This window comes from Balaenoptera musculus, chromosome 11 (assembly GCF_009873245.2).
Source record: "Balaenoptera musculus isolate JJ_BM4_2016_0621 chromosome 11, mBalMus1.pri.v3, whole genome shotgun sequence".
Taxonomy (NCBI): Eukaryota; Metazoa; Chordata; class Mammalia; order Artiodactyla; family Balaenopteridae; genus Balaenoptera; species Balaenoptera musculus.
In genome coordinates, this window is record NC_045795.1 from 21,682,680 (window position 1) to 21,826,238 (window position 143,559).

Consider the following 143,559-nt stretch of genomic DNA (forward strand, 5'->3'; position numbering starts at 1 on the left):
AAGATCAAAATATTTTGTAACATTGTGTTGGCAAGTATAGGTAAACATCGCAGATGCATTCTATGATTAGTAATTTGGCACTAAGAAAAGTATAAATGCCCCTACTCTGTGCTCTAGTAAATCTTTTCCTAGGAATATATACTATGGGTATATCCTTACACACAAGAAATTATGATGTTCAGAGTAATTTATTGCAGCATTGTTTGAAAAATAAAAGAATGGAAACAACATACTTGACCATCAATAGTGTAATTATTAATAAATTATGGCATAATTGAATACTATGTGATTATTCTTTTTAAAAAAGAGTAAGATGGAAGAAGCCCTTTATGTACAATCTCCAAAATCAATTAGTAGGAGGCAAAAAAAAAAAAACAAGTTGCAGAACTGTTACCATTTGTGTATGGGTGCGTGTATTTGGGGGTGAAGGTGAGGGAATCTAAACCTGCGTAATATACCTATGGGATGATATAGTATATGTCACGAAAAACGGTTGTCAAATCTAGATGCGGGGGCCAGTTATCCTTTTTTTTTAAATCTTTTTTACTGAAGTTTACTTAATTTACAGTGTTGTGTTAGTTTCGAGTGTACAGCAGAGTGATTCAGTTATACCTATATTCTTTTTAGATTATTTTCCACTATAGGTTATAATTCTTTTTAAACATTGAACCATGTGAATGCATTACATACCCATATTACTTACTTAATAATTAAGTGGGGGAAAAAATCTTGAGAGGGAAAACTTTTTTTTAAAGAGCCAAAAAAAACCAGCTTGCGGGCGCCTAAGTCCCATCAGTCAAATGTACAGGAACCGGGTCCTCCGCGGGCTAGAGCTGAGGGTGGGAAGCCCGGCAGACGCCACCGAGGCGAGGCTTCCTAGAGCGGCCCGGAAGTGCCCAGCTGACAGCAACCCAGCGCCGATTGGTCGGTTTGAGTCTAACCTTTGTTCGGGCCGCTCAAAAGACGCTAGCTGTCGCACCTGTACCTCTCCGCGCGAGGTGAGTCTCTCCCTGCTCCTGGGTGGAGGAGGGGGCAGGGCACAGTCGTGGTCTGCAGCAACTGTCTCCCCACACCTCCCCCTCACAGGCTGTCCCCTCCCTCCAGACATAGCTACGAGAGAGGACTTGGGCCGACATCCCGGGAGAACGGAGCGAAAGGGAACACTGGTTACGAGTTGCTCTGCGAGGGCATTCATCTAACCCCCATCCTGAGTTGGCGCATGTACCCCACAACCAGTGCATCCTAGGGACCCGTACATCTCAGGTTGTGGAATGAAAGAGCTTTTTAACAACGCTGTTAATACTTAGCGTTTATTTAGTGCTTGCTCTCAGGCCAAGGACTTTGCATACTTATTTAATCTACACGTCGACCCTATGAGAAACACGAGAATTTTTACAGATGAGGATCTAGTAACTTGCTCTAAACTACACAACAGCCCAGATTCAAATCCATGCTCCTGCTTCAGTGTTCTTATTTACAGCCTCCTATCAGACGGTTTTCTCTACTCAATTCTGGTTGCTTCCCTTTATCAGTGTTTATGTTCACAGCAGCTTTTGTCATTTCTCTATGGTAACAGATTTTTCTCTGAGACAAGACTCTAAGAGATTCTCCTTGAATCAGTTCCAGATAGAGGATTAATCTTCTGAAAAACAGCCCAGAATGGCCACATCCCTGGAACCTGAGGAACAAAAAGGACTTTTAATAGTTAAGGCAGACCATTATGGGGGACAGGACTCCATCTCACAAAAGTACAGTCCTCACAGAAGGGAACTCTTCAGGCAGCACTTCAGGAAGCTCTGCTATCAGGATGCACCTGGACCCCGTGAAGCTCTTACCCAGCTCTGGGAGCTTTGCCACCAGTGGCTGAGCCCAGAATGCCACACAAAGGAGCAGATTTTAGACCTGCTGGTGCTTGAACAGTTCCTGAGCATTCTCCCTAGGGACCTGCAAGCATGGGTGCAGGCACACCATCCAGAGACTGGAGAGGAGGCGGTGACTGTGCTGGAGGATCTGGAGAGAGAGCTTGATGAACCTCGAAAGCAGGTGGGAAGGGGGCGGTCATTTGGCTGTGAGAGATCAGGGTATAGACCAAGCCAAAGCAAAAGCATATGAAAGAACACCTGAAGGTATTTAATATGTTACCCTAGAGAAGAACAAGGCTTAGGGACTGACTGCCAGTGTCAAATAACTGAAGTGTGACTAAGTAAAAAGAGACACTAGACTGATTCTATGTCAGTTTGGAAGGCTAGGATCAGTGAGAAGCTGTAGGAAGGCAAAAAGGTATCAGAGGAAAACAAACAATTTTCTAACATTCACGGTTACCTATACATAAAAGAGGCTACCTTGTAATAAAAAACTCCCCTTCAAGGTGTGGTTCAAGTAGATAATAAGGATAATACAGAACAGCATGGTCTAATTGTGACCCATTCACATTTAATACATGTAATTAAATATACATTTAATATATGGTAATTAAATATAATGTGAGCCCTATATGTAATTTAAATTTTTAGTAGCCACATTTGTGAAATTAAATATATTTCATTTAACCAAAAATATGTAATCAATATTAAACATGAGGTATTTTACATTTTTTTATTTCAGTTTTCAATATTTGAATGTATTTTACACTTCACATATCTCAATTTGCATTAGCCACATTTCAAGTGCTCAGTAACCACATCTGGCTAGTGGCTATCGTATTGGACCACATGGTTATAGAAGAAATGCCCCCATTTGGTGGAAGTTGGGTTCAATCTTTAAGGTACCTTTCAAGTCCCAAGACTATGATTCTGGACCTCTGCAGATCACTGCTGGAGGCACTGAATTTTATTCTCCAGTGTCCTGAACTGTATAGATTAGACTCTGTCTCTTCATTTTTAGTCATTATTGCCATTTGCAATTGAATGAGAATTTGTCCTCTTTTCTATGGCCCTGGTCCCTGGCACATGCTTCTTTTGATCTTTCTCTGAAGTTCTTTCAGTTCTTTCACAAAATCTACCTTGCAAGCCCAATCATACTTCATTGTTCCCAGGTCCCAGCCAATTCAGAAAGACAGGACACACTTTTGGACAAGTTGGCCCCCTTGAGAAGGCCACATGAGTCACTGACTATCCAGCTCCATCACAAGAAGACCCAGCAGGAGCAGGAATCTGGGGAGCCCCAAAGGAATGGTAAGGAGCAGGAGTTTGTGTTTATGAGAGAAGAGCTGGTTCCTTAGGTTAGAGAGGAGCTTTCTCACTTTCATCCTCTCCCTTTTAAGTTTCCCTGCTTGTCCTTCACCTCACTGTGGAAGATGCTATCTCCCTTCCTACCCTTGCCCTGTCATGGAAAGAACTATATTTCAGTTTTTCATTAGACTTAAAAGCTGCTATTTGGCCCATGGGGTGGGGGAGGAGTTCACCAGATGTAATCAATGCTACTAATAGAACACAAGATGAGGACTGATAAGAGTCCCTTGAGTTTGGCATTTAGAAGTTAATGAGTCTTAGCAAGTCTTAAGTCTCCTGCCTTATCAGGAGGCAGAAGCTGAAAGAGGCAGACTATTTTTTTTTTAATTTTTATTTATTTGTTTATTTATTTATGGCTGTGTTGGGTCTTCGTTTCTGTGCGAGGGCTTTCTCTAGTTGCGGCAAGCGGGGACCACTCTTCATCGCGGTGCGCGGGCCTCTCACTATCACGGCCTCTCTTGTTGCGGAGCCCAGGCTCCAGACGCGCAGGCTCAGTAATTGTGGCTCACGGGCCTAGTTGCTCCGCGGCATGTGGGATTTTCCCAGGCCAGGGCTCGAACCCGTGTCCCCCGCATTGGCAGGCAGATTCTCAACCACTGCGCCACCAGGGAAGCCCGAGGCAGACTATTTTAATAAGCTTTAGTAAGCTTAACTATGTGGAATCCTCACTTCTTTTCTGTGAGAAGCCATATAAGCTTCTCTCCTCACCTTTGAGAGAAGACAGGACACGAACTTATAAAATACGTCGCAATAATAATTTAACGTGTCTATTGTGCTAAATTCTATTGCGTAGAACACAGAGAATTATTATTATTATGACTAATGGCTTATCTATGCAAAACTTTAAATTCTAGATATCTTTCCTTCTGGTTTTTTTTTTTTACAAATACTTCTGGACCAGTTTCACTCTGCTTCCCGTTAATGTAAGTCCAGAAAATTACACACTTCCTATACCTAAAATTATAGAGGTTTACACATGTGCTGCTACCAAAATAACCTTTCAAGGGAATACTATACAGTTAAAATATGAATTGTATTTTCTTAATCTAATCTACCAAAAGATACTTCATGAAATCTAGCTATCCTTGAGGCCTATGACTTCTAAGGAAGTCTACTTTGTCTGCATTGAACAGTATTAATATGACTTTTTTCTAAGGTACAGCCCTGGCAATCTTACACAATTTTTATCTGTGTTCCCACTACCACTATACTCCCCGCCAAAAAACAGACAAGCAAAAAACAAAACCACCAAAGCAAAACCAAAGGAAAAAAAGAAAAAAACCCTGCAGAAATCACAACAAATACATTTGAAGAAATGCCTCTCAACTTTATTAAAAGAATGTAATATCTGGTCCAAATCCTCATTTTACAATTAAACAGATATACCCACAGTGATTGTGACTTTTCCAAGTTTCCATAAGGAGTTAGAGGGAAAACTGGGTCTCCTGCCTACTAGTAGAACAATTTTTTAAAACCATCGTGATAATATACCAAAAAGCCAGTGTCTTTTAAAATAAATTTATTGTTAAATAGAGAGACTTTTTTTTTAAATTATTTATTTATTTATGGCTGTGTTGGGTCTTTGTTTCTGTGCGAGGGCTTTCTCTAGTTGTGGTGAGCGGGGGCCACTCTTCATTGCGGTGCGCGGGCCTCTCACTATCGTGGCCTCTCTTGTTGCGGAGCGCAGGCTCAGTAATTATGGCTCACGGGCCTAGTTGCTCCGCGGCATGTGGGATCTTCCCAGACCAGGGCTCGAACCCGTGTCCCCTGCATTGGCAGACAGATTCTCAACCACTGCGCCACCAGGGAAGCCCTAGAGAGACTTTTTTATGCAATATCTCATTTTAAAATTTTCATTGTATCCATATCAGCAAGATTATTAGTATTAGCCGTTGGATAGGGTAATGGGACTCGTCTCTGTAAACATACCTGGAAATTATAATAGTGGTCACTTAATACAGAATTATCTTCACATATGAGAGAACTTGGAGAACCGAGTGTCTTGCAGTTCTTTGTAGCACACTGTCAGGTATTTCAAAGGGAACTTTTTGGATGTTCTCTTAACCCACAACACTGACTCTCCGGTAGCAGTAAGTGATAGTCTACTTTGCTCCAGTTTCACTTCAGTCAGCATTTAACCTTGTTCTTTCCCTCTAGACTGTCAAGCAAGTTGTACGTATGGTAATCAAATGGTCTTTATGGACATACCCTCATCTCAGTGACCAGCAGGACTGGGCTTATCTGGAATGTAACTGATAAGGACTCTTGGATATGCCAAAATAAAATTGGAAGAATGGCCCTGGCAGAAGATGCTAAAATGAAATACTCCTAATTTAATCAGTTCTGAAACAACATCTCCTAGAATCCTATTAGCCTGGGAATAGCTGGCACTTGGAAGAGATACATAAACAAAGCCCTGAAACTCCAGTTGGCCAAGTAGACTGCAGGTCCCTGAGATGAGAAAAGTTCCCATTTGACAGTTTCCATACAATTTTCTTTATGTTGTTCAATTGCAGATGTAAGGGAGAGGGTTATAATTTGAATTGCTGAACAAGGAAAACTGACGCTGTATTTAAAAAAAAAAAAAATTCTTTTGAAGTCCTGGTGAGGGATTTTTCTCCAGACTTCTCCTGAAGTTGTAGGAGAGAGACTCATCCTAAGGACTGGTAGATTCCCCTGAAGGTGGTAAACTGACCACAAGTGCCAACTCTTTGTATCCTTTTTAAAAAGTTATTCATCTTCATCAGTAAGCCACCGAAAACCAACCATCAGTGACTCCAGTATGTAAAAGAAGCTGTGGAGCCAATATGTTGATATTTGAAAACACTTTTCTTAATGGTATGGGGGTGTCTCTGATTTCTGTGATTTGCTTAATGATCATTAACCTACTAACTTAGCAATACTTCTGCCACACATTATACTTTTACACATGCTTTATCATACATTTCGTCATCTGATCAAACTATAGGAAAGGAGGAGGGCACAGAGGTGATAAGGAAACCAAAATGGTTATGATCTGCCAACATTTAAATAATTATCAGCAAAGCCAGGACTGATATCTGGACTTTCTGGCTCTAATCCAGTCCTTGTAATTTCTAGCCTGAGATAATATGGTATTTAGGTTCCAAAACAATATCATTTTAGAGCAAATAACCAAACTTTAAGAAATATATTGCCTGATTAAAAAATATATATTGTAAGGAGGAAGGTAAGATTTGAGGAAGATTTGGTAGGATGGGGACGTTGTGATGACAATGAAGAATGGGGTTCATGGCACTCAGTCCAGAGCCAGTGTTTTCCATACCCAGCCCAGGCACTGAAATGTTCTAATAGCTCTTGCTGCTTCTTCCGTCATACCGAGTGAACCACTGAAAACTATATGTGATTAAATGATTGTTGTACAGTTGGGATTCCTAGGCCTGTTGAGATGGAGGTTTCATCGTAACCAAATAGGTGACACCCAGCATTAAGACCAAATAGGTTTACTCCCTCCAAATCATCAAAACACCTATTTTCTTATAGAATTCAACTCAACAAATATTTATTGAGTACTTGCTATGTGCCAAGTTCTATGCTTAGCTTGGGGTTGAGGATATGGGGATCAGAAAGAGGGAGAGAGCACATTCGATTTAGGAGGTTAGGGAAGACTTCCTGGAGGAGACAGCATTTGAGATGGACCTTGAATAACAGTTAGGCCAGTGGCTCTCAAAGTGCAGTCCCTGGACCAGCAGTGTCTGTCATACCAAGAAGAGCAAATTCCAGGGCTCTACTCCAGGCTTATCAAATCAGAAGCTCTGGGGGTAGGTAGCACAGCAATGTTTTGATAAGCCATCCAGATGATTCTGATGCACAATAAAGTTTGAGAACCACCAAGCTAGGGTTTAGACAGGAGGAGATGATAGGGAGGACATTAGTTTCAGAAAAAGGATTCAACCCAGCACATACACCAGACCATCCACTGTCACTTCCTGCTTATCTTCCTCCATTTATCCTGAGCTGCATGCTCTCTCTGCTTTTAGCTAACTATTATTTATACATACTTCCCTCCTTTAATGGTTCCGACTCACTATATTCCTCTCAGACCCCTGATCCCATTACCTTCTCCAGTCACTTTTACTTGGTTTTACTCCCACTTACTACCTAGGTTTCAGACCCGTCATGTTTCTCCCAAAATTTTACCTCCCTCCCCATCTGTTTTCTAATCTCCCTGTTTATCCCTCTTAATTATCCTTGGCATGTGTGTAGTCCCCATTTACCACTCTGCATTTGCACAGGATTGCCAGGTAACCCCTTGTCCACATTTTTGCCTTTTCCTCTCTTCATAATCTATTCACAAATAATGTATCCTGCTATCTTCCTTACTGGCCTCTTCTTTAATTTCTTCCCTATATTGTCAATATATGTTTTGATGGTGCCAAATATCTAATTTGTGCATTGCATGTGACTTTTCATTTTTATAACACACTTTTAACATTTACATGTTCTTTATTCCATAGGCTTTTTGCTTCTTAAACCTAGAATAGGACCTGTTTGTATACTGTTAATTTGTTACAGATGATAAAACCAAGACTAAGAATGAAGAGTTGTCCCAGAAGGAAGATATACCCAAAGACATGGAATTCCTTGGGAAAATAAACAACAGACTTACCAAAGCTATTCCTCAGTATCCTGAATCCAAAGATGCTATTGAAAGTGAAGGCAGATTCGAATGGCAACAGAGGGAAAGAAGACGCTATAAATGTGATGACTGTGGAAAAAGTTTCAGTCATAGCTCAGACCTTAGTAAACACAGGAGAACTCACACTGGAGAGAAGCCCTATAAATGTGACGAATGTGGAAAAGCCTTCGTTCAACATTCACATCTCATTGGACATCATAGAGTACACACTGGAGTGAAACCCTATAAATGTAAAGAATGTGGGAAAGATTTCAGTGGGCGCACAGGTCTCATTCAGCATCAGAGAATCCACACAGGTGAAAAACCCTATGAATGTGATGAGTGTGGGAGGCCCTTCCGTGTAAGTTCAGCCCTTATTAGACATCAAAGAATTCATACAGCAAATAAGCTCTACTAATATGGTGTAAGTAACAAAAGTTAGACACTCAGGCCTAATTAGTTATCAGAGAAATCTGCCTTGGAGACCTTGAGTATCCTGATGTAGGCAAAGCCTCAATCATCATTAAAAATTTCTCTGGCACCAGAGAATCTACCTGAGTAAAATTTCCTTTTATTTCTAAAGTAGTTCAGTTTCGTGGAAGGAACTAAGAGTTATTTCAGAAAGCCTTGTCCACTGCCAGCATTGCTCACTTGCAGCCCAAGATAACCATGTTTCCTGGTTGAAAGATGTGAATTCTACCTCTCGACTCTGGCTCCTTTTTCCTTGACCACTCAGGGTATGACTTTAGGCAAGACATTCATATTTTCTCTGCCTTCATTTTCCCATTCTGTAAAGTGCAGATGATATAATAGAAGCCCACCAGGTATGCTGTATTAAGTTAAAATAGATGAAAACTGCTTTTGAAATTAAGAACTAAAACAATACTATTTTTCCCCATCATTAGTGATATAATGGCCTAAATATCCCTTATCTTAAAGTAGGGAATATAATAATTTTGTGGAATATTTTGCTTTGCCAATGATTAAAAAATGAGGAAACCACCAGAAAAGATAGCAGGCTAAGAAAAACATTAAAATGGAGAGGAAAGCAATAAGTCATCAGTGGGAGCTGCTGGGAAGGGGGATGATGGAGTGTGTTAGGGATCTGTAACTTTGGATAAGTCACTTCTTTTCTGAATCTCAGGTCATTTAAACTGAGGGAGATGGGGAGAGGTTGGTCTAGAACTGCACTGTCCAATATGGTAGCCAGTACCCACATGTGGCTATATACATTTAAACTTAACTGAAATAAAGTGGAAAATTCAGTTCCTTGGTGACATTAGCCACATTTCAAGTGCTCAATAGCCACGTGTGGCTAGTAGCTAAAATAATGGACAGCACAGATCCATTTTTTATCACTGCAGAAACTTCTCAAGGACATTGCTGTTCAATCATTGGTAAGGTACCTTCCAGCTTTGATACATGATTCTGAGTTCAGGAAGGTAGCAAAAGAGATACCTGAAGAGGCTGTAATAGCAATAGGAGATAAAATACAACACCTTAAAACAAAGTAATTTAGTAAAAATAACTTTGTGGTACTTTTTCAGCCTTAGAGAGTGTATTGTAATTGGAGAAAGATGATTATTAAGTAAGTAGAATAACCTAATAATCAAAATTGAAAGCTTAACTTACTACCTCATCTCTATAAAAAGAGTGTAATTACCTTTACAAGGTAACATCCTCTGTCAGTTACCCTATACTAGTGAGAAACTGGGACTCTCAGGACACTAATACTTTAAGACACAGTGAACAATTTAGTTTTTCTTTTTCTTTTGGCTTCTGAATGTATTAGCATTTCATGAACGTATTTGCGACAGTTTTACATCACTAGTTTGAGAATTTTATAGCATGACAGGAATTGTGACCAAAGGCCAACACATTCGAATTTACAACACCATCAAACTGCCACGAACCACTGATTCTAGGAATACCCATCACCAAAATGATCAGTAAGTGATCTAATCTCTTACTGAAGACATTAATTACACATACTTGCTTTGAGAGTAGGAAAAGCACCAGAATCATTTTGTGTCTACTACTATTGGAAGATGACTCTTAAATCATTCCTCATAACACCATAAACTGAGCTTCTATGTCTTTTGAACATAATGCTCCTTTTAAAAAAAAAATTTAAGTTTACTTTGAATGTATACATCAACTGATACAAATATTTTAAGACATCAAGTTTCACACTCATACTTGTTTTTTCGCTTATCTGAGCACTATTTCAAAACATTTGAAACAAAGGATTTTTTAATGATCATGAAAAGTAAAGTATTAAATCTTTAGTATTAGAAACATCCTTATCTAAAAAATAAAGTTAGGTGCTTAATGAATGATAGCTTTTCCCCCTTTACCTTCAGTCTTGCTAAAAAACTGTCATGTGTAGAAGCTGTTTACAGTCTTTAAAGGGGAAACTCATGTCTCTGATCTTATCCTTGAATTTAGAGTCTTCTGCAATGGTAAGAAAGATGATCCTGGCTACCACAAGATTAAGTTTCCTCAAATGGATAAAAACGATGACAGACTGATTTTCCTCTAACGTACTCTGTATGACTGAACATTCTATTCAGGTAGTAGTTTTGAATACCTGTTGTGTATAAAGAATTGTTTTAGTCTTAGAGTCGTACACCCTCAAAGTCTGAGTGAAGAGTAGTTTGGAGCACTGAGACTATGCTACCCTTTTTAGTCTGGTGTTGATTCCAAATTGCCACCACAGTGTCCGCCATCTGATCTTGACCAGAGGGGCAAGGATAAGAGTCAGAGAGGTACAGAAAGATTTGGGGCCAGAGACAGCCTGGAGTGATAGTGGCAAGAGAAGAAAGTCCAGTGGGACCTGGGATAACTGCTGGCATAAGGCAAAGGAGGCATGAGGTTGAAGGAGATCTAAGTAGTTGTTAGTATTATGAAGGATTAGGCAGTGTCCTAGTAAGTCTGTAGAAACGCACAAAACAATTGGTGAGGATGCAAGCAGTTGGAAAGAAGAGCTCTGAGTTCAATCACAGCCACAGTTATTGGAAAAGAAGGTGTAATATGTTAGACACCGTAATCAGAACCACTGAGTTCTAGCAGAGAGCCATCCTGGAATGATGGCACCTGCTCTAAAAGAACCCTAAACATGGAAGGCAGTTTCTCAAATAGTTGTGTCAAAAACATATGCATCACTCCTCCCAAATTTTTTGGAGGGTTTTTCTTTTTTTTGGAGGGAGGCAACAACTTGTAGTTTGTAGTTTTCATGAACTAGTAGAACAGACAGTGATTTTAAGAGGCACCTAAAGGGAGTATGGGGGTAGTTCTTTCAGATACAGTTGGGGAATGGTGGTTAAACTGGTGATTTTGAATGAGGAGCCAACAGCTATAAAGGGAGGAAACAGATGAGAGTTGGGGTAGGAGGGGATGTCGGAGGTATGCACGGGCCTTGGTGAAGAGGGGGGAAACAAGATAGAGGAGAAGTGGATGGAACAAAAAGAGAATGATAAAAAAGGAACAAGGGTATAGGGAAAGGAACAAAGAGAAAATAAGAGATGGTGATACAGAAAGAAAAGAGTGACAAGTAATTCTAATATTGACATCAATTATAATTGAGACAGTGGGTTATATACCACAGCCATACAAAGGTGAACAGATCAGCTTATCCCAAAGTCATCGAGTCTTACATGCACAGCACATATTATTTATGTTATCTTTATTGAATGGGTCTACTATCTCATTCTGAGCATAAAATTATTTCTTTATAGTCTAATCAAAAAGTCCATCAACAGTGAAACTGCTAGAAACTTTGAAATGCTTCAAAACAACCTGTTCTCCCCTTAGTAATATCACAAGGCAATTAGACTAAGGTTCTAAAAGAATAGATCTCTCAGTCTTTCTTACTCAAATCCTCTAGAGCACAGTTTCTCAACCTTGGTTTCATTGACATTTTCAGCCAAACAATTCCTTGCGGTGGGGGGCTGTCCTCTGCAGTGTGGGATGTTTAGCAGCATCCCTGGCCTCTACCCCCTGGATACCAGCAGCCCCAACTTGTGACAAGCAAAAATTTCTTAAGAGATGCAAATATTCCCTGAGGGACAAAATCTCTCCCCCGCCCTGCCAGCCCAGTTGAGAACCACTGCTCTATAGGAAAATAATCTGATTTCCATGACCGTTCCACGTCATACACAATAAGATTCAACTTAGAAATGTTATATATGACTAGCACTGTTAGACCCTTTTACTACCCCACAAAATGATTCCCAGGGTACCTAAAATCTATGCAGCAGTCATGCTAAAGAAGTAGTCTACTTTAGGAAGTCATACCTCACTTACTTTTGAGCACCACAGGAATCTGTCCGCAAGTGTGACTTGCATAAAGAGCTTACATTGCATTTTTCTAGACCTTCTTCTTCCCTCTATACCATACTTCTGCTGCTACCCTCTCCTTTGCCCCTTGACCCAACCACAAATAGACACTTTATCCTTGATCTGCACTGTCCAATACATTAGCCACTAGGTACATGTGGCTATCGAGCACTTGAAATGTGGCTATGCAACTGAGGAACTAAAATTTTTTCACTTTAATTTAAATTTAAAAACTGATACTCAATTCAGTTATTGGAAAACCTTTAAGTATGTTTGGAGTATTTCGGGTATAGGAATCTAATTTTGCCATTCAAAATTTTATGTAATCTCAATACAGATCAAGTATTTCCAATGAAAATTTAATAACTGAATTGAGATGTGTAGTAAGTATAGACACACTGGATTACAAAGACTTAGTATGAAAAAAGGAATGTAAAATATTTCATTAATAAGTTTTATATTAGATTTTAAAATAATATTTTGGATATACTGGTTTAAATAAAATACATTAAAAATTAATTTCACCTGTCTTTTTACATTTTTAATGTGGCTACTAGAAAACTTACATCCACATAGGTGGATCACATTACATTCCTATTTATTGGACAACACTGATCAAGATCTTCTCACTCTCAGGGTAGGTCCCATTCACTATGTTCCAAACCACCTCAATTCTGTGAGGCTAAGTTCTGTGCTGCCAAGGACTTTTTACCTATTTCTTCTTATTCATTAATCCAACAGGTATTTACTGAGTGCATGCTATGTTCCACACCTCTATTTTAGGTATTGGGGATAGAGCAGGATATAACAAGATATTTCCATGTAAGACTATGAGAAAAATAGTGAATGTTAAAATTAAAGGTATAATGCTGTCCTTTCAGATGGAAGACTATTAGGAAGAAAAGGCGGGGCATTTCAGGTTAGGTGTGGGGAGGAAGGAAAGAAGAGGGGGAAAAATAGATTGTTATTTTGGGATTACAATTTCATTTCAATTTAATAAGATTTAAGTTTGGTTTGTTTGGCAAGTCCAATAGCACAGCAATAGGGACTAAAGGTCTTTGGATATGCCATTGCATGAGAGGACTTATTAAAGGTTAGACCTGCTTTATGCATTATTGTTAATACACACTTCATAGTATTTACTGCAGAAGTCTCTTTGGGGAAATTAGCAATGGAACAATTTCTATATGTAAGAACCATAAGTTCCCATGTATGTTGAATTAACCTATTATATATCACCGTAATACTGGGTACAAGGAAGGAAATTTCATTAAACCAGTTATTGTGCCTTTTTGTTTTTCTCTACTCCACTCAGTAGATAGTCTTGGAAAACTCTGCTATAGCCTTAACTTTATCTCAAAGACGTGAAGTGATTACGTGCTTTTGATGTTTTTTGTTTAAAAATAACTTTCCTATGAAGAACAATCAACAGCAGTTAGAAAGTAGATAATTATAAACAAATTCTATTTTACTATCTCTATATAAAAATACAAACATGAATATGAGGACATCTAAAAATGCAGAAATAGTTATATATTCCATGTATCAATATATAAAAACATAGCTGGAAGGAAATCCTTTTTCAGAATCAGGAAATAGTTCCTTATCTACTAGGTTAAAATCCTAAACCCTCCAGCAAATGTATAATTCCATATTTCGAACAATTTTAGTATTTCATTGTCACATAAAATATGTAAATAGCTATTCACATTATTGTGGTGATTTGCATGTACAATAGGAGTCAGATGGGAAAGAAAATACCATTCTTATTTGTAAAGTAATGACAACACAATAAATCTGGAATCTTTGAAATAATTTAAAGTTAAAACATTTCTTAACCTACTGCATATATTTATAAGTTACATAATGTCTAACTCTTGCACAAGTTGAGTTTTTTGCATAAACACTTAATGCTACTTTCTAGGCACTCTCTTACTCAAGGGTTGACCTTAAATTCATTTTTCCCCTTGGATCAGTATTCTTGACACCTATGGAAAAGAACATCCTGGCTCCTCCAGAAAGTAGATAAAGCTAAGTCAGAAATAAAGAAGAAATAAACATGACACTCCAATGGGAAAAGTATAAAACCATCATAGTCAGACAGTTTGGCTTCAAATGAAGAATAAGTAAATCAATACCTCCTAGAAAAATCTATGCCATTTCTTACACAAAACCCAAACTACTACCAGGACTTTGAGTTAGTTCAGTATAGACATTCGACCAGACATAATGTATTTGATAAAGCTTCTAGCTTTTTATCTTCAGACTGGTTTGCTATATTAATTCAAGGGTCTCAGGAATATGAGAAACAATGACAATAATTCAAAATTTTTCATTATCTGTTCTTGGATGTGTCTTCATTTGTCACAACTGTTGGGCTATAATAAAGGAGCTGCTTCTGTCTTTTCATAAAAAAAAGAAATCCCTGCTTTTATAAGCCTGTATTACAGTGAAGGAAGACAAGACAAATATCAAATAGGAGTAGTGGTATATGGAATATAAATAATGAATTGAAATGAAACAGAGTGGCTGAATGACTACTACAAGTAGTCAGAAAAGGCTTTTCTGGAGAGCTGACATTCTAACTGAAATATAAATGTCCAGCCTTGGGAAGTTCTGAAGAAGACCATGTCAGGCAAAGGGAATTGCTAATGCAGTCTCTACAGTAGGAATGAATCTGAGGTGTTTACAGGAAATGAAAGAAGGTCATTGGGTCTAAAGCACTGGATTAAGGGGAATGTGGTATAAAATTAGGCTAGAGAGGTGAGCAGGGGCCAGGATATGTATTCTAAGCATGATGGGACACCATTGGAAGGGAAGGACATGATCTGATTTTTGTTTTTAAAAGATCATTCTGGTCCCTTAAGGAAGCAAGAGTGAGAAAAGAGCAGAAGCAAGGAGACCAGTCAAGAGGCTACTGCAGTAATCCAGATGAGAGAAGGTGGTGGCACCAACCACAGGTCCAAAGTGGACATGAAGAGGAATAAACAGATTCAAGGTATATTTTGGAGACAAAGCCAAAACAATTTGCTAAAAGACTGTTGTAGACTCCTAAATTCTCACACAAAAAGATGTTTAAATACTGGGTTAAACGTATGAAATTGCCATTTCTGTGTGTCAGAAGCAGTCAAATATCAGGAATTTCAAATGATTTAACCTAGAAGAAACAAAATAAGAACAGAGAAAAATCTAGAGAGAAATGGAACAGGAGAAGGGACTTTGAAATTGTGTGGGGGCCTAATTATGGGCCTAATTAATTTGTTAAATGGAAATTTGTATTCTTTTCTCCTTAAAACTTTCTGTGGAAGGCACCCTTTGTTAAGCCCTTTGTCTAAAGGGAAATTGCCAACAAACCTGATGAGATTCAGAACACCACTATAATAACATGTCTCTGTACAAACTTCCTTCTGGATAGCACATTTCCTAAACTGATAAAGTCAAGGTTATCAATGAAAGGCAGTAGAGCAGAGGTTAAAAGCAGAATGCCTGGGTACGAATCCTTACTCTGCCTGTTACTAGTTATATGACCTTGGCTTACTTTCTGTGCCTCAGGTCTCCCACCAGTAAAACGGTGGTAAAATGGTATCTACCTCATAAGGTAGGAATTACATAAGTGACCAAATGTAGTGGGTTTAGAACAGTGCCCGACACATAGTAAGTGCTATGTTAGCCGCTGCCAATAGCGCAGTTAGGTCTTCTTGTTTATCAAAGTGCATCATGTTCAGCATTTTCTTCCCCCCAAACTGCTTAAATTAGTTAACTGGCATTTGATCTTCATGAATTCACTGCATTTGTTGCTGTTGTGTGTGTTTTAAAATAATTCCTGTAATGTTAACAATTACCCTAATTCTGAACTGCTCCCTAAGTACCTAACCCCAAACCCAGCCCGGTCGGCCCCACCTGTCCACCGGCGGAGAACACCACCCCGGTGACCCTCACTGCGGCACTTATCGCCAGCGCTCGTCTCCCGGCGGTTTCCAGCCCCCGGCGCCGGGTCCAGCTCACAGCGCCGTTTACCGGGCCGCAAATCCCGGCCCGGGGAGCTCTGGAACCGTTAGCTACCGGAAATGGCTGGGAGTCGCGAGAGCGCTGAAAAAGGGGGCCGGTCTTTCCCGGGTTCAGAAACACTGAGGTCCCCCCTGGAAAGAAGCCCAGGGCTCCCAGGTGGAGGAAGAGGAGACCCGTTTGGGGGAGATCCGGAAACGCACTATCCCGCAGCCGGTTCGGACGCAGCTACAGCGGCGGGGGCATTCTCGAAAAGTCGACCAACCACGAGCCTGTGGAAACCTCCAGGACTGCGCGAGAGGCCCGAGAGTGACTTTGGGGACAGGCTCCTTCCACGGTCCGCAGCTTCCTTTCCGCGCCCTCCGCGCAGTTGTCGACCCCAGTCCGCGGTTCCCTAGAGCGCGGGTCCGGCGGGCCCAGGCCGGGAGTGGGCCGAAGCCTTAGGGGCCTCGGGTGCAGGAAAGGCCCGGTCAACCGCGGACAGGGAAAGGGGGTTTCCTCTGCTTAAGTTCATCCTGGAAGGCAGGCGCCCCTCTCTTCTGCGAGAGGGGCTGGTTGGGACGTTCGGTCACACTAGGAAGGGGCGCCGAGGAGCTTCCTCCACTCACGTCTCGGGGTTGCCAACGGTACCTGCTGTGCCCCGCTCACCGTGATCTGGCAGGACCTTGGGCACTAAGGGAGAGGAAAACTGGCCTCTGTTTAAACTTCTCTGATCGTTAGGGGAAATGAGGGCCAGAATGAAATGGGTGAAGAGTACTGGCGCTGGTATTCTTTAAACCTGGATTCAAATTCCCGCTCCACCACTTTCCTGTTAGGATCAAGGGCAATTTTTTTAACCTCTCTAAGCCTCGGTTTCCTCGTTTGTGTAAATCAGAATAATATAGTGCCTGTTTCATAGGATGGTTGTGACGACTGTGAGAGTGCACGTAAAAAACTTAGTCTTTAGACGTTTCCTTCCCCTCCCCTGTATCTGCTATCACTCATCCATGTCAGACAAATAGGACTAATTAACCAACTGTCACTTTTGCTTTTCTGGAGCTCATGTGAAGAAAAGTAAAGTGCAAGACTTGAGTAAGGGAGAAACCACGAAGAATACAAAAGATTGACAGTCATTGTGAGCTTCACATAGTGGCCCATCCCAGCATTTTCACCTCACTTGGCTCCTGGCACATGGTAGGCTCTTGATAAGTACTTACTTGGATGAATGAGGACAGATCTAGGGAGAAGGAATTAAAGAACAGAAGGGAGAAAGTGAATCAGACTGACTAAATTTAGCTAGTTGACAAAACAAGCGAAACCACTTTTCTTGTCAGAAATGTATGGTAGTCACTAGGCTCCTGTGTCAGACAAAGGACTTTACTTAATGACACAAGCATCATGAGCTTCATGCTCCCCTTGTCCTCAAAGCCAGAGGAGTGACGTGGAGGGGCCCCAGTGGGTGCTGCTCACGCAATGGGTTTGCATCCTAGCAGAGGAACCCCAAGCATAGGAAACGCCGGTCTTTGCCCAACCTTGCCCCAGAGTGAGGCAATATCTTTATTATCCTGGTCAGGAAACAAATCTGCTCCACAAGGAGATACAAACATCTTTGAAAAGATAATCTGAAAGAAAATCTGTCAGAACCCTTGGAGAAATGTGAGAGATCCTTGGAGAATTGTTTCCCAGCACTCTAGGTAATAGCATCTGGGGTTAGAGGAGATGTCAGCCTTTTTTTAAACTTTATATACATTAAGATTCTAGTTTTTTTCATATTTTGTTATTTTAATTTTTTAAAATATAATAAAAATAAAAGGCAAACAGAAGTTTACATTTGTTTTAGTAAGGGATAAGGAGTCACTCAGGGTCTGCGACTGGGGAAATGATAATGATATTTAAGGAACATGAATCTAGTAAATATATCTGGAATGGACTAAAGTTATGAAGATTATCTCAAGGCTGCAGTCATGTAGGTATGAGGTAATTAGAACTGAGGAAGGTGGCTATAATAGAGAAGAGCAACATTTCAAAGGAGAAATCTGCTGGCTCCCACCCTGGAATTGATTTAAAGCAACTTTCACCTGGCCCACAGGGCCCCAGATCAAAGCCAGTTCTCACAGTGAAAATTTAAAGTCACCACTCTGCAGAAATAATGAGGATATGGCAACACCAGTCACAAATCAAGTAGGTGGCCTGGCTCAGCTCCTAGCTTAGAAGCTGTACCTGTGCCTTGTGGCCTCCCCTAGCTCAGCAGGCCTATCCACCGAGCTTGCAACTTCTGCCCTGCTCACTGTTTTGCATTTTTATTCTGTTTCTGATCAGTAGAGATTCAAAGAATGTTTCAACCTAAATGTTTTTTTCCACTTTTTTATATTAACCCATTTCTATGTTTAGAGCAGCGTGGATTAAATACTTAACATACTCATTTACCTAGAAGACATCTGCCAAATTGGTCTTCAGCATTCATTCCCCAACTGATTTATTTAAAGTTTCCTTCTGTTCTCTGGATTGTCTCTTTCTTTTGGGGGGTCAGATCTCTTTGTTACTCTTGTCCCTCCTTTCATGCTCTGCACCTGATTTTCATTAAATGTCCTCTGGTTTGGATGCTTATATTTAGGAATGGAGTCCTGTGCTGGTTAATTTAGGTAGTAGGAGTTTCCGCTGCAGTTGTAGGAGGCTGCTTGTGCAGCTGGTATTATCCCAATGGAAATTGTCAGTCCGGGTTGTATGTAAGTAGGCAGGCCTTCCTGTAGAGTGAGTGAACAGGGAGCAAGCAGACAGGCTGGGTGCCTACACAATTACCAAAAATGAGAACCTCTTTCTCCTCCTCCTTGTTCCATTGTAGAGGTCCAGAGTCATTTCAAATTTTGCTATGCTTCTTTCTGAGGCTCCCAGTTAAAAAAGGGAGATATCCAACTGTCCCAAATGCAGTTCTTAAATGGATAGCCCATTCTTGCCATTTGCAACTCTTGGTCCTGAGGTTTGAACTTCTCCAGGATTCTTCTGCAGATGCATACCTGGCCCTGGTGTTTAACAGGGCAATTTCCTCTGCTTCTCCAACAATCTGATCCCAATTGCTTATTCTTTTCCAGAAATTCCTCAAAATTTCTGCTCCACTCTTTATTTTCTAGCACTGTTATTTATTTATTTTGTTTTAAATTTTTTCAGTCATTTGTGTGTTCTTGGGAGGGAAAGGAAGTAGATATATGTCACCCTTCCAACTTGAACTTAAAACAAGCCATGTTCTTCTATACCACCTCTCTCTCATTTTCTCATTTTTACACACCTCATTTTTGGATTCTTAGAGAAGGCTTTCTGTTTAAAGTGAAATCTGAGCCAGACCTCGAAGGATGGATAGAGTTTAGGTAAGTGGAGAGTAGTAGGAAGTACACTTCTAGCAGAGGGGTCAGTATGAGCAAAAGTGTGATACTGAATGAAGTAGCAGATATGAGAACCAAGCCACCTCCTATTAAGCCAGACATTAAAGAGATTTGCAAAATGTGAAATGATTCCACTCCTTTTACTTTTTTTGAAAATATAGTTAAATTTCATAAAATATTAAAGTAACAAAATATGTTACTTAAGTTAACATGTAATGGGTATGTTATTGTTAAAGAATAAATATTTTTAATTCCTCAGTTTTAATTTCGAACAAAGTAAATCTTGATGGATATGACCCACATAAACATAAGCTCTTTGGAGTCCTCACTAGTTTTTAAGAGTATAAAAGGAGTCATGAGACCAAAATATTTGAGAATTAATATGCTAGTCCATACACTATATGAAGTTATGCTTCTGAAACTAAAATGTAGAGCAACTATGGAAAATGTGGGAACACCCTTGTGGCCCTAGGTGTGGAAAATATTTGGAGTCTTATTAAAAACATGTCGCCTGCTTATACAAATAAGGAAAGTATAAGTAACCAGAGTCTAACATTTTTTGTGCTTTGGTGGGGCTGTCATGGTTGTTGGACCTAGCGACTCAGGCAGTTTAAAATATGTTCTAAACCCTGGTGTGGCTAATTGTAGTAGTGATTTAAAGGGGTTAAATGCTTACTTTCCATAGCAGGAAGTCAATAGATAATATATCTATACCCGAAAAATCAAGAAATGGCAGTGTTAGCGTGTTATTTATAAATATGGAGGTTAATATCAAGAGTAAAAGGAAAGAGTTAAAGTGGTTGTCTCTGGGGAATAGATATTGATAACGGAAGGGAAGAGTGAGGCCTGGTGTTTTTCACAGTATAAACCTGAGAGTACTATTCAATTTTATTTACTTTTTTTTTTTTTTTTTGGCTGTGTTGGGTCTGTTGCTGCCCGTGGGCTTTCTCTAGTTGTGGTGAGGCGGGCTACTCTTCGTTGCGATGCGCGGGCTTCTCTTGTTGCAGAGCACAGGATCTAGGCATGCTGGCTTCAGTAGTTGCAGCACGTGGGCTCAGTAGTTGTGGCTCACAGGCTTGGTTGCTCTGCGGCATGTGGGATCTTCCCGGACCAGGGATCGAACCCATGTCCCCTGCATTGGCAGGTGGATTCTTATCCATTGCGCCACCAGGGGAGTCCCTACTTCTTTTTTTTTTTTTTTTTTTTTTTTTTTAAAGAGCTATTCTTTTTTTTTTAAATTTATTTATTTTGGTTTGGTTGTGTTGGGTCTTCGTTTCTGTGCGAGGGCCTTCTCTAGTTGTGGCAAGTGGGGGCCACTCTTCATCGCGGTGTGCGGGCCTCTCACTATCGTGGCCTCTCTCGTTGCGGAGCACAGGCTCCAGACACGCAAGCTCAGTAGTTGTGGCTCACGGGCCTAGTTGCTCCGCGGCATGTGGGATCTTCCCAGACCAGGGCTCGAACCCGTGTCCCCTGCATTAGCAGGCAGATTCTCAACCACTGCACCACCAGGGAAGCCCAGTCCCTACTTTTTTTAAATGTATTTTTATTAGTAAAATGCACAAATCAGGTGTGCAACTCAATGAATTTTTACATATGTATGCAACCATGTTAACTACAACTCCAATCAATGGTAAACATTTTTTTGTCTTCTGTCACCAGAGATTAATTTTACTTGTTCATACAAGGCTACTTTTATTCAACATAATATTTTTTAGATTCATCTACATTGTTCATCTATCAGTAGCTCCTTTTAATTTCTGAGTAGTATTCCACTGTATGAACATAACACTATTTGATTCTCTGTTATCCTGTTGATGAGCATTTGGGTTTTTCCAGTTTGGGCCTACTATGAATAAAGCTGCTATGGACTTATGTTTTCATATCTCTTAGGTAAATACTTAAGGGTGAGATTACTGGGTCATAATGTAGGCATTATTTAACTTCATTAAAAATTGCCATTTTTCAAACTAGTTGTACCATTTTACACTCCCACTAGGAGCGTATAAGAGTTCCAGTTGCTTCATATCCTCATTAGCACTTGGTATTGTCAGTCATTTTAATTTTAGCCATTCTAATGGATGTGTAGTAGCTTTAATTTTATATTTCCTTGATGAATAATGACCTTGAGTACCTTTTAATGTACTTATTGATAATTCATATATCAATATGAATTCTTTGGTAAAGTGTGTGTCCATGACTTTTGCCTATTTATGTTTGTCTTCTTATGATTGAGTTGTAAGAGTTCTTTATATATTCTGGATACCGGCTGTCAGAAATATGTATTGAAAATATTTTCCAGGGACTTCCCCAGTGGCACAGTGGTTAAAGAATCCGCCTGTCAATGCAAGGGACACGCATCCGAGCCCTGGTCCGGGGAGATCCCACATGCCACGGAGCAACTAAGCCTGTGCACCACGTCTACTTAGCCTGCGCTCTAGAGCCTACGAGCCACAACTACTGAGCCCGCATGCCACAACTACTGCAGCTCGCGCACCTAGAGCCTGTACTCCACAACAAGAGAAGCCACTGCAATGAGAAGCCCATGCACCGCAACAAAGAGCAGCCTTGGCTCACCGCAACTAGAGAAAGCCCGCGTGCAGCAACGAAGACCCAACACAGCCAAAAAAAAATAAAATAAATAAAATAAATAAATAAGTAAGAAGATATTTTCCAGTCTGTAGCTTCTTTTCACTTTCTAAATGGTGCTTTTTGTTGAACAGAAAATTTAACTTTTGATGAAGTCAAATTTAGCAATTTTATCTGTTATTATTAGTGCCTTTTGAGAAATCTTTGCTTAGGTTATAACGCTATTTTACTTCTAAACTACCTATGTGTACAACTCTGGTTTCTAAAAATTATTTTTTAATGTAAAAAAAAGAAACAGAGAGCATAGTTCTAGTCTGTTGCCAGTTATTTCTAGTTACCATCCCAGCCGGGAGGCAAGAACTATGAGATAAAGAGCAAAAATAAGTGTTTTGCAAGAGCTGAAGCACTGTAACTTCTCAATGTTTATTGCTATTTGTTTCATTGTGATGATTAGATGACAAAACTCTTAAAAACAAATCAAAGCTACTGGGGGTAGACAAAATATTTTTAGGTTAAGGTTGGGGACTGGATAGAAACATCGGTGGTGGCTATCAGCAGGAACAGATAAGGAGGGGTAATTAAGATGAAGACTGGAGGAACTTCCCTGGTGGTTAAGAATCGGCCTGCCAACGCTAGGGGACACGGGTTCAGGCCCTGGTCCCACATGCCGCGGAGTAACTAAGCTCGGGCACCACAACTACTGAGCCGGCGCTCTAGAGCCCGTGCTCCGCAACAAGAGAAGCCACCGCAATGAGAAGCACGCGCATCGCAACGAAGAGTAGCCCCCGCTCACCGCAACTAGAGAAAGCCTTTGTGCAGCAACGCAGACCCTACGCAACCAAAAATAAATATATTTTTTAAAAAGTGAAGACTGGAGGGGAGCCTGAAAACCCAAAATAAATGGGTAGTTAGAAAAAGTGTTAAAGGAATAAAAATGGGGGACCAAAGTAAAACAGTTTCCATGTGAAAATAAATTAAGGAAAAACCTCATTTAAATTGGAGTCAGGAAGCCCTGAAGGAGAGCTCTCACGCATGTACCACTGTACAGCCTGCATAACCAGCAGGAATAAGGAAGATAAAAATGATTTTAACAAGGTCAGCTTATACAGAATTCTTTGTATAAAATTTTCTCTGTCACAACTTCTTATCCGTGATAATAAGAACGTTACTTCTCTTCTGGTACAAGGGAGGACATTTTTCACATGGGAATTGCATCACCTGCTTTTAAGAAAGATCACTTCTTGTCCCAGCAACAAGGCACTGACCACTGCTTGCAGCTAATAAGAAACCGCCATAACAACTAACTCTTGTTCTTCTCCAATGAACTTTTTTTCAAGACAACCCTCCCCAGTCTCCTCCTAAAACCTAATAAAAGCTGACCTTCCCTTTGTCTCTTGCACTTGCCTATGATTCACCACGGCTTGCCTGACCCAAATTGCAATTCTCTGCTTTTCCTGCATAAACCCATTTTGCTGTTAAAATAATTGTGTTTTATCTCTAAGATTAACATCCACAGCCTCCGCCTCAAAATCCTACGTAGTCTGAAAAGTTAAAATTGTAAGGGTGTATAAAGAATGAGCATAGATTTGAACTTAGGTTTTTCGAAATTTGTGGTATTAGAACTAGGGTCTACTACTGAAGCTTACGGCACAGATTACGTCATAATGCTAAGCTTAACTCAGCACTAAAAATAAACTACAAAGCAGGTTTTGTAAGAGACCACAATTCATTAAGATAGGAAAGGGTGGAACATATGTAAAGACTCGAAAAGAATTTATATTTAATTATAATTATTTTTTGAATACTTAACAGTATAAGGTGTACTATTTATTACTAGGTGCCGTAGGGGATTCAAAAAGCTATGAACCATGATTAACAAGAATTCCTCGAGAAATTCCTATGTGAGAGGACTGGACATATTTATGAAGCGAGAACAGTAAAGTACAGGGGTAACTAACCCGGCCAAACGCGAGTCTAGTTAATTAGCATCATAAGGATCCTTAAGGTGCATCCTCCTGCACCGATACCCCAGCTTCCGCCTGCTCTCATCCCTGGCCCCCGCACTCCCTCAGATCAGCCCGCCGGGGGACGGTTACCTCCCCAGCGAGCGTGCGGAGCGGACTGGGTGAGCCAGGTGCGCGGGGCAGAGGTGACACCACAGTCCGTTATTACCCACGACTTTCCCGATGCCCTAGAGCCGCGCAACCCTGCGACGCGTAGACACAAGAGGAACGCTAGGCCCAGAGTACTGTTGAGAGGGGCGCGGTGGCCCCGTCCCCTTAGTCGGTCGACCATAGAGCTTTCAGACCTCCAGGATTCCTAGAGAGCTCCCGGAAGTAGCTTGGGACAAGATGCTTGCTGGCCGGTGCTGTGCCTCCGCACGTTTGGAAGTTAGGGGCTGGAGGGGCCTGGTCCGGTTACAGCTCTCGCCCCTTTTTCTACCAACCCTTCCTCCAGGTCTGTTCACACTTTGCAGCGTCCCTTCCCCACCCGGGCCGCCGCTGGAACTCACGGTGAGTACGGTTCGGGCTCCGGGCCGGTGGAAGGGGAGTGCTTTGTGGCCAGACCAGGCCGCAGGTGAGAACAAGCGTGAGGGGTCTTGAGAGGGGACCTGAGCCGAGGTCGGCGCCCCGGTGATTCGGTGAATCAAGGGTCGCTTTGGTTGCCAGCGCAGGCCGAGTCCGCGTGCCCAAACTTTTTGCGAGGGAACCTTTAGTAGAGATTCGCTGTCTTCATCGCTCATCGTTCTGTGGCGTTATTTGCAGTCGATTTTGTCTTAAAATAGGAAACTGTTCCCGGGTTATCTTTTTTTTTCCCCGTGTTATCTTTCATCCACCTCTTTCCACGATCTGAATTGTTTTTACTTAGCAATTTTGCATTTCCGTCACAATTCTCTTTTTTTTTTAAGATATATTTTGCTTTTGGAAACCCCAGTTATCCTTGGAAACCTATTTTTCCTGCTAAGTTATTTTGCTCTTTGTAGTGTATTCAGAATGTGGTGGTGTGTTGACTGGATAAATGTACAAAAGAAACATTTTTTGACAACTTCGTGGTGATGTAAAATTCAGACTTATTCAGAATACTTCGTTTATTAAAGCTAATTGAAGCAGATGCCTGGGAACTCTTTAGGAGGGGCCCCATTTACAAAACTCAAGTGACTCACGAGTAATTTTTGTCAGGCAACATTAAGACTGCCACTACCACCTCTAAAAAATGATCCCTATTTCTGTTTGATTAGTTCAGTTAAGTATACTTATGTAGTAATCATTGTTGTAGCAAATGCATACATATTTTGAATTTCTGCTGTGGTTAAGTGTAAAATGTGGTAGATGTTAAAACTTAAGCAGTTTGAGGTAGGTATAAAGCACAGTGTTTGCTTCACCTTTATCTTTAAAGCCTGGAAAATATCTTTGTTTTGTTTTATTTTCAGCTCCCAAACATCCCAAATTAGGCTTAAATTAGTCTAAAGGAAGAAAACATTCTTTCTTCATCTGTTGAAAAGATAATGCTGTTAAAATGGGTTGTGCTTTCAGTAGTTCACAGGATTATAGCGTTTGAGATGAGAAAAAGCTTTAAAGATTGATTATTTTAGCTTCCTAAGTCAAGAAACTTGATGAGGTATTCTTAAAAAGAGAATGTAAGAGGCAGTCTTTATCCACAAGGTGTTTACCAACCTAAATACAGGTGTATATACACAAAACTGTTTGAGAGGAGGGTACATAGTAGACTAATTTTGTAGTACATATCTTTGTACTTGGTTAGTTATAGGCTGTAATTTTCAAAAACTGTCTCATGGAAGAGGGAAGAGGCTAAAAATGGAAAATGAGCTACTAAAAAGAATAATCAAATGGATAATGGATAAGATTTGTTGGTTGATTTGGTTTAAAATATGAACAAATCTGATAATTAGATGACTCCCATCAGTTTCACTACTGAGACTTTATTTAATGTCATTTAGTATTATATTACCGTTTTAACATATCAACAATATAAAGCTCTTGCGTGATGCACACTTAACATTGAAACCTTTTAAAGCTAGTATTGACGAGCATTGATTATAAGATGGAAGTTGGCCAGTAGTTCAGTACTTAAAGATCAACCTTGACTTTAGGAAATTCATAAGAAAACATGGTAAAACTATGACTATGCAGAATCACATTCAAAACAGTTAGAGCTCAGAATTCATGTCCCATAGTAATGACCTTTTAAGTTTTTAAACTATAAGTATCTATTTTAAGAAATTTTAAGAATTTATTAAATTTTCCTTGATTTTTTAAATGAATTATTTTAAAACCATGGGTGTTAATCCTGTCTGTTCAAAACAAAATTGTTTACCCCTTGTCTCAAACCCTCCACAAAATCTCAGCCTCTTGTCCAAATTCACTCTTCCCTCAAATCTCTGTATTCCAGGAAATTCCCCCACTTCTCTGTAAAGTTATCATCTATGAATTAAACCCTCTGTTGTCAGTTACCATATTTAACCTTATCTCTTGCTCCTTGATTTCTCCTATCTGTAGTTTACTCCCAAAACTACTGTTACCAGTCTTGTCTGATTTTAAAGATAACTTTTCAAATTCTCTTCCTTTTCTGTCCACACTCTCTAAGTAGGGGTTCTTAACCTTCCTGGAGTCCTTAGGTGGGTGTTTGGTGTATGAACCTGATGAAATTGAATGTAAACTTTTGTGCCTATGGGCTTTTTTATGGGGAGAAGTTCTGTGTTTTCATTAGATTGAGAGACTGTGAGCCAACCCTACCCAACCCTCTCGGCCCAAAACCCCTGAAAGATAGAGACACTGCTTTGAAGACTCATGTCAGGAACAATATGTAATCTGATTTTCCTTCTAAGTGCCTACCTCTTCTTTCCCTTGGCAGACTACAGGTCTGGGATTTTATCTTTTTTTTTTTTTTTTATAAGATATCTTTTTTATTTTTTTAGTTTTTATTTATTTAGTTATGGCTGTGTTGGGTCTTCGTTTCTGTGCGAGGGCTCTCTCTAGTTGTGGCAAGCGGGGGCCACTCTTCATCACAGTGCGCGGGCCTCTTACTATCGCGACCTCTCTTGTTGCGGAGCACAGGCTCCAGACGCACAGGCTCAGTAATTATGGCTCACGGGCCCAGCCGCTCCGCGGCATGTGGGATCTTCCCAGACCAGGGCTCTAACCCGTGTCCCCTGCATTGGCAGGCGGATTCTCAACCACTGCGCCACCACGGAAGCCCTGGGATTTTATCTTGATGTTAGCATTTCTTGCCAGTTGCTTTTGGATATGATGCCTTTGGTTATGCTCTTTTCCATTCTCTACAGTGCTGCCTTCAGTTATGTTTTTCTCCATCCTGTTGTCCACAGTGCTGCCATTGTGATCTTTCTGACATACAGATATGTAATATAACTTCCCTGCTTAAAAAGGGATACAAAGAAAAAGGTCACGGCTACAAACTAACATTTGCAAGAAAACCATGACCATGGGCCGACATTTGCAGTACATACTATACACAGTGTGATAAATCCTATGTCTGGACCATGTAAAAAATAACTTGGCAAGAATGAGCACCTTAATCTTCTGGGGCAGGGGGTTGGGGGTATTGGTGGCTGAAGAGTGAGGGCAACAGGGAAAACCTAATTTAAAAGATAATAGGTAAGCTGAGACTTTTTAAGTTAAAGTTAAATGATTTCTGTGAGACCAGGATTTATCAGCCTCAACATTGACACTTTGGACCAGATCATTCTTTGTTGTGGGGGTTATGTTATGCATGTAGTACGTTTAATAGCATCTCTGGCCTCTACCCACTAGATACTAGTAGCATCCCTTCCCCTCAGTTGTGACAACCAAAAATGTTTGCAGACATTGCAGAATATTGCCAAATATTCCTGGGAGACGGGGGCAGAATTGAGAACCACTGCAGCAGAGTGGAGATATGAGAAAGCCACATTTGGAAAAAGCTGTATGAAGGAGAGTTTATAGCAGATATAGCTAGGCAGGTTTACATATCATAAAGAGCCTTGCATACCATGCTGAAGTTAGGTTCCCCGTTGAAATATTTTAAGGGGGTGAGTTGTATTACATATTTGTTAAAACAGTCTCTCTAGCAGTATATTAGTTGCATGGGACTACAGTAACAAAGTACCACAAACTGCGTGGCTTAACACAACAGAAATTTATTCTCCCATGGTTATGGCGACCAAAAGTCCAAAATCAAGGTGATGGCAGGTTCATGATCTCCTAACTTTTGGTTGTTACTGGCAGTCCTTGGGATTCCTTGGCTTGCAACTACATAACACCATCTCTGCCTCTGTAGTCACATAGCTCTCTTCTGTGTCTGTGTCTTCACATGGCCTTCTCTTTGTGTGTGTCCATCTCTGTGTCTCTTCTCTTTTTAAAAATATACCAGTCATATTGGCTTAAAGGCCTACCCTACTCCAGTATAACCTCATCTTAATTTGATTACATCTGCAAAGAACCTCTTTCCAAATAAGGTCACATTCACAAATACCAAAGGTTAGTACCTCAACATATCTTTTGGGGGGGACACAATTCAACCCACAATAAGAATCTTTATGGAACATGAATGGAAAGAAAGCATAACCAAAGGCAGGAAGACCACTTACCACTGCTACTGCAGGCAAGAGATGATACCTAATACCAAAGGTAAAAGCCATAGACATATATCCCCCAAAGAAATAGGACCCTGTAATTGAACAGGTCTAAAGAAGACCTCAGACCTTATATCTAAAACTTACTCTTCAACAAATATAAACACAGTCTGTGTCGGGTATTGTAAATAATAGCCCTCTGATGTTCTTCAATTCTATCAGTATGATAAAAGATAAAGGCCTCTACTCATGGGAAACATACAATTAAGTTAGAAAGTCAAAACTCCTTTGCAACTAGTAATACACAATTATGGCAAAAGTAACATTAAAGTAATACATACTTATGTAACAAATGTATAGAATAAGAGGGAAATCACTTCCAATTGGAATCATTAAGGAAGGATTTTAAGAAGAAAGCATTTTATCTTGTCCTTTGAGAATAGGTAAATAGTTTGGGTACTAATGAAAGAAATCAGAAGACTTAAATAAATGGACAGATATACCATGTTCATGGAATAGAAAACAATATTGTTAAGATGTCAGTTGTCCCTCAACTGAGCTACAGATTCAACACAAATCCTATTCCAGGATTTTTTTTTGTGGGAGAAGCCAATTATAACATTTATATCAAAAGGCAACAAAACTAGAAAGGCTGAAACAATTTTGAAAATGAACAACAAAGTTGCAGGACTCTTAGTAATTGATTTCAAGATTTTAAAAGCCACAACAATCAAGACAGTTTTGTATTGGCAAAAAGATAAACATATAGGTCAGTGGAACAAAACAGACTCCAGAAAGAGATCCACACATGTATAGTCACTTGATTTTTGACAAAGATGTGAAGACAATTCAATGGGTAAAGTTTAATCGTTTTTTGCAAATACTGCTGGAACAATTGATATTTGTATGCAAAAAAATGAACCTCCATCCATACCTCAAACTCTGAACAAAAATTAACTTAAAAGCAATCATAGAACTAAAGGTAAAACCTAAAACTATAAAACTTTTTTAAAAAAACAGGAGAAAATCGTTGTGACCTTGGATTAAGCAAAGATTTCTTAGATATGACACCAAAAGTACAATCCCTAAAAGAAAAAAGTTGACAAATTAAACTTCAAAAATTTATGAATTTCTGTTCTTGGAAAGGCACTGTTAAAAGAATGAAAAGGAGGAAATATTTGCAAGTCACATATTTCATAAAGGACTTGTATCTAAAATATATAAGGAATTCTCAAAGCTCAATTATTAAAAAAGCTAATTTTATAAATAGGCAAAAGTTTTGAACAGATACTTACCAAAAAATATACAGTTGTCCCTTGGTATCCATGGGGGATTGGTTCCAGGACCCCTCATGGATATTAAAATTTGTCGATGCTCGAGTCTCATATAAAATGGCATAGTCTTTGCATATAACCTACACACATCCTCACGTATACTTTAAATCATCTCTAGATTACTTATAATATCTAATAAAATGTAAAGGCTATGTAAATAGTTGGTGGTGTGTGGCAAATTCAGGTTTTCCTTTTGGGAACTTTCTGGAATTTTTTTTTTCCCCAAACATCTTTGATCCGTGGTTGATTGAATCCAGGGATGTGGAACCCATGGATATGAAAGACCAACTATGTGGATGGCAAATAAGCACAGGAAAGGATGCTCAACGTTATTAGTCAGTAGAGAAATGCAAATTAAAACCCTTGTGAGATACCACTATATGTCTTTTAGAATATCTAAATCTATATATATATGTCTAAATATATATATTTATTTATATGTCAAATGCTGGTCAGGATATGGAGCAACTGCAGTTCTCACATATTGCTAGTGGAATGCAAAGTATTATAGCCACTTTGGAAAACAGTTTGGCAGTTTCTTATAAAGTTATACATATACTTACCATATGACCTAGCAGTTTTACCTCTGGATATTTACCCGGGTGAAATGAAAACTATGTTCACACAAAAACTCATATGCAGATGTTTATAGTGGCTTCATTTGTAATCATCAAAAACTGGAAGCAATTGAGATAGTGTCAACTAGAGAATGGATAAACATTCATCCATATAAGGCATAAACTCCTGATATGTACAACAACATTGATGATCTCAAGTACAATATGCTAAGTGAAAGATGCCAGACTCAAAAGGCTACATACTGTATGATTTTATTTATAAAACATTCTGGAACATCATTAGCGTATGGGACTAGGTTTTGGGGTTGCGGGTGTTGATAGGGCATCCAGGTTCCTTGGAGATGCAGGACCTGTGCCCCAGAGAAGAGTTATAGAGCTTGAGGTAAAGTCCATAGTAGAAGTTAGCCTGGAGACAGGGGGAAGATGGCAGGGGGAGCACATGTATGATAATGTCAGGTGGAGAAGAAGAAAGTGTTAGGACAGTTCTTGACAATATCTTGAGCTAGATTATATGGAAATTATTCTCATGTTGAGAGTGAGGGGCAGGTTGAGAGCCGAAGTGTGTAGAAACAGTATAGCTGGTATAACAAATGTTGAAAGGAGTTAAATCAGGAGCCCTGAGGGCCACATGAGGTTAAATGCAGAATTTCAGTTAGACCCAGTCTACATGGTTTCCTGACTTTGTTTAGCCATGTTCCACATCCCCAAGAGAGAAAGCAGAAGGAAAGAGTTATTCCCAGATGGGATTGTCATGCAGAAGGCTAAGGAGGCAAGGAGTTATTTCTGGAGAGGATCACTTAAATGACTGAGCCATGAAGTCCATGTCATGGTAGGGAACTTGTTAAGATATCTCAGTAAATTACTATGACCTTTGACTTGCCTTTACACTATTTGTCATTTTCTCTTCCCAAAGAAGTACCCTTAAGGAAGAGGCCCTCAGAAGGTTCTCTTAAGAAGATAAAGAAAGTAGTGGAAACGAGTCTCCTGAGCTTTTCCGGCCCTAAATGGCTGCAGAATCAAGGAAGTCTTTAGCCCCATCCCCACCAGACCAGGCTCCTGAAGAGGACCTTGTAATTATCAAGGTAGAGGAAGATCATGGTTGGGACCAGGAATCAAGTCTACATGAAAATAACCCTCCTGGCCAAGAGCTGTTCCGCCTGCGTTTCAGGAAGTTATGCTACCAAGAGACACTAGGACCCCGAGAAGCTCTGATCCAACTCCGAGCACTTTGCCATCAGTGGCTGAGGCCAGATTTGAACACCAAGGAGCAGATCCTGGAGCTGCTGGTGCTGGAGCAGTTCTTGACCATCCTGCCCGAGGAGCTCCAGACTCTGGTTAAGGAACATCAGCTAGAGAATGGAGAGGAGGTGGTGACTCTACTGGAGGATTTGGAAAGGCAAATTGATATACTAGGACGGCCAGTAAGTAGAAGGAGGTGGGCATGCTCTGACTGTGAGAGTCCAGGAAGCTGGGTGGAGGGACATTGACACAACAATGGGAGAATAAATGCTGAGCATAAGTTTGTGTTGCAGGAGGATGAAAAGAGTTATCGTGTGGTATGGCTTGTATTTGTAGAGTTCTTTTTATTCTTATAAAGGATATAAATCCATTTTTTATCCTCATAACTTCCCTACAACTGTATTGTTCTGTTTGCCAGATGGGAAACTGATGCATAGAGAGCTTAACTTACTTTTTCAGGGGCACCCAAATAACTAAATGTAGATCTGAGCCCGTAACTCAGGTTTCCTAGTTCCTTATCAAAAGTTGTTTCCACTGAAGAGCACTGCTTTAAGTTTCTGTTTATCATTCTTCCCCTTTCTTGGGAATGCAAAGTATCAGCATTGTGTGCAGCAGGGAGGGCATCAGCAGAAATCTTTTCCTTCAGTACTAAGCAGAAATGATGCCTTTCTGTGCAAATCAACATGTTTGTGTTCCTAAGTCAGTGAGATTCTGCTTTTTCCTTCCCCCAGTATGTATCCCTTTAGATGTGCTCTTAGTACTGTTACATTGTTCGCTTCATTTCTCAAAGGGATTCCTTGTAATGCAGGTGTCTTGTTTCTAGGTCCCTGCTCGTGCACATGGACATAGGGTACTCTGGGAGGAGGTCGTGCATTCCAAATCTGCACCAGAGCCTCCAGATACTCAGCTCCAACCTGTGGCAACCCAGCACAAATCTCCAGTGCTCCAAGGGCCACAAGACAGAGGTGAGGAGCCAGATTTCATTGATGAGGAGTGGGAAAGCAGAGAGGAAAGAAAGTACATTTGGGACACCTGTCTAGTTCCTGGAAGGAACTAGCCTGTACTGTTTACAGACCAGCCATAAGACCTGATTTAAATGTTTATCTAGGCTTCAAATACAGACTGTTAGTCCCAGTGGTAAACTCATGAACAAATTAAAGAATTTGGGGGTTTTATGTATTCATACATTTCTGTTACCACAGTGTATTTACAACATAGGCATTTTGAGGTTTTCCTGGTATCATGACACTTTATTTGTAAATATTTCAGTATGTATTTTCTTAAACAAGAGTGTTTTCATAGATAACCACAGTAAATTGATCACAATTAGGAAATTTAACACTGATGCAATACTAATCTAGCCCACAGTTCATATTCATATTTTGCTGGTTGTCCCAATAATGTTCTTCCAGAGTCTAGTCCAAGATCCCACTTTGCAATTAGCTGTCCTGTCTCTTTAGTCTCCTTTAACTTGGAGTAGTTCCTCAGCCTTTCTTTGCCTTTCACAATCTTGACATTTTTGAAGAGTACAAGTCAGTTATTTTGTAGAATGACAACAATTTGAGTTTGTGTGATGTTTCCTCATATTTAGATTCGAGTTGTATATATTTGGCATGAACATCCCAGAAGTGATTTTGTCCTTCTCAGGAATACAACAGGAATTTGTCTGTTATTGGTAATGTTATCTTTGATGACTTGGTTAAGATTATTCTTGCTAGGTTTTTGTTACTGTTTTTCCCTTTGTAATTAATAAGTAATTTGTGGGGAGATACTCTTGAGTCTATGTAAATATCCTGGTCCTCATGAAACTTTTGTTGCTGAAACACTAGTTTTAGTATTTATTGATGCTTCTTGACTGAATCAGTGATTACTAAAGTGATTATTTTCTAACTCTGTCATTTCTTCTACATTTATTTATTTATTGTAATGGAGAGTGTTCCCTCCTTCCCCCATTTTATTTTATTTATTCAGTTTTTATTTATCAATATGGACTCATAAATTCTTATTTTATTCCAGAAATATTCTGTTACTATCTTTATTTTGATGCTTAAATTGTCTCAGAGTTGGCCAGAGGAGGCCTCTTCAGTCTGGCTCCTGTGTCCTATTGACATTTCTCCATCATTTTTTGAGAATTTTCTTACGGAACAAGATAAGATGTTCTAGTCTCATCTCATACTTGCCCTGAATTTCTTATTTTTTCATTTGTGTGGTTTATAGTAATTTGTTCTAAATTAGTGGATTTTTAATATTTCTAAAGAAGTATAGAAACATTTTCAATTAATAATACAATCCTTATGTAAAATTCTAATGCCTGTTGCCCAAGACACAATAGTCTATGTTGATTTTGATATTACCCTGTCTGGTTTCTATAGGAAGCAGATGCTGGCAGTCATGGTAGACATTTCAAAAAAGTAATAAAGTTAGTAGAGATAGATTGGTTCTCATATTCAGCTTGGCAAGAGATTAGGACCTAAAGAAATACTGTGTACAAGCACAAGGATGGAATATAGCTTTGGTGGTAGAGAAGAAATTGTAAAGCACTTCCTGTTAGGAAACCAGTACACTTTCTATTTTTGACATGTAACTTCAGGCTGAGTGGGACATCAAAGTGCAGATGTTTTGTGAGCAACCATAGGTATGAACCCAGAGTCCAAGATTAACAGCATTTCATATTCAAAATCTCTGGCATGCATATCGGCTGAAATACAAATAATTTTGGAATGTGTTAGTGCTGGTTCCTATAACCACAGGACAAGGCTGGTCTCATTCATAGCTCCTTTCTCCTCTCTCAGCCATATCTGCTTCACAGAGTCCTACCCCTTCCCAGAAAGGAAGTCCTCGAGACCAGGAGATGACAGCTACACTTCTTACAGCAGGGTTCCAGGTGAGTTGTGCTCCTCACTGAAACCCCATAGCTCCACTTGACAGTGTTTGTGGCATCTACCCCATGTCTGGACTGTCTGTAGCAGTACTCACTTAAGAACTTGCCCCATGTTCTTCTGCATAGAGACAGATTGATCCTTGATTTTCCCCCAATAAATCTGGTGCATTTTCCTGTTCTTTCCTGCTAGCTATGCAGATCCCTTTACAGTACATTCCCACCTCTTGATCCACTCCCACCCTGGTGGATCTCTCTGACACTCTGGGTTTGAACTGTGGAACAGTCCCAGTCCCAGATGGGCATCTTGTTTTGTTTCAGACTTTGGAGAAGATTGAAGACATGGCTGTGTCCCTAATTCGAGAGGAATGGCTTCTTGATTCATCACAGAAGGATCTGAGTAGAGATAACAGGCCAGAGAATTACAGAAACATGTTCTCCCTGGGTAAGGAGAGCTCTGGTTATTATTATCATTTACGATTTAGTGTTTGTTTATGTGTACAGTAGCTTTGAGCTTTCTGAAAGACATAGTTGAGTTTAAACTCAGGATCCAACAGAAAGATAAAATATTGAGACTTCTGGAGTCCTAAAAGGAACTTTTGCAGCCACTATGGAAAACAGTATGGAGGTTCCTTAAAAAACTAAAAATAGAGTTACCATATGATCCAGCAATCCCACTCCTGGGTGTGTATCTGGAAAAGACAGAAGCTCTAATTCGAAAAGATACATGCACCCCAATGTTCATAGCAGCACTATTTACAATAGCCAAGACATGGAAGCAACCTAAGTGTCCATCAGCAGATGAATGGATAAAGAAGATGTGGTGTGTGTGTGTGTGTGTGTGTGTGTGTGTGTGTGTGTGTGTGTGTGTGTGTATATATATATATCTCAATACAATGGAATATTACTCAGCTGTAAAAAGAATGAAGTAATGCCATTTGCAGCAACATGGATGGACCTAGAGATTATCATACTAAGTGAAGTAAGTCAGACAGAGAATCTAAAAAATAGTGAAATCTAAAATATAGTACAAATGAACTTATTTACAAAACAGAAATAGACTCACAGACACAGAAAACAAACTTATGGTTACCAAAGGGGAAGGTGGGGAGAGGGATAAATTAGGAGTATGGGATTAAGATACACACTACCATAATACAAAATTGATAAACAACAAGGATTTACTGTATAGCACAGCAACTATTATATTCAATATCTTATAATAACCTATAATGGAAAAGAATTTTAAAAAAGAATAAAGATATATACACATATATATGTGTAACTGAATCACTTTACTGTACACCCGAAACTAACACGACATTGTAAACCAACTATACTTCAATTAAAAAAATAAATAGAAATAAAATAACCAGAAAAAATAAATAATTTTTTTTTTAAAAAAGGGCACTTTTATTCTCTAATCTAGGACTTACCTTACAGTTTGTAACGGGGTATTGGTCTCTTTGCCAGTTGGAAATTGAAATTTTTTAGTGCTCTCTGAGTTCACATAGATTTCTCTCACTTAGACCTATTGTGCTCCTCCCTTTTAATGACTGGGACTTTTTTCATTACTTTTCCACTCATTAGGTCTTTTCATAGTTCCATATTCCTTCCCACTCCCCAACTTCCACTTCTCCGTAGTTGATCCCTCCTCTACTTTAGTCCTCCTTCCATCAACCCTATTTGATGGCAGTTCTTCCCCAGTTGGTGTGTGGTACTTTTGTTTGACCCTGCTCCTTTCTCCCCATATTAACGAAGGCATTTCAGAGACAGATGGGAGCTTTGCGTTTACTTGTAGCTGTTCCAAGTGTATTTTCCTTTCCCCCATCTTTGATTTCTTTCTCCTAATATAGAGAATAGGAAGTGACTTTGGCTTGATGTTTATTACATTTTTATTCCAGGTGGTGAGACCAGGAATGAGAACAGGGAATTAGCTTCAAAACAGGTAATATCTACTGGAATCCAACCACATGGAGAGACAGCTGCCAAATGCAACGGGGATGTTATCGGGGGTCTTGAGCATGGAGAAGCCCGAGACCTTCTGGGCACAATAGAGAGGCAGCGGGGAAATCCCACCCAAGAGAGACGACATAAATGTGATGAATGTGGGAAGAGCTTTGCTCAGAGTTCAGGTCTTGTTCGCCACTGGAGAATCCACACTGGGGAGAAACCCTATCAGTGTAATGTGTGTGGTAAAGCCTTCAGTTACAGGTCAGCCCTTCTTTCCCATCAGGATATCCACAACAAAGTAAAACGCTACCACTGTAAGGAGTGTGGTAAAGCCTTCAGTCAAAACACAGGCCTGATCCTGCACCAGAGAATCCATACTGGGGAGAAGCCGTATCAGTGCAATCAGTGTGGGAAGGCTTTCAGTCAGAGTGCGGGCCTTATTCTGCACCAGAGAATCCACAGTGGGGAGAGACCCTATGAATGTAATGAGTGTGGGAAAGCTTTCAGTCATAGCTCACACCTCATCGGACATCAGAGAATCCACACTGGGGAGAAGCCCTATGAGTGTGATGAGTGTGGGAAAACCTTCAGGCGGAGCTCACATCTTATTGGCCATCAGAGAAGCCACACTGGGGAGAAACCCTACAAATGCAATGAGTGTGGGAGGGCCTTCAGTCAAAAGTCAGGCCTTATTGAACATCAGAGAATCCACACTGGAGAAAGACCCTATAAATGTAAAGAATGTGGGAAAGCTTTCAATGGGAACACTGGCCTCATTCAGCATCTGAGAATTCACACAGGGGAGAAGCCCTATCAATGTAATGAGTGTGGGAAAGCCTTTATTCAGAGGTCAAGTCTCATTCGACATCAGAGAATCCACAGTGGAGAAAAATCTGAATCCACGGGAGTTTAGGAAAAAACTTTAGTCATAGATTGGGCATTATTCAACATTAGAGGAACCATGTGCTAGTGAGAGGTCTTTCAGTGTAATAAAAAGGCAGAAAGTTCAGCATCATTACAACCTTATCTAGGGTCAGAATTGATAGTGGTGACAAAGTTAGAATAGCTCTTCAGTAGTTTGGGCCCAGTGCCTTGATGCAGGTTGATTAGCTTGACTATCTTGGGAGGTGTCTGATGGAGTGGAGCTCCCGATGGCCTAAGGTATCCTTTAGAAGCTTAAAATAGCATTAGAGCAAGTTGCTTGTCGTGGCTTGAGGCACTTAACTTTGTCTTTTTGGTGAGTAGCTATAGGTTTGAGAGAAGCTACTCCTCCTAGTTCCTCTGCTTCTTCCCATCTGTGATCCCTTCTCCCATTTATTCCCCTAAAGGTGCACTTGTGCTCCTAATCTGATCTAAGAAGCTGCTTTAGAGTTTGAAGCAGCCTCTGTGTGAGACTTATATTTAGCTTTCTAAGATCCTAGTTCTAGGGAAATTTTTACAGACACCTCATGTGTTTATGCTTAAGTGTGCATTTTATTTTATTCTAATGCTCCTGATAGTGGAAATCCATATTCCCATGCAAACTCAGAATGCTATATTTTTAACAGCACTCCAGCATTTTTCTTCATATATCACCTTCACTGACTCCACTGAGTCATTGAGCATCCATACGTATCCTTCACCACTCCCAGTCCCAGTACCTGTGTCAGCGAGGAAGTGGACGCATTAGTGATGGTTGTGGGAATGATGCAGAGAAAGAGGTGAGTGGAGACTCAGCCCCGCTGCTCTTGAGCTTGGATGGTTGTACCTTTTGGTGACTTCTGACTCTGCTTTCCACCTTCCCACTGTACACTGTGGTACAAATAGGTGTTTACACTATCCTCGTTAAGGCATCACATGGGAAAAAAAGGAGACAGAGGTGCTTGAAGAAGACATAAAAATCCTTCCAAAGAATGTATACTCATCTCTTTTGGCCCATTACGGTACTGCTCTCTCAGGGGTCTGCACAAACCCCCTGACTAGATGGTCTACACTCTTGTCTTTTTTACCCTGGACCCACCTCCTTAGATGGCCTCAGCATCTCACTCATTCTTCATCTGTTTCTTGCCATTAGTTTTACATATCTACAGCGGTAATCAGTTGAATACTTCACCTCACAATTCCTCATTCTTCTGAATTCTGGTGCACTCCATCTGTAATCCAGCAAAGACACAGTATTAAACTCATCATCACCAAGCACTATATTTCATCTTTGAAGCTTTCAGTATACCAAGGGATATTGTATAAAGTAATGAGGCTGGTTTAAGGTAACACCAAATATAGGTTGTCCTTTAAATTGGGCAGTTCTAGCTATTCTAGTGGTGGTATTATTCCAAGTGCTACCACTCCTCTAGATATTTGGAACATTCTCAAGATTCCCATCTAATAGACCATGTAAGAAAACTCTGTTAACTCTTGAATTTCATCTCATTTTTGACCATTTGATTACTCACTTATTCACCACATTTGGAATTGAATAACTTTTGGCTGTTTCCAAAGTCGGCTGTCAGAATTGGAATTCATTCCATTAATCCTATCCAGAAGAAAATGATACACATTGTGATGAAAATTCCAAGGGAAATTATGAAATTTCACACTGTGACTGTCATGAACAGGGACAGCACTTTCTAATCATGTTGTTTTATGATTGATGTTTTCAAAAATCAGTCATAAAATCATGTATCATAGAGGTCCACCTTTTGGATCATAAATTCCTTCCCTATAACATCCCTTCCCTACCCTAGTATGGCCCATATTGACCACTAATAACATCAAGTTTATCTACATCTATTTCATTGAACCATTGGTACCCACTTGTCATTTGTCATCCTGGTTTCCTTGGTTAACTTCTTCAAAACAATGCTTTTCAGTATCCTTTATTTTCTTATCTTCCCTCCTTCCTCCTCCCTCCTCCCTCCTCCCTCCTCCCTCTCCCACTTTTTGGCCTATAGATTACCATTCCTAATTCCCTTGTACTTGAAATTACAAGAAACCAGAAACAAATCTAGTTGTCTCTAGATCCTTGCTCTCCACTTTAGTTGTGCCTTATCGTCCTTAAGATACTAATTCTACCTGAGGCAAATGCTATCTGTGTACAGATATTACATAGGATGGGTACATTGTCAGAGGGAGAGTATGTGTGTGTGTGCATGTGCACGTATACACACACTCCTCCCATGTATTGATAGTTTAGGGGAACAGTTGTCTCCTATTCCAATGAAAGCTCTCAGCAGAGTACCATATTGAAATGACTGTAGATGTACCAGTTAACATCTCTTTATTCAGTGTAATGTGTAGCCAGACTTAAATCTCAGAATTACTAAGCATCTGGCAGAAATTTAAAGGAAATATGACCAGAAAGATTAGTATTATACTGGGATGCATGTGAGAAAAGAATATGACTTGAAAGAACAATATATACCAAGGCTGATTCAGCACACCTATAGAAATAGCCAAGTAGTATAAGACAGTAGAAAAAGGCTATTGTTTCTTTGGGGGCATAAGTAGAAGCCCATTCTTGGTCTCAGTTTTCACTCTTAGCATTAGAATATTGTTGATCACTCTGTATGACCTTATTTTGCTCCTAACTATGAGTGACATGCACTAAGTTCCTTTATCCTGCATATTCTGTTTTTATGCTCTTAATCTGAAATGAACTGTTGACCAGTACTTTCTTCTCCCATCTGCAGCTTTTCATTTTAGGACCTGGTGTAATAAAGTGGTTCTTCCGTAACTGTTGCGATCCAGCATAGTCCTAGGAGAGACGTCTTAGGTTTCAAAGATTTTCTCCATTGAGTAAGGTGGCAGTGCTAGAATGCAGTGATTGATTCCCATATGGAACAGTTAGTTTTACTCTTGGTTCTGAGGCTCTAGATAATAATAGCTGACATTTATTGAGCACTCACTATGTGCCAAACCCAATGTTACATATTTCTCATGCTTATGGTAGATATTATATACTCCACTGTATGGATGAGGAAACTGAGGCTTAGAGAGTTGAATGAGTTGATCAAGATCACAACTAGTAAGTAACAGAGCAGGGATTCTAACCTACAGAATCTGATTCTCAAGCCTGTGCTCCTGACAACTGGTCTGCTGTATCTCTAATGAACACCCTAACCCTGGCCAGCCATTTAAAAATTATGTATTCCTGGTTACTGAGGGAGGGAATGTGCAGTATAGTGCAAATCCATTACAGTTACTGGAAAATTGGTTGAAAATGCCATTTTGGTTTATAATTATATCATCTTTAAATGTTGATACTTTTGATGCTTTGTAGTACTAGAAAGCTAAATTCTGCAAGGAAAACATGTTTAAAGAAGTAAAACATGTTTAAAAACTGGGAGGACAAAGCAGTAACTTATAGATTCAAGTACATTTGTCTCTAAACTGCCCCAGGGAAAGTAGCATTGTGGAGGGAAATGAAATATCCATGCCCTAAGCCAGGCAGATGGACAGTCAGGATGACACCAGTAAGTTCATCTACAGCATAAAATGTGTAAAAGCTTCAACTTTACTGCTCATTTCCAACTACCATTTTATTCTTCTGTCATCCATGGTTTTTCAAACATGTCATCCATTGTTAAACCCCGTTTCCTCATTAATCTGTTCTTAAAACTTCTCCTTGTTGGCTTTTGTATTCCACTGAAATATCCTCAGAATCACCAGTGGATAAATATTAATGCCTTTTCTTAGTTCTTGTCCTTCTAGATCTATATTTCATACTCGGGAATTTCCCCTGCATCTCAGGAATTCTCCTTTGACTTGTGGGATCCTTTTTGGTCAGTTTTCTTCACTTTTAGCTTTTGTTGGTCTTTTCTTCCTCTCCACTGAGAAAATCTCCATGTCTTAATTTTATTCACTACTTTTTCTATACTCCTATTTAACCATTGTGATTGTTTACACTTACCTTCTTATATTTGAGTAACTTAATATTTCCTGCCCTGTGGGTTGTCTCTCACAGGTACTATAGGTACCTGTGAACTTTTCCACAGGTACCTATACAACTTGGTGTTTGAAAACAGAATTCATCACTCTGTCCCCAACCCCTGTTTTCCTTTTAAATAGGCATCTTTGCTTAACATCTTTACCCTGAACAGACTCACTACCCTTCATATTTCTTATCCCAATCTTAGAGTGGTCTTTTAGTCTTTTTCTGGTCTCCACCATTCATGTCCAAAATCTTGCTAAGTTGTTCCAATTCTTAGTCAGTTTTCTCCTTGAGGCTGGACTTTTTTACGTTTCTGCCATCCCTTCATATCCTTCTCTGCAGATCCATATCATCTGAGGCCCAGGTTATTGTAATTCTTTCTTTTCGGTTTACTTGCTCCCAAGATCCCCACCTTGTATGCTTCCAAGATGGTCCTCCTCAAACTCCATTTTTATGATATCTCATTTTCACTCAAGAACACCCAGCAAATAATTCCTATCAGAGCAATGATGTTCAAAGTTCTCCATTACCTTGCCCTCCATACTTAATCTGCCTCAGCTTCATTACTCTCTAGCATATTCACCTTGATTTATCATGGTTAAACTTCCTGTGACCTTCCACTGTTGTCTTATAAGCCCTTGCCTCTGTGCCTTTCTCATACTGTTCCTTTTGCTTAGATTTCTCTTTGGCCCCAGCTCATGTTCATTACTCCCTTCAAAGCCTAGCTTCCATTACATCTTCTGAATGAGCTCTCCCTGACGATTTCACCTCACACTGAGACCTCCCTTATTCTGTGCTGCCTCAGCACTGATCCTTTGAGTTTGTACTAAGGTCCATGCACTTACTAATATGTTGTTTTGTAATTATTTTCTAGCATTCTGTATTGTAGTTTCACATTTGTATTTATTTCCCAAGTTAAATTGTAAGCTCCTTGAGGGCAGGAATAATAACTTTTACATTTGTATCTTTGCACCCCTTAGTGCCTAGTACAGTGCTGAGCACATAGTAGGCGTTTAATAAATGCTTGTCGAATTATTGTGTGGATTATTTTTTTATATACAGGAATTTTTACACTGCTTTTGAGGATATATGTCTTCTTATTTTGTGCACAGACCCATTTCCATTGTACATCAATAACTGCCTATACCTAAGATTAAAGACCAAAAAATTCAACTTTAGGAGGGTATGTGTGAAAAGTTGAAATGTGAAGCTTTCTATTTGTTTGGTCAGAGTTATTTATTGGTTAAGAAAGAAAATAGGAAACTCTAAAGATTACTGTTTATCATTGCAAAAGTGCTTGAGAATAGGCTTTTGTATCTCAAGTTAGACCAGTGGTTCTCAACTGGAGAAATCTGGCAACGTCTGGAGACAATTTCGGTTGTACCTTTAGTGGATGGCTGGGATACCACTGGCATCTAGTGTTAGAGGCGAGAGATGTTGCTAAACATACTGCGTGCACAGGACAACCCCCACAACAAAAGAATTATCAAGCTCCGTATGTTTAATAGTGCCAAGGTTGAGAAACCCTGGCCTAGATATATTTAAGGTAAATAGAAAAAAGAAGAGAGACGAAATACTAGATTTTTTTACAATTAGAAAAATTAGCTATGCCAAGTTTTATGAGAATCCTAAGTGTTTATATATTTTGTAGTTTGTAAGATTACAAAAAGCCTTAATGTTTGGAGTTTACAGCAACATACCGGTATGTTTTAAGATTGCTTTCAGCATCAAATCTGCCTCCATCCTTTATACCAAGTGGAAGATGTTGTAGGAGTACAAGTCTAGTTTTAGCCTTCTATATCTTGGTTCATTACATAAAATACAAGGTAAAACACTGGGGCCTATCTCTTTAGCAGAGGGCCTGCAACTTACCAAAGATTTAGCTTTGGGGACAACACATGACCCTTGACAGTCCCTTGGACAGCCACTAGACAGGAATAACTGCCAACTTCCCAAGGAAACCCCAAGCCAGAACGTTGTCAAAGTTTGCCAAGTATTAAAATACATTCCCACTTAAGTTTTTAACATACTCTGTTAACCCTACTTAAACACATGTAGGGGGAAATATTAGTAGGAAATTTAGTTAATTAGGAAATTGAGTAGTGTAAAAGAAGACTTTCTAAAAACTAGTCTCCTTTTGTAACTCAATGGTACTTCCTTCAACAGGTTTAAAAAGTAACGGTCCCAGAGTTAGAAAAATCGGTTTATGTAATACAGCAAAGAAATAACTGCGTTAATCTGTTGTGTTTACTCATACAGTCTATAGAATGCTAGGTTTGGAAGTGACTTTTGAGATCATTTTCCAGCCCGTTATTCTGTAAATGAAGGTCCAGAGAGGTCATGTGGCTTGCACCAGGTCACCCATTAAGTTAGTGGTACAGGTGAAAATAGAATCCAGGCTTCCTGAGGCTTTGCCTATTTCTTTTTTGGCTAATCATGACCCTTGTTTTATGTTCTTGATTCATACTATGCCATGGGATGTATTCATACTTATTGCCTCCACTTGTAGTGTTTCATTTTAGGAATTATTCCTTTTATCAGCTTGTATGTCCAAACGAGTATACTGACTGGTGTCTTGAGTTAAATTCTTTAATAAACGACTCAGTAGTCCAAGGGATTTTGCAGTACCGCCGCCCTTTTGAAAGTCCTGCCCTCTCAGGTCTGGTTCCTAATCTTGGAGAAAGCACATAGAATGTGCAGCATTGGCTTCAGACTGCTAATAGTGAAGACCAGAGCTCTTAGGGTCCTGTGTGTCAGTTTTAGGAATCCTGTAGGGCCCACACTGGAGATATTGCCCTTTCCCAGCTGCAGTGTCTTTAAATTCCAATATTCGAGGGTGACCCTACCCTGGGTAAAGTCAGGAAGCAAAAAATCACCTTCGTGACGGGTGAGACAGGAATTCGGAGTCTTTCAAAGACTCGGGGCAGAGGAGCTCCCAGGAATGACTTAGTAGGGACCAGAGCCCACAACGGCCTGCCTGGGTACAAGCTAGGCCCCGCCCCGGAAGTGCAGAGAGGGACTTCCGCCCGCGGGGAGCTCTCGGAGCAGGTTGCTGCTCAGGCGGCTGTAGCGTGCTCTGCGTTTGGGCGGTGGCGTGGTGGACGTTGCTCAGCTGCAACCCCTCGGATTCCCTCTCCTTGGTCGGGCCGGGGTGGAGCGTTGGCATGAACCCCGAGAGGCGGTCCTGGGACGGTGGGCACTAAGCCCAGATGCAACCCCCCAGGGAAGGGTTTTTCTCGCGATTTAGTGCTGCTGGGGTCCACATTTGGACTACTTCTCTCGGGATTATAACCCCTGTCGTTCCTGAGGTCTTCAGAGATTTATTGAGTCACATTAACAACGTGTACCCCTGGTACATTTGGAATCAATGCCCACCAGACCCCTCAGCTTGCCATTCCAAACAAAAGGGAGAAACTGCAAATGATTGGAAGTATTAGGAGCTCTACATTTAGGAGAGGTTTCCTCTTCCACATCTGCGTTTCGTGCCCACATTTCCTTTAGAATGCAGAATACATCTCTGTATTTCAGCTTGGCAATAAATAATCGCCCTTCCCCTTTAGCAGTAACTTTTCCGTCCACACGTGTGCAGACCCGCCTACCGGCAACGGCGGTGCTGTTCTCTCCCGACGCATGTCTCCAGGCCCTCTCCCGGTAGTGCTCCGAGGCAATGGCAAGGAGATTCCTGTGGCACAGGGCCACGCCTGCTAATCCCAGTTTGTGATCTGACAGCCCTTCTTTGCAAGTTAGCCCCTTATTTGACATGGCTTTCTTTTTTTTTTTTTTTCCTCCCATTACCCTTAGTAATTAGTGTAACAGCTATGGCAATCTGCTTTTTCTTTGAGTAAATTAATGTTTCTTTTACAGAAGTATTCCGGAAAAGGGAGGCCCTCAAGAGAAATCTTACTGAATTGCAGACTCTCCAATTAACAAGAAAGCTGCATGTATGCATTTTTAGAAGAGCTGCTTTTGCTGGTTCCAAGGATTCTGTTACTAGAAAACTGCTCTGAGCTGGCTCCAGCAGCTCGGTTGACAATGGCTGAGTCCAGTTCCTGACTATTCTGATGAGGAATGCCAGGTCTGGGTATGGGAGTGGCATTGGGGGGAGAGGGTCTTTGGGAAAGTGGCTAAGCTGGAGGACCTCAAGAGGGAGTAGGGTGAACCTAGACAAGAGGGCAGCAAAGGAGAGGTATTATCAAGTCATCTTAAAACTTTTAGCCTCTTAGTGATTCTTCTCTTTTTTTCCTACGTTTTATGTAAGCAAGTCTAAAGTCAGACTGTGATAGTGGCCAAATAACTTAATCTCTGTGCTTCCATTTCCTGGTCTGTAAATGAGGATGATAAAAGCAACTGCCTTTTACATTACATGAACATTACCTGGTACATAAGAAATGCTATCTAGATATTTGTTGTAATTATTTCTTCCTCTCCTTACCTTCCTGGGACTTGGCCTGCTCTGCTGATTTATTTGTTTATACAGTGATTCCCTCATAATTTCACGTGTTTAATTTTTTCTAGGTCCCAGTTCTTGCACACAGTCAAGAAGTGATCTATTAATAAATGTCAGCTCTGGCAGCAGAAGGAGAACCACTGTCTCTCCGGCTCCTAGCCAGGAATACACTATTGAAATATTAATTACAGGGACACTTCTCCCTACAGGAGAGTTGTTAAGTGTTAAACTTTGACACTCTATAGTTTTCTGAAGGTTCTGGATGTAAGGGACCTGAGGACACTTTTTTTTTCTTAAGCTTCTGCTTAATGAGATCAGCATAACTGTGTGGTTATGAATGCTCAGCAATCTGGTTAAGTTCAAAATGAGGGTGGAACAGTAGGGAATCCAGCTCAGCTCTGCCAATTCCATGACTTTTATTATTCAGAAGTTCCCCCTTTGCTGTCTGTTGTCTGAGCTATAAGTTGTAAGTATATTTTCCATTTTTTATTTGTTTTTCACTCTACTTAAGTGGGTTTTTTTGTTTTACCTTGCCGGAGTATGGATTCTTTGTGTGTGGGGTCAAATTTATCAGTCTTTTCATTTATGGCCTCTGGATTTTGGTTCGTAATTAGAAAGAAAGGGCTTCCTACTCTGAAGTTACAAAAGACTTCTCCCATGTTTTCCTCTGGCACTTGTATGGTTTCATTTATAACATTTACAACTTCTATTTATTTGAAATATTTACCGGTGTACAGAGTGAGGTCGGAATCCAATTTAATGTTTTTCCAGATGATTACCCAGTTCTCCGCATACATTTATTGAAAAGTCTATTCATCTTTTTCTTACTGATTGGCTACCTTTATTATATGCTAGATTTCTGCCTGTGATTGCATCTATTTCTGGACCTTCTATTCTGAATTATTTGTTTATCTCATTCACCAGTGCCAGACTGTTTAATTATTGAGGCTTTATAATATGTTTAAAATTCTTTAGGACAAGTGCCCCTTCATTGCCCTTCTTTTTCAGTTTTCCCAGGCAGAGTCTTGCTTGTTTAGTTTTCTATGTGAACTTTAAAATCTACTTATTAAAAAGTTCGTATTTTTATTGGAATAGTGTTAAATTTACAAATTAACATAGGGATTATTTTCTAAGACCTAAGCCTTGAGATACCATTCGCTGGTTCTGTTGGGAGGGAAATGGAAGGAGTTGGGACTGTAACAGATCTAGGTTCAAATTCCACCTCAACTCTTTTATTAGTTGTCCAACCTCAGAAAACTTACCTGCTTCTTAGATTTCTTATATATGAGAGGATGACTGTAACGTCTGCCCTGCAGGATTAGCTAAAAAGCCTAAAATGCCTTTTTCTGTGTAAATAGAATCCTTTCCACTCTTGCTCCTTTCAGGTCCTCAGCTCATGAACCACTGAGAGGGAAGCCTCCAGGATCCCAGAGCGGACCACCAGGTGCCTGGGGCGGGGTTCCGCGGAAGTCGACCTGTCCGAGCCAGTGCGGGCGTCAGAGGACCTGTCGGTTCATCAAATCACGGTTTTCCAGGTGAGACCTCTCTCGTCTTTCTCCTTGGGTTTGGATTGAGCTGTAGGGCGAAGAGCAGCAGAGAGGGTTACTACGCGCTGCACCTCGTTGCCTCACACCTGCCCCTCTACCTTGCGCCCCGACCCTTTTCTTCCCCTCACCCTGCCGCCCCTCCCCTTTCCCCGCCTTCTTCGCACACTCCTCCCTTCTCTTTTACTATCTTTTCCTTTCTCTCTTCCCACGGCTTCTTCTTCTGTCCTTTCCTTCCTCCCTCTCCTCTGGGCCGTTGCCACACTGGCATTGCCGACTCCCCCAGAGACCCCCGAGTTCCCCAACAGCGTCTGGGAGGCTCGCAGGACTGACAATCGCTGGAGTGACCCTCCTCGCTTTTCTGGCGGGGCCGATTTCCAGGCGGGTGTGGGGAGGTGGAGGAGACTTTCTTTTCTCTTGGCTGTGTGCCCTCAGCTCTCCTTTGTTCTGATAACCTTAGTTATCAGACGATTGACGAGTGACGGACACCTGGCAATTTTATTTAGATGTTCTTGAAATACTGTCATTTTGCCTCAAAGGAAAAAATCAGTTTAGCTGAATGCTCTACTCATGGAAACTCCTTTCTTTTGGTATCTATATCGCATTCGCCTCTGCCTCCAACCTTTTTCTTCTGTTTAAATGATGAAAGCAAATGTCCCTCTTTCTTCTTGATAGCTTTTCTTTGGAATTAAAAATCTTAAGGTATCTGATAACAGCTCAGAAAGGTAACTTTATACATATTTGTAGCCCTTAAGATAATTTATCCAGAAAAAATACTGTATTTATTATCCTTTGTAGTTGCCTAAAGTCAATATCAGCAGTTTGGGGCTGTGAGGGGAATATATTAGGGAAAAGAAGGCACATTGAGGCAGTCACAGGAAAGGCTAATTCAAGTGTGAGCAAGCTACAGACCAGAAGGGGTTTGGGTAGGACTAGGAGTTCTCTGTGTTTTGCTAAGGGCAAAGCGACTTGCACCACATGCTTCCATGGTAGCCATGTTTCTGGACTCTGGGCAAGGGTTCATTTGCATGTGACCTGTGCACTGAGTTAGCCTTTTTCAGTGTTGCCAAGGAGCTACTGTTCAGAGAAACTTGATAGAACAACATCACTTAGAAATGGTACAGTTCCTAAGCCATGGAAGGTATAGTGTCCATATGAAAGTAAACCTGTGACTGATTTGTGGGGCTCGAAACTGGATTAAGGAAATCAGAGGCTTAAAAAGTACATGTTTGTATAAAGAAATATTGGAAAGACACAAGAAGCTAATAAAATTGATTACCTATGGAGGTGGCAAACTGAGGGGATCAGAGTGGAAACAAGTCTTCTTTTTGTATATCTTTTGAGACCATTTTGACTTTTGAATTGTATATTACCTATTCAAAAACATAGACAAATTTTTAAATAAAATTTTTAGAATAGTTTCTGATCTCTGGGCATTTTAGATTAACAGAAAAATTGTGAAGATAGTACAGAGAGTTCTTATATCCCCCCACACCCAGTTTCCTTTTCTTTTTTTTTTTTGGCTGCACCACGTGGCATGTAAAATCGTAGTTCCCCAACCAGGGATCAAACCTGTGCCCACTGCATTGAAAGCATGGATTCTTAACCACTGGATCACCAGGGAAGTCCCCAGTTTCCCCTGTTATTAACATCTTACATTATATAGAATACTTATCACAACTATTGAGTTACTATTGCCTATTATTATTAAAGTCCATACTTTATTCACGCTTCCTTAATTTTTACATAATGTTCTTTTTTCTAGTCCAGGATCCCATCCAGCATACCATATTACACTTAATTGTCATGTCTCCATAGGCTCCTCTTGGCTGTGACAGTTTCTCAGACTTTCCTTGTTTTTGATGACTTTGACAGTTTTGAGGAGTACTTTCAGGTTTTTTGTAGAATGTTACTCAATTGAAATTTGACTGATGTTTTTCTCATTGTCATGCTTAGGTTAGAGGTTTGGGGGTGTTGACCTATCACTGTTGAGACATAAAACAATTTGTAAGATGGAAAAAGGCAGAGGGGGATAATTTGTGTAATTTGAGTTTGAAGCAAAAGTTTTATTAAGTTTGGAGATAGAATTGAGTTTGTTCCCAGGGGATAAGAGAGTGGGAGCAATCCAACAAGTTATCCACACATTGGTCTGAATTATAAAGATGGAATGGATCCTTCTTTGGAGAGATAAAGGGTCTGTTCTGTCACAGTTCCAGAGAAGACAAAGCACCCCTGTTGCTAAGATACTGTCTGTCATAGCAACATCAGCTGCAGCAATAGTAGAGGTAGCAGTAGACAGAGCTTCTTTTATCTTCATGTCTCTCTTCCAACCCAAATAGTGTGGACTTGTGTGAGTGGTAAAACACAACGATGATGTTATTGTCATTTTTCCCAAACTAATTAATTATCAGTTGAATTTCTGGTTTTTTGCCTTCTCTATTCCTGTGCTCCTTCATCTGCTCTGCTATCTGAAAATCTCTGCAACTCCTATCTTGTTTCCCAATTTAAATAAATATGATAAAAAGTCTTAAGTAGAAACTATCTATTATTTTATATGCTCACATATATCCCAGATTTTGTGCTTTAAATACCTTTATAAAGGGTAGACTTAAATAGTTATTTGAGTCAGGTGTTCATTCCAATAGTTCTGTGGTGGTACAGACTGAAGAAAAACATATGATCTGGCCGCCGTGTGATCGGTATGTCCTGGGTTTGTGGAACATGTTTGAGAGTCCTAGTTTAGTCTTTATTACATCATATTGCTTTAGCATCAGGGAATAAATTACATTTGAAAGGTCTGTTTATTTCAGGAATCAAGGCCAAAGGTATGAACAAGGTGTCAATTCTGAAGGGAAGATTTTTGTAAGGATGGACCCACACCCGAAGGTCCCCAGCATATATGATAGGGATACTTTACAGATTCCTGAGAATAAAAAAGCTTTTCAGTATGAGAACCAGTTAGAAAGGCATGAGGACAAGCCTGAAGAAGAAAGATGGTATAAATGCAGTGAGTGTGGAAAGAAGTTTGCCCAGAGCTCAAGCCTTGTTCGACATCGGAGAGTCCACACCGGAGAGAAACCCTATGAGTGTGATCACTGTGGAAAAGCCTTCAATGCACGCTCAACCCTCACTGTGCATGAAAGGATCCACACTGGTGAGAAACCCTATACTTGTAATGAGTGTAGGAAAGCATTCAGTGTGAGGGCGCACCTGATTATACATCAGAGAATCCACAATGGAGAGAAACCCTATGAATGTAATGAATGTAATGAATGTGGCAGAGCATTTAGTGTGAGCTCAGACCTCATCAAACATCAGAGAATCCACTCTGGTGAGAAACCTTATGAGTGTGATGAGTGTGGGAAAGCCTTCAGCGTGAGCTCAGACCTCATCAAACATCAGAGAATCCACACAGGAGAGAAGCCGTATGAGTGTAAGGAGTGTGGGAAGGCCTTCTATGTGAACTCAGCCCTTATTAATCACCAGAGGATTCATTCTGGAGAAAAGCCCTATAAGTGTGGAGAATGCAGGAAAGCATTCAGCCAGATCTCAACTCTTATTCTTCATCAGAGAATCCATACTGGAGAGAAACCATACGAGTGTGACGAGTGTGGGAAAGCATTCCGTGGGAGCTCTAATCTTACTAAACACCAGAAAATACATGCCAAAGGAAAGTGTCATCAGTGACTTACATGGTGAAGATATTACAAAGGCCTTTTTTTTTAATATCAGAAGTTGTCACCAAAGTTAATGTTTTAATTGACACTTCGTTTCTTGGAATATCGAAGAAGTGAGAAGTCAATGAAAAAGGACTCCATCATCGTAATGATTGATTTAAGTCTCTAAGACCACATCTACTTCTGAGAATGCAGTTTTACAACTCATAAGGTAAATTATACCATAATGTAGTTTGTTATGTTTTAGTAAGAGCAACTTCAGTATTTCAAACATGATTTTTCCTTTTCTTACGTGCAAGCCTTTTGTTTTTGTTGTTGCTACCAGTATTATAGGTGAAACATTAAATTTTGAAATTGGAAGTAATGTTGGTTGGTGAGACAGGGACTACATATCCTCACTGAATCTGCAAATAACTAACCTATTGGTCTTGATTTCTTTGGCTTTGATGTACTACTATGCTCTTAGAGATGGTTAGATGAGTTAGTGACCTCGTGGCAGAAGGCATACTCTCTCTTTTTAGCTAGGAATCCCAACTGATAGTTCTCCAAGGTTATTCTTTTTTTTTTTTTTTTTTTTGACCATGCCATGCGGCTTGCAGGATTTTAGTTCCCCAACCAGGGATCAAACTCTGGCCCTCTGCAGTGAAGGGGCTGAGTCCTAACCACTGAACCGCCAGGGAATTCCCTCTTCAAGGTTATTCTTGCTTAGTTAAAGCCCCAGACCTGGGTAAGACTCCACACTCCCAACGCAGGGGCCCAGGTTCAATCCCTGATCAGGGAACTAGATCCCACATGCTGCAACTAAGAGTTCGAATGCCACAACTAAAGATCCCGCATGCTGCAACGAAGATCCCATGTGCTGCAGCCAAGACCCAGCGCAGCAAATAAATACATAAAAATAAATTAATTAATTTTTTAAAAAAGGTTAATTATAAGCCCCAGGCCTTTTGGACTTAATAATCCAATAAACCCCAGAACTTAACTGAGCTTCCTAAACCAAAAACCTCTCAAAGAGTGTCAGGTGCTTCCGACCCTTGCATTCAGTGTTTCTCAAAGTGTAATGTGGCATATGCAAAGACTCAGAGGTATGAGAATGGAACAAGCTTGGGGAACTGTTGTTGAGTTGGGTTTGGCATTAGTCTTAGGATGACTTTCAACGATCTGTTTGAGAATAGAGATGCAGACGTAGAGAACAGAGGTGTAGACACGGGGGTGGGGGGGATGAACTTGGAGATTGGGATTGACATATGTGCACTGCTGTGTGTAAAACATAGCTAGTGGGAACCTGCTGTATAGTGCAGGGAGCTCAGCTTGGTGCTCTGTGGTGACCTAGATGGGTGGGATGGGGTGGGGGCAGGAGGGAGGGGATATATGTACACATGTAGCTGATTCACTTCGTTGTACAGCAGAAACTAACCCAACATTGTAAAGCAACTATACTCCAGTAAAAAAAAAAAAAAAAACGATCTATTTGAGTGACTATGTGAAGCTTGATATCTGTAATCAACCAGGAGAGCTCAGATTTGGGAGGTGGTAGAAAGTTAATGAATTCAATTAGAGAAATGTCTCTGTTATATCTGTGGAAATCCCAGTAGAGCTGTTCACCAGACTATAGCCTAACTTCCTAACTATCCCCAGGCCTAAAACTCAAACTCTGTATTCTCTGCACATATGAAACTCAAAGGAAATCTGGACTTTAAAATTACTTTGTTATTATTTTTCTATTTTAGTAGTGATTTCTTACTCCTGGGTAATGGGCCTGAAATCCTTTTGATCCCTGAAACTTAGTAATTCGAGGTACAAGGTGAACACCAAATTGATAGAAATTGCAGATTGCTTTGGTCCACACTGTGGACAAGTAGGAGGGAACACTGTGGGAAGTTGAAGTGGTATTCACTTCAGAGTAAGACTCTGTGTTGCTAAGGATGCACAGTTTCCCTAAATTCTCATCAGCAATTCAAGCAAGTCAGCTATAAGACACACTGGATTCCAGGTAGCTCTAAGCTAACTTGTGCCCTCAGACACTGAGGTGACAGACGCATGTTAAAAAGCACATCATGAAGTCTCTGTTATTGAGGTGGTGCTTACCACACTACTCAGGTAACTTTAGGCCTGGACATGGGGCCTGAAGGCAGAGAATGTCATGGTTCTGCAGCTCAAATTGAGGAGATAGGACCTCACTCAGGGCATGAGGCATGTTAGAGAAAGTAAGGCACGTACTTACAGGCAGTGAAGGGCCTCAAAGAAGCACCAGGAAGTTGACTTTGCTATGCTGGGTTGAAGGTGTTAATTCTTTGCCCTACTTTTTCCTGCCTTTGGCAATTGAAGGACACTGTGGTTTCCCCCTGCTCTGCTCTGGAGAGAGTTCCCTGTCACCCCCTGTCTATGTTGTTATCGCCATTGTTTTCAGTATTTACCTCTTTGGGCCCAGCTGTCTTGGTTTGTTCATAGGATGGTGGTTTGCAGACAGAGTCGTCTGGGTGGAGAACACCCTTCTGGGATCAGCACTGAAGTGATGCCATATCCCACCCAGACCAGCACAACTGTGATTCCTAAGCAGTAAGTAGTGAGTATTCTGAAAACTTTGAAGGAATAGACATTCTGGAAAAAGAAATTTCATTTACTGAAGAATTGAGTGTTAGGAGATCAGGATATATGTAACATGGTTTTTCCTTATAAGCTCAAATTAAGGTATTAGTGATTATCTATTTTAGGTTGGACCTTGTGTCAAGTACTAGGAATACAAAGATAAATGAAAAAAGCACCCTACTCTCCAGAGGCTTACAGTCTATTTGTGGACAGGGAGAAAGGAGTAGATAGAAAATAATAATTACAGTGATAAAGCCATTGGATTTATACCGAATGCTTTGCATTGTAAGTGTAACAAGTACTTATGAGAAGGTTGGAAAAGCTTTGAAGGAGGATGAAATCTTGAAGAAAGAATGAGTTCTTCAGCCACATGAAAAGGAATGAAGGAAGGTACAGTGGGAATAACATGTGAAAATCATGGTGCATCTGGGAGAGAAGAAGGAAGTTTTCAATGTGTATGATTTTTCAGACCTGACCATAGGCAGTTACAAAGGCTTTATCCCTCATGGGTGTAAAGCTACCCTCCTACACAAGACTTCGAGGCACAGCCAGTGCATGCAGTCTCTGAAGGGAGTTGCAGTCAAAGACTCAGACCGCCTGGCCAGCCATGCTTTTAGGCATATCTGTACTCTTAGCCCAGGCACCTCCTTTTGGGGCCCTTTTTACTGGGGGTCTTGCCCGAGTAACTCTTCAAGATTCTCTCACCGCAATAAGGCAAGACACTTTTCTTCACTCTGACTCAGTACTAGTACTTTTACAATCCTAGCCTTTCCCCTCTTTCTTCCCCTGGCCTCCGGGTCCAGAAAATGACTGGAGCCTTTTGTTTGGTGCTGTCTTGGCAGTGACACAGTCCCCACACCTGTGCTGATTCACCTGACCCCTGCCTGGCACTGTTGCATGGATAAGAATAAAACACTGCAGGAGCCAGCACTTTTTTGTTGTTGGGCCTCTTGCTAATGCTATTGCAGTAAGTGATTAAAGGCTTGGCTGTTACTTTCATTTTTGCCTGTGTTAACTGACTAATGCAACACATTCTCACCACTCTAGGATCCAGGCTAGAAGAATACTCCTACCTTGAATATGCTGCTGTTATGGCAAAAGAAAAACAGTGGTAGGACCACATGATGGCTTTTAAAGCATCTATTCAGGAGGAGCATATGTCATTTCCACTTAACGTTTCGTTAGTCAAAGCAGGTCAAATCACCAAGCTTACTATCCATAGGGTGGAGAAAAATAAAGCTTACAAAGAGGACAGTGAATAACTAAGAAAAGTAATATAATTTACCATTGAGATAATGGATCTACCATATTGGCCAATATTTTTGGAATGCTTCCTATGCTGGGGCTTTTTCTGAGTACCTTACATGTGTATTTTTCTCAATAAAAAATAATGAAATGATATACATACTACTATATTCCCATTTTACAGCTAAAAATATTGAGGAACAGAGACAGCTAGGAAACGGTAGAGCCAGGAATTGAAACCAGAAGTTCAACTTGACAATGTTTTCTCCTAACCACTATTCTATATTATGAAAGTTTTGATCTGAAGGTTGTTTATGCACCACAGTGGGCCAGTGTGTTATGCTGGTAAAAACTTTAAAGGTGAAATTCAAGAGCCCTTGGTCTCAACCTATCTTTACCTCTAAGTAATCCTGTTACCTAGGCTAATGCCACCTAGCTGGGCCTCAGTTTTACATCCTTAAAAATAAGGAGACAGGCTAGATATTCTCTGATACACCTTACAGCTTTGAGGTTTTTATCATCTCTCCAAATAGATAGTAAAATGCTTTGTAATGTGATGACCTCTTCTTTAATCTGCTACTTTCTATATTGTTATGTTCACTGGAGCTCTTGAACAAATGAGTCTCCTCACCAGTCCCTTCTTTCTATTTTACTTCTCCTGCTTTACATTAGTGATGATACTAATAATGAGTAGCTTCCATTTATTTAGACCTATTCTGTTCCTGGTACTTTTTCAGGCTCCTTAGGGTAAATTATTTCATTTAAAAGTATAGATGCTATATTTAGAAAAGAAGCAAAGGTGGAAAAAAAAATGCTCTAAACATCCCTTTTAAGAACTTAAAGCACAGGAAAATAAACCCAAGAAAGCAGAAGGAAGAAAATACTAAAGATAAGAGCAGAAATTAATGGAAAAGCAAGTATGTATTCTTACTTAGAACTTTCACACATAGAGTTGTGTTTTATGTAGTTTCTCTCTGTAGGCTACTCTCATGTATGTTACATTTGACTCCCTCTTTCTGCCTCTGGGGAAAAGATGCTAATTTCATGATCAACCTGTTCTTTCAGATGGTGACTCCTGGCCTTAAATAAGGAGTCTGTTTCAAAGCAGAGTTTTCCAAGAAGTCTAACACACAAGGGAGATGTTCAGAAGACTAAGTGGGAACATCATCAGGGGCTCCACACTGGACAAGTTCATGGACTTCTGAATAATTTACCCAAGAGGAGCCCCTTTGAGGACGCACAACTTACACTGCCTCAAGCCATGGAGAATATCACTCCGATAAAGAGGCCTAAGATACCTGGGAGAATTCACCCTGAAGTTCAGTCCTGTCGATGCTGTGGGCGTGGGAAATTCTCCATTCAGCTTGTGCACAATTTCCAACTTCAACTGTAATAAAAGAAGCAGCCACTCGTAAAGTGAGTGGAAGTCATTAAGCCAAAGATATCCCTCCCTCATAAGACAAACCCTGGCACACTAGCAGCCCTGACCAAGCACCAGCACATCCAAACTTAAAGAAAGCCCTATAGATCCTCAACCAGGAACGACCTTCAGTGTAATCCCAAGTCTCAATAAACAGCAGAGAAGCCATCCTGAAAAGAGTTTCATGAGAATTAAGAATGTGGCAAAACCTTCAGACACTGGAGTGATCTTAGACATCAGAGAACCCTTGGGGATATCTTCATTGTCAGAAGCCTTCTCTGTGAGCTCAAGTCTCATTGAACATAAGCAAATTCATTTTGGACAGGAGCCTTATCTATGTCACGAATGTGGCAAAGCCTTTAAGTTATCTGATAGCCTTGCTAAACATCAGAGAATCCACACTGAAGAGAAAACTTACTGGTGTAAAGAGTATAATACTGTAGGATTCATTGTGTTTTGAGTCTGGTCACCCGCCAAAGAACCCACAATGGAAAGCACCATTATGAATGTAGTGAGTGGGGGAAGGCCTTCGTTTGGAAGCCAGCACTTAATTACCAGAAAACCCATGCTAGAGAGAAAATCCGTAAATATTAAAATGTGGGAAGGCCTTCACTTAAAAGCTCTATCTTATACATTGGAAAATCCATACTGGAACAAAACCCTATGTATGTATGACCACTGTGGGGACGCTTTCAGCGTTAGCTCAGCTCTTAAAGTGTAACAAAAATTCCTTGTGGGGAAAAGCTCTTTAAGGGTAAATAATGTAGGAAAGCCTTCAGTCAAAGTTCATATCTTATCAGGAATTCCCTGGCAGTCCAGTAGGACTCCACACTTTCACTGCCCCCCACCAAAAAAAAAGAAAGAAAGAAAAAAAAAGTTCAGATCATGTCAAACATCAGGGTCCACACTGGAGAGAAGCTTTATGACTGGGACAGGTGTGGGGAAATCTCTTGAACTCATCTCTTACTAAACAGAGGATACACAACAAAAATGAACCTCAATAGTCAAATATGTGGTAGAGGTATAACATAGAACTTTTCAACATCAAATGTCACCACTAAGAAGAAAACCCAATTGCAAAAAATCACTTTAACTGGCATTATTTTATGCAGTTAGACAAGTATTATCAGAGAGACTTTGTCAGGTCACTTTGGGCAAAGTTGAGTTAGAACAGATTCCTGTGACAGATCTCAGTGGATATTTAACTGTCTTTGGCACAGTTAGCTTTTCATTTTCTACAATAAATGTAGAGAGAGTAGGGGGATGTCTTTAAAACTAACCACAACCTTGGATAATCCAAATACTATTACATTTATTTTTTGTTTGGAATTCATGATGCTAATTAAATACTTTTTCTAAGAATGATTTTGACATTGATTCCTGGGACGCAACAGGTATACACTTCTACCAGACTTACTCCCTTTTACTTTTTTTTTTTTAAACATCTTTATTGGAGTATAATTGCTTTACAATGGTGTGTTAGTTTCTGCTGTATAACAAAGTGAGTCAGCTATACTTATACATATATCCCCATATCCCCTCCCTCTGTCTCCCTCCCATCTTCCCTTCCCACCCCTCTAGGTGGCCACAAAGCACCGAGCTGATCTCCCTGTGCTATGCGGCTGCTTCCCACTAACTATTTTATATTTGGTGGTGTATATATGTCCACGCCACTCTCTCACTTCGTCCCAGCTTACCCTTCCCCCTCCCCGTGTTCTCAAGCCCATTCTCTACGTCTGCGTCTTTATTCCTGTCCTGCCCCTAGGTTCGTTAGAACCGTTTTGGGTTTTTTTTTAGATTCTGTATATATGTGTTAGCATACGGTATTTGTTTTTCTCTTCTGACTTACTTCACTCTGTATGACAGACTCTAGGTCCATCTACCTCACTACAAATAACTCAATTTCGTTTCTTTTTATGGCTGAGTAATATTCCATTGTATATATGTGCCACATCTTCTTTATCCATTCATCTGTCGATGGACACTTAGGTTGCTTCCATGTCCTGGCTATTGTAAACAGTGCTCTAATGAACATTGTGGTACATGACTCTTTGAATTACGGTTTTCTCAGGGTATATGCCCAGTAGTGGGATTGCTGGGTCGTATGGTAGTTCTGTTTTTAGTTTTTTAAGGAACCTCCATACTGTTCTCCATAGTGGCGGTATCAATTTACATTCCCACCAACAGTGCAAGAGGGTTCCCTTTTCTCCACACCCCCTCCAGCATTTATTGTTTGTAGATTTTTTTATGATGGCCATTCTGACCCGTGTGAGGTGATACCTCGTTGTAGTTTTGATTTGCATTTCTCTAATGATTAGTGATCCCTTTTTATCGTGTTAGTATATCTGGGAAATGCAGCAAATAAATATCTGTGTTTTGGTAAATCATTTCACAAAATTTCCTATCCTTTGTTTAAAAAAAAAAAAAAAGATGGTGAAATGTGGGTGGGCCATGTGCACATGTGATATGCTGAACACAGACCGTATTTACCTCATTCATCTTTGTGTCTCTAATATTTAAAATAGTGACTGACACAGAGAAGGCTTGTGACACATGTTGTTGAATGACTGCTTGAAGGGCTCTGTTTATGGGTTGGTATCTATTCAGCCTGAAGAGGGATCTCTAATTCTTTCCTATAGGATCTGCCCTCTTCCCAGACCTGGTCAAGAAGTAACCTTGGGTGCTCAGTGGGGATTGATTACAAACTCATTTCATGGTGCATCATAATCATTGGTCTGTGTGTGGCCTTACTTTCAATTTTATACATTTAGGCTTTTAACCAACTCCTTATTATAAACAGTCTTGGTCTGAACACCTTTGGGAGTTTTTCTGGAAAACATACACAGGAATGAAATTGCTGGGTCATAGGTTATGCACTATGTCAATTTTACTAGCAGGTAATGGTTCCTGTTCCTTGGGAACTAAGAGATCTATCTGGTGCCTTACATGATCATGATGTCACCTTTTCTGTGTGGGTTCCTAAGAGCAGCAGATACCCCAACCAGCCAGGCACCCTCTCATCTGGTGAGGATGGGGTGAGGTGAATCTCCAAGGTAGGAATAAAGAAACTTCAACTTCAAGAATAATGCCTGACTTCTCAGGGTCTGTTGAAGCAAACTGATTATACTATTTAAAATACAATGTGGTTAGGGACTTACCTGGTAGTCCAGAGTATAAGACTCCATGGTCCCAATGCAGGGGGCCTGGGTTCAATCCCTGGTCAGGGAACTAGAGCCCACATGCCAAAACTAGGTGTTCTCATGCCGCAACTAAGAAGCCTACATGCTGCAACTAAAAGATCCCACATGCCACAATGAAGATCCAGCATGCTGCAACTAACACCTGGTGCAGCCAAAAATAAATACTTTTAAAAATACTGAAAAAATAAAATACAGTGTGATTAAAAGCTATATATCAGACCATGTTGTAGATAAAGGGGAAAATGAAAGCTTTTTCCCTTCTACCTAAGAACATCATCCCAAAAAGGGAGTGTACCGAGTGCATAGGTCCTGACATTGGGCCTGGAGACTCTAAAATTGGGTTCTGGGGACTGCCAAAGTGAGGGTTAGTGCTGGTAAATTCCTTCCCTTTGGTGTGTGGGACCCCAGATGACCACACTCTAAAAATAAGTGTGAACCACACACAGACAGGCTCACCCAGGGGACTGCAGCTCAGCTTTTGAATTTCTCAATTTCTACAGTTGGATTTAAGTGATTCCATAATGCTAGTGCCCTCAGGTACCGGGAAATCCTCTCTGTAAGGACATAATAGTCTATTAGCTCTGAAATTATTTTTTTTTTTTAATAAATCACATTAGGATTTTTTTTTAATTTTATTTATTTATTTATTTATTTATTTATTTATTTATGGCTGTGTTGGGTCTTCGTTTCTGTGCGAGGGCTTTCTCTAGTTGCGACAAGTGGGGGCCACTCTTCATCGCGGTGCGTGGGCCTCTCACTATCGCGGCCTCTCTTGTTGCAGAGCACAGGCTCCAGACGCGCAGGCTCAGCAATTGTGGCTCACGGGCCTAGTCGCTCTGCGGCATGTGGGATCTTCCCAGACTAGGGCTCGAGCCCGTGTCCCCTGCATTGGCAGGCAGATTCTCAACCACTGCGCCACCAGGGAAGCCCCTCAAATTATTTTTACAAGCAATTTTGCGAAAACTTTTTTTTAAACTAGGCACAAGAGAAGACAAATAATGCAAAGAAAAGTCAACAGAAGCAATTGAGAGTAGAAACATTTCTACTGGGAATTCAGAATTTGAGTTACTGGGCACAGATTTTAAAATAATACGTACAATGTTCAGAAATGAAAGATAAGAATTTTAACAAAAAATGGGGAACAATGAAAAGAATTAAATGGAAATTCTGAAATTGAAAAACAAAAACAAAGAATTTGTGGATGCATATAGCAGCAGATGAAACAGTTGAAGAAAAGATGAGTGAACTACATAGTTGAGAAGAAAATATCTAGAATGAAGCACAAAAAGGACAAAAAGGATGGATTATATAGGAAAAGGGTAAGAGACAGAGAATACAGATCCAAAATATTTGTAATTAGGGTTGCAAGAGAAATTAACAAAATCGAAGCCAGACACAATATTTAAATACATAACAACTAGAACTTCCTAAAATTTAATTTAGACACGTGGTTAGCTCCACTGACAACCAAGCCCCAATCCTTAGGTGCTTTCCAAAAGTCACCCCATTAACATAAAAGATCTCAACATTGAGGAAATTCCAAGGTTTTTAGGAGCCTAGTGCCAGGAATGAGGAGAAAGACCAAATATATTTCTCTTATTATAAATCACAATAATCACAGGCACAATCTACCAAAACCCCAACAAGGATAAATAGATCATCTGATTGGCCTTTATCTATTAAAGAAATTGAATCAATAATTAATAATCTTCCAAAACAGCACCAGTGCAGGTGGGTTCACTGGTAAATTCTACCAAACATTTCAGTAGAAATTTTATAAATATTATTTCTTAACAGATGATAGAAGCGGAGGGAATACTTCCTAATTCATTCTGTAAGGCTAGAATTACCCCAATACCAAAACTAGACAAAGACATTACTTGAAAGGAAAACTACAAACCAATATATTTCATGAATAGATGCAAAAATCTGCAACAAAATATTAGTAAGTTGAATCCAACAATGTATAAAAAGAATTATACAACATGACCAAGTGGGATTTATCCCAGGTATGCAAGGTTGGTTCACCATTTAAAAATCAGTTAATGTAATCCATCACATCAATAGGCTAAAGAAGAAAAAATATATAATCATATCAATAGATGCAGAAAAAGCATTTGACAAAATCTAACACCCTTTCATAATAAAAATTCTCAGCAAACTAGGGATGGAGAGGAACTTCCTCAACTTGATAAAGAACATCTACCAAAGACTTCCCTGGTGGCACAGTGGTTAATAATCTGCCTGCCAATGCAGGGTACATGGGTTTGAGCCCTGGTCCGGAAAGATCCCACATGCCACAGAGCAACTAAGCCCATGTGCCACAACTACTGAACCTGTGCTCTAGAGCCTGCGAGCCACAACTACTGAAGCCAGCGCACCTAGAGCCCACGCTCCGCAACAAGAGGAGCCACTGCAAGGAGAAGCCCATGCACCACAGCGAAGAGTAGCCCCCACTCACCACAACTAGAGAAAGCCCACATACAGCAATGAAGACCCAACACAGCCAAAAATAAATAAATAAATAATAATAGTAAAAGATAAGCAGTAGCTTCAAAAAAAAAAATCTACCAAAACTACAGCTAACATCATACTTAATGGTAAAAAACTAGATGCTTTCCTGCTAAGATGAGGAATAGGACAAAGATGTCCCTTCTCACTTCCATTCAACATCATACTGGAAGACTTAATGCAAATAGAGAGCCCAGAAATAAACCCACACACCTACAGTCAATTAATCTTTGACAAAGGAGGCAAGAATATACAATGGGGAAAAGACAGTCTCTTCAGCAAGTGGTGTTGAGAAAGCTGGACAACCACACATAAATCATTGAATTTAGAACACTGCCTCACACCATACACAAAAATAAACTCACAATGGCTTAAAGACTTAAATATAAGACATGATACCATAAAGTTCCTAGAAGAGAACCTAGACAAAACATTCTCTGACATAAATCGTAGCAATGTTTTCTTAAGTCAGTCTCCCAAGGCGATAGAAATAAAAGCAAAAATAAACAAATGGGACCTAATCAAACGTATAAGCATTTTTTTACATAGCAAAGGAAACCGTAAACAAAATGAAAAGACAACCTACAGAATGGGAGAAAATATTTCCAAATGATGTGACAGACAGGGGCTTAATTTCCAAAATGTACAAACAGCTCATACAACTCAATAACAACAACAACAAAAACCCAATCGAAAAGTGGGCAGAAGACCTAAATTGACATTTCTCCAAAGAAGACACACAGGCCAACAGGCACATGAAAAAAATGTGCAACATCAAATAATTATTAGAGAAATTCAAATCAAAACTACAATGAGGTATCACCTTACTCTTGTCAGAATGACCATCATCAAAAAGTATACAAATAGGGACTTCCCTGGTGGTCCAGTGGGTAAGACTCCATGCTCCCAGTGCAGGGGGCCTGGGTTCGATCCTTGGTCTGGGAACTAGATTCCACATGCACACCACAACTAAGTATCCGCATGCCGCAAGTAAGACCTGGTGCAGCCTAAATAAATAAATAAATAAATAAATAAATAAATAAACAAACAATTAAAAGGTAGATTGGTAATTTTTAAAAAGCGTACAAATAATAAATGCTGGAGATGGTGTGGAGGAAAAGGAACCCTCCTACACTGTTGGTGGGAATGTAAATTGGTACAGCCACTTTGGAAAACAGTATGAAAGTTCCTTAAAAAACTAAAAATAGAGTTACCATATGATCCTGCAATTCCACTCCTGCACCTGTATCTGGAGAAAACTATAATTCGAAAAGATACATACACCCCAATGTTCATAGCAGCACTCTTTACAATAGCCAAGACATGGAAGCAACCTAAATGCACGTTGACAGAGGAATGGATAAAGAAGATGTGGTATGTATATACAGTGGAATATTACTCAGCCATAAAAAAGAGTGAAATAATGTCATTTGCTTCAACATGGTTGTACCTAGAGATTATCATACTAAGTGAAGTAAGACAGAGAAAGACAAATATCATACGATATTGCTTATATATGGAATCTAAAAAAAAAAGAGAGAGAGATACAAATGAACTTATTTACATAACAGAACTAGACTCACAGACATAGAAAACAAACTTATGGTTACCAAAGGGGAAGGAGGGGGAGGGATAAATTAGGAGGTTGGGATTAAAACATACACACTACTATATATAAAATAGATAGCCAACAAGGACCTACTGTATAACAGGGAACTATACTCAATATTTTATAATAACCTATAAGGGAAAATAATCTGAAAAAGAACGTATAGGGACTTCCCTGGTGGTCCAGTGGTTAAGACTCAATGCTCCAATGCAGGGGGCCTGGGTTCAATCCCTGGTCAGGGAACTAGATCCTGCATGCCGCAACTAAAAGATCCTGCGTGCCGCAACTAAGATCCGGTGCAGCCAAATAAATAAATAAATAAAAATAAATATTAAGAAAAAGAAAAAAAGAACATATATATACATTCTTTTTTATGGATATGTGTATAACTGAATCACTGTGCTGTACACCTGAAACTAAACACAACATTGTAAATCAACTATCCTTTAATAAAATGAATTTTTTTTAAAGAAGGACTGTTATCTGAAATATACAAAGAACTCCTAAAGCTCAACAATAAGAAAACAAACAACTCAGTTTTTTAAATGGGCAAAAGGTCTGCACAGACACCTCACCAGAGAAGATATACAGATGGCAAATAATCATATGAATAGATGCTCCACATCATATGTCATTAGGGAATTGCAAATTAAAACAAGGAGATACCACTACACACCTATTAGAATAGCTAAATTGCTAAACAGTGACAACTCCAAATGCTGATGAAGATGTGGAGCAACAGGAACTCTCATACATTCTTTGTGGGAATGCAAAATGGTACAGCCACTTCAGAAAATAGTTTAGCAGTTTCTTACAAAAGTAAACATACTCTTACCATATGATTCAGCAGTTGCACTCCTTGGTATTTATCCAAATGAATTGAAAACTTATGTCCACACAAAACCTGCACAAGGATGTTCATAGCAGCTTTATTCATAATTGATAAAATTGGAAACAAGAAAGATTTCCTTCAGTAAATGAGCGGATAAACTGTGGTACATCCAGACAATAGAATACTCAGCAATAAAAAGAAATGAACTATTATGCTATGAAAATCCATGGAGAAATGTTATATGCTTTTTGCTAAGTGAAGAGGCCAACCTGAAAAGGCTACAAACTCTCGTTCCAACTACATGACATTGTGGAACAGGCAAAACTATGGAGACAGTAAAAAGATCAGTGGTTGCTGGGGGTTATAGGGGTTGGAGTGTGGGAATGATGAATGGGTGGAGCATAGGGGATTTTTAGGGCGGTGAAACTGTTTAGTATGATGCTTGTAATGGTTGATGCATGTTATTATGTTTTCTAAAACCATAGAATGTATTACAGTTTATATTAACCTTAATGTAAACTATGGACTTAAGCTAATAATACTTTATCAATATTGGCTCACTGATTGTAACCAAAGATACCGCACTAATGCAAGATGTTAATAATAGGGTTTTTATGTAGCCGGGGAGGGGGTTTGGAGGGGCCATGTGGGAAGTCTATACTTTCTGCTCCATTTTTTCTGTAAACCTAAAACTACTCTTTAAAAATAAAGTCTATTACGTTGTTTAAAGCTATTTTTCAGTAAAAAGACATCGGTTGGGAGTAAAAAGGGAAGTGGGAGCCGATATCTGGTGTTCATATAACAAAGAGCTCGTATCCAGAATGTAAAAAGAACTTTCACTCATCAATAATAAATACACTACAAAAAGGGCTCTGAGCTAACTCCTGGAGTGTGGCAAGTCTCAGCAACCTTGTGGGTGATTTGAACTTTATCGACTGGCTCAGATTTCCTCAGGAGAAGGCAGGGGGAGAGAAAGAGGGGAATAAAAACCCGAACGCCAGAATGAAGCGCTCTTCCCACCCTGGCCGAACCTGGCAAAGGCAGTTAAAGCCGGCGGAGCAGTAAGGTTGATCATAGAGAGGACCGCGCCTCCAGATTCCTAGGCGGGCACCGGAAGTGGCCTCGTGGCCCTGGGCGCCTTTTGCTCGGCCGTTTTGGGTTCCTGGTTGGCCCGGCGGGATGGTGGCTTCAGATTTTGCCTTAACTACCTGCCAGGGCTAGTCTCCAGGGAGCGCCAGTCATCCCCAGAGCTGCGGGTGAGCGGTCGGGCTTCTCCCCAGGCAAGCTGCAGAACGCCCCATCTCTGTTGTCCCACGGGCCAGAGGTGGGACGGGGAGGGGGTCTTTGCGGCTTGCGTGTCCTGTTCTCCCCCCAGCACGTGCACACAATGTTTGGTAACGAGCTCAGTGACAATTTGGCTCTCTACTGTTCGGTTTGGATTTGTCGCTGTTATTTTGACTTTATAATAGCATAAACCACTCAGATTTTGCTTAATTCTCGTTCTTTCATACACGATGGAGGCGGGGCGGGGGCGGGTGGTGCGGTGGGAGAGGGAAATGTCTCAACTGAGGGTTAGGTGCTTAATCCTTTATTCCCTGAACGAACACTATAACCAGTTTATGGAGCTGTAGTGTATTACTCCTCTGTATAAGTAGTTTTTTTTTTTTTTAATTTATTTTTGGCTGAGTTGGGTCTTCGTTGCGGTGTGCGGGCTTCTCATCTTGGTGGCTTCTCGTTGTGGAGCACGGGCTCTAGGCGTGCGGGCTTCAGTAGCTGTGGCTCATGGGCTCTAGAGCGCAGCCTCAGTAGTTGTGACGCACGGGCTTAGTTGCTCCGCGGCATGTGGGATCTTCCCGGACCAGGGCTCGAACCCGTGTGCCCTGCATTGGCAGGCGGATTCTTAACCGCTGCGCCACCAGGGAAGCCCTGTATAAGTACTTTGATTCCTTTAAAGGTCATAAAAGTTTTACTGGAAAAATAACTATGAGTCGGCTCATGTGTATATTGTCATAGTAAGTTTACTAAAGTGTGGCAAGATCCATCTTCCCTTACCTTGCTAAGGATCAGGAAGCCTCCTTTTCCCTCTACAGGAGTGTCCCAAGACCCATCCTGCCCTGCTGAAGCAGTTCTATGAAGGGGTGGTAGATTATGAGTATACATGAAAGAAAGCCTTGGCAAATGAGCTATGGTGGTCCCCAGCCTTGGCTCATGTGCTTTTTTTCTTCCTGTAATGCAGTTCTTATAAACTAAAAAGTCTTTAAATTCTGAGAATGTGGCCTTATTTCCTACAATAGAAGTTCTAATACTAATATTTATGTAGCACTTTTCTGTATATCAGCAGCCAGGTGCCCTTTCTCAGTAATTCTGATCTATTTTCACGGATCTCAGGAATATTATCCTACTAATGTTCCGCTACTCAGGAACATCACCTTGGCAGTGAGTCTTCATTACTAATAACATAGGTTCTTGACTGCTCTAGTTATTCTGCTGTTTTAATAGTGTGTTCTCCTCCCACAGGAGTGCTCTGATCCTAAGGTTCTTCCTGATTCCTGGTATGTAAGACAAGTGAATCCTATCCTGAGCCATTGCACTCTAAGATGTCCACCAAGTTGAGAGAACACGCAGCCTTGACTCCTGTGGTGCACACTCGAGAGGAGCAGGAGGGACTGAGAATCGTGAAGGTAGAGGAAGAGGAGAACCATGCTTGGGAGCAGAAGTCTCGCCAACTAGGGAATGTGCACCCTTATCAGGAACTTTTCCGCCAGTGCTTCAGGCAGTTCCGTTACCAGGCGGCCCCTGGACCTCGAGAGGCTCTGAGCCAGCTCCGGGAGCTCTGCCAAAAGTGGCTGCGGCCTGAGATGCACAGCAAGGAGCAGATCCTGGAGCTGCTGGTGCTGGAGCAGTTCCTGACCATCCTGCCCAAGGAGTTGCAGGCCAGGGTATGGGCGTATCATCCAAGGAGTGGAGAGGAAGTGGTGACTGTGCTGGAAAATCTGGAGACAGAACTTGGAGACAAAGGACAACAGGTGGGAAAAGGGTTATCTATTGTTCATTTATGAGAACCCCAGGGGTCTACCAGCAAAGAGAGTGGGCATGGGTAAGCAAGAGGTTTTTATGACCATTATTTTCTGGGCTGACGCATTATCCTCTGTTTTCCCTTTAAAGCTCTGCTGCTTTTGTGAACTGATTAAGACACTGGTTTCTTCATCATTCTGCTTTCTGTACCCATAGGAAATTTTATGTTTAATCAAACTTTGAGGTTTAGTTAGCTATTGCTGATCCTCTCATGAACCCAACTCTTCTTGTATGTCCTTAGGTCCAAGCCAGTGCACGTTACAAACAAGAAGTGCTGTGGAAGGAAGTAGGACCTGTAAGCCTTACAAATCAGTCACTTAACATCCAGCTGAAGTGTGATCCTTGGGAGCATTTTCCTCTGCAAGAGAATGGTAAGCTTTAAAATGTGAATCTTTTGTGATCTTTTGGAAGCACTGAGTATAGCGTCTGCTAGGAAGCAGTATTTCTTGTGAAAAAAGTGGTATCTAGAATAGCAGAATAAGTTTAACACCAAAAGGTTATTTACAAAGTGAGCATATCTAGAGTTAATTTAATTTTGCATTGGGATATGTGGTATTTTTTAATTGGGTTATGATAGTGGTTTACAATTCTAACTGAATCCAAATCATTATGGAACCGTTTTAACAATACAGATACCCAGATCTACCATAGATTTACTACAGTGGGCCCTAGTACTATATGTTTTAATTAGCTACTATAGAACAATAGTGGTAGCTTATATTTTAAAAATTCAAGTAGTATAGAAAAATACAAAATGAAAATAAAAGTTCCATTCCAAAGAGTTAACCACTGTTAACATTCTCTAGTATATACTTCTAAAATCTTTCTTGTATATTCAAGCCTCTCCCCACTTTTTAGGGAAATTGGTATCATGATGTATTGACTATATTTTTAAATTTTTTTATATTCTTTATGCTCTGGCATTTGGGGCCTTGATCCTGGACAGACTGTCCTTCCCAGGGCTAGCTAATTTCTAGAGACAGCAAAGGACTCCCCTGCAAGTGGGCCTTTCATATACAATCCAACCAATCTGGAGCCCAGTCCCCCAACCATCTCCTTTATCAAACCTTCACACACGAAGCCAATATTCCCCCTGCCCTAAATCACCCCAGGGTCAGATACCAGAGAACTAGGGACCATCTCTATAGCCCAGAGTGTGCCAAAATTATTCAAATTATCCATCCTAAGCTTACTCAGCATACCTACCCTGCCTTATCCATTCCCTCCTGGGGAAACTCCAATAAAGGCTCTAGGCCATGCTCTCCCCTCTTCCCCTTCTGCCTCCTGATCGATCGTGGTGCTTTCCCATGCAGCCCTGCATGGCAGACTACATCTTCTGTTCCTTGGGATCTACGAGTGTAAAAACTTTCTTTCTTTGTATAGTCCTTTCCATGTCTGCGTGTCTTACCATACCCGCTTAAAACAAATCCTGGATACATTTTAATATACATATTATACACACCACTTTGCATTTTGCTTTTTTTTTTTTACCTAATGAGAATATTCAGGACATTATTCATTCATGCACCAAATATTTATTGAACGTCAACTATGTGTCCAGCAATAGTCTAAGCATTGGGGATATAGAGGTGAACAAGAAGGCCAACGTCTCTGCCCTCATGCAACTTACATTCTAGTTAAATCAGTGGGTTCCACAATCTCAGTTCCTTCATTCAGTTGCAGTCGATGTTTGTGGCCTAGAGAAAACATGCAGAAATAATGTTATTCTTATCAGTAGAGTTATTTTATTCTTTTTGATGTTTAGTTTTCTGTTGCATACATGTATAATAGTTAATTTAACAGTCTTCTACTGATGTGCATTTAGGCTGTTTCCAGTATTTTCGTTATTTTATTTATTTATTTATTTATTTGGTCACACCATGTGGCTTCTGGGATCTTAGTTCCCCTACCAGGGATTGAACCTGCACCCTCAGCAGTGAAAGCATGGAGTCCTAACCACTGGACCGCCAGGGAATTCCCTCTTTTTGTTATTTTAAACACTGCATCAGTGGATGTCTTTATGGAAAAGTCTTTTGGCTCTTGTGTGAAAATATTGGAGGAAAAAAATTCCTTTAAATGCAGTGAGAGATTGATAGCCACTGGATTAAAGTAGAAAACTTATTATGTAGGCAACAAAGTTATAGTTATTACCTCTAGGGAAAGCAAAAGGACACAGGGTGATGGAGAAAGATGAATTGGGATTTGGACTTCTTACTTTTATACCTTTTGTACTGTTGAAATTTTTACCATGAGTATCTATTCTTTTTATAGTAAAAATAAAGAGTGCGGTCTTTGAATTCAGATAAACCTGAGTTTCAGGCCAAGCTTTATCACTTAATAGTCATGTGATCACAGACCAATTATTTAATTTCTGTGTTTCAGTTGCTGTATCTATTACCCAGCTCATTGTGTTGCTGTGAGCATCACCAAATATTGGGTGATCACTTGGTGTTTTAGCTATCCCATTTCCATGTAACAAACCACTCCAAAACTTAGTGGCTAAAAGGCACAACCATTATGTTATCTCTCACAGTTCTCTGGATTGACTGGGATAAACAGGATGTTTCTTCTACTGTACATGATATCAATTTAAGCTGTAGTTATCGGGGGGCTTGCCTGGACTGTGATGCTCGAGATACTTCACTCACTTCTCATACTTTAGCAGGAGATGGCTAGAAAACTGGGCTTAGCAAGATTCTGAGATGGATGGGCCTCAGGTTATCTCATTCTCTCACTCTTCATGTATCTCTTTAGCGGGGTAACTGGACTTCTTACATGGTAACTCAGGGATCTCAAAAGCATCTTTTAAAGTTTTAATCCTTGAACTGACGTATCATCACTTTCACCATATTCTGTTGGATAAAGCAATTCACAGGCCAGCCTAGATCCTGTGTGGGAGGGGGGTGGACTACACAAGGGATGAATGCTAGAAGGTATGTTCATTGGGGACCCTTTGAAGACTCTTGGGAAATTTACATTTCTTTCCTGCATTCTGAGTTTTTAGATCTGGGCTGGGGCCCAAAAGTGTTTTATTTATTTTTATTCTCTATGACTCATAGGTGCAGTGAGTATCAAAAACCATTAGGATGATAGTTCTTGCTTATTTAGCACAATCCTTGATATTAGTAAGCATTCATAATGTTATCAATTACTATTACTAATCTTACTTCCAAACATTTATGTGGGACATGTGGCACTTAAATAATCGACTTGCTCTTTCAGCAGGAGCTGAGACCAGGAATATGACTGGTGAATTTGCTCCAAAGCAGATTTCTGCAGAAAGGAATTCATTGGTTGCTTTCCAGGATGCAAAGTGTGGAGAAACTTTTCAATATAGGGGTAAATCAGAACAGCAAAAGGTCAACCCCATGAGAGTAAAACGACACAAATGTAAGGAGTGTGGAAAGGCCTTTGCTCAGAGCTCAGGGCTTGTTCGACATTGGAGAATTCACACTGGAGAGAAACCTTATAAATGCAATCAATGTGGAAAAGCCGTCAGTTATAAATCAGCCCTTCTTTCACACCAGGAAATTCATAATAAAATAAAACGCTATCAGTGTAATGAATGTGGGAAAGCCTTCAGTCAAAACACAGGCCTGGTTCTTCATCAGAGGATCCATACTGGGAAAAGACCTTATGGATGTAAAGAGTGTGGTAAATCCTTTAGTCAAAGTTCACACCTTATTGGACATCTGAGGATCCATACTGGAGAGAAACCCTTCAAATGTAATGAGTGCGAGAGGGCCTTCACTCAGAGGTCAGGACTCATGGAACATCAGAGAAGTCACACTGGAGAGAAACCATATATGTGTAAGGAATGTGGGAAAGCTTTCCGAGGGAGCACCAGCCTTACTCAGCACCTGAGGATCCACACTGGGGAGAAGCCCTATCAGTGTGAGGAATGTGGACGAGCCTTCATTCAGAGGTCAAGCCTTGTTCGTCATCAGAGGATCCACAGAGGGCAGAAGTCTGTTTCTGTATCCTAATTGTAAGGAGGCCTTTAATCATAAATCAGGCCTTACTGAACACTTTAGAAAGCTATGCTGAATACAGACCCAATCACTGTGTAATAAATTCAAGAAATTAGGGATGTGGTGTCTCCATTGTTATTCTAAGTAGTCAAACTAGAATAGATTCTGATATCACCCAACAGGTTGAAAGAAGCTGGTAGCTTGTCACTGGAGCAGACCATTCACATTTTGGCCTGAGTCTGTTGTGGATGCTGCTATTTCTTTCTCCCATTCTTTTGGTCCTTCTCCTTTGTGGTCCTTCAGCACTTTTGCTCCTTGAAGTCACTACCATCACATACCCTGAATAACCTGATGATACAGTGGCTCTCAGATTTTGAACAGAAGACCACTGAGACTGTTAGTGTGCATACTATGCAAAGGAGAACTTAGCAGGATGAACAGAGAAAGTGATGCTGTTGTTAACGTTATATAAATGAGGGGTAAGCTAGGTAAGTTACACTTAAAAGTGACTACTCAACGACACAGCTTGCTGTTTTCTTTGCCTTCTCTTCACCCTGTTGGTGAGGGAGGAAGTCCTACCCTAGGATTTGGAAGATGGCCAAACACATGACACCCAACAGTGGACAGATGGGATTGACAGCAGTTAATTAGCTGCTTATACTCATAGCCTAGGGGAGGAGGGCCACTTGGGAGCAGAGTGAACAAATAGGAGCTTTGGGATACAGGCTTTGTAGTAATAAGATGGGGTGATGTCTGGTTTCCTTGGGAGGATGTGATTGACTTGTTTGAATAATTTCATGGGCAGGCAAGGAGGTGAAACCCAGTAGGTTGAGGAGTGTAGCTATTCCAGCTGATGGGGAACGAGCCAAGTGCGGTCACTTCCTGCTGGGTGGGAGGCATATATAGCAAGAGCAGAGGAACCGATGGTTAGGCTTTTGGGTCCCTGTGAGGCTCAAAGATGTCAAGGCAGCATAGGAAGTATTAGGCCTTGCTGCTCACTTTGTCAACTTAGAAAACAGACATAGTTTTTAGGAAAGAGTTATAATGTATATCTGTGCCCTCAAGAGTGCTGTTTATTCATATGTACTCTTTTTTTTTTTTCTTTTTCTTTTTGAATCTCAGTGATACACATTCCTCCTCCAGTTTATCTCTAGGAAAAAATCCCAGAAATACCTTTGACCATCCAGCATGCCAGTTGGACTTGATCCCATATTGGTGGTGGGATTGAAGAGACATCAGGTAGCAGAGTCTATAATGCTTCTACATCTTTCTGACTTTCTTATGCTAAAAACCAGTAGAGATCTCAAGCTCAGCTCCCTCACTGTCCACTGTTATCGTCTGGATACCTATGTCCTCATTATGCTTTAGTTTATCTTTTCAACCTTTGAAATAGACAGTCTGAAAAGCATTGATGTTGTCTTCTACTTTGACTTTGAATGAAATATACTTTTCACTATTAGGAGGACTTGAGAAACTAGAAAGTTTATAAGGTAGAAAGTGTATAAAAGTGGGGTATTTCACTATATTCATATTTTTATAGGGACGGTATAAATAAATACCAACCAAGAAAACTCTGGAGGTGCTAATTGTTCATCCTTAGTGCCATCACTTACTTTGTTTTGCCTTGTTTCAAGGCTCAGGTAGGAAATACCTGAGAGGTTGACATCTACAGGTCAGAGGGAAATACCTATGACAAAAATAAAAGAGAAGTGGATAGAACATTAAATCTCCCTGAAGTGAGACACCCTGAAATTTAAAATGCAGACTTGCACAGAATACTTGCACATTTGAGGAATTTTCAACCAAGTGGATGAATTCTCCTGTGAAATGTGCTGATGAACTGAGCTTTTCTGGCAGTGGGAACTATGCCAGAGATGAAAACTGGCATCCTAAGGATCAGATACATTTGGCAGACATTTGTGTAGCTCATTCATTGTTTTTAGGAATTGAATTAGCTGTCAGCTTAAAAAAATTTAGAAATTTTATGTAGAAATGGGATTTCCATATTATTTTGAAAAAAATAAGATCTGGCATCACTGGGCCAGACCTCTTACCTTCCAGTTCTTTCCATGCCCCACCCTCCAGCTTCATTATGTGTCTGAGCCCTGGAGACATTTGAATTTGCTTATCTGGAGAATGACTACTTCAGAGGAGAGTTTTATTTCATAGCAGAGTAAACTAAATAGAAACAAGGTGAAGTCATCCTTGACTTTCTGATAGGTTGTTTGCAAAAAATGGAAAACCATAAATTGAGAAATTTGAAAAGTAGGATACAGGTTTCCCCTGCTACCTGAAAGTGAAGCATTCCTATGAAACTTTTTGTAAGCCGAAATGGCATAAAGCAAAGAGGCAGTTACCTTAGGACGCATTTTGCTAACGAATGCACAAAATCGAGATAAAGCACAGATGCTCACAGACACAGTTCAAAGCTATAGTGGCTTAATGCTGAGATGCTGAGTGTAGTTCCCAGGGAAGGAGCTTGGTGGTGCCACTCTTGCTGCTTGATTTGCGCGATACCTGTCTAGAAGGCTGGCTGCAAAACAAATGTTGAACGCTATTTTCGCTTTTCACCTTTTTTGGCAAACAAAATCCTCTTCGGCTTTCTTTCAGTTAGTGAAAACAGGTACTAATGTAGGTCTTTATTTGTAAAGGCGAAGAGGCGTAAAGCAAATTTTCAAAAGGCGGGATACTTGTATTTCTTGATTTAGTTTAAATAAAAATAATGAAAACATACATAAGTGTCAATAATGTGACCTTTGTGGACTTGCTAACCTTAGAGTTAGGGATGTGTTTACAAAAGTAAATATAACAGGTCCCTCCACAGTGACTTGGCTAGTATACATTTCTGAAGATACGTGTTTAAAGAACGGTTATTGCCTACATATGTGTCATACATTTTAAGGGTATTTAAAAAGGTAAATAAAACACAGTTTCAATGGTGAATTTACAATTCAAGAAAGAAAATTTACAATACAAAACAAGGATAAATGAACACAAATCAAAAACAATTCTGCCTGGGAGAATTGGGAAAGTATATAAAGAAGGTGGGCATTTGTGGGACTTTACGGATGAATAGGATTTTGGTTATTAGTCGAGATTCTAAGAGAAACAGAGTATATATTATTCTTTTTTTTAAAAAAAAGGAATTGGCTCAGATGATTGGGGGCTACTAAGTCCAAAATATGCAGGGCAGGCTGGCAGGTGAACTCAGGCAGGATTTCTGTGTTACAGTTTTAAGGCAAAATTCCCACTTGGGGATATCTCAGTTTTGTCTCAAGGGCTTCAGCTGATTGGATGAAGCCCACCCATTATGGAGGGTAATATCCTTTGCTTCAAGTCAACAGATTGAAGATGTTTATCCCATCTACAAAATACTTTCACAGCAACATCTACACTAGTGCTAAAACAACTGGGCACCGTAGGCAAGCCAGGTTTACATATAAAATTTAACCATCACAGATATATAGAAAAAGGCAGAAGAAGCTGTTAACACCACACGTGTCACTGATATTGCACAGGGGTGTTATGTGCAATTCCTTTTAAAGGGTGCTGTGTAGAGTAGTAGGTTATATCAAGACTTGTTTCTCTGGGCTGTTTACATCAAAATTGTGTCTTATTTGCTTAAGTATGCCTCCCATGTTAGAGTCCATTTTAAAGAAATTCAAAGCACTTCGGAGGTAACAGTATACAGGAACAAACCCAAGAATGGCATCAGGGAAATCTCACCCTGACTCGCCCATTGCCCCTTAGAAAGCATAAAACTTGGTTGGTGAGCTAAACAGGTTGGAAAAACTTCCCTGAGTTCATTTCGTTATCCATCCACACATTTTATAATAAATCTGACCTGTCGATATAATTGACTTTGGTCCTTGGAACAGAGAAAGTGAGTGACTTGTTTAAAGTGACCTAGTGCAAGGCTTTAAAATTTCTTGACTCCAAGTCTGGCGTCCTTTATGCTACTGTTTAACGACGTACATTTTCTGGGTGCAGTGGTCGACTCACAAACACCGAGAGGGCGCCAGGCTGCTCTCTAGAAGAATCTGGGCCTGCAGAAGCTGTGAAGGAGGGAGAGCTCTGGAAGGCGGCCTGGAGAGGCCGGCGGCAGGGCGGCCCGGGTGAGGAGGGAGCGCCTGGTAACCTCCAGCGGGGCGCCGGCGAGATCATAGAGATGCTCAGACCTTCCAAGTTCCTGTACAAACCCCGGAAGTAGAGTCTCCGGGACCGAGATCCTAGGTGACTTGTCCAGCTGTATACTTGTGTGCGCGTGTCGGGTCGCACTCCAGCGCTTCTCCCTCTTCTCTTTAGAGCAGAGCCGGCCTCGGGGTGAAGAACCGGGGTTCCTGAGTGGGTTGTAAAGAGAGGGCAGACGCTAGAGTCGAGTTTGGCGGGCGTGGACGCGACGCCCCGCTCTCCATGCGCAGCCGCGGCTGCCAGGTGTGCCCTAACCCCTGTGAGACCCCCATAGCGCATGCGGAGTGTGACTTGGTAGGCGCAGGGGAAGCGGGGTGGGCTGGATATCCCTGATGTTTGCTGCCATGCAGAGACATACCTGTCTCCGCAGCCTTGGCAACAGTTTGTCCCTAAAGTGTTAGGCTTGGTTTGTCACTATTTTATCTTATAAAGTTAACAAGCTTATGTAAATTCTTGGCCGCCCAGGTAATTTTGTTCTGTTTACAATACGTTCTTATCCCCCAGAGCCCAGGAGAGCCTTCACCTTGACTCTGTACCCTAAGTCAAGTGAACTCTGTCTTGAGCCATCATAGCCCAAGATATCAAAAGTTTGGTGTAACCCTGACTTCTGTAGTTCACATTACTAGGAGCAGAAGGGTTTGCACATAGTGAAAGTGGAAAAGAAGCACATGCTTGGGAGAGGCCTAGATTGCCTGGGAAGGTGCATCCTCACCAGAAGTTCTGCCCCTAGCGTTTCAGGCAGTTCTGCTACTAGGAGGTCCTTGGACCTCACAAAGTTTGAACTTCTGAAGCCAGAGATGCACACCAGGGAGCAGATCCTGGAACTGCTGGTGATGGAGTAGTTCCTGACCCTATTGGAAAAGGAGAGCTTTGTACTTAGATACAGGAGAATCATCCAGCTAAGAGGCAGTAGTTGTGCAGGAGAGTCTGAAGACACAGCTTGGATATGCAGGCCAGCAAGTGGGAAAGGGGTAATCCAATATTATGTTATAAAAATGCTGAATCCTGGGCTTCCAAGTATAGGGAGGGATAGAAGCAAATCAAGATTTTATGTCCTTTCTTTACTGGGGCTAAAGCAGTGTCTTTCTGTTTTTCTTCTTCAAAGATCTGCTGCTCATTGTTGTTGAGACTGTGACATTTGTCTGTCTCCTAACTCCATGGGAAATTTTCTTTTTAACTGAATGCTGAGGTTTTAGCTATTAGCAATGATTTCACAAACCAATTGGGCCTGTTTGTAAAGGAGCAGTAAGTGTAGTGGTCAGACTGCAAGAATTTATATCTAGAGTGTACCGCTTACTAGCTCTGTGATCTTAGGCAAGTTATTTAATCTCATCAGAATCCTTTACATGTACAATGAGAAAATTTTTTTTATCCTTAGGTTCAAGCCCATGCACAAAAGCAGAAAGTACTCTGGAAGGAGGCAAGATCTTTAACCAGAGAAGTCATTGAGTATCTAGCTCAAGAAAAACCCTTGGGAGCCCACCCCTCTATAGCAAAGTGGTGAGTATAAAAAAGAGCCTTCTGTGAAGAAGTAGTTTCTCCATTGGCAATATGACATGCCTGTCTTTATGCTTTTCATAAGGACAGCCACGTCTGATCTGAGTAGGAATAAGGCAGAAAATTCATCATACATGTAATGATACTTTGCCATCAGTTACACAGAATCGAGAACTTAGCTTTGGGGAGAACTTCTCAGCTACCATCTTAATTGGGGCTTGGCTTTTGGATGTTCCTGCTCTTTACACTGTTTATTTATTTTTATATTTATTTTTATTATATTACTCCTTGAGTGACCTTTATACCACCATTTAATTTTTGGTCAAAGAAGCAAAGATGCAAGGACAGTGCTTTCCATTTAACCTCCTATTTTCTATTAACTTTTGCAAAAATAACCTGTCAGGGTTAATGAGAAAAGGTATGCTGCTTTTACAAAAATTCAAATCAGAGAAAACATTTGAAAGATGAGGGGTATGCATATCATGAAACAATGTGAAAAAGATACACATTTCCCTCAGATTAATGTATGATACAATCTGAAAGGCACCTGTTTCCCTCAGAGTAACTTATTTATGGTCTACGGAACTTTAGTTTGCCATGCACAGTTTCTTGCTTGGGGAGACTTAATGAATACTCAGTTTCCTCTGAGGAATTAAGTGAATTGCACTAATAGTATCTCCTGTGACAAATGGAAACCAAATTCTACCTGACCTTATTCCCATAGAAGCACTATGTTAAGTCAAAATGATGTAAAACACAAGCATTTAGGACCTGTAGTGTTTTTCTACTTGGTATATTAAGTTTGTTATGTTTTAAATTCCTATCAAAATATAAATATGGCCGTATATCCTATTATTAATTTCATCTGTATGAAACATTCAAGTATATTCCCTAGTCTTCTTTTTTTTTTTTGGCTGTGCCAGGTCTTAGTTGTAGCATGCGGGATCTTTAGTTGCGGCATGCAAACTCTTAGTCACAGCGTGTGGGATCTAGTTCCCTGACCAGAGATCGAACCCGAGTCCCCTGCATTGGGAGCACGGAGTCTTAGCCACTGGACCACCAGGGAAGTCCCTATTCTCTAGTCTTTTTCCCAGTATATTTAAGGCACAAAAAGTACACTCCAAGTTAAAGTACAAAATAAATCCAATCCTCTTTAGGCTGTCCTTCCAGAAGGAAAGATGGAAAACTTCATGATTGGGATATGGTGGGATATGTCTACTACTTATTGGTGGACAAGAAACAACTGAGTTTGAGGGACCTCCCAGCTCTTAGTGTAGGAAAGTAGGAGTGGGGATCCTTGGTGTCTCTGCGCCAGATGTGTCTTTAGCCCATAGACAGGGCCTAGAGTAGTGCAGCTAAAGGAATGGTACTCACTGGCCAAAAATGTCTCTTGGATTATTTTCTCAGGTCACATTGGGACCTGATATTTAAAAAGACATTTGGGACATTTGATATTTAAAAAGAAAGGAAATAAGATCAGATACATGAAAGCCAGAGATGGGGAAAGTGATATAAGTCTTCTGCATACTGGCCTCTTCTCCCAGGTTGATTGACACACTGAATAGTTGTATCAGTCATTCAGCCAGCTAATCCCCTGATGTGTGGACTTCCGTGGTTGTGAGAATTCAATAGAGATTAAAATTACAAGAGATTTTAGTCTAATGATAGGGGAAAATATGAGGAAAATACAATGTCCCTGCTTTATGTGATATATTCAGTGGGTGTAGCTGTATCAAATAGTGAGAAGATGTAAGTTGAGGAAATTAATAATTTGATTCTTTAGTCTAATATTATAATACTAAAGAAAAGCAATAAAGCATACCATAAATATCAACCTGAGCTTTTTGGACCTTCCTCATCCATAGAACCAAGAGCCTCCATATATCTAATTATAGCAGCCCCTCAGTTAACCTAACCCCAGCACATGCTTCTAAAAGTATTAATCGTACAGAATATGTATTTATGAAACCCTTCCTGTGTGTCATTAACTATACCAAGGACATATGCAGAGATAAGTAGAACATGAATTTATAATCTATTAAAGCAGAATAGGCTACATAAACAATAAGTAATTATATTATAAAGTCCAAATAATGTTAAAGCACATTAATTCTGACTGAAGGAGTCAGCAGAGTCTTCACAGAAAAGAAGACATTGGTGCTAGCTTTTAATAAGTACAACTTTGAAAAAAGGGAGAGAATTTGTTGACACCTTATTTGTAATTGTAATATACAAAGATGACATTCAAAACAAAGCAATGTGGGATTTCTTTACAAAAGAACACTTGGTGACAACACATATATGTGTGTGGATATGTATACACACCTACATATACAAGCATACATTTCTTATACATTATTACAAATCTATTTGAAAAATAGTGCCAAAATAAAATATGATTAGGAAGGCACATTATGCCAATAAAAAATATGAACAGGGACTTCCCTGGTGGTCCAGTGGTTGGGACTTCGCCTTCCAATGCAGGGGGTGTGGGTTTGATCCCTGGTCGGGGAGCTGGGATCCCACATGCCTCGTGGCCAAGGGGCCAAAGCGTGGAACAGAAGCAATGTTGTGACAGGTTCAATGGAGACTTTAAAAATGGTCCACATCAAAAAAAAATTTTTTTTTAAATGAACAGTCTTTTTTATTGAGGTACACTTCTATATTTGTGAATTGTCTGAAATGATATTAGGAAATAGACACAATCCAACATTGAGACAAGATTGCATACCTTCCAGGAACATCCTGTATGGAAGAGGGAAAATGGTTTGGTTATTGAACTTACATCCCATTTGTCTAATGAAAACAGGTTGTCCTTGTTGTATGGTCTGTAATTTACTAAGAAACAAACAACACCACAAAAAGTTGACCTCACTGTCTACGTGGATAGATCCTCTAATCAGTAATATATCCTTCAGGGGTGGTTCACCAACACTTAATCAGAAAGGCCACACTCCAGAGGAAGTTAGCATAAAGCACAGCAATTAGCTCTATCTCCGATTAATAGCAGAGGTTTTACTAATTTACATACTGAATGTTAGAAGTGAGTTTTCATTGGTGGAATTTGTGATATTAAAGATATATAGTGACTAAAAGAATTTAGAGTCTCTTCCTTCTACCTTTGCATGAACATCTAGAGTCCTTCATGGCTCACCCTTTAGAATGGCACTCAAGGCTTGATTCTCAGCCTTTTCTGATGTCAGAGGATTCTGCTTGCCTGATCCTGACTCTAAGGTTAACTGCATCCTTAGCAACATTTCCTCCCAATGAACCTTTCACCCAAGATGTGAGAGGAGCAACCACGCAGACAGAGAAACTGGAAATTCATCATGCTCCCTGAACAGGCTATATGACTTTTGTCCATGCTTGCTGTCAATGTTTCACTCTTAAATTGTTAAGGAAAATGTTTCTTATAAATATTAGATTATAAGTATTAGAGTAAGCAATCATTTCATATAGTTCATTCTAACAAATAATGAGCAAGTGTCCAAATTTTATTTAACTCATTAATGGAGGAGCCAACAGAATGGCAGACTTGATTCCACAAGAATATACAAAATTGAAATTCATATAATTAGTGAGGGAAAAATGTTGCAATAAAATTGCTAAATTAGATACAAAATTGGTTAGTATTCTCTTCTGGGCAGGGGAAAATTTTATATCTTTTCAGTTTTCTGTAAGTTAACCTCTAACTTTATAGGACTGTAAAACATTTGAAATCTAATCAATTTTGAGTCAATGTTAAATTCCCCAAGAGTCAAAATGTTCTAGCATATTTTTGCCTATTTCCAAGTTTTGATAATTTTCCTGAACATTGCTAATAAATGTCTGTATGCATAGCAGATTTCAGTCTAAAACCAGAACTGATAGCTGGGGGAGAGGAGCCCAAAGCCCTCATGAATCTCGATTGCTGGCTTCTGATACTTCTCAGAATGAGCCTAATAATTATGAATGAGAAAATTAGCTATGTTCAGTTTACATTACAGTCATGTTCAGTCTTGAGACCCCTCCACGTTTTCAGAAGTTGGCACATGTAGATATTTAAAAATCATAAGTACCTAGGAGCAAGATTGATGTAACATGTTTTCTGTTTTGTTTTTGGGTTTTTTTTTTTTTGGCCAGGCTGCATGGCTTGCGGGATCTTAGTTCCCCAACCAGGGATCGAACCTGGGCCCACAGCAGTGAAAGCACCAAGTCTTAACCACTGGACAGCCAGGAAACTCCCAAGATTGATGTAACATGTTTAAAAGATTTGCCTTTTCCTTGGGTTTAGTCTGGGAAAACTCTTTATGTAACCATAGCGAGTGAAGCAACAACTTCAGGGTAAGAGTGGATGCAGGGCACTCCCTGAAGAGGATAAAGATCTGAGCAGATCTTTGACAGCCTTTCTAGACTGTGCCCTGCTGGTCATCTCCCCCATCCTGGTGGCCTCTGGCCAACTGCTGTTTGCCAACCTCCTAGTTCAGTTCACAAGCCTCCTTTCCATTTCCAGCCCCAGGATGGTTTCCTCAACTCCTGAACCTTTCCCAACCTGAGAAGGAGGAATTCTTAACTTGCTCCCTTTCTCCAGGGCCCATCCTGCCTTCCATATCTCCCATGAAGACTCTAACCACTGGGACTTAGTGAATCTCCATACTTGAACTCCTTCTACATTTAAATCTAGGACCACATAATATATTTACATGTTAACATTCTGTTGTTCATCAGTGTCAGGTGTTCTAGGCCTGTGCCCTAATTACATAACAGGCCTCTGGATTGTAAAGATTATGTAATTTTTTTGGTATATGGTTCAGGCCCAAGGAGGACACTAATTTGCCCACTTTATATCTTCTGCAGAACAACTGACCCCTTGTGGGCAGGCTCAGTAAAATTGTGTACTTTACACGTAAACACAGTAAATGGGATGGATATATTAGTCATTTCTCCTTAGACTCTTAAGACTCAGAGTTTTTCACAAATGAAAAAGCTATCCATAGTGTGTACTCTGTCAAAAACTCTGCCGTGGTTTTGCCTTGTGTGATCTCGTTTAATCCTCTTGATGCCCAGTGCTCTTAGTTTTCTTATTGTCCCCTAACTGGAAACAGATTTAGAGAAGCTAAGTGACTTACTCAAGGGGCACTGCAGCACAGGAACCTGAATTCAGTGACCCCAAATTATAAGCTCTTAACCACTGTCCTATACTATCTGATCTCACTTATTGGATTTTTGATATAATTCCTAGTAAGTATAATTTGACAGATGTTTAGCCACTTTGGACGGGGAAGGGAAGAAATGTGCGGGATGTTTACAAGGCAGGGCTGGTTTTGCTCTGGACTCTGCTGTGTCATTCAGCTCTCCACATCCCCAAGGTGTCAGCCCTTCTGTGAACTGAAGGTCCTGGGTGTGGGGTTCAGAGGCTTCAGTTCCTACACATGTGAGCAGTGGTCAACTCTCCAGTCTCCTCAGGAAGCCGTGGTTGCTTTGTGGTGTTGTCCTTGGTACTTGCCTTGAAACGTAGCATCTTCAATGTGGCTTTCTAAGATCTGACCATTAAGCTCATTCCAGGTGCTTTCAAAATAGTTTGCTTTCCCCTTTTCTACTCAGTAATAATCCCTTCAATATCACAACACTCGTGTCCTTTCTCCTCTTTCTAGGTGAAGGGATTTTGAATTTTCTCTGAGGTATCAAGAATTGAGAGAGAGGGACTTCCCTGGTGGCGCAGTTGTTAAGAATCCGCCTGCCAATGCAGGGGACACAAGTTCGATCCCTGGTCCGGGAAGATCCCACATGCTGTGGAGCAACCAAGCCCGTGCGCCACAACTACTGAAGCCCACGTGCCTAGAGCCGGTGCTCTGCAACAGGAGAAGCCACCGCAACAAGAAACCCATGCACCTCAATGAAGACCCAATGCAAACAAAAAACAAAACAAAACAAAAAAAATTAAGAAAAAAAAAAAAGAATTGAGAGAGAACTAGATTGTTTTAAGATATGCACGTCCTGCACTGTGAAGGACAGGGAATATCTGCCTCAGCACAAGAGAAACTCCAAAGTGAGCAGCATTGTTTCTGTAGGGCCAGTGTTCTGAGAGTCTTGCTTTCCTGTGGTAATAGCCATGAGGAATCTGTTCCCAATACACCACGGTCTGCACAGTGGGACAAGGACAACTTTACAGTTCTGGCTGGTTTTTCAAAATTCCAGCACCCCACTTCATATGTTGATTCTCCTTTTTGTGTCTGCCACTCCCTTTATTATTCCCAACCCTGTGTTGCTGACTAAAGCAGCAACTCACTGAGGAACCTCCCTCAGAGCAGTGAGCTCACCTACTTTGATCGCCCTCTCTTCCAACTCTTCCACAGTAGAACCTCTTCCATCATTTAATCCTCTTCTGCCTTTAGGGTCATGCATTCTCGCAAATTTCCACTGCCTTCTGGCCCAAGCTCTTTGCCTTAACAGCTCCCACTTTTCAAACATCACTGTTTTCTGTGTTTCTTCCTGGTTTCAGTATATTCACGGGATCCTAAGGCTAGCTATCATGTTCCTTCCTGAGAAGGAGAGGGTTCTGGGCACAGAGGAGATGAAAGCACCCAGGAGAAGGGCAGAGGGGAGACAAACAGGTAGCGATGCTGACTGCCAACGGCCTACTTCCCCGGAACGCTCTTTATGGAAGAGAGCAATCATTTTTCTTCTCTGTTGTCATCTAGCACTCCTCCCCTACATTTTCAGTTAAGAGATCCTGCCGGGTTGGCAAGAAGCGAGCGTCCGAAACTTTTTTTTTTTAATTTCAGAGATCCAGGAACTGGGTTTAGTGTTGTCAAAGCACAGTCCCTGCTTTCACCGCCTTTAGTCCCGAACTGCTCGAACTGAACACGCAGCATACCCGGCCGCAGGGTAACTCGGAGACGCTGCGCACGTGGGCGGAGGCGGGTCGTGGGCGCGCGCTCGGGGGCGTGACCTCCTGGAGACGCCGGAAGGCGGCGCGCCTGAGCGTCCGGTTCCGGGAGCCGCACTTCTGCGTCCCTGTCAGGTGAGTGTATGGGGCGTCCTTCCGCCTCGATATCGGGTTCGGCCTTGCGAAGCCCCGGACGTGTTGAGCCGCGTGGGGCAGCCAACACCGGCCCTGGTTCCGGCTGGAGGACACCCTGTGCCCGGGGAGGTTCGGGGCTGCGCGGCTGGGAGCAGACGTCTGTCTGGGAGGCTCCGGAAAGGCCGGCCCCAAGGCCCCCAAGACAGGACCCTGTCCCGGGACTGGGGAATCCCCTTCTTGGGAACCGTGATTCCGACGCTCTGACTAAACCAGGGCCGCCAGCACTGCGTGAAGCGAAGTGGGATTTCGCTCTCAGTTTTGCCAGACTAACACGAAAACATCAATAATTTTCTGGCTGTGTCTAGTAACTTTTTCTCTCCCACAGGTTGGGTCGTATGTATTAAAGTATGGAAAAATGGTGCCAAGTGATAACTTGAAAATTTGCTTTAGGTTAGGGGCAACATACATGTATTTAATGCCGGATTTGGAGGAGCCTTCCTCCATTAAGTGGAAGCCTTCATTCCACCCCCCACCCACCCCCAGCAATTATATATTTTTACTTATCTCTGTAACATACTGTACACTTTTCATATTTGTTGTGTTTATTGATTGCTCCTACTAGAATGGACACTCCATGATGGCAGGGATCTTTGTTCGCTAATGCGTCTCAAACACCTAGAACAGTTTCTGTACAAGGTAGGCCTCCAAAAAATATTTGTGGATTCAGTGAATTAATAAAATTAGTTTCCCTGGTTACAGGTCTTCTTTCTTGTGTGCGTTCTTCGAAATATATGCCATGTATCCCTTTCTCACTTAATTCTTTTCCCCAGGGTGCCCTCAGGAGCCTCCAGTTGAAACTCCAGCAGAAGCCAGGCATGATGGCTGTGGACACAAGAAAGTCTGCTGGCCAGCTGTTCCAAGCCCCATGGGGTCAGCAGGGGCCTGTGATGGTAAAAGTGAAGTTGGAGGAAGACCACCCCAGGAATCAGGGTCTCAGCCTTCCAGAGAACCAGCCTCCTGCCTGGGAGATATTCAGGCAGCAGTTTAGACACTTCTGCTACCAGGATTCCCCTGGTCCCCAAGAAGCACTGAGCCGGCTCCGGGAGCTCTGCCATCAGTGGCTCAGGCCAGAGACACATACCAAGGAGCAGATCCTGGAGCTGCTGGTGCTGGAGCAGTTCCTCTCCATCCTGCCCCAGGAGCTCCAGGCCCGGCTGCAGGAACATCATCCAGAGAGTGGGGAGGAGGTGGTGACCATGCTGGAAAATCTGGAAAGAAAGAGAAATGTACATATAGGAAGAGACTAGTATGATGTGGTTGCGGGGAACTGGGAGCAAAACTTTCTCAAGTGTGAAGGCTCTGAGAGAACAGTGGGAAAACCTAGCATTCAGCAGGGAACTGAGCTTCTTGCTAAGCCAGTCAGGAGGGGAAGGAGGGGAAGGGTGGGAAACAGCAGATTCGGGGATAGTGGGTAAAGCTACTGAAGGCATCGTGCTCCTTTACTGGTCATTCAACATTCACAGCAAAGACGTAGGTGGTATCACACATGAAAACTAAGTTCGGAGAGGTTGTGTAACTTAGCCAAGGACACATAGCCAATAAATGAAGTGACAGAAACAAGATTTGATCAAACTTTGCTTTGCTTACCTTTCTGGCTGCCTCTCAGCGCCCTAGGGCCTGGTTTCTAGCTTCTTCCTCCTAGTCTTTCTCGGGGGATGTTTCTTGGGGACTCCTCCCTGAGGTTTGGTCCCTGTTAAATTCATGATATCCTTACAGGCGTAACGAGTGCTGCTTGTCTCTAGCTTTCAGCCTGTGCTCTGGAACAGAAGATCCTTTTGCAGACAGTGACACGTAAGACACTAGATGAAGAATCTTCATGTACCCGAGTTCAGCCTCCAGCAGTCCAGTTCAAGGGCAAAGGACCTGAGCCCCACCCATCAGAGGAAAGAGGTGAGGCAAGAATTTCTCTAGGGAATTTGGACTGAAATGAACTCCCCTTTGGTTTTTTTGTGGAGTGTGACTTGTTAATTCCTTGTGATGAGAGTTGTTAAAGAGTGACAGAGCTGACATTTTAGGTAATAATGATTAACAGTTGATAAGTCATCTCAGAACAGCTTCAGCAGTATGTTGGTTTTAAACATCCACAGTTGAATTTTCTGCAGATTGTCTATGCAAATGTTACTTTCAAGTATTTTGATGCTTACATAAATAGACCCTGATAGGATATTAACATTGTAAAACTACATTGACTTTTTTGAAAGTTACCTCTTATTATTACCAGAGAAGTATATATGCATTGTAGAAAGTTAGAAAATACAGAGTTGCAAAATAAGAAAGCAAAGCATGATATTCTTATCACCCAGAGATTACGATTGATGACTTTTTATTTTATATCTGTATATCTTTTATGTGCACATGTGTGTATACATACATATACACATTCCTTTCACCAAAAAGGGATCATTTCTGTGTGCTATTTTATAATCTATTTTGCTCAGTTAATAATCTTCCCTTTTCCCTGTCAGTACATCTTAATGTTATCTAAGCTCAGTCCAAATTCAAACTGGTCCATTTTTTTCCAAAATGTCTTTAAAGCTGATTTGTGCAAACCAGGATAGAAGCCAGGGTCACATAACACATCTGGTTGTTATGCCTTTTATTTTTACTTTAGAACAGTTTCACTCTCCCATTTTCCCTCTCACAGCCCAGACTTTTTGATGAGCCCAGGCCAGTCTCCTACCCTCTGGATTTTTCTGGTTGCTTCCTCATTGTATCATTTATTTTGCTGCCCCTGTACCTTGGATTTCCATAAACTGGAAAAAAGATTGAAAGACTCAAGTTAAACATTTTTGGCTAGAATTAATATTAGGTAATAGTAGACATGAATACCTGGGTGACCCACTATAAAATCCCTGGCTGGCTTAGGATGATGACAGTATGATCCCTCCATTGAACAGCTAATATTTCCCCTTGTAACGGTGTGGTGTCACTTTGGCAGTTTGTGAATGGCCAGTTTCCCATCAACAAAATACAAAATGAGAATTCTTGTGTGGGTCAACCATTTTATTAAGGGTTGCAGAATGATTTTATAATTCTTTCATTCCTTCTACATCATTAACTGGCATTCTTCTTTATAGTAAAGAAATGGTCAGATCATCTATTTGTTGATTAGATTGACTTGACTTCATAGTAGACAGTCAAGATTGATGCTTAGTTTTCCCCCTTTATTTACCAATTTTCATATTCAAGGAATGGTTTAATAGGTACCTCAAATGGCGATGTGAGATTTTAGGACTTTCTCTGTGTTAGTATCATTATGGACTTAGTAATTTTCATTGAGTCAGTGTGTTTCAATCTACCACAGTTATTACTCTTTTTAATGCTCAGACTGACACATCTTTGCCTTGTATGGATGTCTTCCATCTTGCCCCTATCTCTTTTTGCCATGACCCTATGAATTTTGAATCCTTGCTTTCTGAACAAAATTAATTGTTTCAGGCTCACCTTGTACTTTCTCTAGACCCAGATTTGGTATCAACCCTTTCTGAAGGAGCCTTGATTCTTCTTAATGGAGAATGCTACTGAAGTATAAAATCTGGGTGCTAGGGGAGTTCTTTACCACTAGGGTAACAATACTTATAGCACATTTTATGGGTAGAACTAGAAGTACATTTTTTTTTCTAAAAGATATGAGTTCACAATGGTGTATTCAATTTTGTTCTACCACTACAATGTTCCATTATTTTTCTATATTGTATTTTGTTTCTGCATTTATTTTTGTTAATTCTTTCCTTATGTTCTCACTTGTTTTTTAAATTTATTTATTTTACATTATAGTAATTTGTATCAGAGGTGTTCCCAGGAAGCATAAGGAAGGGGAATGAGACACAGAAGGGAGAAAAGCCAGTCAAGTGTTCCTAAATGAGCAGGTTATCTTGGTTAATTAGTTGTCCTTTTTATTTTTTAACTTTTGAGCTGGATTGATCTATATATCTGTTACTAATATAAATATTTGATGCTACAGATATTTCATTGAACACTGGTTTTGATGAATCCCAAATGTTTTGAAATGTAGTGTTTTTGTTATTTTCTAGAAAATCTGAAATGTATGCTTGTATTTTGCCTTTGAACCAATAATTGGAAGTTTTAAAATTTTCAGATGGAAGGGCTTATTTTCTGATTTTGTTATTAATTTTAGACTTATTCTATTGTAATCAGAGAATGTTTGTGTTGTTTATACCTTTTGGACTTTATTATGGTTTTCCTATGACCCAAAAAATAGTTTTCATTAAAGGTCACTGCACATCTGAAAAGATGTTCTATTTTCAGGATACAGAGCTTGATATACATATTTATCCATAAGATTTAATTTTGTTGATTTCATTTTGTAAATCTTCCGTATCTTTATTTTTTTGCCCATTTGGTGTTTTTTTAGACAGAGAAAGGATGATTAAAGTCTGTTATTTGTTTTGTCTCTTTATGTCATCTATAATTTCTGCTCTAGGAAAGTTGCTCCTCTGTTATTTTCTGCATAATTAGACATATCTGTTCCATTGTCACTGTAAATTGTATATTTAGCATTATAAAGTTCTCTTCTTTGTCTAATTTCATGCTTTTGGCCTGAATCTCACCTTTTTTCTGAAACTGAGATCATGATGCCTTCTTCTTTTATTTGCATTTGCTTAATTTTCTCTTGTTCATCCTTTATTCATAACTTTTCTCTATCATTTTATTTTAGATGTGTTTCATGTATATATAACAGAGTTGGGTTTTGCTCTGTGACCAAATCTAATTTTTTTCTTTTTCTTTTTCTTTTTTTTTTTTTCTGGCCACGCTGTACTGCTTGCAGGATCTTAGATCCCCAACCAGGGATCAAACCCGGGTAGTGAAAGCGCCAAGTCCTAGCCACTGAACTGCCAGGGAATTCCCTAATTTTTTTCTTTTAATAGATAAGTTAAGCCATTTATGTTTATTGATAATAAGTGTAAACATATATATACACATATGCATAAATACTTATCTGTGTGTGTTCATGTATGTATGAATATACATATACATGCATATATTTTCAGTGTGTGGTTTGTTTTCCCTCCTCTTTTTTTAATTGTAGTAGTTCTTATAGTTAGGAAGCTTTGTATTTTTGTAGTAGTGGTACATTAGTTATCAATTGCTGCTTAATGAATTAGCACAAAGCTAGCAGTTAAACGACACACGTTTATTGTCTCATAGTTTCTGTGGGTCAAGAGTCTGCGTATGGCTTACCTGGGCCCTCCACTTCTGGGTCTCTCACAAGGTTGCAATCAAAATGCCAAAGATGGGATCTCATCTGAGTTGTGACTGAGGAAGGATCCACTTCCACCCTCACATGGATGTTGGCAGGACTCAGTTCTCTGTCAGTAAGTCACACAGACAGAGAGCCTCATTTCCTTGCTGGCTACTGGCCAGAACCCACCTTCAGTTCCTTGCCACATGGGCTTCTTCATATGGTGGCTTTCTTCATCAAAGCCAGCAAACCAGCAAGGGAGAGTGTCAATAGAGAAAATCTCATAGTAGGTGGAACTTACAGTCTTAGGTAATCACAGAAGTGACATCCTATCAATTTTACCATACTCTATTGGTAACTCGGCCATGCTTTATTCTTTCTCACTCCCACACCTGTATTACTCCCATTCCTTCTACTTGGCTGACCTGTTTCTCTGAACCCCTGACACTAAATAAAGAAAAGATATAAAATCCTCTGTTAAATCTAAAATAAAGATTAACCCTCCTACTTGTCTCTTAAATTATTTTTGAGTTGCCTTTTCTCCTCAAGTTATATGATATGTTGTTTCAGATGGTGGTGTGAGGACTGAGAACCTGACATTAGAAGTGAAGCAGGAACCTTATGAAGAAACATTATGGTGTAGGGAGGGGTCTGATGGACATCATGAAACCGTGTGTCAGCATGCCACATACAGAGGAGACAGTGAGCCTAGTGGAAGTTTGGAGTTGCAGGATGGGGATACCACAGGTGAAAAAACATATGACTGTGATGAATGTAGGAAAACCTTCACTTGGATAAGAGGCCTTCAGATGCATAGGAGGATCCACATTGGGAAGAAACCATATTCCAGTACAGAATATGGAAAGGCCTTCATCAGATGTGCAGAACTTACCCAGCATCAGGGGCTTCAAAGCAAGGGAAAACCTTATCAGTGTAAAGAGTGTGGCAAAGGCTTCAGTCAGAAAGCAGGCCTCTCCCAACATGTCAAAATCCACACTGGAGAAAAGCCCCATCAATGTAATAAATGTGGCAAATTTTTTAGTCAGAGATCGGTTCTTACAAAGCATCAAAGTCTCCACACTGGAAAGAAACCTTTTGAATGTATATATTGTGGGAAAACCTTCTGCCATAGTGCAGACCTCACTGAACATAAGCAATTCCACAACAAAGAGAAGCCTTATGAATGTAATGAATGTGGGAAAACCTTCAGGCAGCGTTCAAATCTTACTGAGCATCAGCGAATTCACAGTAAAGAAAAACTCTATGAATGTAAAGTATGTGGAAAAGCCTTCGCTCAGTATGCAGGACTTAACCAACACCGGAGAATCCACACTGGAGAGAAACCTTTTGAATGTCCTGTATGTGGACGAGCCTTTAGCCGGAGCTCAGAACTTATAATACATCACAGAATTCACTCAGGGGAAAAACCCTATGAATGTGCCGAGTGTGGAAAAACCTTTAGAGTGAACTCAACCCTGGTCATACATCAGAGAAGTCACACTGGGGAGAAGCCCTATAAATGTGATGAGTGTGGTGAAGCCTTCAGTCAACACTCAGGCCTCAACAAACACAAGTTAGGAGGGAAGCACAGAAACCCTCCTAAACCGAGAAAATATACGTGTGATGTATGTGGGAAGACCTTTACGCAGTTAACTGGCCTGAGGAACCACAAAAGAATCCACACTGGGGATAAGACCTACCAATGTCCTGAGTGTGGCAAGGCCTTCACAAGGGGAGAGCATCTTATTGAACATCAGGGGATTCACAACAAGGAGAAGCCTTATCAATGTAAAGAATGTGGCAAAGCCTTCAGTCAGAAGACAGGTCTTAGTCATCATCTCAAAATCCACACAGTAGAGAAACCTTTCAAATGTTCTGAATGTGGGCGAGCCTTCAGCTGTAAGTCAAATCTCAATAAACATAAGAGAGTCCACTCTGAGGAAAAATCCTATACATGTAAATAGCGTGGGAAGGCATACAAGCAGAGAGCAATGCTGATGCAACATCAGAGAGGCCACATCCTACTAAGCCCCAGCAGTGGTGAATGAGGTGAAGCCTGCAGTAGAAGCTCAGTTCTGATTAAGCACCAGAGAATCCGCTAAAATGACTCCTTGCCAAGGTGTTTGGTGACAACTTCAAGTAGAATTCAGAATTTTTTTTAATTGAGATAAAATGTCTCCTGAACTTCCTTATTTAAAGAACGTCAGAGATAACACATTGAAAAGTTGTTTAAAGGTCATAAATACTGGAAGAGTTGAGATTTGGGAAAAATAAACATCAACAAGAAATTTACCTGTGATTACCTTTGTTAAATGCAGTGAAGTGTCATTTAATACAATGAAAAGGTACACAAGGGCAGCTGTAAAAAATACATTTTTTATACTGAATTCATGAGTTTTTATGTTTTGCTTTTTCAAATCATTCTGATTTCTAACTAGCCTTAGCCTAGTCTAATGTTGAAATTGCTTCTCTTAGTACCAGTTGAGGTCACAGGACTATCCAAGAGCTTAGAATGTGTGAGATGAGTTGTCTCTGTTTCCCTCCCACCTTGGCTACCTAACCAAGCCTCTGACCATAAGTGGGTGGCCTGCAGACCCTTCCTGATCCCCACCCCCAGAACTAGCATTTCCTGGTGAAAAAGGACATGTTATATTCTAAGTGATATGGAGGGCATAGAGGTTTGGGCCCCCAGTACATCAAAATCTAGTGTGTCCATCATGGCTAAAGCACAGAGCATACATTTCGATTGTGAACACAGCTCCTTGAGCTCACAACAGAGGACAAAAGAGAAGAGGGGAAAACAAGCCTTTCATTCCAGCATTTTCCATCTCCTACAAAGTATATTTATACAACTGAAACCTCTTTCAGCTTCAGCACTGCCTACCTCCCTCAGTCAATGTAGTGAGGGACTTTGCTGAAGCTGATGATAGTTTTCAAGTACTGGAAGAATATTTCCTCATTTTTGTGACTGCTTCTGACTTCTACTAGATTTACAGTATTTATAGGGCAACATAATTCCCTGTCAATAGAAAGAAACTCTGGCCCAGCTGTGGTAAAAATTTTGGTGAATTTAAGTCTCCCTTAGGCTATCTAGTCTGCTAATTTGTCAATTCTTTTTGCTTTTCTTTTCTGCTCTACTGCCTCTGATCCTCTGAATATAAGACTCTTGAAACTTCCCTGGTCATAGAGAATGTTTCCCATTGTCTCTTTTTATAGTTTTTAGCTCTCACTTCCATGGTGAATAGAAGTGTCGTTTCTCTTACAGGCCAGCAATATTTAACTATCTCCAGGTTCCAGCCTATCCATATAAATACAATGTTTTCTTAAAAGAAATGGCAAATATGGGAGCATCAAAAGTTATTAAATGTTGTGTCAGTCCTTAAAACCCAACTCAAGTGTGAATCGCCACAAGTCCAACACTTTTTTTGAGATGTAATTGATGTCACATATTAGCTTCAGATCTACAACAAAACGATTCAATATTTGTATATACTGTGAATCACCACAATAAGTCTAGTTAATATCCATCAACACACGCAGTTAACAAATTTTTTTTCTTTTCATGAGAACACTTAAGTTCTACTCTCTTAGCAACTTTCAAATATACAGTACAGTATTAACTATAGTCACTATGCTGTACATTACATCCCCATGATATTTATTTTATAACTGGAGGATTGTACCTTTTGATGCCCTTCACCCATTTCACCCCTACCCTCCCAACTCTGGCAACCACCAATCTATTCTCTATATCTGTGAGTTTGGTTTGTTCTTGTTGTTTTAGAGTCCACATATAAGTGAGATCGTATGGTATTTGTCTTTCTCTGACTTATTTCACTCAGCATAATGTCCTCAAGTTGTTGCAAATGGCAAGATTTCCTTTTTTATGGCTGAACTGTATACACACACACACAACATTTTCTTTATCCGTTCATCTATTGATGGACACTTAAGTTGCTTTCATGTGTTGGCTATGGTAAATAATGCTGCAGTGAACAGGGGCGGGAGGGGCATTGCGGGCTGGTGCAGATATCTTTTTGAGTTCGTGTTTTTGTTCCCTTTGGTTAAATACCAAGGAATGGAATTGCTGGATCATGTTCTAGTTTTTGAGGAATCTCAATACTGTTTTCCATAGTGGCTGCACCTATTTACATTCCCACCAACAGTGTACAAGCATTCCCTTTTCACCACATCCTTACCAACACTTTCTTCTTGTCTTTTTGATAATTGCCATTCTAACATGTATGAGGTAATATCTCCTTGTGGTTTTAATTTGCATTTCCCTGATGATTGGTGACATAGAGCTCCTTTTCATGTACCTATTGACCATCTGTATGTCTTCTTTGGAAAAATGTCTATGCAGATCCTCTGCCCATTTTTTAATCTTTTTCATTTTTTTTCCTTTTGAGCTGTATAAGTTGTTTATACATCTTGGATATTAACCCTATATCATATATGTGATTTTGCAGATATTTTCTCCCATTTGGTAGGTAGGTTGCCTTTTCATTTTGTTGATGGTTTCCTTTGCTGTGCAGAAGCTTTTTAATTTAATGTAGTCTCACTTTTTTTTTTTCTTTTGCATTTGTTGCCTCTGCTTTTGGTGTCAAATCCAAAAAATCATCACCAAGACCAGTGTCAAGGAGATTACCCCCTATGTTTTTTCTAGGAGTCTTATGGTTTCAGGTGTTATATTCAAGCCTTTAATCCATTTTGACTTAATTTTTGTGTATGGTGTAAGATAGTGGCCCAGTTTCATTCTTTTGCATGTGGTGGTCCAGTTTCCTTAACACTATTTATTGAAGGGACTGTCTTTCCCCATTGTATATTCTTGGCTCCTTTGTTGTAACTTAATTGGCCATATATGCATGGGTTTATTTTTGGACTCTGTTCTGTCCCATTGATCTGTGTGTCTGTTGTATGCCAGTACCATACTGTTTTGATTATTGTAGTTTTGTAATATAGTTTGAAATCAGGAAGTGTGTTGCTTCCAGCTTCATTCTTCTTTCTCAACATTGCTTTCACTATTTGGCGTCTTTTGTGGTTCCATATGAATTTTAGGATTGTTTGTTCTATTTCTGTGAAAAATACCATTGGAATTTTGATAGGGATTGCACTGAATCTGTAGATTGCTCTGGATTGTATGGCACAGTGTCAAAGTTTAAAGTAACTTCTTATAAGGGGTTTTTATCTCAGTGAAAATATTGGTTCCCAGCCTTCAGCACTGGGTTATCAACCAAAACAAGTCCTTTATAAGGCACAGCCTTACCCACAGACAGTAAAATCTTGTAAGGGATTCTGAAGACCCTCAATAAGGACAACTAGTCACTTCCTGAAAATGGAAAGAGGTTTTTTTGGGATTCTATTCTTTAACTCTAGGAACATGAGAGCTTTGTATTCTCTTAAAAGTGATGTTAAAGGTAGAATTTCAGGAATGTTTGTAATTTCTTTTAAAAATAAGAAATATCCATTTAAAAATAAGTGTAGGGAAGAAAACAACTGAGTAGTATTGATTCATCAGAGACTGTGGGAAAGTAAGCCTACCATATGACCCAGCAATTCCACTCCTGCGTATATACCTGAAAAAAATTAAAACACTAAATCGAAAGGATACCATGCACCCCAGTGTTCACAGCTGCATTATTTACAATTGCCAAGATATGGAAGCAACCTAAGTATCCATCAACAGATGAATGGATAAAGAAGATGTGGTATATATATACAATGGAATATTATTCAGCCATAAAAAACAATGAAATAATGCCACTTGCAGCAATATGGATGGACTTGGAAGGGTATTATGCTAAGTGAAATAAATCAGAGAAAGACACTGTATATCACTTATATGTGGAATCTAAAAAATAAACTAGTGAATATAACAAAAGGAACACAGATACAGAGAACAAACTAGTGGTCACCAATGGGGAGAGTGAAGGGAGGAGGGGTAATGTAGGGGTAGAGGATTAAGAGGTACAAACTATCATGTAAAAAAGAAGTTACAATGATATATTGTGCAACACAGGGAATATAGCCAATATTTTATAATAACTATAAATGGAGTATAACCTTTAAAAATTTTGAATCACTATATTGTACCCCTGTAACTTACATAATATTGTACATCAACTATACTTAAATTTAAAAAACAAACAAGTGAGCACTGATTCATCAGAGACTCTGGGAAAGCAATTCCTTCAACTACAGGGAAGGTCTCACTTGGCAGAAAGATAGGGGTCTTAATCTCAAGGTCCAAGCAATACACAGGGAGTGCTCCTGCACTGGACAAATTTCCACGAAGCTCTTCCTGCATCCAGCTCATTAGCATTCCCGGGTAAGAAGACAAGTCAGCCACGCTCCCCACCAGATTTTCCCTATATCTGGTCTCCTGGGAACAGGGAAGGAGGGCAATTTGAAAGAAAGGTCTGTGGTCTTGGGAACCTCCGAAAGCTAGTTGGGTGGATGAATGGCCCTGCTAGGATCCAGATGTTAGCATGGGAAATTTTTGGATCCTTTGCCTGGTCATTATCCACCCTATCGTCCCCTATCTCCCGGCTTTGACTATTTTGAAATTCCAAGATCCTCTATTAACACTTTACCTACAGAAAGAACGGGAGGGATACAGCCAAAGGGAGGGATCGGGCTGCTTTCCTGGGATTTCACAACCTACACTGATTTCAGAAACTCAAGTGCCTATCCCAGCGGGAGCGAGAAAGGCTGCAATCACGTCACCGCCGCCGAAATTCCCTACAACTGACGTTATCCTCCTTGACTTTTCTTCTCTGTGCGCCTGGGGTCACATACTTCTCGGAGAGGGTGGTCAGTACCTGGTCCCCAGTTCCCTTCAGGATGCAAAGAGGCGCAGTTTTGAAATATTAGCTAAGATTCTCCTTCAGATGGGAAAGGTTCAGCTCTGGGCAACTGATCTGAATAGAAGTGGGAATTGTGACCAGGGCAAGAAGAGCCAAGCGGAGCGCGTTATAGAGCTAGTTACAATCACAGCTTTCTCCGTCTAGAGAACCGAAGCCCAGAGCAATATCCTTCAAAAATCTCCAGAAAAATCGAGGGAAGCCTTCACCTCCGCACTGAGCAGATTTTCTCTCCCGGCTTTTGGTTTGTTATTTGACAAATTAAGTCCTAAGAATGGCTTCTGGTTTTCCTAGTGTTCTGTTTCTCTTTAAGACTTTTGACACCACTGGTTTCCCCTTCTCCCTTCCCTCTCAAGCCTAAAACAAACCACTCAATCAAACACGATCGCGTCTCCATTGAATTTTAGGGGAAAATAATTTGCCATTTTCGCGTTTGAAATACTGCGTGGTAGTTAACAGCATGGGCTATGGAGACAGACTGCCCCGTTTAAACCGCATCCCGGCAACTCTGCGTGAGGACCTCGGCAGGCACCCACCTTACCAGGACGGTGCTGGGATTGCCTTAAATTTTTTTAAATTTATTTTATTGAAGTACAGTTGATTTACAATGTTGTGTTAATTTCTGCTGTACAGCAAAGTGATACAGGTACACACACACACACACACAGACACACACACACATACACACTTTTTTCCATTATGGTTTATCACAGGATATTGAATATAGTTCCTTATGCTATACAGTAGGACCTTGTTGTTTACCCATTCTATATATAATAGTTTGCATCTCCTATGGAATTCCCTTAATTAATGCGTGTAAAGCACTTAGGAGTGGGCTAGGCAAAGTAGGCTCTGTGTAGGAGTTTGCCATTATTATTATTACCCAGCTATGAAAGACTTTAGAAGACAGAAACCAGGAATTTTGTAAACCTCCAGAGACGTCCCCATCTCCCCCAACAAGGAGCATGTCCGGTTTAGCAGCGTCGCCACCAGCTTGTGCTCCACAACCGTCTGCGCTTTCCAGGGAATAAAGTAAAAGCTAAAGCTTAGAGCGCGGGGGCGTTGCTGGCGAGGGGTCTTCACCGTTGGGTGGAAAGGTTTGGGGCCTGCGGGCGGGTGAGCACTTCTCATGCAGCTGTCAACCCGTGGACGGCGACGCTCTTCAATTTTGCAGTTTTACCTGCATGCCTTTAGGTTCTCGATAAGGAGTTTCCGACAAATAGGATATTAACCCCTCCCTCACCTTTTCTTGTCAGCAGTTATATATGTCTTTGCTTATTTACTTGTACTCTCCCTGACCACTGCATTAATTCTTCCTTGCAGGGACCATGACATTGGGCATATTTATGCAATAAAGTGAAGTTAAACATATTATAACTTTTATTATGGACATTTAAATATACAAAATAACGAAAATGATATGACGTAGCCTAATGTATTCATGACCTAACTGCAAAAATTAGCAATATTTTTGCCAATCTCTCTCCCTATATATATGTATATGTATATATTTTATTTATTTATTTATTCATTTATTTATTTATATTTCCCGACCTTTTTCTCCTGTATTTTAAAGAAAATCCAGGCATCATATAATTTTATCCATAAGGACTTCAGTATGTACGAGAGAGAGAATTTCTCAATATATGCCCTGCTTATTTAGTGGGGATGGCTAGCAGGAGGGAAATGGCTTCTTCAGATTCCTTTGTTTTGTCCAATTTTATTTTGATCAGTGTGTTAATTTTCTTAGAATGATCTTAAAGGCTCAAGAGAACAACTCCATTGCACAAAGTTGGTGGGGTGAGTTTTGCTTTACATGGTCAGCAAAATAATTTTCCTTCTAAGGATCAATGTTAAATATTTATTTTATCCTTATTAATTTGCACTTAATCAGCAACATTGTTTAAGAACCGAGTCACCTAAATATTCATGTTCTTGGCAGTGTGGGGTATCTTCCCTCACTTCTCAGCTCTCCTTGAATGCCTTGCTATTGTCTCCTAAAAGTCTCCTTTCCTTAGGTTTTATATTTCTCCTTATTTTTAACCTAAGACATTGTTTTAGTCAAAACACACTCTCTTTATAGAAGTTTGCACTTAGGATCTTCAGTTTTCAAGACTGACCTTAAGTCTTTCACCTTTGCTGAGCATTTCACTTTTGCTAAGAAGACATCAACTAAACAATTATTTTTATTCCAATTAATGTGGATTCAAACAAATTGACTGTCAAAGCTTTTGCAAGATTGGAGGTTTTCTTAAAAGTTTTTTCTCTTCTTTTCTTTTTTTTTAGGGTTTCTTTCTTTTGGAGGAATTTTTTGTTTGTTTGGAGGCTTCCCTTTTCTTTTGAATAAATTAATCTGTACAATTTAACCTTGCAGTATTTAAATAAATGGACAGGGCTTCCCTGGTGGTCCAGTGATTAAGACTTCACCTTCCAATGTAGGGGTTGCAGGTTTGATCCCTGATCTGGGAGCTAAGATCCCACAGGCCTCGTGGCCAAAAAACCAAAACATAAAACAGAAGCAATATTGTAACAAAGATTCAATAAAGACTTTAAAAAAATGGTCCACATCAAAAAAAAATCTTTAAATAAATGGATAAAGGAAAGAATAGAATCATTTAAAAATGGGAAATAAACCAAGGAATCACCAAATAATTTCCTGTGAATTAGTTTTATAGCAAGAAAGAAAAAATTCCAGAATCTTTACCATTTGTAGTTAAAATCTTGAAAGAGGAAAGAAGTTACTCATTATGGATATAAATCCGATTTTTTTTTTTACAGTCCTTTAAAAATCAAAATTCATCAGCTGACTCTAATATGAAGGAAAAAATATTCTACCTCAGACATCTGGCTTAATGAGGTTATGTCCAGTCTTAACATACAAAAGCTAAATTGTCATTCCCACAATACCTGTTACTCCCCCAATCCTCCCAATTTCAATAAACGCTTTCTCCATTTGCTCCATCACTCAAGTCAGAAGCATGAGAATCATCGTTTGTCCTTCCCTGTTACCAGATGTTTGGGTTTGCTTGGGACTGAGGGTGCTACCAGAGAGGCAGGGCTTTCAGTGATGAAACAAAAAAGTTCCAGAATCCAGCAGCGGTTAGTCACCCTACCTGTCCCTCACAGTGTGTATCCATCCAAATCATCACCAGGTCCCAACAATTTTATCTCCAAAATATATCTTGGATTCATCTACCTCTCTCCATTCCTGTAGTCATTCTTTTAGCCCAAGCCACCAACCATCTTTCATGCTGACTGCTGCCATGGCTGCCCAATGGATCTGCTCAAATCTATTCAACCTGTTCTCTCCAGAGCATCCAGAATGATCTTTCAAAAATACTAAAACCGATCACATTCTTTCTCTACTTTTAAGCTCCAATATGTTCCCATTGCAATTTGGGTAAAAATTTCAAATCCTAAACATGGTGTTCAAGGCCTGTATTGATTTGGCCAACTTCTCCAGTGCCATTTCCCCACTGTCTCCTTTGCTCGCTTCTGTTCAGGTCACACTGGCCTTCTCTCAATTTTCCTAATTTTCCCAGTTCTTCCTGTTTTGGGAACTTCACACATGTTTTTCACTCTGCCTGGAATACCCTTTGCTTCACTTTCTGCCTCCTTGTCCCCTACATTTCTCTTGGATTTTATCCTAAATATCACCTATTTATCTAAAGGATATCTATTTAAGAGACACATTTCCTAATTTCCCAGTTAATGTTAATTCTCCCCCCATGGTTTTTCTCATGACACTCTTATGTTTTCATATCCTTTAACAAAATTTGTGATCATATACCTTTTTGTGTTATTTTTTGTCTAAATATCTGTCTTCCCCCATAGACAGTGCACACTGTGCATGGCACAGTGCCTGGAATAGAAAAGACATTTGTTAAATAATTGTTGAGAGAATGGGTACATAGATGGTGGATGGTGTGATTTTATCATGCTTAAAGTACAAATTTGTTTCCTGGCAGACTTGCTGCTACTATAGATTATTAGAAGTGATCTAAACAGAGAGGTTCCAAGCTTCAACAGTAAGTCCCCAGACCACTCAGTGATTTGGCCCCATCTGTACATGTAGGGAAGGAGAGAAAAAATAGAATAACAGGCACAGAGGACAATGAGATCTGAAGGTCCTCAGAGCTGAAGGATCAGGAGGATAAGCAGATTATGAGGGAAAGTGGCTAATGCAGGGCACCAAGTGGGAATTCTGCTCAGACTCTGCTTCAGAGAGGTTTGTAGTCAAATATCTTTTTCTGGAAATTGTATGCTCTACCTGTGGCAATGGAAAGTGAAACCAGATCCCTCTGAGAAAAGGTGGGGACATAAAGTTCCAATCCTCTGTAGTTCGGTGAGAAGTAAGACGTGAGATTATGAAGCTTTGGTAGGAGGAAAGCCCAGGAAGGAGATTGAGGTACAAAAACAGCTATTACAATCACTACGCTATAGAACACAATGAAAAGGATGCTTTCATTGTGCTGTGCTGAAGTAGACTGTGGAATCAGACCTCTTACAAGTAGTGTAACCTTGACCTGTAAGATATTATGATGACACTCTACCTTATCATATGTAAAAATTGTTGTTGTTAAATCTAGTGGTCATTTCTTTTTTTTTTTTAAATTAATTTATTTATTTTTGGTTGTGTTGTGTCTTCGTTGCTGCACGCGAGCTTTCTCTAGTTGTGGCGAGCGGGGGCTACTCTTCGTTGCGGTGCGCGGGCTTCTCATCGTGGTGGCTTCTCTTGTTAGGGAGCACGGGCTCTAGGCACGTGGGCTTCAGTAGTTGTGGCACGTGGGCTCTAGTTGTGGCTCACAGGCTCAGAGGCTCAGAGCGCAGGCTCAGTAGTTGTGGTACACGGGCTTAGTTGCTCCACGGCATGTGGGATCTTCCTGGACCAGGGCTCGAACCCGTGTCCCCTGCACTAGCAGGTGGATTCTTAACCACTGCACCACCAGGGAAGTCCCTAGTGGTCATTTCTTAATTAATATCTCCATTTATGAGTAGGATTTGGCTCTGTTCACCACTCTCCTGTCTTTAAAAAAAAACTTGTTTAAATTTTTCTTTACTTAAAAAAGTAAATTACTAAATAACATGTACTCGTGGTAAAGAAAAAAATCTTGAAAAATGTTTTAACATAGAAAAGTTTAAAGTTTCGATACTAGCTGTTTACAATTTGTATACATCCTTCAAGATATTTTAGTTTTATATCAATCAGAGCCTTCCAGAATTTGCAAAAGGTTCATGTCATCTTCATTACCAGTATATAAAAAATAAAGAAATGCCAAATAAGGTTTGAAGATATTGAGATATGTTTAAGACCCTTCAGTTAACTCAAAAAAGAAACAAACAACTGTTTATATAATATGTGTATAGATATACACATACATACATAATACTCCTTTGAAGACAACATGAAAAGTCTAAGTTTGGGGGCTTCATAAAATTGAGGTTAAAGCTAAATGGCCTTCACTGATATTAAATATCTACTCTCTCAGTCTATCGTCTAAAATAAACAAAAATACTATACATACTGTTCTGCAACTTGCCTTTAAAAAAAAACTTAACAGTGGGAAAATATTTATTTGTAAGTTACTACATGTAGTTATGTATTAGTCTTATTAATGAACACATACTGCTCTAACGTTTTGCTTAATCATAAGTTATTTAACTCAATATTACATTTGGTGGACATTGGATAGTTTTTAATAGTTTAACTAAAAAGTAGTACTCCACTGTATATATATAATGTGTGTGTATACATACTTTTCACACTAGTGTTGGCATTTCTCCAGCATAATTCTCTGCTAGTAGGTTGACTATTGGGTTTCAGGAAGGGAGGGAGGGAGGGAGGAAGGAAGGAAGGAAGGAAGGAAGGAAGGAAGGAAGGAAGGAAGGAAGGAAGGAAGGAAGGAAGGAAGGAAGAAGGAAGGAAGGGAGGGAGGAAGGGAGGGAAAGAAGAAAGGAAGGATATGAACTTCATAAATTTTAATAGTTCTTATGCAATTGTCCTTCAGTCTGATTGGGCCGATTTACGCTCGCATGGACAATATTTCAGAAATCTAAAGTGGGAGTAGGAGAAGGAGAATGATATATTATTGCTTTAAATGGCACGTCCTTACATGAGTTAGGTGGAGCATCCTCAGTTACATTTATTAACCATTTGATTTCCTTTTGTGAATTGACCATAAGTGTTTTGGGTTTTGTTTGTTTGTTTCTTTTTTTGTTTGTTTTGCCGCGCCGCGGCTTGCGGGATGGGACCCTGGCCATGGCAGTGAAAGCGCCGAGTCCTAACCACTGGACCGCCACGGAATTCCGACCATACATGGGTTTGTTTGTTTGTTTTTTGTTTTGTTTTATTTTGTTTTGTTTTTTCCCCCTACTGGGTTTTCTTTTCGTGTTGAATACAATTTCAGGTAATTAATTATTAGTGTCTTATTTATTTTGTTAGTAATAAAAACAACTACCATAATATCAAATGATTTACACAGCAATTACTATTTGCAAGACAATTTTTTAAATCTTTTTTTTGAATTTTTGAATTTTATTTATTTTTTTATACAGCAGGTTCTTATTAGTCATCCATTTTATACACATCACTGTATACATGTCAATCCCAATCTCCCAGTTCATCACACCCCCCCGCCCCGCCCCCCCCCCCCCCGCCGCTTTCCCCCCTTGGTGTCCATACGTTTGTTCTCTACATCTGTGTCTCTATTTCTGCCCTTCAGACCGGTTCATCTGTACCATTTTTCTAGGTTCCACATATATGCGTTAATATACGATATTTGTTTTTCTCTTTCTGACTTACTTCACTCTGTATGACAGTCTCTAGATCCATCCACGTGCAAGACAATTTTCTAAGCATTTCACTGATGTTAACTAATTTAATACTCATCGTAACCTTATGGTTTTTTAAAAAATAGTATTATTAACCCAAAAGTTTTAATTAATTGAAAATATCCTTTCTAGGAGCCTTAATTCTAAGGCTTAGATTTGGTATTAAATCTGTTAACAATAGTTATCGTTTGCTTACACGGACACTGGTGTATTAAGACCAAAACAAATACATTCCCTGCCCTCTTGCTGTAGCGAGAGTGGTCTAAGTCAAACTTCACCGAAGCTCTTAGTTAACTGCAGAAACCCACCCCCGCCCCCCTCCCCCCCCCCGCCCCCGCTCGAGGCTTCCACTAGGAACAGTTCTGAAGTCACTGGTGTGAAATGAGCTTGCCTTTGAGTCTCTGAAAGGTAAGTGTGAGTGGTAGCGGATGACTCAAAGTGTAACAATACTCAAAGGAACAAATATTGTTTCATTCAGTATTGCGGATGAAGTACCTCTAAAGGTTTTGTGCTGATCGAAGATATTTTGAAATTCGGTGAACTGGGGTGAGAGAGAAGAGTCGCTCCCAACAAAGCTGAGAACAGAGCTAAGAGATTTCGTAGAGAGGAAAAAGGCAACAACATTTTTGTAGAAAAGAACAATTCAACCTCCAAAATTCTGCACTAAATATTTAAAAGTACACAAACTCTCACGAGTGGAAGAGGTTTTTTGTTTTTGTTTTTTTGCCGCGCCGTGCGGCTTGTGGGATCTTATTTGCCCCACCAGGGATCGAACCTGGGCCCCCGGGATTCTTGATGGTTATTTTATCACAGAGGTTGTCAGAGCTGCAGGGGACATTAGGGGTTACTCAGTCCGGCCTCCCTAGTGGGGCTTAGGAAAGAGCCACAACCAGCACCTGCACCCTGCCTCCTGCATCAGGGATTACCCGCCCCACCGGCCCTTCCCAGCGTTAATAGTAGTCAAGCTAAGCCGCTCTTGCGCTATGATACAAGTATCTTCCCATTGGGGCTCTTTCTCTTGTCTACATTTTTCCAAAACACGTTCTCATGCGTTGCTGATTTTTCATAGACTGATCAATGCCAAGTCCTAAAGTGGATAACAAAAGACAAATGAGGGCGTCTCCAGGCTGGCGGGCGTATCACAAAAGCAAATGGAAAGGAATCGCAGAGCCGGGATTCTTGTACCACTCAGAAAACGGGAATCCGGGGATTTCTGATCAGGAGGTGGGGAAATCAGTCCCTCGAATGCAGAATGCAGCGGCGGAGGGACCCTGTGAACGTCCGGGTGTGTGTCTCCCCGGCACGCAGAGCTGAGTCGGCCAGCCAGGGTTGGCTTGTGTCCAACAACGTGTGTCAGGCCTGGTTCCACCTGTTATCAGGTATTTGCCAAGTAAATTCACCACTCCAAGTGTTGTGCATCAGTTTTGTGGTGGCTGTGAAATATACTTTGACACCTGACTCACACTGTGGTTGTGACGATTAATCCAGGAAAAGAGCGATTAGATGCATTGCTATAAAACGCCTGGAAGTACTGCAGGAAGAAGTTGAATAAAAAAAGTCTCGTCTGTGACGAGGTGGCCGAGTGGTTAAGGCGATGGACTGCTAATCCATTGTGCTCTGCACGCGTGGGTTCGAATCCCATCCTCGTCGGTGTGCTGCGCATATGAAGAGTAAATGTTCTTTTTTGGTGAGTTAATTCTTTACTCATCACTCAGTTGAGTAATTCCTTCTAATCCCCCCTGTTCTCCGCTTCCTCAGTAGCATTTTCCTGGCTGTGAACTTTGTTAACTGATATGCTTGATTCATGTTTCATTCTCCCACAAAATGTTCATTCCATTACAAGTTTTGCTTAGCAGGGATTCCCCATTGAGGAAATAATTGAAGAATTAATTGAGGACCATAGAAAAACATTGCCTAATAAATTTAGAGGAGCTGATAAAATTGTCTATAGAGTAATGTACACAAAATTATGGGTTATTTAAGGCATTACTGGGCTGATTTTATCTCTATGCAATTTTTGTCTATTATCTTTTAACTTTAAGAGCAACCATTCTTGTCTAAGGATCCCAGTCTTTGACAAGGAAGAGTATGTATCTCTTAGAGATATGACAAAACTAAAAAGTACACGCTATACAACATTCTCAGTTAGGGCTAAATATTTCTTCTTGAGAAAAGGTAATAAAAATATAGGACTTCCCTGGTGGTCCAGCGGTTAAGACTGCACTTCCCCTGCAGGGGGCAGGGGTTTGATCCCTGGTAGGGGAAGTAAGATCCCGCCCGCATGCCGCGCGCGATGCACAACCCCGCCCCCCAAAAATGTTAGTAACGTGTAGTTTCTACATGTGACTTCCATATTAGACCTTGGGAGGAAAGAAAAAAGAATAATGTATTTCTTCATTTTTTAATTTATTTATTGCCATTTTGGAGTAAGTACTACATTCACATGATTCAAAAACTATAAAAATCTACACACCAAAGTTTTGTCACCAATACTGGCCTTCATGTGTCATTCCAGAAACAAAAAAATGCACGTATAATATTAAGCTCTCCAAGATATATTATTTTTTAATTGAAGTATAGTTGATTTACAATATTGTGTTAATTTCTGCTGTACAGCAAAGTGATTCAGATATATATATATACATACATATATATATACACGCATTCTTTATATATGTATGTTCTTTTCCATTGTGATTTATCACGGGATTTGAAATATAGTTCCCTGTGCTATACAGTAGGACCTTGTTGTCATCCATTCTATATATAATAGTTTGCATCTGTTACCCCCAAACTCCCAATCCTTCCCTCCCCAACCACCCCTCCCCTTGGCAACCACAAGTCTGTTCTCTATGTCTGTGAGCCCATTTCTGTTTCATAGACAAGTTCATTTGTGTCATATTTTAGATTCCATGTATAAGTGATATCATATGGTATTTGTCTTTCTCTTTCTGACTTACTTCACTTAGTATGATAATCTCTAGTTCCATCCATGTTGCTGCAAATGGCATTATTTCATTCTTTTTTATGGCTGAGCAATATTCATTGTGTATATGTACCACATCTTCTTTATCTATTCATCTGTCGATGGACATTTAGGTTGTTTCCATGTCTTGGCTATTGTGAATAGTGCTGCTTTGAACATAGGGATGCATGTAACCAAGATATATTGTTAAATGAAAAAAAGCATAGTGCAAGACAATGTGTATAATGCTACTTATTAAAAAAAGATAAATATATCTATATCTGAATATATACAACATTTTGCATGTGTGTGTCTATAGCTGTAATATAAATGTCTAGAAGGAGATAAGCTGTGTTCTAGGGTGTATTCATTTGTAAGATGTTGCCACATTTCCTCCATAAGGATTGTACTGATTTGCACCCCCAACCAAGTAAGTAGAAAGGAGACCAGACCACACCTGCTTCTGCAGCCCTGTAAGAGGGATTATTATTTCAACTAGCATCGTCACAGATCATCTAAATGGAAGCACAAGCACCCACAGTGGAAGGAAATAGGAATCCTGATTTCTCATAAGCTTGGTGACTTTGGTTTATTACAGACTTTCTGGATAATCAGTGGCAGTTTATAGACTGAACTGATTAAAGATTCAAGATTTAATGGATTTGGGATATTGGTGAGATTGAGCCTCTGTGTGGTTTTAAGGTAGAACTCATTTGATTGTTTTATTAGAATGAAAATTTTAAATGTCTAAATCAGAGATCTGAAATTGGATCACTGTATTCGAGGCATTAGATCATATGCAACTGATGAGATTACTCTAGTTCAGTCGTTCTCTAAAGTGCAGTTCTCCCAAGCAACAGCATTATCATCACTTGGAAACTTGTTAGAAGTACAAACTCCAGGGCTGGGGCCCAACAATTTGTGCTTGAACAAGCTCTTAGGATAATCCTGATTTATGCTAAAGTTTGAAACTCTAGTTTTGTTTTTTTTATTTCAAAACATGGTTAACCTAGTTTCTGTCCATCTCGGTAATATCTTTTCTCCCCAGGATGCACATTTCTCCCATCATTCCAACATCAACATGAGTGTCTATCTTGATTTTTCCCTGCTCTGCCAGGATTAATCATTCTAACCCCTACTCTGCCCACAGAGCTAGGACCCACAGAGCAAGCTAATGTGGTGTAAAGACACCAGCCAGAGACCACCAGGAGCAAACCTGACAAAATCAGTGTAATGAATTAATGCAGCGACAGGATACTCCAAGGTAACCGGGAAATACCTCTCAACAAGAGAAATGAGAGAAACCTCGTTTATTAATAATTGAGTTACTTTAGACGACTCTGAAGAGGCTCTAAGGGGAGCGGGTCTGGGTTGGTGGCTATTTCTGAAGCGGGATTATAAGAAGCGCCGATTAGCTAGGGATTGGGTATTGTCATGAAGAGAGGGCTGTTTTAGCTATCCCAGTAATAGGTGGACGTAGCCGACCGGGTCTGGGGCGTCGTAAGAAGGCAGTTATCACTCAAAGAGGGGGCCGTAGTGGCATTTTACAGCTGCTGCATGATCTTGGGGAAAACATTGTTTCCTGTTTACTTTGCAGCTGGCATTACCTGTATCTGTCCTCCCAGCCCGATAACAGCAGCTTCACTTTTTTCTTTTTCAATTGGAGTAGGTTTTCTTCCTTTTCATCTAGACAGGTTCCTGAGCCTCGGCTTCAAGGAACTACTCCCCGGTTGCTTCGACTTTGGTTGTTCAGGAGACTTTGGAGAGGAAGGAGGCCGAGGTTTCCTCCTTTTCACCCCAATCCAAGGGGCCTAAGAGACGAGGCGCGGGAGAACGGCCCGCAGAGGGAACTTGCGCTCTCGCGTTCTCTGCCTGCTGCTGGGTTTTGAGGCCTTTCCAGGCTAGGGTTGGGGTCGGGGTGGGTGGTGAGGAAGGCAGAACAGAAGGCCAACTCGCGTGAATTATCCAGGCGAATTGCCAGGTCTCCTCCCGCGGACGCCCAGCAGCGAAGAAAGCGCCACCCGCTGGAGGTCGGCGGTAGGGTTGCCGGGTAAAACAGAACTCCCAGTTAATTTGAATTTCAGATAAAGAACGAACAATTTTTTACATACAAATGTGGCAAACCTAGTTGGTGGCTGCGCGTCCGTGAGCGGCCTTCAGGGCAGGGCGGGCGGCAGGGAGGGTTACCTTCCTCGACGATTCAGAGGCCAGAGGGCGTCTCCATCTCAGGAAATGTCACTCTCCCGCCCTTCCCACCGGCTCCCGAGGGTTTGTAAACTTCCAAGAGAAAATGCCCATTTCTGACCTCTCCAGGGCTCAGCCCACTTGGGAATCTCAGAAAGAGGCATTAAATGATGGCTTGAGAACTCCTTCGCTTTGAAATATAACTCTCACTCCTTGAAGCTGAACGAATGTATCATTACGTCGGAAAGGAGTGTTATTCAAAAAAAGGGGAGAAATGAGCTCCTTCAAGTCACTTACCCGAGAGGCAAATGCAAAACTAGACCCAAAGGTCGCATCGAGATATGAACTCCGATCATCAGATTCAAAGCCCATAATGCTAACCGTTACACAGCAGGACAGTTACCGGGCGGTGTTTACGGTGATGTTTAAGTGAAATGAACTAGCGGCCTCGGCTGCGGCGGAACTGGCGGCTCCTGAGCTCCCACTGACCCGGAGGAATCCCTCGGCCTCCGCCTTCCGCTCTCTCAGTCCACTTTTTTGCTCCAAGTCCAATTCTTTGGTTTCTTCATTCTCTTGCACCTCCAGTTCCCACGAGTCTTCAAATACCCTGGCTGGAAGAGCGCGCCGGTCGAAATGGTGTGTTATGCGGCGATGCGGTGCCCCCTCCCGCTCCAGTTTCAATCCTGAGGTTCGCTGTTCTCTCTGGCGTGAGTTCCTGAAACGCTCTCGGTCGCCGGGCACAGCCTGTGGTGGCCGGAATGTTCGTAACCGCAAATGTAGGTAAAACTAAAAGGTACTACCCTAATCAACGCTATGCAGAATAGTTTTAAGAACCTGGTTGCAATGTATATGTATTTCTAGAAAATATAATATACCGAAACAACTTTAGAAGAAATAGAAAATCCGAGCAAATCAGTTACAGTTGAAGACATAAAGTTGTCAACAAACTACCCCCGAAAAAATATCAGACATAAGTTTCACAGGTGAATTTTAATAAACTAGTTACAGAACAGATAATTCTAATGCATTTAAAACTGTTCCAGAATATAGATAAAGGAGAGAATTTTCGGTCTTGGAAGGCGGGGGTGGGGGGGATGTGGGGGGATGGAGAACAGTCCAAATAATGATCTTGAAACCAAAACTGATTACCAATAAGAAAACCACATATTCTTATTCTTATTTATGCTGAATCCTAAATAAGATAGGAGCAGAATCCAGCAGCACGTTAGAGTAAATCATTTACTATGGCAAAATGGAGATGAGCATGAACATTGTTTAAAATTTTCAGAGCTTTAAACACAATTCACCATATTAGCATATCTAAGGAGAAACAGCATATATGCATTTAATAGATGTGGGGATGGCATTTTATTATGTTAACATCCATTTTGATATATTAAAAATTTTAAATAAAAAGAATAGATAGTTCCTTACTTAACGTGATAAACATATCTCACTTACATCAACATCATCCTGCTTTTCAGAGGAAACATTTTATGCCTTCTCTTTGAAGCTAGCAACATGTTAGAAAAATGTCCATTCTCACTGCTATTATTTTATATTGTTCTGGAGGAACTAGACAATGCATTTAACAAGAGAAATAAATGAATTTGAAAGAAAGAGTTAAAGTTATATGAAGGTATCCAAGGATTTGTTTATAAAATTAAATATATTTATAAAAATAAACGAGAAATCAATTGCCTTCACACACACACACACACACACAACATGAAAGACCCCCACTTACAATAGCAACAAAAGAGATAAAACGTTGAGAAATAAACTTTCTTCTGTTTTGTTTATTCATTTGTTTTTTTAAGATTCCACATATAAGTGATAATATTATAAATTTAAATATAATATAATATTCCATTGTGTATATATACCACATCTTCTTTATCCATTCATCTGTTGATTGACACTTAGATTGCTTTCACATCGTGGCTATTATAAATAATGCTGCTATGAACATTGGTGTGCATGTGTATTTTTGAATTAGTGTTTTCATTTTCTTTGGACACATACCCAGGAATGGAATTCCTAGATCATATGGTAGTTCTATTTTTATTTTTTTGAGGAACCTCCATACTGTTTTTCATAGTGGCTGCACCAATGTACATTCCCACCAACAGTGCATGAGGGTTCCCCTTTCTCCACGTCCTCTCCAACATTTGTTATTTACAGACTTTTTGATGATTGTCATTCTGACAGGTGTGAGGTGATATTTCATTGTGGTTTTGATTTGCATTTCTCTGATGATTAGAGATGTTGAGCATATTTTCATGTGCCTGTTGGCTATCTGTATGTCTTCTTTGGAAAAATGTCTATTCTGGTCTTCTGCTCATTTTTAAATCAGGTTGTTTGTTTGTTTTTTGATATTGAGTTGTATGAGCTGTTTATACATTTTGGGTATTAACCCATTATCAGTCATATCATTTGCAAATGCTTTCTCTCATTCAGTATGTTGTCTTTTTGTTTTGTTGAGAAATAAATTTAAGAGCAAATTACAAGATCAATAGTAAGAAAACTTTAAATATTGTTGACTGAATCAAGATATGGAGAAGAAGGCATATCAATTTTCTCTACATGTTAGTCTAGGTGTTTAGTATAATACCAATAAAAATTAACATAGAATTTTGTTTTCAGACTGGATAAACAGCTTCTAAAGTTTATGTGAAAAGTAAACAAGCATTAGTAGTCAGGAAAATTCAGAAAAGAATAGCAAAAAAGACACAGACCTTTTGGGTTTTAAAACATATTACAAGCTATAATGAATAAAACATTGTAGTATGAACAGGATAGAAAATCCAAGAGTAGGCACAAATATTTAAGAATTTGATAAAAATGGCATTTCAAGTCAGTGGAGAAAAGATAGATTATTCAGTAAATGGTACTGGGACATCTGGGTAGACATCTAAAAAAAGTTAAGTGTAATCCACACCTCACATTTGACAATTGAAGAGTTTCTAGGTGGTTCAAAAATTTAAAAAGGAAAAAAATAAACCCATAAAATTCCTAGAAGAAACCACATGAGAATTTTCCTTTATAGTCTTGGCACAAGGGAGGCCTTTCATGAAATCACAGGAAACATAAAGGATTAGTAAATTTACTTAAAAATTTAAAATTTCTGTGTAACTAAAATGACCATAAACTAGAGTGGAAAAATTCCAAATTACCACAACGGGCTAATTTCCCTAATATAAAATCATCATGCAAATCAGTATAAAGACCATCACAAAAGGAAAAAGGGAAAGGGTATGAACAAAAACTTCACAGAAAGAAAATGTACATGAATATTAATTTATTCAATTTTGTTCATATTTAAAGAAATGCTAATTAATACTACAATAATATACCATTTTTTCTTATTTTGGCAAAGATCAAAAAGTTTGATGAAGATTGGGGGTGGTATCACTTTCAGATATTATTAGAGAGCTGCAAATTTTCATAACTATTAATACTTTTGAGGGCAATTTAGTAGTCTATATTCATAACTGCATATATTCTTTGACTCAGAAATTCTACATCTCAGAATTTGCCCTAGAGATATACTCATACATGGGTAAGATGATGTATGTATGAAACTATTTAATTTAGTAAGGTTTATAAATAGAAAATAATTGGAAATAACCTAGTTGCTCATCCATAGAGGACTGCCTAAAAAAAAATCTATATCATGAAATATTATACAACTGTCAAAAATAAAGAGGTAAATCTATGTCTATGGCTATGGGAAAAACTCCAAGATATATTATTAAATTAAACAAGCGAAATAGGGAGCTGTATGCATAATATTCTACTATCTGTGTAAAATAATGGAGATAAATTATAAATAAATATTTGCTTCTATATGTATAAAATATGTCTGAAAACCTACAGAAGAAATCAAAGGTTTTGGCTGTTTCTAGGGGATGAAATTAGGTGACCGGGGGGTAGGAGTAGGATGGAAATTTTTATTAAATAGTTCTTAAATTTGAAAATGTTTAAATAGATGGGGAGGGGGAGGGAAAGAGGGAGACTAGTACATATCCAGGATCCCTTATCCACAGTTCCAAACTCTATAAAATTCTGAAAACTCTTTTTTCCCCCATGAATTTGGCACTAAAACTCATCTGAGGCAAATCTCGAAGTGAACTGAACTGGGATTTTTTTTTTTATAGTCTTAAAAAATCTGAATTCTGAAACACAGTTACTCCCAAAGGTTTATGTGTAACGAACACCATATACTCACCTACATTTATAAGTATTCATTTTGCCATATTTGCACTCTCTCTCACATACTCTCTGCTGAAGTATTTGATAGCAAATTATAGACATCATGACATACCACCCTTGAATACTTCAGTTCCCATCTCTAAAAAATAAGGACATTTTCCAGGACTTCCCTGGTGGTCCAATGGTTAGGACTCTGTGCTCTCAATGCAGGGGGCACAGGTTGAATCCCTGGTTGGGGAAATAAGACCCCGCATGCCACACAGTGCAGCCAAAAACAATATCTTAAAAAATAAGGACATTTTCCTACAGAACTGCAATACCATTGTCAAGCTCAACAGAAGAGAAAAGCCAAAGGGAGATGTTTCAGTGTATTCCCTTTTGTACTTTTTGTATTTTGAATCTGTGGCTCTATAACTTATTCAATAGATAATACAATTTTAAATTAGAAACAAATTGGATGAGACCTTTAATACATAAAATTGACCAGAAAGCTATGGGATCTGTCAAGGCATCATTAAAGGACAGGAAAGGATTCACAAGTACCCAATTAATACTAGAGATTGAGGGAAAAATCATTTCATTTTAATGCCCAACTAATTTGGGGCTGGTGTGCGTAGAGCTTTCATCAAGTCAGTACAGACAGAAGCAGGGTAGGCACAGAAAGCCAACCCAAATCCAACACAAGTGTCTATTGCTTTGAAGTAAGATTTTGTTCTCTCTGTCATAGAGAGTCCAATGTAGTCAACTTGCCATTAGGTGACTGGCTGTTCCCACTGTGATATTATACCATATCTAGGGTTTCGGATTGGTTGTAGCTCAACAGTGGTGGTGTCTTGATTAGCTTTAGTGAAAGAAAGCCTTTTTTTTTTTTTTTTTTGAGGCTATGCACATCCTTTATCATGGTAGTCATGGTCACCATGTTCAAAAGTTCCTTGAGGGGCTTCCCTGGTGGCGCAGTGGTTGAGAATCTGCCTGCTAATGCAGGAGAAGCGGGTTCGAGCCCTGGTCTGGGAAGATCCCACATGCCGCGGAGCGACTAGACCCGTGAGCCACAACTACTGAGCCTGCGCGTCTGGAGCCTGTGCTCCGCAACAAGAGAGGCCGCGATGGTGAGAGGCCCGCGCACCGCGATGAAGAGTGGCCCCCGCTTGCTGCAACTAGAGAAAGCCCTAGTACAGAAACGAAGACCCAGCATAGCAATCAATCAATCAATCAATAAATCTTTAAAGAAAAAAAAAAAAAAAAAAAAAGTTCCTTGATCAAACACTGAGCTGAAAAAACAGTTGCTGACATCCATAGGGCAGATCAGCTTGCCCACTTGCTTACTGAAACCTCTTACATGGTGGGTTAGTGAAGATTTGTATGGGACACAAATATTTTTACACTTGAAGCTAACCACATACCAGCTAGTTACCTCAATCTCTGTGTTACCAATCCTCCAAAACATTTTCTCCTCCTTCTCTTTTTGAGCTTACGACATAACACACGGTAGAGTCAGTATCCCAATATACCTGTTTCCAGATTCAGGTGACCCTCAATCTTTTTAGTAAGCCATGTAGTCAGCATTTCTTCTTGTCTCTGAGCTAATGGTATTTTAAATATTTTGAGTAGAAAGTCCCAATTCTAAGTTAAAAATAATCCCTTCTGTACCAAGACACTCATCAAGGTACTGCTATAGGGGAATCTTCCTCCAAACAGACAAGTGGGAGCCAGTCTTTCTCTGGACCACAAGGAAGTCCAATGTGCTGTCCACTTGACCCTAGAGTCTAACCGGCCTGAGTCCTATAGTTGACCTACTTAACAAGCACACATAAACCAGTTAAAGAGCCTAATTAACTGTTAGTGAGATATTTGAGAGCATGAAAACTGTGTTTACTTGTCACAGATACGCATCAAAAATGGAAGAGAATAGCACATTTAAAGCCCAAGTGAAGTTGAGCATTTACTCCCATTTTATAGTTTTTAGGAAAGTTGTACTGAGGGCTTTGCAAGTGAGATATGCTGGAGAAAGTGATCAGGATTGGGGGCAAGTTTTCTTCATGCTGGTGCTCTTAATACACAGTTATTGGATATTTGGAAGAAGCTGAAGTAAAGGATGAAACTTGAGTTTATTTAATGACCTCAGATGGCTAGGTTGCGTAAAACAACTAAAGAAATTTACACAGCTACAGTTTTGGAGTTAAAATGCATCATGGAACCTCCATTAACATGCAAGATGCTTTTTTATTACCGTGATAAAATAAATAAACAACGAGGTTCCATTAAGACAAAGCAAAACACAGTTTAATCTATGAAATACCACCATTCTGTTTGGCATAATAAAATTAATGAATGACAAACAGTACTTATAATTATGCTATTTGGTACTAATAAAGATAATTTAATAGGTTTTGGACTGATTTTATATTACTACTAAGAATCCAGACAACTTTGTAGCAAACAAACAAACAAATAAAACCAAAACCAAAACAAACAAACAAAAAAAACAAAAAACAAATCAAAGGAAGGAGGGAAGAAAGGTAGGAAGGAAAGAAGACCTCTATCAATATGTAGGGGCCTGGTCAAATAAATTGCCAGGCATGTACTTGATGTACTATGATTATGCAGCCACTAAATGAGTTAGACCTGCCTGACTGATAAAGATGTCTGGGATACATGACGTGAAAACGTTAAAATAAGTGATGGGGGAAAAGCTAAATGTAAAATAGCTCAATGCCTGTCTATCCATCTATCTATCTAACGTGTGTGAGAGAGAGAGACAGAGACAGAGATGAGAATTATACATGCAAATTCCAAGCCAACGGTGACAGCGGTTATCTCAGGGAAGTGAGGCTTAGGAGGGACAGGATGGGATTTCACCTTTTACTTTATTAATTTTGGCATTGTCTGAGCCTTTTAAAAAGTCATAGGTAATGTATTAATTTTTTAAATGTGTTAAAAATAAGCATTTTCAATAATTAACGGTTTGTGCTTCATCTGTGTTTTCAGTTTAAAACCTATCTGGGGCCCACACACGTAACGAATTCTAATTATGCGATTCACCGTTGAAATCGAACCGGACGCCCAGGAAATTGGCGGCTGGTTCCAGGTGAGGCACGCGCAAGAGGTAGGAAACGAGACACTGAATCCTAGACCGGCCGGAAGTGCCCGTGCGCGGTGGGCCCCGCGGTGGGCTGGCGTCTTCCCCGCAGGGCCATTGTTCCCGGCGCGCTCCTCCCAATGTCGGGGAGGGAGCCCCCAACCTCCTCACCTTTTCCAGGTCCGGTGAGTCGGCCCGGGAACCGGGGTGGGGTGGGTGTGGCTGAGAAAGGGGTGTGGAAAGTGGGCCTCGGCCTCGGGGAGGGCGGAGTGGGGGGAGGGGGCGGTGGTCGTGCCCCGCGATCCTGGAGCCGATCCGTCACCCGGGCTGGGGGGACGTTACGCGGGAGAGGTCTCGGAGAGGGGTCACCGCGGTGAATAATGGCAGCAGGATTAGGACTCAGGGCAGGAAACGCCTGGAGTCTGGGGAAATATCCTCGGGGACAAGGAAGTTAAGGACAAATTTGTAAAGACTTTTTGCAGCCTTCCTCGTGGAGAGCCAGTGTATATACACTCTCACTCTTCGGTTCTAAAAGCGGATGAAGGGGCGTTGAATGGACTGCTTGTCAAGTGCAGAATGTGACATTTTCCGATTCCCTTTCCCTTAGTTCATTGATTCTCAAACCTTGGAGTGCATACAAATCCCTGGGGAGCCTAGAAATTAAAGGTACATAATCAGGCCTCCCTGCTCTTCCCCTCCCACTCCTAAGCCCCGGATTGCGATTCCCTAGCTGTCTGCCACAGGGCCTGTCAAGCTGGAATTCAGCTTCTGGTCTGCACTCCTGACATTTTGGAGACGCTCAGTCCTCCAGGGTCTCAAGCACTGCCTGGATATGAGCACACTTTTCTCTTGGGCTTCTGTGGATTCTTAGGACTGTCCGCAAAAAGAATTTGACCTTAAGAAACTTACTTAACTTCCCCTGGCCCCCATTTCTTATCTAGTGAAATAGTGATTGTAATCAAACCTCAGAGGGTAATTGTGAGGATTAAATATGGCCTTGTATCTGAAAGCATGTTGTAGACTGTTGTGCAGTGTTGGCTGTTACTCTTAGGAAGCAGCAGAGCAGTGTGGAAAGCTCACAGGACTTGCAGTCGACCTAAGCTTTCCTTTCTGTAAATTTAGTAAAAATGAAACCAGCCTTAATGGTTGTTTTGAAGATTAATTTTAAAAACTCAAGTAAAGATTTCAATAAAATTTAGTTCATTTAGTCAAAGACGAGAACAGCAGGGACTTCCCTGGTGGTCCAGTAGGTAAGACTCCACGCTCCCAATCCAAGGGGCCGGGGTTCTATCCCTGTTCAGGCAACTAGATCCCGTGCCGCAAATAAGACCCGGCGCAGCCAAATAAATTAATTAATTTTTAAAAAATTATTTTTAAAGGCAAGAGCAATATTTCCATTTATTCTTTCTCTAATTTGATTTTTATACAGTGAGTCTGAACTTTTTAACCATTCTGAGTGATCTGTATGGCCCTTAATTCCTCCGTGAACTCCGTATGGTATTATTGCTATTTCTTTTTCACATTAAAAAACTGAGATTGAAACAAGATAAGAAATTGGCACAAGGTCGAACAATTAGTAAAAGTTAGAACTGGAATAAAACCTAGGTCTGGGTAACTTGAAAATCTATGCTTTTTGTACATTATGACCTTATATTTTCCACTATTCTCATCTTTGGTCACCAAGTCACTTTACTTTCAGTGAAGAGCTTTAGGTGTATGACAGTTGCTTATATTATCAGTTTTTTTATCATTAACTATTGCCATTTTTCTACCTAAACAATGATTTTTACTGCTTAGGGGGGAACTTCCAAAGGTGTTTCTAAAACATAGCTTCAGCTAGAGGGTGCCTTTTAAGCTGTTCAAGGTCAAAATGAATACAGACTCCAAGGAGGTTATATCCCTGGATGTTCAAGCTCGTGATGTTTGGGAAGAACTGACAGTGAAAGCAGAGGCAGAAAGTCACCTCCAAATGCAGGAATCCGGACTGAAACGCAATAATCCACTGGCAAGGGAGATCTTCCGAAGGCGCTTTCGACAGCTCTGCTACCAAGAGACCCCTGGACCAAGGGAGGCTCTCACCCGACTCCGGGATCTTTGCTACCAGTGGTTGAGGCCGCATGTGAGCACGAAGGAGCAGATTCTGGACCTGCTGGTGCTGGAGCAGTTCCTGTGTATCCTGCCCAAGGAGGTGCAGGGCTGGGTGCAGGAGCAATGTCCAGAGAGTGGGGAAGAGGCAGTGATTTTGCTGGAGGATCTGGAGAGAGAGCTCGATGAACCACAGCACGAGGTAGGAAGGGAGATTCACCAGGGAAAGAGTATATGTAGGTCACCAAGGACCCTTGTGTCCTCTGCTTTGTATCCTTTTGACTTTGCTGATTAAATAAGACCCAGCTTTCTGCTTCTTTCTGGGAAATGTTTCTTTAGACAATTAATTTCTTCAGAAGTCAAATCTTGTCTCTTTATTTCTAGATAGTAGCCTACAGACACCGACGAGAAGTCCTCTCTAAAGAGACAGTGTCTCTAGGAGAGCAGATGTCACTGGGCCTTCAGTCCCAGCCTAAGGAGCCCCAGCTCACATGTGACCCTGCTCAGGAGCCCCACCGTATCGGAAAGACAGGTGAGGGACAGGATTTATCTGGTGTTGAACATATCCCACCTGGTCAAGTACAAACCAACAAAAAACCAGAGCTGGGAAACCAGGGGATCAGAAGACGCTTTACCGGCAATGTTCAGTGCTTCCGAGTGCCTAGTGTGCTTGTCTTTGTCCCGATCCCCTGCATGCAGTCTTCTGCTGGGTACCATCCTGGAAGGTCTCTTGTCTCCTGGCACATGGTACATTAGGAAGACTTTTAGGAAGACATTAGGAATCACTGTGGAGCACAGCTTTAGAGAATGGGCTTCAAGGTTTGACAGACAGGTTCATATCATGGCTTTGCCTCTTGGAAGCTGCTTGTACCTGGGCAGGTTACTTAACCGATTGATCAAGGTTTCTTCATCTGCAAAATGGGGTTAATAATAGTATTGTCTTAGTCTGCTCAGGCTGCTGTAACAGAATATCACAGACTGGGTGGCTTAAACAACAGAAGTTTTTTTTCTCATAGTTCTGGAGGCTAGAAATTGAAGATCAGAGTGCCATCAGAGTTGGTTTCTGGTGAGACCTGTCTTCCTGGATTGTAGAGAGCGACCTTCTTGCTGTGTCCTCACATGGGCATTCCTCTCTGCGTGTGCCTGTGGAGAGAGGGAGAGAGTCAGAGAGTGCTCTGGTAGTTCTTCCTCTTCTTCTAAGGACATCAGTTCTGTTGGATTATGGCCCCACCTTTAATTACCTTAATTATCTCCCTAAAGACCTTATCTCCAAAAACAAGGCTTCAGGGCTTCCCTGGTGGTGCAGTGGTTAAGAATCCTCCTGCCAATGCAGGAGACACGGGTTCGAGCCCCGGTCTGGGAAGATCCCACATGCCGCGGAGCAACTAAGCCCGTGTGCCACAACTACTGAGCCTGCACTCTAGAGCCCGCAAGCCACAACTACTGAGCCCACACACCTAGAGCCCGTGCTCCACAACAAGAGAAGCCACCGCAATGAGAAGCCTGCGCACCGCAACAAAGAGTAGGCCCCGCTCGCCGCAACTAGAGAAACCCGAGTGCAGCATCGAACACCCAATGCAGCCAAAATTAAATAAATAAATAAACAAAAAAGGGCTTCAACATATGAATTTGGGGTGGGGATGACACAGTTCAGTCTATAACAAAGATGTACCTCAGAAGGTTGTTGTGAGCATTGAATACAAACAATTTGTGAAAAACACTTGGCACGCATTATTCTTAATATATAGTAACTGTTCTTATCAGAAATTACCAGTGCCACCCTTGTCAATTTGGGTTTACATTTGCAGTCAGAAGATATGAGATATGCTTACTAGGTGGCAGACTGGATGAGAAAATCCAATGGAATAGACTTTGCCATTTCCTTGTATGCAATCTCCTTAGTGGTGTCAGTACTGGGCACCAGTGGGTATAGTAGTGGGCACTTGGGGCTGAGTCAGCTGCCTTCCCATTCTAGCTCTCCCTGCAGCAGTTGGCTCCAAATTCTGTCTAATTTCCCACACATAACATCACAGCCTCTTTCTGACTTTTTGTTACCCTTCTGGTAACCCATCTACAGCAGAGGTTTCCTGTTTTCATTTTCACATTACCTCCATATGTATCAAAGTCACAGCTTTTCTTGCCGCTCTGCCTCCTGCTTCTATTTATTTCATTTGTCCTACCAATCATACAGTTATCATGGGTTTTGGAACACATCTCTTGATTTAAATTAAAATTATATTGATGAGTAAATTCTGTGCACACTGCAGACCTTCCTCTGACTCCCATGACTTCATCTTATTAAAATTCTTTCTGTTTTCATTTTCCCCCTTTATGAGCATCTTTCCAGTCAGTTCCTTTGCTACTTTCTTCCTCCTCTCCCCATGAACTTGGATTTTTCATTTTCTATCTATTTTCTCCCTTCTTCTACTTTCTAAACTGCACCTAGAACCCTGCTGAGAACACTTCTTCCAGGGTACATCTGAGTACGTCTATTCCCCCATCCATCCATCTAGTCATTCATTCATTCATTCAACAAATATTTATTAAGCATCTACAGTGGCTACAGGAGAGTATCCAGAGGGCACCTACAGATCAGAGAATTCTCCCTATAGGACTATCAATGCAGGTGTGTGTTACACATTTAGGACAAGCTTATTTTGTAAAGCAACATAGTAAGTGTTTGGGATTAAAAGGACCAAATCCAAGTTCCAGCTGTTTTGTTTTTTAGCCAAGCAACATTTAATGTTACTTTATATCACCGAGTTTGAATTTCGTTTAGAATTCATAGTGATAGTAAAAAAAATCCAAATAATGCATAAGTTTACATAGTAAAAAGTAAAAGTTCTCTAAGTCCAACTCCCCAGGAGTAACCACTCTTGTCAAATTGCTGTATATTTTCCAGACTTTTTTCTAAATATAGAGTCTGTCTAGCTATATGTCTGTCTTCCTTTTTATTTTTTTCCTATTTCTTTTTTTTTTCCCCTGGTTCTTTAAAGAAGTGGGATAATAGCATTGGGGGGGTTTGTGGTGAATTCGTTTGATAATGTATGTGAAAGTGCTTTGTAAGTCATGGAAGGCTGTATAAATGATAATTATTAAAAGGTGAGAAATGTCTTCGTTTTTATATTCTACTCAGTTCCTTTGTGCATTTCAGATGTAAATGTGAAGTTTGGGCAGCAGTACTGATCTCACTTGTGGCCCATTTCTTCTCTGCAGGCACATTTCTGTTTTGCAAACCTGTTGTCATCTCCCAGCTAAAAGGAGGAGAAGAACCATGGTCTCACCCCAGAGGAGTCCTAAGAGGTACCTGTTCAGGTGTGTGAGGGACAGTGCAGTTAGATGTGGGAGGAAAAGCCAGATGTTGGCTAAAGGAGGGGTTGGGGGTAATTTTCCTTGGGCTTTTCTGGGTTGCAAGGTGGGAATCACACCTGGGGAACCCTAAGAATTCCACAGCAGCTGCTCTCTAGCATTTAGACAGTTTGGGTCTGTTTGTCTCCATTCTCACCTTCAACTCCTCCAAGCAGAGAGGGTCTAATTGGGTTGGTTGGACACTGTCCAACATGAACCAGTCCTACAGGCAGCCTTTGCCTCAGCGCTGGTCCCTGGGCCAGTCAATTGAGGCCATAGTAGTAGCACTGATTTCAGTCCTTTCTCTTTTATTCATTCAGCAAATATTTATTGAGCAGCCACTATGTGCCAAGCTTGCTTCTCAGGGAATAAACCAGAAAGATCCTGTTTCCGTGGAGATGAGATTGTAGCAAGGGGGAGACAATAAGCATATAAATAAGGAGATGATATGTTAGGAGGTGGCGTTATGGAATGAAGCACAAATAGAACTGCCTAAGGGGGATTATGACTGCTATGGATGGGGCACACAGATTGTAGTTTTAAATAGAAGAATTAAGGTGAGAATTGAGCAAAAACTTGAAGGAAGTGAGAGAGTGAGGCTTGCTGTTATCTGAGGTCTGAGCTTTCCAGAAAGAGAGAGGTGCTAGAGCAAAGGCTTTGTGCTGGGGATGCACCCGGGATGGTTATGGATTAGAAACATAAAATACTGCCTGAAGCACCTAGAATAGGAGAAGCTCAACGCTTGTTCCATAAATGACTGAATGAATGAATGTATACATGAGGTCAGTTTCCTTGGAAAGGGTCACTTGGAGGCTCCCTACCTCACAGAGGGGAGGGAGTTCTCAGGGAAGACTCCAAAGAAGCCACTCTGATCCTGACCCTTCTCTTCCCATGAAGAAGTATAAAAAAAATTCTCTCCAGGCCCCATCCATGTTGGGGTGGACCGAGCTGCATTTCGCCAAAGAGGGCAAACCTCCCTCATTACCTAGAGGAAAGTGTTAACACACTGGCCCTTCTGCTTCTAACCTCCTCCTACTCTATGACATAGAGTGACATCAGGATAGAAGCACCTTGCATTTCTGTGCACATAGTGACCCTGCTGTCACTAGGCTCAGGGAACAAGTGACATTTACCTGGTCTTTTTTGTTTCAGATGGAATGACCAAGACTGAGGACAGAGAGTTGATGCTAAGGAAAGACTGTCCTGAGAGAGTGGAACCACATGGGAAAATGTCTTACGGACAGACCTGGGAGATATCACAGCAGGATCCGCGACACAGAGAAGTTGATGACCGCAAGGGTGGGGTAGAGAGGCACTGGGGAAACCCCTTAGGAGCTGGACCACACAGATGTGAAGAATGTGGGAAGAGCTTTGCTCAGAGCTCAGGTCTCGTTCGACATCAAAGAGTTCACACTGGAGAAAGACCCTACGAATGTAATGAGTGTGGGAAAACCTTCAGTCGGAGTTCGGGTCTTTTTAATCACCGAGGAATCCACAATATTCAGAAACGGTACCACTGTAAGGAGTGTGGGAAGGCCTTCAGTCAGAGTGCCGGTCTCATCCAGCATCAGAGAATCCACAAGGGAGAAAAGCCCTATCAATGCAGCCAGTGCAGCAAGAGCTACGGTCGGCGTTCATTTCTCATCGAGCATCAGAGAAGCCACACAGGGGAACGACCTCACCATTGCAACAAATGTGGGAAAAGCTTTAATCGCCATTGCAACCTTATCCGCCATCAGAAGATCCATGTGGTGGCTGAGCTGGTCTAATCCAAGCTGTGTGCACGTTTTCCAGATCACTGGCCAAGTCGTGCAGGGTAGGTTGAGACTAGAAAACACCTTTCTTCCTGTCTCCACTAAATGTATTTTGGTCTGGGGACATTCAAAGAGGCAGGTTTGGGTTTTTGAAGCTGCTACTTTCCCTTTGGTTCCTTTGCGCCTTCCTGTTTCTTACTACCCCCATCTCTCATATTTATTCTCTTTGAGATGGCTGCTAAACTTTTCTAATAATGTAATAAATGGCACTGCTATAGCGAACATGCCAGGAAGATCTGTATCTGCGTTTAATCCCTAAAGATCACGTAGAGCTCTGCTGATGTTTTACAGTAAATGGGTCTTTGGTGTTCCCCGTGACTCGTACCTGCATAGTAAACACCTTTTGTGCCTACTGCTTCCCTCTGACACCTGCGTGATGCTCCCCTGGGATAGTGACCAGCACTGGCTGGATGCGTCGCTGTTTTTCAGAGTGCTTCCACTTACTTAACCACAGTTGGTCCTCACAACAACCACACAGGGAAATGAGTATTATCATTATCCTGTTTTACAGATGAGGAATTGAAGATTCACAAAACCCAAGCCTTTATCACCAAGGCTTAAACCCTGGACTTCTATTTTTAGTAAATTTAAATTATGGAATAATTTTAGACTTATAACAAAGTTGCAAAGATAGATAGAGTACTCGTATACCATTCACCCAGCTTCCTCTAATGTTAACATCTCACATCGGGTCTTCTTAGTTAAACCCTTGGCTTTTGACTCCAAATTCCAATCTGTTTACAGTGTCATGCTTCATACTGGTATTCTCAGATTTCCTCATTTAAGCTTAGTCACCTGAAATTCCCTTAGTGCTTTCCCATCACATCTTCAGTGTTACAAAAAGTCATCGGTATTCTGAGTACAAGACATCAGAGCGTTGGATCATCATCCATAAGATGCTTTAAAAACTACCGTATTAAATCTCCTGAGTTTTTCCCTTCTGTTGCTTTGCTTAGGTCTGGAGTTGTCTGCTGATGTTCTGATCTGATCTCATGTCCATTGTTTTTTTCACACTTAGGATCCTGGTGAATGCTCCCACTCAGTGTTCTACATACCTTCCCGTATAACTCTGTATTTTCTTTGGAACTGCTATCCTTTATCAGTCCTGACCTTTCCATCTGAAACAATAATCCAGTGAAAAGAAGGGACCTGTTGTAAGGGAGAAAATCTTCCAAATGAAATGCAAGAGTAGGAAGTTTGTGTATATCTGAAAAGTATATGAAGAGGGAATAATATGAGAAGGGCATGAGAAAGATAAAATCTGTGGTGCCAGGGGCCAAAAGAAGAAACAGTGGCCAGAAAGACAGAGAACATGTACGTGGGATGAAGAAAGGAAGGAAAAGTTCAGACAGTGGACATCAGTCGGTAAAAGGACTGAAGATGGGCATAGGAACTTATCCAGAATGGTACAGAATGGTTATGGATGTGTCAAGATTTGACTGTGCAGGGAAAATATGCAACAAACTGTCAACATGGTAACTAGGGTGGATGGGGGATTATACGGCCCTTTCACATTTTGTTACATATCTTTGAACTGTGAATGCGATGATCCTACAGAGGTGGTATGGACCCCCCTTCCCAGTTACTAGGGATGATGCCATGCACACACACAAGAATGTATGAAAAATTTATTACTCTCATCATGGAACTCTCTGGGGATAGCAGGGCAGCACCCAAGCTGGTCCAGAACTGGCTTGAGTAGCATAAGGAGAGTGAGAGCTAGTGGCCCTGGTTTTTATTGTGGTTAGGGGATGGGTCCAGGAAATAGTTCTCATTGCACAAATAGATAAGGGCTTGCATAGCTTGAACTTCCTTCAGGTGCCAAGTGAGGAGGCACTGGGATTTCTTATAAATTCGCCCAGATGTGGGGCAGAAGGGAAGGGGAAGATGGAGGTTGAAAGCTGTCAGTGATCAAACATCAAAAATGGAGTCAAGATTTTTCTTAAATTACAGTTTAAAGAGAATCAATTCAGGAGATGCTTTTATTTACCATGTGATTCTGGTCTCTCTGTCCTTATAAACTAAGGAGTAATTACAAATTTAGCATTCAATCAATTTTTTAAAAAATGTGTGTAACCAGAAAAAACATGTGTTAAAAAACCAAAAATCCATACTTGTCCATTTGACTACCTGAAACTCTCACTTCTGCAGAGTGGCTCACCTCCCACTGAAGTCAGCTGAGGCTTTCTAGAAAAGGTGAGCCCCCAGAGGCAGCCTTTCCCCTCACCAGCCTCTTAAAGGGGATGTGGCTTATGGGACCAGAGGTGAAATTTCAGGGATTCCTGATCTGTTTGGAGACATAACAACTCCTTCTTTCCCACTTCCTTCCCGAGAGGATCAGCTGGGACCTATGAGTAATTAAGAACATTTAGATTCAAACGGGCATTACTATGGTAGTGGTTAATTTTAATACACTGAGGACCCATAGTGTCCATCATATTTTCAAAAGGGTTGGAGAACTAAGTGAAGTTGAGAACCACTTCTGGAGGGGTGGTGGAATGACAAGAAATAGGCGTGGTGGAGCCTATTCAGAAAGAGCCCTGATTCACACACTTTCGTTTTGTATCATACACACACACACACACACACACACACACACACACAGTCCCACATCAACCTTTTCATCTGCTCTCCTGGTTCACCAAGTTCTCTCTCCAGATCCTCCAGCACAGTCACCACCTCCTCTTCACATTCTGGATGACATCCTCACGCTTGGACCAGTTGCTGGTCATCCTACCCTTGAATATTTAACAAGATGATACCCAATGCATCAGAGGCCAATGCTCTGGGGGCACTTTTAAGGTATAGAACTAATGGTTGAACAGAAAGGTATTACTATCAGATGAGCTAGATGAAGGCTGTAACCAGGAGATTCTCTGAAGCTCATATAGCAAGAAGTTAACTCAGAACTCAACTCACAATTTGGGAAATTCTAGATGTCTTCTACATTCTGTTCACCCTTAGGAAACTTTCTTTGACTCATAGAGAAAATGCAGGTATCTAGGGCAGTGTTTCCAGGTTTGCCCAATCCCCTTGGGAGCAAGGAAGAGAAATGGAGAGAGAAGGAATATACTAGACTTCTCTTTGAGATCACATCAAAGGCTGGCTTTCATCACAGCTCATGCTGTAGCCTTTCACAGTGACAGTACCTAACCAAGTGCTTGGTGTCATTTGCCACTTTCCAACTTCCTCCACTTCTATTATTTACTTTCCTGAATCTGTTTCCTTAGGTATGACTGAAATTCCAGTCTTATTCATGGGACTGTGGACTACCCAAGCCAGGAGAGTCACCACTGTTACCTGTACAACAGCTGATGAATAATGTAGGTGAGGGGTACTGTTCATGAGAAATAATATAGGTGGGTAGAAATCTTACTGGATAACTGAAGCTCTGGGTAACAAAGCTTCTAGTGCTAATTTTGCTACTAATTAGATGGGGAACTTGAGCAGTCCCTAAATTTCTCTGTGTTTCAGCACAGAAGTGAATCTTTTAGTTTCTAGGGGGTCTTTAAAAGTGACCATGGGGAGGAGTTAAACTAAAATATTTTTAAAGAGTCTACAAATTAGCCATAATACCTTTAATTTTGTCTGGTAGCAAGGTGACTGTTCCTCAAGAGGTAAAAGCAGTGCAAGAGTTAAAATGTGTCTAGAGTGAGTGCTGGCCTCCTATACCAATATATGTATATATCTTGAGGGAATTAGAATTATTAAAAAAGCATTATGCATGCAAAGCTTTATCACTATAATACTGAAAGGGAATATATATCTAAGGAAAATTCATAAGTAATGCTCCAAATCATGAGATAGATGTGTATGTATAACCAGAGTCTTTGACCCAAGAACAAATACATGCAAAAGGACATCGACAAAGACTGTTGGACATATTTTCTCAGATTTTAGGGGTCTGGGATTTCATTTTACTCTAGTAACAAGCTAATTAACTTAGCCTGTGATTGTTTCATGGAATCTGGCATAAAATACGAGTTCCTGGGTCAGAAACAAAGGATTTTATATGATTCCAAGGAGGCCCAATGCCTTTCACATTTTGCCTTCAGAATTTCATTGTGTTTCGCCAATGCATCGATGCCCGCCCACCTCCCCACCCCCAAATAGCCATACTATTTCAAAGTCCTTGTAATTGTTATTCTTCTCCAATTCTCAAAAACCTTAGGCATGACAGTCCTCCTTGGGCCTTTTGTGCTCCTACATGTCTTGTTGCATGGGTCCAGGATATAAGGTCCTGATCTTTTTTTTACTTTTTTTCTTTTTTTCCCAGCCCATTTCTTATAGATAGCAAGCCTAACACTTGTTATTCATAGATAGCAAACAGCATGAGATCATCGTATTTGCATCAGTTGCCCTTGCCCCCAAGTTCCAAAGAGGTGACATGATGGGCTCAGGTGGATGCTATACACACAACATGCCTATGTTGCATCCAGGGAAGCCTGAATTTAGGAAATCCTCAGCTTTTATAACAAGCAGTAAGTAAGCCTGGTAATTGACCACTGGGATATGTTATCTCATCTTTCAAGATTACCAGCTACGTAAACAATCTTGAGGAATAGACTGGTAAAATGACCAGGGTCTTGTCCTAATTCTGTTTTGTTCTTTTATTCCTTTTTTTAAAACATTGTGCTCATGACATCCTATTAAAATTTATGTATTTATTCTTCTCATAGTTTATTTTTTTGTCAATCCCCACTGGAATATAAACTCCATGAGGGCAGAAATCTTTGTCCTTTTATTGTTACTGTTGTATCCTGAATATCTAAAACAGTGTCTGGCTTAGAAAAGTGACTCATTAACATTGAGTCATTAACATTAATTAACATTATTGTTCATATACAAGACTCCTACAGGTTAAATAATTTAAAGCTGTTAAATCCATGTGTATATCATTTTCAACTCTACTATACAGTATATACTAACATTGCTTTTTTTTTTTGGCTGTGCCATGTGGGATCTTAGTTCCCTGATCAGGGATCAAACCCATGCCCCCGGCATAGGGAGCACAGAGTCTTAACCACTGGACCACCAGGGAAGTCCCTGACATTGCTTTTTAAGATGAGCATACCAGCTTACACACCCATCAGCTGTGTACAGGGTTCAAAAATTTTCACATTCTTACTAGCAAATATTATTGAAGCTCTGCAAAATTTTGCTGAGATATGGGTATGAAATGGCTTAAAATTTGTTTTCTCTTAGTAAATAATGAGGTTAAGGATCTTTGCTTATGTTTGTTGGTCATTCCAGATTCCACATCTATGAATTGCCTGTGTATAGTTCTTGTCAATTACTCTGTTTGATTGTTGGCTTTTTTCTTGTTTATTTGTTAATGCTCTCTGTATAGTCTGGATACTGATCCTTGTTGATCATATGGCTTGCAAATATCTTCTGTCAGTCTTCTGTTTGTAGTTTCTACTTGTTTCCGGTATCTTTTGATGTAGTTTTAAATTTTAATGATGTCAAATTTACTAAATTTTTCCTTCACATTTTGTGCAGTTTGTGTATTTTAAAAGAAACCTTGCTTTATTCAAGAGCATAAATAAATGCTTCCAATTTTTTTCTAAAAGTGAAAGGTTTGCTTTTTGACTTTTAAGTCTTTAAACAACTGGAAGTAATTTGTTATTTGTCAACCAAATTTTATTTTTTTTCCATTTATATCAAAACATTGCAGTGCTATTTATCAAATACTGTATATACACATATACACGTACATGCCTACATCTATATTTATTTCTATAAGTAACTGTAGATATTGGGACTTGAGTTCACGCTAATACCTTCAGTTCCAATCCAACACCACAGGATTCATTTCGGCCTTTCTCTTTTTCAGGTTTGTAACTCCTTTTCTGACATGAGGAATCTGGCTCCCAATATCTTGTATATTTACTTAATTGATTAATCCTTCCTGTGTGTAATCAATTTCCCCATGTCGTCTTGCTCCTCTCATGGGCTCAGACCTCAGATCTTACGTTGGTGAAACGTGAATGGTGTCTGTGGAGTAGGTAGTTGTAATATTTCAGTGTAAATTCTCCTGCTGTAGCTTCCTCCCTTCACCCCTCTGAACACTCTTCTCACTCACTGGGGCTCCGAACTCACCCTGGGCTGGGCTGCCACCTCCTCTCCCACTTCCCTTGGCCCTACCTAAAGGCTTTTGGATGGAATTATTCAGGAAGGAAGGTAGGATTTTGTTTATTTTTTTTTTTTTTTTTAGAAATTCACGTTCTTTTATTTATTTATTTATTTATTTATGACTGTGTTGAGTCTTCGTTTCTGTGCGAGGGCTTTCTCTAGTTGCGGCAAGTGGGGACCACTCTTCATCGCAGTGCGCGGGCCTCTCACCATTGCAGCCTCTCTTGTTGCGGAGCACAGGCTCCAGACGCACAGGCTCAGTAATTGTGGCTCACGGGCCCAGTTGCTCCGTGCCATGTGGGATCTTCCCAGACCAGGGCTCGAACCCGTGTCCCCTGCATTGGCAGGCAGATTCTCAACCACTGCGCCACCAGGGAAGCCCGATTTTGTTTAATTTAAAAGAAAATTACTATGGAAAATTTCAAACATATATAAGTGTAAAGAGAATATTACAATGAACCCCCCTCTGCCTGTCATGCAACTTCAACAACTCTCATCTTTGCACCATTTTCTTTCTTTCTCTGTTTCTTTCTGAGTATTTCAAAGCAAATCTAGACATTATATCAGTTCACCCACAAGTACAAATTTCAGTATGAATTTCTGACAAATGAGGACTTTTTTCTTAACATAAACATAGTATCATTATGGCAACTAAATTGGTAGTGATTCCTTAATGTCATTGTGTTATAGTTTTCCCAGTTGTCTCAAATATGCCATTTTACAGTTGTTTTGGTCTGATTAGGGCCCAAATAAGGTTTACCGTTGCATTTGGTTGGTATATCTATTCAGTCTCTTTTAATCTATGACAGCTCCCCTTTCTCCCCTGCCTTTTTGAAAGATGCCATTTATTTGTTGAAGAACCTGAATCTTCTGTTCTATAGAATATAGAATGTCCCACATTCTGGATTTGGTTGATTACTTCTTTTAAGTATCATTTAACTCATTAATTCTCAAACTCAACTGCATACTGGAATCACCTAGGAAATATTTAAAGTCATTCATGCCTGAGTCCCACCCTCTGACATTCTGATTTAATTGATTTCGGTTTCAGCCAAGGTATCAGGATGTTTTAAAAGCTCCCCAATGATCCTAATGTGCTGAGGTGTTTGAAAACTGCTTAACTTGCTTCTGTATCTCACCTATACAAAGGCATTAGGATCTAGAAACTAGATTCAGGTTCACTTATTTTGCCAGTACTTCATGGCAGTGCCCTGTACCTCCTGTGGCAGCTCATCAAGAGAAGAATATTTTCTAGTAGTTTTCCTTTGTAACAGCCTTGACATCTCTCATTTTCTTAAGTTTTATCTCTTTGTTATCCTTTGAACTGCAGAGGGAATAAAAACTAAGGAATAAAAACTCAGGAAGGGGGCTTCCTTGGTGGCGCAGTGGTTGAGAGTCTGCCTGCCGATACGGGGGACACGGGTTCGAGCCCTGGTCTGGGAGGATCCCACATGCCGTGGAGCAACTCGGCCCGTGAGCCGCAACTACTGAGCCTGCGCATCTGGAGCCTGTGCTCCGCAACGAGAGGCCGGCGCACCGCGATGAAGAGTGGCCCCCCACTCGCCGCAACTGGAGAAAGCCCTCGCACAGAAACGAAGACCCAACACAGCCAAAAATAAATAAATAAATAAATTTATTTAAAAAAACCAAAAAAAACTCAGGAAGGTATCAGCATGGTATTCTTCCATTTAATAAACTTCTATCAAACTTGTATTCCATGGGTAGAAAGGGGACTTACTGACATCTTGGTCCACCAAAATAACTTTGCAGTCATTTCTGGCTTAAAATCTAATCCTGCCTGGTTCAAAGGAATCTCGGGGCTTCCATTTTAGGGTAGGCCTAATTTATTATAGGCCAGGCATTGTTCTAAGCACTTTACACAAAAACTCACCTTAATGCTCACAACATCCCTTTCATCAATGCAATAATCAATAAACAGTCTATAATAATAATAGAAAAGAGTTTCATTCGAGCCAAACTGAGGACTGTAACCCAAGAGACATGGATTCAAGAAGCACTTGAATTGTGTTCTGTCAGACTACAAAATGGGGGGTGGGGGCTTAGGTAGGCAAAAAACAATTTGTACACAAATTGTCAAGAATTAGGATTGGAGGGGACTTCCCTGGTGGTCCAGTGTTTAAGAATCTGCCTTACAATGCAGGGGACATGGGTTCGATCCCTGGTTGGGGAACTAAGATCCCACATGCCACAGGGCAACTAAGCCCACGTGCTCTAGAGCCCATGCACCACAACTAGAGAGCCTGTGTGCTGCAACTACTGAGCCTGCACGTGCGCCACAACGAAAGATCCCACAGGCCACAACTAAGACCTGACACAGCCAAATAAATAAATAAAAGAATTAGGATTGGAGCTGGCAAGAAGTAAGGGTGCTTGCTAAGCAAGGGTTGGTTGGGGTCCAAAATGGGTTACATAGTTACAAGGGGAGACCTTGAGACCGTAAGGTTGCAGCTGGCAGCTACTAGCAGATATTGTTTTGAGAATAGCTGGTAGTGTCCTTGAGTTTGATACAGTTCAGAAAATTCAGGTTCTCAGTGACGCAGGAACATTTCTGAAACCACATGCACAATGGTTACCCGGTTCCGTTTTGGATGCCTGAACCACAGTTTCATATCTTGTCAGAACAAAGAACAAATATCAAACATGACAGGGGTGCATTCCTTCAAGGTTTCAAAAGAGACAGATTAGCACATACACAGCGAGTCAGCATGACCTTGGTGTCTGGGAAGGGACCCTCATCTTCGAAGGAGTAATAGCATTGGCATCATGGGCGGGGTGGGGGGGCATTTATCTCTATCTTCAAAGTGGACATGGTGAACAATATGGTAAATGCATTCTTTTTTAATGGTTAGAACAGATGTACATCATATAAGTCAGAATGACTTCCCCATACCTCAACAGGTGAAAATTTCCTCCATCACTATCTACTGTTACTATCCCCATTTATAGATTGGGAAAGTCAGGCACAGAGAGGATAAGTAATTTACCAAGGTCACCCAGCTAGTACGTGGTACAGCCAGGATTACATACCCAGGTATCTTGGCTTGAGAGTCGGTGGATCTAACCACTATGCAAGACCATAAATGAGGGCTGGAAAGAAACAAGAAGAATGAAAGCCCAAGATAATATGGTCCCTGATGCCAGGGACTAGAGAGTTTCTGGAAGTGGGAAGCCTGGAAATCCTGGTTGCCTGAGAGGAAGCCATGGAAAATAGAAAGTGGTAACTGTTGTGTGTGGAGGGGAAGAGGGACAGAATCTCTAGTTACTTTTTTTTTTTTTTTTTTTTTTTTTTTTTTTTTTTTTTTATAGCTACTTTATTTATTTATTTTATTTTATTTTTGGCTGTGTTGGGTGCTCGGTTCATGCGAGGGCTTTCTCTAGTTGAGGCAAGCGGGGGCCACTCTTCATCGCGGTGCGGGGACCGCTCTTCATCGCGGTGCGGGGACCGCTCTTCATCGCGGTGCGCGGGCCTTTCACCATCGCGGCCCCTCCCGTCGCGGGGCACAGGCTCCAGACGCGCAGGCTCAGCAGTTGTGGCTCACGGGCCCAGCTGCTCCGCGGCATGTGGGATCTTCCCAGACCAGGGCTCGAACCCGTGTCCCCTGCATTAGCAGGCAGACTCTCAACCACTGCGCCACCAGGGAAGCCCTCTAGTTACTTTTGCAGGAGCAATTTCAATGGCTTTGTTGGCAGTTTGCCGCCTACAGTGTGTTAAGGTGAGGACTAGAGTCAGAGATAGGAGGGCTTTCTTTCAAGTAGTTGAGCCTTGAAAGGGAGGGAAGAATGGCAGCTGGAGTGGAGCAAGAGCCAGGGGCAGCCACTGCTTCTCCAAGCAAGTGCCTGGTGATGTGTTTTTCGATGTTTCTGAGAGAAAGGGCATGTCCTCCTGCCTGGTGCTCTGAGGAAGCCCTGCTTTCTTCTGAATTTTAGTGTCAATTTTATGCCAGCTCTGTAGTCAAGCTTTACATCAGAGCATGGGGTGGGGGGCACAAGAGCATCCTTACAGGACTGTAAGATCTAGTCTTATTTCTTATGATACAGAGCCGGTCATCCTTTTTTTCTCCTTCCCCTAACTGCTTCCCTTGAGTGGAGGTAAGGGCATGGTTGCTAACGGGTTAACTCGGGGACAACCACCGAGAGGTGCTTCCTAGAGAGCCCGGGAAGTGGCATTGATTCCCACCGAGGCTTCCTGTGCCCCAGCCTCAATTTTTCTCCAGCATCTGGAATCTGTTCATTCCACCAAGACATCCTTTGGGGTTACTTATTGTGGGGTTCGGGGTGGGGTGCAGAGGAGGACGCTGCAAAGGCACGGACTACAGGGGGCAATCTGTGAAGTTGCGCCCCAGGGGTGTCCTGGGCCCCTGGACACGCGGAAGGGGACCACTGCAGTTTTACAGTAAAATTGTGATTTCCCACCTTTCAAGAATTTTCCGAAGAAATACAGCTCCCAGCTATAGTGAGGCCCAAGTACTGCCTTGGTCCAGGATGGCTAGAGAATCGAAGGAAAGCGCAGCCTTGGACGCCCAGTCTGCAGAGGACCGGACCGGGATCCTGACCGTGAAGGTGGAGAAGGAGGAAGCCTCCGCCTTGGCTGCTGAGGCGGGCGCCCCAGTCAGCCCAGCTCCGGGCTCCGAGCACTCCCGCCAGCGCTTCCGAGGCTTCCGCTACCCGGAGGCTGAGGGGCCCCGCGAGGCTCTGAGCCGGCTCTGGGAGCTCTGCCGACTGTGGCTGCGGCCTGAGGTGCACACAAAGGAGCAGATCCTGGAGCTGCTGGTGCTGGAGCAGTTCCTGACCATCCTGCCGGGGGACCTGCAGAGCTGGGTGCGGAAGCAGCATCCCGAGAGCGGGGAGGAGGTGGTGGTGCTCTTGGAGTATTTGGAGAAGCAGTTGGATGAGCCGATGCCGCAGGTAGAGAGAACAGGTTTAGCCTCTGAAAGCTGTGGTCTGTATCTTCCTGAAATCTCCAGATCAGAGTGAGGGGCTTTTCTTTAAGATCCAGAAGTTCTCAGTCTCTTTTTGTACCATGAACCTCTTTGCCAGTAAGGTGAAGTCCCTGAACTCCTTCACGTAATAGTATTTTTTAAATACATAAAGGAAAATATAAAGAATTAAAAAGAACTCAATTATATTGAAATACAGTTAGCAAAGCATTAAATGTATGATAAAGTTATATATGTGCTTTTTAAAATTAATACACTGAATAGTAACATCTAGGGACAGGCCTAATAACTAGTATAATTTCAAAGTGGTGATGAATGACTTTGACATTTACCTGGTTGTAATGTGATATGAGAACATATGCAGTTTCAGTTGGTGACAGATTCCTGTGTACTGCTTATAGCACCTTGGTTTGTGGCTTCCATTCATAATTGAAGGAAATGCTAAATTTTGCTTAGAAGCTAGTAAAAATCAAGTTATTTTTCCTATTCACATTCATGGAATACGTGGGAGGGAGTCGGTGGACCACAAGTTAGAAACCCCAGGGTTCATTTTTACTTGCATCTTCCTGAATGTTGTATGAGTCTATTTTCCCTTTGCAGCATTCTGTGTCCTTGTGTGTTCCTTTCAGCGTGTACATAACCAGACCAAAGACTTCTAACCTGTGACCCAGAGACCAAGGTTCTTGAGTTGGCATTAGTGCCCCTTAGCCCTGTAACAGAAGAATCATTTCAAGTCTCAGCTTCAGGCTCTTCATATATTCTTTACAGAAGATATGGGAAATTCTAAGCTGCACATGAGCTAATTATTATGAAAGTGACTTGAAAATTAATTAATGACAAATATCTGGAAGGAAATCTTCATTTAATGAGGACATACCGTGTACCAGGCCCTGTGTTAGGTGATTTCACACACTGCAATCTTATTTGCTGGTCTCCAAAACCCTGTAAGCTAGAAATTATTATTTTCATTTTTTAGATAAGAAAACATATTAGTATTCTCTGAGAACTTAGCCCCAATTCCCAAAGAGTTTTCATAAAAGCACAAATATATATAATGAGGGAGCACAGAGTAATGCTTAAGAACGTGGGCGCTGGATTCATTCTGCCTGAGCTCCCATCCTAACATTTCTTTTAGCTGGGTGACCTTGGGCAAGTTGCTTAAACATTGTGCCTCAGTTTCCCCATTACAAAAATACAGATAATAAAAGTACCTAGCTCATAAGGTTGTTGCGCTCTGCATCAAGTGAGTTAATATTCATAAAGCTCTTAGAAATAGTGCCTGGGAAATAGAAAGTACTAGCACATAGAGAGTGTGATAGAAGTGTCTGATGAATAAATAAATGAATGACTTCTAGGTCCCAGGTGGTGACCAGGGGCAAGAACTGCTCTGTTGCAAGATGGCAGTGTTGACAGCAGCTCAGAGGTCACGAAATACCCAGTTCCAGCCAAGAAAAGCTCCACTCAAGCATGAATCTTTGGGATCCCATTCCTTACCAGACAGAGGTGAGTATTATCTTCTGGGCAGTATGAATACTGCAGACTCCAACCAATTTCATTTAAGGATCACCTAAAAGATCTGTTGATAGGTGTCTTATATGCCCCTTGCAGATCTACTTTACTTTGAGACTGAGACTAATAGGGAAATTTCAAACAATAGTGGAAAGCTTTCCTAACCAAACCTGGATATGGTAAATAAGACTTTATTAAAATTGGTGTTTGGAAAGAGTTGATTTTTGTAGCAACACAGTGATCTCCATTCATTCAACATATATTTCTGGAGGCTCCCTACGTGATAGCCAGTGTTATAGGTACCAGGGATAGCATTGTCAGTAGGACAGATTTCTTCCTCCAATGGAGCTTACATTCTAGTAAGGAGGATAGCAAATAAATTAATATGATTTCAGATATTGGTGAGTGCTATGAGGAATATAAGGCAGAATATGTAAAGCCAGTCAGAATATTCCAGAATTGTAGGATTTCTACAAACCAAAGAGTATAAATCTTCTAAACCTGTCAGTTAGAACAGGGTGAAAATCACTCAGTAGGAAACTGTTATATGTTCCCGAGTGTTCCCCATGTACTGTGAACATCTGGGCGGATTTCCAAGACAAACAACACTAGGATACACCAGCCAACAGGAAATCTTTATTTCTGAACAGAGGTCCTAGCCTAACCTAACTTGTTTCCTGCCTCCAGCAAAGTTCACCTTTTATAGGAAAACCTAAAGTTCCCCTTTACTTCTCTCAAATCTGAGCAAGTTCTATATAAGCAGACTCCCATTTCCTCCTTTCTGGGCGCAGCCTTATCTGGCTCCTCTTAGTCTTTCAGAACTAAAGAATAAAGCACCCAGGGCTTCCCTGGTGGCGCAGTGGTTAAGAATCTACCTGCCGATGCTAGGGGACACGGGTTCGAGTCCTGCTCCGGGAAGATCCCACATGCTGTGGAGCAGCTGAGCCTGTGTGCCACAACTACTGAGCCTGTGCTCTAGAGCCCACAAGCCACAACTACTGAGCCTGCGTGCCACAACTACTGAAGCCCATGTGCCTAGAGCCTGTGCTCTGCAACAAGAGAAGCCACTGCAATGAGAAGCCTGTGCACCGCAAGGAAGAGTAGCCCCCACTCGCCACACTAGAGAAAGCCTGCTCACAGCAACGAAGACCCAATGCAGCCAAAAATTTTAAAAAAGAATAAAGCATCCAAAGAGCTACTAAAGAAATTTTAACAACAAAAATCCTTGGCACTTCCCTGGTGGTCCAGTGCTTAAGACTCCGTGCTTCCACTGCAGGGTGCGTGGGTTCAATCCCTGGTCAGGGAAGTTCCTCATGCCGCGTGGTGCGGCCAAAAAAAGAAACCACAGAAATCCTCTTATTCCCTCTCTCAGCAAAATTCAAGATTAAAGACTCTTCAGATGGAATGCTTTGTTTTGTTTTTATGTTGCTACCATTTCTTACCAAGGATCCAGCCCATCGTTTTGTGCATCTGTGGAGTACACCACATCTCTTCAGGCCCTAGGATTTGAGCTGGCAGGGATCAGGAATTTTGGAAAGACACACTGTATAAGCTTCTTTATGGGAATTTATGCAGTTTTTGAACTTGGACTTCACGGCTCAGGGAGGCTGAATGCCAGGGAGGTTGAATGTCAGGGTCAATCTCATCCAGAGCTTCTTTCCTTCTTAGTTCTCCAGGTTCCTAGGCTTGCCTCTGGAGGGCGCTGCAGAGAAGATGCAGTGGTAGCCACCAGGCTTTCTCCAGAGTCCCAGGTGAGGTGGAGCCCCTGTCCCTCCCCCAGCACCCAGCACCCTTCACTGCTGATGGGCTTCCCATCAGATCCCTTTCTCTCCACGCCTCCTCCACCCTCATCCTGGATCTACATGGAGTTTGAGTATTCTCATTTATCCCAAGGTTGCTAATCATCATCTGTCATTATTTTGGTGTTCACTTAAGAGGATTTTCCTGTTTCACTCCTAGCTTGGAGACTGTGCTTCCCTGCTCTTCCTAGCCATCTGTTTGGTCAGCTCCTTCATCAAGGAGATTTTCTTCTTCAGCAAGGGAAATTTAGCAAATACAAACTGAAGATTTTGTTGTGATGGTGATTTAGTTTTGTTTTTTTAAGTATCATAAACTATGCTGCTGGTGAGGGATATAAAGTCATGCCTGCTGCCCTCTAGGAACTTAAACTTGAAGGAACAGATAGGGCATGTGCTTTCAGTCTAAGATTTAATATTACAATTTGAATAGTCTTTACTTAACCTGGATTTTAATTTCTTACCCAGTCTTTCATGTCCTGCTTGAAGATCTCAGTATTTGAGGCTCTGTAGAACCTATTTTCCCTGGTTTTTCCTCACCTCAGACCTAGATTTCATTGTATTTTAAAATCATTAATACAAATAAGCCCCCATCCCCACTTTGCCAAGGCACACCACAAATATTTTGAAAAGTTTGGATATGGTTCCACTCCTTTCACTGCACTGGCCCTTGTTTTTCCAAACCTTTCACCTTCTGGACTGTTTAGATGTTTATATGAAAGTACTGATAATGTGTGTACTTATTTCCTTTAATGGTTATTTTTTTGACAGAGATGTTATTAGAGATAGGGTTAAGTAGGCATAAGTATGCTATACTTGCTTTTTTGTAAAGAGCTCCTGTAAAGGGAACACTCCTTCATTGCATGTACCCAGCTTTGGGAGTGATTTTGGGCAAGAGGAATTACATGGAATTCCTCACTGTTTCAGGGGCTGTTGAAAATGGAAGATGTGGCCCTGACCCTCGCTCCTGGATGGACACAGCTGGATTCATCTCAGGTGAACTTCTACAGAGATGAAAGGCAGGAGAACTATGGCAGCCTGATCTCCTTGGGTAAGACTAATGGGCACTGATTTCTTATAAGGTTTCCTGGCTTCCTTTGTGTATTAGAATCTACTAGGCTGTTAGAAACTGTTTGAATTATGTTTGGAATTAGAACCACCATTTCTGAATCCCAACTACTAACCAGCTGTGTGACTAGTTTATTAACCCTTCTGAGCCTTGCTTTTCTATCTGTCCTGCCAGTGTCCTGGTCAGTTCAGTTTAAGTGGGATGAAGGAGGTACAGCCCTTAGTACAGGTCCAGCTCATAGTAGATGCTCAGTAAATGCTGATTTCTTCCCCTTCCCTTCCTGTTGCTAGCCCTGATAGTGCAGGAGAGCTGAGGGGTCTCTTCAGGAAGTGGGCCATGGGACCATAGAGTGAGAGCTAGAAGTGAGCCAGAGATTGACTGCAGAGCCTGGCCTTAGAGATGAGCATGCAGTGCAGAGGCGCACAAGATTGCCTGGCTTGTCTGAGTTCACATAGCTCACTACAGCACAGTGCGGGCTCCAGCTCAGATCTCCCAGCACTGATGCCAGTTTTATTTGGCAGACCCTGCCTCTGCCTGGGGTGCAGCCAGAGATGACTGCACCTTCTAGTGGTCAGTGAGTTCTGAGTTCCTACTTTCCCTGTTTCTCATAGAACATTTCAGAAATCCTTTCACTTGCCTTGTTTACTGTCACCTTCTGCTCAGCCCTTTTAGTATCTAATCCTAAGCACATGGCCCTGCCTTACTTTCTTAGAACTTAGAGCATCTGCATTTATCCCCAGCACAGTGTTCAGGCCTCACCACCTTCCCTCCAATCTCTCCATTCCCAGATTGTACCCTTCTTCCAATGGCCCCATTCTCATTCTCATTCCCTCCCCAGCACCCCTGTTCTCCCCCTTTATTCCCATCTTTATTCTAATACTTAAATCTTCATCCATGGCATATATACACCTCTACAATTCTTGCCTCCCTGGGACTCATCACAAAGCTTTCCTCTGTGGCAGGGCATAAGTGACAGTTGCTGGCCATTTGTTGTTCAGGTGGTGCAGTGCAGACGAAGATCAGGGACCTGCCTCCAGACGAGGACCATCCAGGACAAGAGTCTGGTCAGATACCATGCCACTTGGGTGAAGCCATTGGCCAGATTCCTGCACGTGCAGAAGCTGGTGATCAGGAGGGCAGGTTACAAAGAAAGCAGAAAAGTGCTGCAGGGAATAGGCGGCATTACTGTCATGAATGTGGAAAGACTTTTGCTCAGAGTTCAGGCCTGACTAAGCACAGGAGAATCCACACTGGGGAGAAACCCTATGAATGCGAGGAGTGTGGCAAGACCTTCATCGGGAGCTCTGCCCTCGTCATACATCAGAGAGTCCACACTGGGGAGAAACCTTATGAGTGTGAGGAATGTGGCAAGGTCTTCAGTCACAGTTCAAACCTTATCAAACACCAGAGAACTCACACTGGGGAGAAGCCCTACGAGTGTGATGACTGTGGGAAAACCTTTAGCCAGAGCTGCAGCCTCCTTGAACATCACAAAATCCACACTGGGGAGAAGCCATACCAGTGCAACGTGTGCGGCAAAGCCTTTAGGCGCAATTCACATCTCCTGAGACATCAGAGGATCCACGGCAATAAAAACGTTCAGAATCCTGACCGTGGAGAGACCTGGGAGAGTCAGGGGAGGCTGGAAAGCCAGTGGGAAAATGTTGAGGCTCCCGTGTCTTATAAATGTAATGAGTGTGAGAGAAGTTTCACTAGGAATAGAAGCCTTATTGAGCATCAAAAAATCCACACTGGTGAGAAACCCTATCAGTGTGATACATGTGGAAAAGGCTTCACCCGAACTTCATACCTTATTCAACATCAGAGAAGCCACGTTGGGAAAAAAATTCTGTCTCCATGACCCATGTCTTATATGCCAGAGTTGGTGCTCACTCCTCGTTGAACTGAAGCCAGCCTGGAGCCCTTGCTGACTAGAAAATTGTGAGCTGGGCTTTATTTACTCCCACATGTCATCAGGTGTTTGTTAGAAAATAGAGACTGGCTGAGATGAATTATCTTCTACATCTTAGAAGGTGATTGAAAAAAAAAACAACTTGTTTGATAAGAGGCTATGGGAGAGTTGTCTGGAAGAGGTCAGACCTGAAATGATTCTCACCTTTTAGACTTAAATGGGCTTCTAGACTGGCTAATTAATCACCCTCGGCCAGCACTTTATGACGTCTCCTGGGTGGATGGCTCTGATTTGGGGCGCTGCTGCTCTGACTGTTCATTTTGCCTATAATGAATTCCTCACCAGTTGGTTGGATCAATGTCTTATACCCCCATTGTGCCTTGCATACAGGTGCTATAAACATTTATTAAATATACCAGTGAAACGACCTTCATAGTTCTGAAAATCTAATGTTGATGATTTCTGAGGACTATCTAAGGCCATTTGTGTTCATCTAATTCTCTGAGGTTCTAGATTCTGGGTCTAGAATATTTATCTAGATTCCGATTCTAGTATATTTATTGTCAAATACGTAAGATTGTCAGAGTTGGGGTGGAGGAATCCATATTTCTTCACCAGCGTAGTAGTTATAGTAAGAATGCCTTAAACAGCTTCTTTATCATTAAGACATTGTGAGACTGCTCCATCTGTACAATTCCAGTCTATAGTCAACATTAACTACATTAGTTCATATTAATTTTGCTACTCTTTAGGGGGAAACCTTTCACATTCAGGTAAATAAAAATCAGTTTATCAAGTCAGATCAAAACTATTATGAATCTTGACGAAAATCCTATGATGCGAGAATTCCCTGGCTGTCCAGTGGTTAGGACTTCACACTGTCACTGCTGAGGGCCCAGGTTCGATTCTTAGTTGGGGAACTAAAATCCCACAGGCTGCACAGCCAAAAAAATTTAAAAATTAAAAAAAAAAATCCTATGATCCTCAACAGCTTGTTTCTCACCTTTTGGTTATCTTGGGCCTAACCAAGTGCCCAGACACCATCCATATCCCTCTCTCCCAACTTAAAGCCAACTGTGCATGAAAGCTCATGCCAGCTAAGCTTAAACTCCCTCCAAGTCAGAGGATTCACACCAAACACTTATAACAAGTATTGTTCATGTTTTCAAAACTGCCCTGTGGCTGGGGAGAGGAAGATTGGGTCAGAGGCAGCCAATGTTGATAGAGACCCGAGTATGGGCAGTAGGAGAAAATGTATCTTTTCAGAAACACATTGGGAGTCCTGGGTATCTGACCAAAACGATTCCACGACATTCAAAGTATCAACCTGTGAAGTCAAGACTCTCAATAAGAATTTCATGATATCTCCTGTTTTCACCCAGATCACCTTCTGCTAAGTTCTTCAAAGACTGCTACCTTCTTCATAGGTGCCTGAGTGCCCGTCCCCAGCTTCCAGCTTTAACAAGAATGGGTTCTGCCTCTGAGGAAATCCCGGACCACGTTTTGTTCAGTCCCCAGCATAGCATTTTCTTCTGTTCTCAAGTACCCTTGCTGGATTCCTGCTCTGAAGTACCCCTCGCTGACTAGGGACTTTGCAAACTGTGGGGCTCTTCCTTTATCACTTTCCTACAATCTTTCACTGCCTTCATTATCCCCTTGTTGCAGTATAATTTAAAACTTTGGTGTTCTAAAATCCTGTAGACGTCCTCCAGTTAATCTTTTCTAGCCTTTTAAAATTTCCTTTTAAATTAACCGTATTTTTGTTACCTCCGCAAAGCTAGCCATTTCCTCTTGTCTCCTTATCTTTATTTTTCCTAAATATTTGCTAATAGCCCTGATCTTAAACACTGTTCATTTTTCTTTGGTGTTTGTTTCTTATGTCATGTGAAGAGATACATATAAAGCCTTTTACAAACCAGAAAACATTATACACTTAATAAGTATAATTTATGGAGATTAACAAAGGACCACTGCGCCTCCTTTCGCTCTTTCTACTCCTTCCGAACTTAAAAGACTTCTCCATAGAGGAGGGAAAGATTATAGAAAAATACTTTTGAGTGCCTACTATGCCTGACAATGAAAGCGATAAAGCATACGCACACACCATGCATACATACTTGGGCTTAGGCTTTCAGTATAGTAACATTGATAAGACTTGCACATAAAAATAAGACAGTGCCGTGGTAAATAACTTGTGAGTGGTGAACTGAATGCTGTGGAAGTTAAGAGGAGGGAAAGGTTACTTCTGGCTGTGTGCTATTATTGCATGGACAGAGTGACATGTTAACTGAAAAGACTAAAGGAGTTTGTCAAATTTAGTAACTAAGGCAAGTTTGAAGACGTACATACATTGTAGCGGCCTTCAGTGCCAGAGCAAGGGGTTGAAATTTTATTCAGTAACACTGGGGAGCCACTGACATTTTATGATAAAAATATTATTTAGGAAACTATCTGGCATTATTGTATAATTTCAGATTGAAAAGTTACTTTGCTGATAGGCTTTTAGGCACCCCACTTTTCTATATAACAAATGTGTGTTTATAAGTAAGTGAATTATAAAATGGGTTTAACTCTAGCCTATTAAAAAGGATGGTCAAAAAAATTATTTTCAGATGAAATTAGACCCCATAAAATAAGCTGCTTAGTTAGATATAAGCAGTATATAAAGTGGAATAAAATGTCACTTTTCATGCTTTTAAAAATTGTTTTCAGGAATTTTAGTGTCAATTAGCCATTCTGTTGGATTGGCCAAAAAGTTCATTCGGGTTTGGGAAGTTTTTGGCCAGCCCAATACTTCACTTCTCCAACTGAAACAATGCTGAAATCCTCCATTTTCTTTCTTCTTCCTTTTCATTAATAAGTAACTAATTATAGCTATTTTTTCTACTTGGGTAGAATGAATAGTTACAATGAAAAGAGATTTTTGATGAATAGCCCTCCTAGATGGGTTCTTAATTTTGGTAAAGATGTGTGTATTCCTGCAGAAGATTCTGTTTCTTTTCCTTCTCCAGCTGCGTTGGGTCTTCGTTGCTGCGCACGGGCTTACTCTAGTTGCGGGTGAGCGGGGGCT

The 143,559-nt window shown here is 40.8% G+C and overlaps 5 protein-coding genes, 1 long non-coding RNA gene and 1 other non-coding gene across 13 annotated transcripts; 6 read left to right on the forward strand and 1 right to left on the reverse strand.

Annotated features, from left to right (window-relative positions):
• Positions 1–935: 935 nt before the first annotated feature.
• ZSCAN16 (zinc finger and SCAN domain containing 16) lies at positions 936–12,644 on the forward strand. 3 transcript variants are annotated; one of them, XM_036869569.1, is made up of 4 exons: positions 936–998; positions 1,577–2,046; positions 3,035–3,173; positions 7,785–12,644. In XM_036869569.1, the coding sequence occupies exons 2-4, from the start codon at positions 1,660–1,662 to the stop codon at positions 8,303–8,305; spliced, it is 1,047 nt and encodes a 348-aa protein (XP_036725464.1). In that variant the 5' UTR covers positions 936–998; positions 1,577–1,659; the 3' UTR covers positions 8,306–12,644. The 3 variants fall into 3 exon arrangements, with proteins under 3 accessions (XP_036725464.1, XP_036725467.1, XP_036725465.1); XM_036869572.1 differs by having other exon boundaries at positions 1,577–2,043; positions 7,785–8,431; XM_036869570.1 differs by having other exon boundaries at positions 939–998; positions 1,621–2,046.
• An 11,892-nt stretch (positions 12,645–24,536) lies between these two features.
• ZKSCAN8 (zinc finger with KRAB and SCAN domains 8) lies at positions 24,537–73,223 on the forward strand. Its single transcript, XM_036868680.1, has 11 exons — positions 24,537–24,685; positions 31,587–32,094; positions 32,736–32,877; positions 34,705–34,796; positions 35,112–35,235; positions 36,695–37,637; positions 50,640–51,326; positions 67,281–67,752; positions 68,043–68,172; positions 71,024–71,789; positions 72,895–73,223. The coding sequence occupies exons 2-10, from the start codon at positions 31,678–31,680 to the stop codon at positions 71,785–71,787; spliced, it is 3,771 nt and encodes a 1,256-aa protein (XP_036724575.1). The 5' UTR covers positions 24,537–24,685; positions 31,587–31,677; the 3' UTR covers positions 71,788–71,789; positions 72,895–73,223.
• Positions 73,224–83,378: 10,155 nt separating this feature from the next.
• LOC118903948 (zinc finger protein OZF-like) lies at positions 83,379–92,081 on the forward strand. Of its 3 annotated transcripts, none has more exons than XM_036869515.1 (6): positions 83,379–83,488; positions 84,225–84,463; positions 85,086–85,159; positions 85,294–85,749; positions 86,266–86,413; positions 90,297–92,081. In XM_036869515.1, the coding sequence occupies exons 3-6, from the start codon at positions 85,124–85,126 to the stop codon at positions 91,688–91,690; spliced, it is 2,034 nt and encodes a 677-aa protein (XP_036725410.1). In that variant the 5' UTR covers positions 83,379–83,488; positions 84,225–84,463; positions 85,086–85,123; the 3' UTR covers positions 91,691–92,081. The 3 variants fall into 3 exon arrangements, with proteins under 3 accessions (XP_036725410.1, XP_036725412.1, XP_036725411.1); XM_036869517.1 differs by having other exon boundaries at positions 85,294–85,413; XM_036869516.1 differs by lacking the exon at positions 85,086–85,159.
• On the reverse strand, positions 85,641–90,633 carry LOC118904011. The gene is made up of 3 exons (XR_005021915.1): positions 90,619–90,633; positions 86,111–86,386; positions 85,641–85,731 (listed from the first exon to the last, which is right to left on the reverse strand). It is a non-coding gene; the product is annotated as an uncharacterized LOC118904011 (long non-coding RNA).
• A 12,907-nt stretch (positions 92,082–104,988) lies between the features above and the next one.
• On the forward strand, positions 104,989–105,070 carry TRNAS-GCU. Its single transcript has one exon. It is a non-coding gene; the product is annotated as a tRNA-Ser (tRNA).
• Positions 105,071–115,957: 10,887 nt separating this feature from the next.
• Positions 115,958–127,742, forward strand: ZSCAN9 (zinc finger and SCAN domain containing 9). 3 transcript variants are annotated; one of them, XM_036869559.1, is made up of 6 exons: positions 115,958–116,043; positions 117,661–118,150; positions 118,333–118,480; positions 121,165–121,263; positions 122,449–123,112; positions 126,341–127,742. In XM_036869559.1, exons 2-5 carry the CDS (start codon positions 117,734–117,736, stop codon positions 123,063–123,065), a joined length of 1,281 nt encoding a protein of 426 aa, XP_036725454.1. In that variant the 5' UTR covers positions 115,958–116,043; positions 117,661–117,733; the 3' UTR covers positions 123,066–123,112; positions 126,341–127,742. The 3 variants fall into 3 exon arrangements, with proteins under 3 accessions (XP_036725454.1, XP_036725455.1, XP_036725453.1); XM_036869560.1 differs by lacking the exon at positions 126,341–127,742 and having other exon boundaries at positions 121,165–121,251; positions 122,449–123,326; XM_036869558.1 differs by lacking the exons at positions 115,958–116,043; positions 126,341–127,742 and having other exon boundaries at positions 117,655–118,150; positions 122,449–123,326.
• A 5,749-nt stretch (positions 127,743–133,491) lies between these two features.
• Positions 133,492–140,818, forward strand: ZKSCAN4 (zinc finger with KRAB and SCAN domains 4). Its single transcript, XM_036869533.1, has 5 exons — positions 133,492–134,171; positions 135,559–135,706; positions 137,381–137,463; positions 138,436–138,559; positions 139,576–140,818. The coding sequence occupies exons 1-5, from the start codon at positions 133,749–133,751 to the stop codon at positions 140,436–140,438; spliced, it is 1,641 nt and encodes a 546-aa protein (XP_036725428.1). The 5' UTR covers positions 133,492–133,748; the 3' UTR covers positions 140,439–140,818.
• The last annotated feature ends 2,741 nt before the right edge of the window (positions 140,819–143,559 follow it).

Coding starts and splice junctions, on each gene's coding strand:
- ZSCAN16 (XM_036869569.1), top strand. CDS start 1,660: ATGGCCACATCCCTGGAACCTGAGGAACAAAAAGGACTTTTAATAGTT. Junction 2,047..3,034: donor ATGAACCTCGAAAGCAGGTG/GGAAGGGGGCGG, acceptor CATTGTTCCCAG/GTCCCAGCCAATTCAGAAAG. Junction 3,174..7,784: donor TGGGGAGCCCCAAAGGAATG/GTAAGGAGCAGG, acceptor AATTTGTTACAG/ATGATAAAACCAAGACTAAG.
- ZKSCAN8 (XM_036868680.1), top strand. CDS start 31,678: ATGGCTGCAGAATCAAGGAAGTCTTTAGCCCCATCCCCACCAGACCAG. Junction 32,878..34,704: donor CCAAGGGCCACAAGACAGAG/GTGAGGAGCCAG, acceptor CTCCTCTCTCAG/CCATATCTGCTTCACAGAGT. Junction 34,797..35,111: donor TTCTTACAGCAGGGTTCCAG/GTGAGTTGTGCT, acceptor GTTTTGTTTCAG/ACTTTGGAGAAGATTGAAGA.
- LOC118903948 (XM_036869515.1), top strand. CDS start 85,124: ATGCGTCTCAAACACCTAGAACAGTTTCTGTACAAG. Junction 85,160..85,293: donor TAGAACAGTTTCTGTACAAG/GTAGGCCTCCAA, acceptor TCTTTTCCCCAG/GGTGCCCTCAGGAGCCTCCA. Junction 85,750..86,265: donor ATCTGGAAAGAAAGAGAAAT/GTACATATAGGA, acceptor GCTTGTCTCTAG/CTTTCAGCCTGTGCTCTGGA.
- ZSCAN9 (XM_036869559.1), top strand. CDS start 117,734: ATGAATACAGACTCCAAGGAGGTTATATCCCTGGATGTTCAAGCTCGT. Junction 118,151..118,332: donor TCGATGAACCACAGCACGAG/GTAGGAAGGGAG, acceptor CTTTATTTCTAG/ATAGTAGCCTACAGACACCG. Junction 118,481..121,164: donor CCACCGTATCGGAAAGACAG/GTGAGGGACAGG, acceptor TCTTCTCTGCAG/GCACATTTCTGTTTTGCAAA.
- ZKSCAN4 (XM_036869533.1), top strand. CDS start 133,749: ATGGCTAGAGAATCGAAGGAAAGCGCAGCCTTGGACGCCCAGTCTGCA. Junction 134,172..135,558: donor TGGATGAGCCGATGCCGCAG/GTAGAGAGAACA, acceptor AATGACTTCTAG/GTCCCAGGTGGTGACCAGGG. Junction 137,464..138,435: donor GGCTTTCTCCAGAGTCCCAG/GTGAGGTGGAGC, acceptor TCACTGTTTCAG/GGGCTGTTGAAAATGGAAGA.